The sequence below is a fragment of the Nyctereutes procyonoides genome, unplaced genomic scaffold, assembly GCF_905146905.1.
Source record: "Nyctereutes procyonoides isolate TBG_1078 unplaced genomic scaffold, NYPRO_anot_genome, whole genome shotgun sequence".
In the NCBI taxonomy this organism is placed as follows: Eukaryota; Metazoa; Chordata; class Mammalia; order Carnivora; family Canidae; genus Nyctereutes; species Nyctereutes procyonoides.
In genome coordinates, this window is record NW_026575049.1 from 25,436,721 (window position 1) to 25,552,118 (window position 115,398).

Genomic DNA, 115,398 nt, shown 5'->3' on the forward strand with positions numbered 1-115,398 from the left:
TTCTAAGAGGTTGTAAATAGCACAGCAGGAGATTGGGCACCGGCCCTGCCTTCTTGCCTTTCTCTCTCTCTCATTTCTTCCCCCCCTGGGATCCCCTCCTAACTGCCTCTCCCCCCCATTCTTCCCTTACCTCCCCCACGTGACAAAGAGATAGACTCCCCCTGCCCTGTTTCTTGCAACTTGGGTTTGAAAGAAAGAGACTGGCAGAGCTGGAAGAGAGGGCCGGGCTGGCCACAGGGCCGGGCCCTCCCTGGCAGAGGTCAGGCAGTTAGGGGCCAAGGCAGCTCTTAGCTCAGCCCCCAGGGGACCCATCTCAAGAAAGCACCTCCAGCCTGGGGGTGGGGGTGGGGGTGGGGCTTTCCTGATCACTGCTCGTGACTTTTCCTCACGCTTTCTTTCTTCCTTTCTGTCTTCATAAATGCTTCAGGAGCCTCGGTGTTCCCACTCTTTCTCATTCATTCCCACCCACTCGTGGCACCAACCCACGTCACCGGAGGAACGTCTTCTTCCAAGGCTTATTAACTTTCCAGGCAGCATCCAGCTCACGTCCGAGCTGAGTCAGTGCATCTGGGCTGGCGCGGGAGGGAGTCTGCGCGGGGCTGACTCAGATGCAGCCGGTGGGGCCGAGCCGAGGTCCTCTCCAGCCGCGCGCCGGGTCACAGGGCCTGGCCCCGCTGCTCTGCGGAGGGGCTCAGCCCGGGCTAAGTGGGCTACGGCTCAGGGCTAGGCTGGCCTCACTCCCCGCAGCCGACCTATAAAGCACGCCTACTGTTTGGGGGGCCCCACGTCCATTCTCCTCGTTCCCCTCCCCTTTGGAGACCCAGCAGCCCCCGGAGCTGCCAAAGAGGCACCTCAGAGCAGGGGCATAGGGTAACCACGCTCATTGGTCCAGGGCTGGGCACGTGACCGGTCAGAGCCAATGAGAAGCTGGAGACTCCGCTTTAAAAGTCTGCCCCAGCCGTTTAGCGCCCAGGGTCACCCAGGGCATGACCTTGGAGACCTGGGTTCGAGTCCCACGTCGGGCTCCCTGCGTGGAGCCTGCCTCTCCCTCTGCCTGTGTCTCTGCCTCTCTCTCTCTGTGTCTCTCATTAATAAATAAATCTTAAAAAAAAAAAAAAAAAAAGCCTGGGATGGAGGGGTCACCTGGCTGATTCATTCGTCCAGCACCGGACCCTTGATCTTCGGGTGATGAGTTAAAGCCTCAGGTGTAGAGTTTACTTTTTAAAAAATGAAAAAATAAAAATTCTGCGACGAAGACACTCATTCGTTTTTACTGAACTCCAAACTCAAGAAGATGTGGGGGGTTAGAGCTGCTGGCTCCAGCTTGATACCATGTGAAACCTGAGAGGGAAGCCATCCGTGTAGAAGAGAGAGAAATGGTGAGAAAACTGGGTTCTGATTATTTCCTGGAGCGCTGAATCCAGCCATACCTGAAGCTAGAATAATGCACTTTTGAACTTCTGTGGATCAATATACCCCTTTGTAGAGGGTTGAATTTTTTTGCCACTTGCCACTAAGCAATACTAATATTTATTACCACATGTAACTAATTCTAAGACCTACACCCCACACCCCACCCCCGCATACACACATTTTAACATCTCTGATGTTAAGAGTGTAGTCCTAATAGAGCCGTCATTGTTTGCAAATTTGAGAGACTGAGCACAGCTGTTCATAATGTTTTCACCCCAACTGAGTTAAATGCTGTGCTGGTACTGCATGTACTGAATTTAATGCTGTTTCAAATATCTTCAGAAAAAAATCATGTTGTGATTTAGCATTCAGATAAAAAAGGGATTATGTGATGAGAAAGGCAGGGATGTGGGAGCAAGGAGTGAAACTGATATTAGTGAAACCAAGTTTTCTCTTTGAAGGAATGATGGCTCTTTTCTTACAAAGCAACAGCAAGTGCTTCACAGAACTGGAGACAGGAAGGCAAACCATGAGCGGAAGTTGTGCTACATTTTGTTCCTAAGATATGGGTGAAAAGATTGGCTGTCATACATCAAGTGATGCAGGAGAGATTGTGAATCTCACAGAAGTGATTAGAGGAATTTCAAAGCAACAAGTCACTGTGACTGGCTTACGGCTTGTCCCAAGACTATGGGTGGGATGTGTTGTCATAACACAGTTGGTGTGGTTTCTTTCTTGGTACATCTTTTAACCACTGGAATACATTATCACTCCCTGCTTGCAAAAGTTCTGTTAAAGTCACTGGCTCAAGGTCACATACTGGTTACCATCAGATTTAGGCCACAGCTTTAAATTCTTTATTGTAATTCTCCTTAATCTCTGTAGTGTGGGGAAAGAGAAAACAGGTGAGAAAGAGAAACACCTCTGGCTTGGGCCCCTTAGAGGGGACCAGGCCCAAGAATCCAGATCCTGACCCATACCAGAGTCTAAGACCTTCTAACCCCCGGCCCCCTGCCCCCCGAGAGGGAAACCATTTTTGTAAAAGAGAGAGAAATGGTGAGATAACTGAGTTCTGATTTTCTGGAGTCCTGAATCCAGCCATACCTGACGCCCCCAACAGAGCTGGGAGTGAAGGGACACCTGAGAAAGAACTTCCACTCTCCCTTGGTGTGTCTCAGAAAGCTGGACCTCATAGCAGGCCTGGGGAACCAGATTGTTACAACAGGAATGTTTTGCCTAATTTGCACATGACAAGATTCAGAACTCAGGGACACCCAAGAAATCACCTAAGGTCACCTGCTAGCAGGGCAGAGCCAAGCTGTGAAGCCAGGCTTATCTTTCCACCAAGTTGCCCTGCCTTTCTCTACTGTGAGTGCCTGCTTTATTACTGCTATCACAAGGTACATGTTGTTCACCTGCAGGGAGCTGGTACCATTAGTGGGATGTAATCATTTAGCTTGACTCTAATCAGTATTTTTGCTGCCGCAGTTTTTACCACACTATACTTTTCTAGGAGTCAGGGGCAGCGGGGTATTGAGTATCCCCATCTATTCAGACAAGAAAAAAAAAAAATAACCAACTTAAGAATGAATCAGGGGACGCCTGGGTGGCTTAGTGGTTGAATATCTGCCTTTGGCTCAGGTCGTGATCCCTAGATCCTGGGATTGAGTCCCACATCAGGGTCTCCGTAGGGAGCCTGCTTCTCCCTCCCCTTATGTCTCTGCCTCTCTCTCTGTGTGTCTACTGAATAAATAAATAAATCTTAAAAAAAAATATGAATGAATCGTTAGGGGCACCGGGTTGCTCAGTTGGTTAAGCGTCTGACTCTCAATCTCATCTCAGGTCTTGATCTCAGGGTCATGAGTTCAAGCCCCATAGCATAGTGTCTACTTTAAAAAAGTCTGTAGGATGGCAGCACATACAGGCATGTGAAAAATTACTTCAGAGCATTGCTCTAGTGAGGTGGAACTTTGGTAGGGAGAGAAACCAGTATAACCTGTTCCACCAACGCAGAGCTCAAAAGAACTACAGCTAATTGCTGGAGTCCTTATCTCTCCCTACTTTGTGATTTGCCTCCAAGAGATGTGAATGTGGCATGAAGATCCTGTTCCTGTCTTTCTTCATCTTTTATTCCTGCTTGTCATTCCTGGGCTTTATCTCCAACTCTTCGCTTGCTGCCTAACAGTAAGCCTACATTGTCTTTATAGTTTATGAAGTTAGAGAAGAAAGAAAGAGCATCTTTTCCCAAGGACTGCAGCAAAAGTCCCAGGGAGCCCTTTGGCCCAGTTAGGTTACATCTCTGTTCCAGGATACAGAGAGCCCGATGTGGGACTTGATCCTGGGACCCCGGGATCACGCCCGGAGCCAAAGGCAGTCGCTCAGCCACTGAACTACCCAGGCATCACATGTCAGATCCATTTCCAATCTAGTTTTCTTCCTGGCCACAAGATGGTTGCAGCAGTTGTGGACATCACATCCAAATAATATCCTCAGTCTCTTTATCCTCAGACTCTCTCTGTGTCTCTCATGAATAAATAAATAAAATCTTCTTTTAAAAAAATGGATCTGACACGAAGAAAGGCAGAGGAGAGATGCGAAAATCCCGGCACTTCTATGGCATTATTGAGCATCTGATTTGCACTACTGGAGCCTGATCCACTGCTGGGTGGCACAATACATTCCTCATTGCTTAAGATTATTTGAAGTTTTTCTTGTTATTTGAAGCCAGAAGCAGTCTAACCGAAACAGATCGACCCCAGTGTCCATGTTGCCAAGGGGGTGGCATACATAATGTCAGGTGGGTGTATTTTGTCAGCTTAGTGAACCTTCTGGAAAATAATCCACACCTATCCTTCAGAAATCCTTCAGTGAGTTGGAGCCCTCCTCTAATATATACTGCAGTGAGGTCACACAATCAAATTCTGACCAAAGTATCCCATACCCACTAAGCCACCCAGGTGTTGTGCTAGTTTTTATTTTTAAGGTTCACACAATGATATGCTGCCTACAAGAGACTCACTTCAGGTTTAAGGATGTAGGGTCACCTGGGTAGATCAGTCAGTTAAGCATCCAACTTGTGATCTCAGGGTTGAGAGCTCATGCGCTGTGTTGGGCTTCACACTGGTTGTGGAGCCTACTTAAAAAGAGGGGAGCCGTCATAGTGGTTGAGCATCTGCCTTTGGCTCAGGTCATGTTCCCAGGGTCCTGGGATGGAGTCCCACATTGGGTTCCCCATAGGGAGCCTGTTTCTCCCTCTGCCTATGTCTCTGCCTCTCTCTGTGTGTCTCTCATGAACAAATAAATAGAATCTTAAAAAAAAAAAAAGTATGCAAGTAAAGTGAGAGTGAAGAGATTAGAAAAGACATTTCCAAGTAAATGGTAACCAGAAGAAAGCAGGGGTAGCTAAATTCGTGTAAGGCAAATAGACTTTAAGCTAAAATGATCACAAGAGACAAAAAAAATATTAATGTAATGATAAAGGGATCAATTCATCATGAAAATATAACAATTGTAAATATTTATACGTCCAACATCAGAGCACCTAAATATGTAAAGCAAAGACTAATAGAGCAAAAAGAAGAAATAAGCAGCCACACATTAATAGCTGGGGACTTTAATCCCACCCAGACTCTCAACAAGGCTAGACCATCCAGAGAATCAATAAGGAAACTGTGGATTTGAACAACTCTATGACCAAATGGACCAAACGGACCTGACAGACATGTATGATCATTCTATCCCACAACAGCAGAATACACGTTCTTCTCAAGCACATATAGAACATCTTCTGGGATGGTTCGTATGTTAGGTCACAAAACATGTCTCAATAGAGTCAAGAAGATAGAAGTTATATGAAGTATCTTTTTTTTTTTAAAGTAATCTTTACACCTAATGTGGAGCTTGAACTTACAACCCCAAGATCAAGAGTCACAGGCTCCACTGAGCCAGCCAGTCACCCCTAAGTATCTTTTCTGACCACAATGATATGAAACTAGAAATCAGTTAACAGGAAGAAAGCTGGAAAATTCACAAATAAAGCAGAAATTAAACAGCACTTCCCTGAACAACCAGTGGATCAAAAAAGAAACCAAAAGGGAAATTAAAAGATATATTAAGACAAGGAAAAATGAAAGCACAACATACTAAAACTTATGGGATGCGGTAAAAACAGCCCTAAGAGGGAAGTGAGTGTCTGTGGGGATGTGGAGAAAAGGGGACCCTCGTGCATTGTCAGGAATATAAATTGGTACGAGCACAATGGAAAACAGTATGGAAATCACTCAAAAAATGGAAAATAGAACTGCCCCAGGTTCCAGCAATCCCACTTCTGGGTATATATCCAAAGGAAATGAAGTCACTGTCTCAAAGAGGTCCTTGAACCACCCGTGTTTATTGCAGCATTATTTACAATAGCTGAGACAGGGAAACAACCTAAGTGTTGACAGATAATGGATGAAGAAAATGTAGGAAACAAAGAAATGGGATATTCCACAATGGAATGTTATTCAGCCATAAAAAGGAAGGGAATCCTGCCAATTTTGACAACATGGATGAACGTGAGGGCATTATGCTAAGTGAAATAAGTCAAAGAATGACAAATACTGTACAGTCTCACTTCCATGTGGAATCTAAAAATATCTGAACTCATAAACAGAAAGCACATTGGAGGTTTCAGAGGGCAGCAGGGGTTGGGGCGAGGTGCAGGGAATGGATGAAAGTGGTCAAAGCGTACAAACTTCCAGTTATAAGATGAATAAAAATTCTGGGGGCACCTGGCTGGCTCAGTCAGGGCGGTAGAGGGTATAACCCTCGGTCTTGGGGTCATGAGTTCAAGCTCCATGCTAGGTGCAAAGCTTACGTAAAAAAAAATTGTGTGTGGGGGGAGATGCCTGGGTGGCTCAGCGGTTGAGCATCTGCCTTTGGCCCAGGGCGTGATCCTGGAGACCCAGAATCGAGTCCCATGTCGGGCTCCCTGCATGGAGCCTGCTTCTCCCTCTGCCTGTGTCTCTGCCTCTCTTTCTGGGTCTCTCATGAATAAATAAATAAAATATTTAAAAAGAAAAGACTTAAAAAAATAAAATAAAAAGAAAAGACTTTAAAAAATGAACAAGATGAAACTCTAGTGCTTAGATATACACATCTGAGTGATAAAACTATAAACAGAAGGAAGTGATTTTTTTTTTTAAAGGAAGTGATTTTGATAAAAGGTGACTTTGGAGGGAGTCAGGAAGACTTCCTTGGAATATGGAACATAGAAGGGCCACTGAGGAGCTTGACAAAGCACCATTTCTTGACCTGGAAGGTGGTTTCCAGGATATTTGCCTTATAATAATTCATTGTGCTCAGTATTTATTGGGTGTGATTTTTTTTGTATCTGCACGTAATAATCAGAAAGGGTAAAAAAAAAAAAGTAAACACTGTACATCTGGTCAGGTCACCCACTCTGCTTAAAATCCTTCAGTGGCTTAGACAAAGTCTAAGTTCTTAATCAAGGCTCACAAGGCTCTTGCAGATTTGGTCTGCCCTGAGTTGAGAGGGGAAGAGAATGCAAAACAGCCATGTTGTCAGGACAGGGGCCGCAGGAAGTGAGACCCGGCCTGGGGCAGCCAAAAGAGAGGCCCAACACCCAGGAGGCCAGGATTGAACCCAAGGAGCTAGTTGCATGAAAATTAGCAACAGGGAAATGTTCCTCTCTGCCTCCTTGTGCTATAGTGTCAGTGAGAGAAATGGGAGCAACTCTTCCCAAGTGTGTGCCCCTCAGCATTCAGTGTGTCCTTCTTAGACTAGCTCCCTGGCTCTGTATTTTTTTGTCACTTGGTCACATCGTTCCATGATACGGTATTGAGAGGGTTTTTTTTAAAGATTTTATTTATTCATGAGAGACACAGAGAGAGGCAGAGACACAGGCAGAGGGAGAAGCAGGCTCCATGCAGGGAGCCCAATCAGGACTCAACCTTGGGTCTTCAGGATCATGCCCTGGGCCAAAGGCAGATGCTTAACTGCTGAGCCACCCAGGCGTCCTGCAGAATTGAGACTTGTAAGAAGTTTACAGTCTTGTAGAACAGGAGTAGGTGAAAAGGATACATAAATTACCTAATTTAAAAATATGGCTTTGTTTTTTTTCATTAAAAGTAACTCTGGGGGTCAGTTGAGCAACTGACTCTTGGTTTCTGCTCAGGTCATGGTCTCAGGGTCATGAGAAAGAGCCCTCCATCAGGCTCCTCAATGGAGTCTCTCTCTCCTCCTCTATCCCTCCCCCACACCGAACGCATGCTCTGTTTCTCAAATAAATCTTTAAAAAATAAGCAATAAAAATAAAAGTAACTCTATACCTATCATATGTGCATTCTTCTCTAGTATACTATACTATACTTCAAAGAAAAAAAATTAGAACATTTTTATGACATTGGAATAGGCAGATCTTTCACCAACAGGAAACAAAAAGCACTAATCATAAATGAAAACAATTTATTAAATGAATGATATTAAAACTAAGAACTGCTGTTTATCAAAAGACACCATTAAGGGAATAAAAAGACAACCCACAATATAGGGTAAGATATTCTCAATACATATATTTGATAAAGCTCTCAAATTCAGAATTTATAAATAACTTGTATAAATCAATAAGGAAAAGATAGACAATCCAACAGAAAAACGGGCAAGAGACTTGAACAGGCACTTCACAAAAGAAGCTCTCTAAATGCTAAATAAACAAATGGAGGGATGCCTGGGTGGCTTAGCGATTGAGTGTCTGCCTTTGGCTCAGGGCGTGATCCCGGATCCCGCATCAGGCTCCCTGCATGGAGCCTGCTTCTATCTCTGCCTGTGTCTCTGCCTCTCTGTGTGTGTGTGTCTCTTATGAATAAATAAATAAAATCTTTTTAAAAATTGAAAGATTTTTAACTTTGTTACTCATCAGTAAAATGCAAATAAACTGCAATGTTCAACTTCCAACTTGACTGGATAAAATTAAAAGGATCAAAAATATCAAGTTTAAAGGAAGACATGAAGCAATAGGAACTCTCATTGAATGTAAACAGCTACGATTACTTTAGAAAGTTAGCTGGCAGTACACAATAAAGCTGAAAATATGCCTCTCCTACTACCCAGCAAATGCACTCCCAAAATGCATGTGAGCCAAAAGACATGCATTAGAATATTTATACCAGTCCTATGTGTAATAGCCCACACTGAAAACAACCATGTTAGCAGAATGGATAAGTTTATTGTAATATACTCATACACTGCAATGAAAATAAGCAAACTATAATCACACACAAATATATAGCCTAATCTTACAGAGTGTTGAGCAAAATAAGCCAAACTCTAAATACTTTTATTTTATATATATATATATTTTATTTTTAAGTAATCTCTACACCCACTGTAGAGATCAAAACTCTCACACTCCACCCACTGAGCCAGCCAGCCCCCCGCCCCCATTACTTTAGATTCTATCATTCCATTTGTAGAAAGAACAAAAATAGGCAAAACCAATCTATGCTGTAAGACATCAATAGAGAGATACCTAACTAAGGGTGCTAATGGATGGAAGGGGGCACGAGAGGGATTTCTCTTTTTTGATCTGGGTGCTGGTTAAACATATGTGTTCTGTTTGTGAAAAGTCTTCAAATCCTGCAGCTATGATGTATGCACTTTTCTGTATGCTTCTGAAGTATATATACCTCAATAAAGGGTGACAGAACAAAACCAAGAATGGATATATTATGAAGTCACATTCAAAATAGGCCTACACAAGAGCCTTAAAGATGCAGGCCTTCTGAATAGGCTAGCAGGGGATTTCTCCCTTCTATGAAGGCTCTTTGGTGAAAAGCACCACTTCTAGTTTCCCTTGGTGAGGTTTTGAGGTGCCACCTCCACCTGGAAGCCCTGTGATAGGGCCAAGTTATAGGATCCTGTGCCTGTGCTCTTGTGGTTAGGTTTGGGTGAGACTAGTGAGGCATGGTAAGGCAAGCGCAAGGTCAGGTCACGTCTGTTCTATATTTTAAATATTAATAGGGTTTGGAGGGCATTAGTTTTCATTTATTTTTTTTGAAATATGGCATTGAAATATTATCTTGATCATTGAGCTGGGTTTTGGTGTCCATTTAAATTTCGTGTCTGATTGTCCTCAACCTCGATTATGACAGCATGGTCAGTTTTCATTTAAGGAAAACAAAAAAAGGCTCTGCTAGTTTTTATTCTAAAACAAAATCTTTATGCCCTCCAAGCAGTAAGAACTTGCCATTGGGTTCCACCCCTCACGCTGTTACCAAAGTTGCGAATTCTCTAGCTAGGGAGTAAAGAAAGAGTTCCAGCCCTCAACCACTAGAGGACGCCAAAGAACGGCTTATAAAGCTGAATTCTTTAGTAATTAAGGCCGTCCTCCAGGAAAGACATAGCCCAGCCTGGATTCCTTTTCTCTGACAAAAGCCCATCCATTTTGTGATTCTCTGCCTCTCTGTAGCTCCAGTCCCAAGTAGGCCCTAAACACATGAACCAAATTCAATATAAGAATAGGCTTAAGGGGGATCCCTGGGTGGCGCAGCGGTTTGGCGCCTGCCTTTGGCCCAGGGCGCGATCCTGGAGACCCAGGATCGAATCCCACGTCGGGCTCCCGGTGCATGGAGCCTGCTTCTCCCTCTGCCTATGTCTCTGCCTCTCTCTCTCTCTGTGTGACTATCATAAAATAAATAAATAAAAATTAAAAAAAAGAAAGAATAGGCTTAAGGGGCACCTGGGTGACTCAGCGGTTGAGTGCCTTGGGCTCCGGGCATGGTTCTGGGGTTCTGGGATGGAGTTCTGCATCAGGCAGGGAGCCTGCTTCTCCCTCTGCCTATGTATCTGCCTCTCTCTGTGTCTTTCATGAGTAAATAAATAAAGTCTTAAAAAAATAAATATTGACACTTCTCAAGGATTGTATGATCTTTAGGGGACAAAGAGATACAGAAAGTGTTTACAGAATATGGGGGGGGAATGTAATCCAAGCCCACTGCATTGACCCTCGTAGGTCCTACCTCTGGGGTAGAAAACAGTAGTGGTCTTCTAATTTACTTGCCCAACCCCCTTTCAGTCTCCTTCCAATCTAATCAGTTAACTCCCATGTAAATCTTAAAACACATTTTGGATCCTGTTTTCAGAAGCCCAGTACCAACCTTACCTTGGCATTTTTTACTTTTTTTACAATAGGGCCTCAACCAAAATTTCAAGCCTTATCTCTTGAACAAACCAGACAACTCCTTTGTTTAAACATGTCCCGTGTTTTCCTCCCTCCATTCTATTACTCACAGTTGGAATGCCCTACCTCATTGCTTCCTGTCAAACATACACTCGTTCAAATGAAGTTACTGGGTTTTCTGTAAGACATGAACTCTCTCTTACTTCATTTTTACTGACTTTATAGCATTGTTCACATTGGTTTTATTTGTGAACCCTGTTCTTGATTGTGGGCAAGGGTTGTCTATTTCACTTTTTTTATGTTTCTTCTAGTTCCTTGTGTGTAGCCAACAAATGTTTATTGTATTACACCTAGAATTCTAATATACTAATTTTAGGATCCGTACCATGGCTCTGCTAGTTTGTAGCTATGTGATTGTGTGATGTGTGTGTGTGTGTGTGTATGTGTGTGTTTTAAGTAGGCTCTAGGCCCAATGTGGGGGTTGCACTCACAACCCAGAGACCAAGAGTCACATGCTCTACCTACTGAGCCAGCCAGGTGCCCCTGTGTGTTATTTTCTTAATTATGTCTTTAAGTCTCAGTTTCCTCATCAAAAAATGAGGATCGTAACAGCACCCACCTCAGGGTTACAACAAGGATGAAACAAGAAAATGCATTTAGGATATTTAGTGTTGGGCTGGGCACAGCAGACAATCTATGGATTGTCGAGAAAGAAAAGATCCATTTCGGCTGGAGGAATAGTGGAGAGGGCCTGGGGGTGTTGGGGAGGAAGGTGAGCCAAGATTTGATTAGATAGAGAGACAAGGAAAGACTTTTAGGCAGAGGGACCAACCTGATAGAAGACTTAAGAAGAAACAGAAACTAGCAGGATGTGTCGAGGATGGGGCTGGTCAAGTCCCGGGAAACACCTTTGGAGAGATTCTCCAGGAAGAGAAAGAAGAGCCAAGTAGAGTAAATTTTCCAGAAGTATGAATTCACAGGTTGGAAGGAGGGGAAAATCAGTCTCTAGGGGTTTGCTGTCTTTGGGTTTGCCCTGACTTTCAGCAATAGCGACAGTATGAGAAGTGGTAGCTAGTTTGAGGAATGACAGAGCTGAATCAGCATGTATTTATAGCAAGGTGCAGCAAAGGATGGAAATGGACGAAACAACCACTAGCTGCTCATTATTAGCAGGGTTAAGCCTGAAATCCTATGTTCGTGCCCAAGAATTAATTATAGAAGTACAAGAAAGGGTGAATTTTTCTTAGCATCAGTTTGTAGGGGGAGGGGAAGCTTTAAAGGAAAAGGAAGAAATGGTTATAAAGTCAATTTGAGCCAAAGGGTCAGGGCAGTCTCTAAATTTGCTGAGGCAACAGTCTACGGTGCTCATGGATGTAGGGAGACAGACTAAGGAAGGGTAAAGTCTCACTGTACTTTAGTGATCAGATCACACTGTGGTCACATTTTGGTTGCAAGGAACAGAAACCCAACTGGGAAGAGAATGTACTGGCCTACAGAGTAGGCACAAATGGCACGCCTCGTAGATCTCTTTCACAGGCCAGGGCACCCATCCCCCAGCTGCTGTGAGTGTTGGCAGCTAAGGGTTCCCAGATGCCCGAAATTCCAGAGAATTGCCTTCAGCAGAAGGGAGCAGCTTTGGAGACCTTCACTCCTCGATGGCTTACAGCCAGTGGCTGACTGATGCTTGGGTACACAAAGCTGCCCAATGCCTCCTGGGGGGATAACTCCGTGGTGTGGTTTTATGCCAGAGCTCTCCGTTGTTGATCAGGCCAAGGCAAAATCAAGCTGCCTCTTGCCTAGCTCTTTCTTTTTGCTTGTTCTGCTCAACTTCCTTCCTTATGGGTTATTCTCCCCTTAATAAATCCCATTCCCAGATTTCCCTTGCAGGCTGTTTCTAAGGATTCTGATGAAAGACACCTACAAAAGCAAACAGCCAGAAAATAGCTAGATCCAGGTTCTGAGAGTCATTGCCTGTTGTAGCTTTCATCCGTGCCTCAGCTCTGATAGTTTGTTTTCATATTGGTTTTATGTATTCTTGAGCAAGTTCTTTCGTGGTCCTCCTGGTCAACTGCAGGGGATGAGCTAGGTAGTTCAGCAGCCTCCTTGCAAAGGAAACTTCTCCATATAGTGAGTTCCAACTAAGGTTCCAGGACTCATTCTGCTTGGACTGTCTTGGGCCACACACCTTTCCCTAAATCAATCATTGCAAATGGTGGTGGTGGTGGTGGTAGCACAAAGAGGAGGAAAGCAGTGCTCTGATGGGTCAGGACTGTCAAAGTGCTGCCCCTGGAAAGTAGTGAAGTCAGCCCCATGGCTACCATACTGACAGACAGTGGGGAGGACTGGTTCCCTAGAAGAAATTAGGCTCCTCTTACTAGAAGAAAGGGAATGTGTGCTGGAAGGACAAAAATAACACATGTTCCCAACAGATCTTGACGATCTGAAAGATGTCTACATGAAGTCCTCAGGATGGAAACCATAATTTGGCAAAATAAAAGGTGACTTCATCTTTATTGTTTTGGGGATGGGCAGAAGGTGTGGAAAGGGGGGCATAGTTGTCATCTTCAAATATTTGGGATGTTGTCCTGATGAAGAGGGATTAGACATGTTCTCTGAAGGTTTAGGAGATAATTAGGACCTAGACTCAGAGGTTAGAGGGATGGATGTAGATTATCCATAAAATATAGACATGTAAATAAATAAGTAGCTTGTACATGCATATGGATACAATATAATTGCAATTTAAATTGTCCAGAAAAGGAACAGACCTATTTGAGAGGTGGTAAGCTTGCCATGCCTCAGACTGGGAACAGGCTTATCACTCTTACCATGACTCATAAAATATGCTTGTGCTTCCTTCTCGCTTTGTTTTTTTCATAAAGACTGTGTCTAGGTAGATATTATCTGGAATGCTCCGCCCCAGTCTTGTCTTGCAGAAACCTGCCCCACCCCACCAATTTCAAACCAGAGTACTTTCTCCTTTAAGGTTTACCTTTGTGTCCTCTTGTTAATCCTGACACTCAGGATATGCTGCCTGGCATTGCAATCACCTCACCATTTGCCTTCATTCTCCCCAGTTTGGTGAACGCACCCGCTCAGCGTCTTACTCAAGAAATATCTGCTGAATAAATCATTTTATCTGGTCTTTTGTGGACCGATTCTTGCCTTGGAGGGAAGGTGTGTGACTAAGGGGCCACTGGGATCCCGCTGAACTTCAAGATTCTGTGCCCAGCAGCACCTTGCGCTAAACTTGAAGCTGACTTACAGATAAATAATTGGGAATATCCAGGGCCACTTTGGCTTTTGCAGCTGTCGGCCGGAGAGGAAAAGGAGGCATTCTCTCTGACAGACCAACAGGCCCTCATGGGAGATCTGGGGGACAGCAGGGGATCATAGTAAGAACTCACTCTGGAACATTGAGTTGCCCCTCTCAATCTTTGGGCCTTGGCCTGGCTGCTCCTCCTGGAACCTGGAAGAACGTCTTACTTAGCTCCCTTCTTCCTCTAGCTACTGTTACTCCTCCCTCCAACCCTGCCAGGCGACACCATCCCCAGGAAGCTTTCGGGAAAGCACTTCCCCCTCTTTTCCACCCGCCAAGTTGGAGTTATTTCTCCTTTTCTGGACTCCCTCCCATTGCGGGAGGAGAGGGAGCAAATGGCCTGCCTGCACCAAGGCACTTCTCACCGCAGATCTCGCTTTACTTGTTTCTCTCTCCCTTAAGTCTGCTTTCTCCTTGTTGAAGCCAACCGGGTCCGTGTGTGGCCTCCGCGCCTAATGCAAGAGACCCACGCGTGCACATGCGTGCATACCCCCCGCCCCCTTTGCTACAGGAGACGATGCCAGAAAGAGTAGGACGTCAGCATTTTAGAATTTTTGCAATTGCAAGAGTCGTCGGGAGTCACCTAGTGACACCTTCCCTTTTACAGATGTGCTTCCTGGAGTCCCCTGGGAGAAGCTTTTGGCTTCATTCAGCGCCTTTTCTTCCCGAGGCCCAAAGCACTTTTGCTGTTGATGATCTCAACCTTCTAGGCAGGTAGGGAGAAGTGGGTAGGTGTTAATATCCTCCCTTTTCCCCTAGGGGAAACTGACTCAGAGAAACGAGGCGACCGGCCTCGGTGGGGCGGGGGCTGTAACGGGAATTCAGGGCTCCGGGCCAATGTGGAATTTACTGTGCCTCCTCTGGGGAAGCGTGAAAGTGAAGTAATCAACTTACGAGCCCCAGGCGAGGACCCTTTAGCCCCTAGAAGGATCGGGTTGGGTCAGGAGGATTAATGCAGTTAAGGGCTCGCGGCATTGACCCCTTGGCAACTTGGCGAAGTCCAGCGGGTCCGCCGCCCTTCCCTCGGCCGGGTGACCAATGGGCTTCGGTCTCTTTAAGGCCCCGGCGCCCCGCCTCCGGCTCGTCGCCGACCTCCTCCCACCTCCCAGCCGCTGCTCCGCCAGTTCCAGACTTCCCTTGGCGATGAGGTCATCTTCTCGCTGCCCATTGGCTGCGCCTGGCCGTCAGTCACAGGAAGTCCCGCCGGCGTCCTCACCGCCTCCGTACCCCTCCCTTCCCGCCCTCCCTTTAGTTCTACCGTCCCAGCCTCCGCAAGGCCTCTGATTGGCCAGGGCCGCCGTCACTCTTCCAGCAGGCGGTATGGGAGGCGGGAGGAGGGTGTGGTGGGAGGGGCCGCAGCTTCCGTGGCTGAGAGGAGCCGGCGGCGGCAGTGTCTGTGGTGTCCGAGGCGGCGGCGAGAGCGACCGTTCCATCCTCCCCACCCCCTCGGCTCCGCTCGCCACACACTCTCCTCTCGTGCAGACTTCTCCTCAGCTCCGTGCGCACTGGCGAGACGTTGAGCCTCGGGAGGGGAGACGCGCGGCGAGAGCCGGAGGGGGACCGCCGCGGAGCTCCGGCCGGGAGGAGCGCGAGGCGGTGAGTGAGAGTCTGGGCAGGGAGCCCCTCCCCCACCGCGGCCCCGCCCCGAGCATCCTTTCTCCTCGCGACCCCGCCGCGCGCCCTCGGGGTGTGTCTGCGCGGGCGTCGCCGCTCGGCCCCTACCCCGTCGCCGCTCAGCTCGCCCGCCCCTCGCCTCCGGGCCGGGTCCCCCAGCCGCGGCGCGGGGCGCGGCCGTGCACCTGTGAGCCGCCTGGCCTGGCAGCGCCGGTGAGGGGATGAGGGCGGTCCCGCACCCATTGCGCCCGGGTGTGTTTTGACTGCAGGGTCCCGGGGTCTTGTGCAGACCCTTCGGATCCATGTGCAAGCCTAGGATTCCCTGGCGAGGGAGCCTCACCTGGACTTGTTGATGCCTCTGTCGGCCACCTGAATGCCGCCAGGTGTAAGGGCTCTGGCCGATTTGAAACTTGACGGCCAGGAACTTGACCCTCTCTCTAAGAAAGTGTCAGGACGCTTTGATTCCACCTCCCACTCTGGCCGGTGCCGTAGGAAAGCACTGATACTCTAGTAGCTTGGGCTGGAGCTTTCAGATCAGGTTCGCCAAGCTGCCCTTCGCCGGCTTTGTAATCTTGGGCTTCGGTTTCCTAATCAGGAAAATGGGCATAAGACCTACTACATGGGATCATTGTGAGTTGAGAACGACGGGTAGATCGGTTTGTATTCAAGCACCAGCCCAAATCGGCTTTGTCAGGATCTCTGTTTTCTCACTATTATATAGCGTAACAAAAAGGCAGTTTGGTGGACACTCAGCTGTACTGGGCATGAGGTATGTGTATACAGGAATATGAAAGATGTCACTTAAAAATAATAATGAGATTACACCTAGCTTCTTGTGTTTTCACATACTTTGAAGTTTGTAAGAAGTCTGAAATGTTCCCAGCTTGCCAACTTTTGAGATCTTCTCAAGATCTTTTCTACCTGAAGCCAAAACTCGTGATACACTATTTTTAGTAAAAAGTATAATTCATGTATTACATATTAGGGGACCCCGAAAACTCCACAAATTTCACTTAAGCAGTTTTACTGTTGAAAAGCAGCCACCTCCCAGGAGTGAGGTGGTACAGCCAGCTGGCACATGGCCCTGGGACTGCAGGGTGGGGAACCCTTGGCTAAAAGTTATTAAATTAAGTTTTGCTTAATGTCATTTGCATTTTTCATAGTGAATCAAAGAGCTTTATGATAGTTTCTTAGTGAAATGATTTTAAAAGAGGCAGACCATTACTGCTTTTTTCAAAAGCCCGTGCAAAGAAAAACTGACTATAGTCTGTTTCAGTATTGGCTTCAGTTCTTTGCCAGTAACTGTTAGGAAGAGACCCTGTTTAGAAAGGCTTCCACAAGTCACATCTCTGGTTAAGTTTTTTATTTGGTGTAAAATCATGAGATGGAAGAGTAAGATGTATCCCATAATCCTAAAGTATTTATTGCAGACTTTCCACATCCTTTAGTCCTCTACTGACTGCTATGAGGAAGGGATTCAAAAGAAGTATGAAACAGCATCTCAGCCCATAAAGGGCAAAACCATAAAGTTTGGGTCACTCAGTACATTTGGGTACTATTTAAGTAATGACTTCATTCATTTATTCATTCAGTAAACTTGTTCCTTGCCTATAACATGCCAGGTATTTTTCTTTTTTTTTTTAAGATTTATTTATTTCGGGATCCCTGGGTGGCGCAGCGGTTTGGCGCCTGCCTTTGGCCCAGGGCGTGATCCTGGAGACCCGGGATCGAATCCCACGTTGGGCTCCTGGTGCATGGAGCCTGCTTCTCCCTCTGCCTGTGTCTCTGCCTCTCTCTCTCTATCATAAATAAATAAAAAAAATAAAACATTTAAAAAAAAAAAAAGATTTATTTATTTGAAGGACGCCTGGGTGGCTGCCGTTAAGTGTCTGCCTTTGGCTCAGGGCGTGATCCTGGAGTCCCGGGATTGAGTCCGGCATTGGGCTCCCTGCATGGAGCCTACTTCTCCCTCTGCCTGTGTCTCTGCCTCTTTCTGTGTGTCTCTCATGAATAAATGAATAAAATCTTAAAAAAAAAAAAGATTTCTTTGAGAGTGAGAAAGAGCACAGAGGGAGAGGGCGAAGCCGACCTCCTGCTGAGCAGAGAGCCCAATACTGGGCTAGATTTGATCCCAGGACCTGAGATCATGACCTAAGTCAAAGGCAGACACTTAACTGATTGAGCTACCCAGGTCCTCCACCAGGTGTTTTTTTAAAAGCCGAGTTTATCAGGGTAAGTGAGGTATAGTCTCTGCTCGTATGAGCTCACAGTCTATCTAGTGGGAGAGGCAGAAAGTGACAGATAATTGTAACACACTGAAATAAACTCTAGAACTGTATGGGAGGGTCAAGGGAGCTTTTCCTTTTCATTTCAAAGAGAAGATGGCATTTGAGCTGATCCTTAACTCATTAGATGAAGGAGAGGAAGATCATTCCAAACAGAAGTAACTGAGCTTGGAAAGATTTCTTGATAGATCTTCTGACTGCAGGTATAAGCCCTAGGGAAGTGGAAGGAAACTGACATTTCTTTTTTTTTTTTTTTTTTTAAAGATTTTATTTATTTATTCATAGACAGAGAGAGAGAGAGGCAGAGGGAGAAGCAGGCTCCATGCAGGGAACCCGATGTGGGACTCGATCCCGGGTCTCCAGGATCACACCCTGGGCTGCAGGCAGCACCAAACCTCTGCGCCACTGGGGCTGCCCGAAACTGACATTTCTTGATGCCCATTATATAATAAACATTAAGTTAGGCTTTTAATATTACCACTTAATTCTCACAACGACCCTATGAGGCAGATATTACCTCCACTTTAGGATAGGAAGACTGAGGCTCAGCCTAGTTAAATAATTTGTCTAAGGGTTGCACAGTTAGTGATAGAGCCAGGACTTGAATTTCTGATTTAAAAGTATGTATGCTCATTTCCTTTTTTTTTTTTTAGATATATATATATATTTTTTTATTTTGTTTATTTATGATAGTCACAGAGAGAGAGAGAGAGGCAGAGACACAGGCAGAGGGAGAAGCAGGCTCCATGCACTGGGAGCCTGACGTGGGATTCGATCCCGGGTCTCCAGGATCGCGCCCTGGGCCAAAGGCAGGCGCCAAACCGCTGCGCCACCCAGGGACCCTGCTCATTTCCTTTTAACACTCTACAGAAATAAATGAGGTGAGACTGTTCCAGCTATATATATATATGACATATATATGTCATTTTACTACATAAATTACAAATTACTTTCTGTGAAATAAATGTTCATATTTGATTTAGAGTTGCTAAAACGTGTATAATAAAGGCTATCAAGTGGTATTTATGTTTATAAGTGTGGTGATATTTGCTAAGAAGTGGTTCATGGAAACATTTAATGGAAGACATTGACATATACAGATTCTATATGGGGCACTTAACAAAGCTATTAAACAGATATGGACTTTTCTTGAGGCCATAGCTTAAATATTTAAGTGTATAAAGAAAAGGATGGCCAATGAAATAGAAAAGGAAAGAGGTAAAATGGTTGTGAATAATGATTTTTTTTGAAAAGGCAATTAGAATTTTGAAGTCTTAATAACAGAGGTTTTTATATTTAGAGAACCCACTATGGATGGTAAACTCCACAAAGGCAATTTGTTTCTTTTATTCTGTTAGCTCAAGAGCAATTCTTGGGACATAGCAGATACTCAGTAAATATTTGTTGACTAAAAGATGAATATGAATAAATACATATTTACAGTGAGTTGTATGTTTATGTAAATACTAAGGTTGATAGAATTGATTTAAGAACATTTTCGTCTGCTGAAAAGAAAATCTTTGGTCAGGAGGTTATATTTCAGAAGGTCTTGAAAGAAAAGAGGGAGACACTGACAGGTTATAGATGAAGTGGTACAGGCATATACCATATAGGTATTAATAAACGCTTATACATTGGAAGAAAAGGAACATTGAACAAAGGGAATGGCCCACTGCACCATTATATATAGGTACTGTTTAATTCTAAGGCTTTAACAAATTTTGTGAATCAAATTTCTGCTCTTAAGGAACTTAGAGTTTTAGAGACTGTTAGGTGTGTTGCCTATTATTGTATAACATGTTACTCCAAAAGTTAGTGCTTAAGATAACAGTAAACATCATCTCTCACGGTTTCTGTGAGCCAAGAATTTGGGAGCAGCTTGAGCAGTGGTTCAGGCTCAGGACCTCTCAAGGGATTGCAGTGATATGTCATCTAGAGTTGCAGTCATCTGAAGACAGGCTGGTGGATCCTCTTAAGGTGGCTACTCAGATTGCTGACAAGTTGCTGTAGGCTATTGGTGGGAGGTCTCTGTTAGTATGGGCTTCTCCGTAGAACTACTTGAATGCCCTCAGTGCATGGCAGCTGACTTTTCCCAGAGCAAATAATCCAAGAGACCAAGTTGTGTTGTTGTTGTTGTTGTTGTTTTTTTTTTTTGATCTAGCTTCAGAAGTCACATACCATCATTTCTCCATTATACTATTGGTCACACATCGTGGGAAGGGATTATACAGGGGTATGATTAGAGGAGGTGAGGATCCTTAGGGGCCATCTTGGAGGCTGGCTACCACAGTGGTAGCATAGAACAGAAAAAGTGTTGGAAGAAGGTGCAAAGTGCTGGGGGAGGGGAAGGAAGGATTCAGAGGTGGGAAAGGTTACTTTTGGGAAAATGAGGGAATTGGGAAAGATTTAATTCTTTTAACAGATTATATATATATATATATATTTATTAAAAGATTTTATTTATTTATTCATGACAGACACACGGAGGGAGAGAGAGAGAGGCAGAGACACAGGCAGAGGGAGAAGCAAGCTCCACTCAGGGGGCCCGACATGGGATTTGATTCCGGGTCTCCAGGATCGGGCCCTGGGCCGAAGGCGGCGCTAAACCGCTGAGCCCCCCGGGCTGCCCTTAACAGATATTTACAGGTATTTATTGGGTGCTTACTGTGTGCCTTCAACATGATAGGCTAATATGTGGAAGTGGACGCTGAATTAGGGCTCTATGAAATGTAAGTAGTTTAGGCCAGCATTGATATGAAACACAAACATTAAATTCTGTGTGTAAGGTGAGAGTGGAGTAATTTTTCTGATATTGAGAACAGTAACTTATCAAAACAAAGTAGTTAAAAGCATAAATACTAGAGCCAGACTTCCTGGGTTGGAAGTCACCACATGCTAGCTGTGTGACCTTGGGTGTGTGACTGTATACTCTTACCACATCTTGATAACTCACTAACTATAAAATGGGGTTAATAATGGTGGTTGCTTTATATTGCTGCTATAAAGATTAAGTTAAAAATATGCCAAGTCCTTGGAACAGGTTCACATACATCATCATCATCGTCGTCATTGTTCATTTTGGGTCATAGCATAGAACTGACTGTGGTGAATGAGGTTGAAGTCAGAGATGAATGAATGTGGAATAATGTGAGTATTCAGAGGCTTTTTTTAAATTTTTTTTTAAATTTTTATTTATTTATGATAGTCACAGAGAGAGAGAGAGAGGCAGAGACACAGGCAGAGGGAGAAGCAGGCTCCATGCACTGGAAGCCCGATGTGGGATTTGATCCCGGGTCTCCAGGATCGCGCCCTGGGCCAAAGGCAGGCGCCAAACTGCTGCGCCACCCAGGGATCCCTATTCAGAGGCTTTTAAATGTCAGCCATTTAAATGTAATCATTTGCTGCTTCAGCATCAGTTTTCTCCGTTCGACTATTTATGTTAAGATAATTTTTATTTCACAAATAGAGTAAACCAGTGATTTTATTTAGCTGAACTCCACAGTTGCAACAATTCCTCAGGAGATTCACAGTTGTTTGTGAAGGGTATCTTGTATTCTTCTCTCTTCCCTCTTTAAATTACCTAATGGGTTTAGCCAGAAGCAGTACTCAAAGGTACATCTTCAGAAGATCTTAGTGGTGGAACCAGGACCCAGAGTAAAAATACTAGAGTGGGCACTTTTGTGCTCGGTCACAAAAGAATCCTCAGAGATTCTTTTGTTTTTTAAATATTTTATTTATTCATGAGAGATGCAGAGAGAGAGAGAGAAGAGGCACAGGCAGAGGGAGAAGCAGGCTCCTTGTGGGAAGCCGATGCGGAACTTGATCCCCAGACCTGGGATCACGTCCTGAGTCGAAGGCAGGCACTCAACTGCTGAGCCACCTAGACGTCCCTCCTCAGAGATTCTTTTTTTTTTTTTTAATTTTTATTTATTTATGATAGTCACAGAGAGAGAGAGAGAGAGGCAGAGACATAGGCAGAGGGAGAAGCAGGCTCCATGCACTGGGAGCCCGACGTGGGATTCGATCCCGGGTCTCCAGGATCGCGCCCCGGGCCAAAGGCAGGCGCTAAACCGCTGCGCCACCCAGGGATCCCTCCTCAGAGATTCTTAACACTATGTCACTTTTGTGAAGAGAGATCATTGAACTCCATGTCTCTGCAGGTGTTAAAACAGGAATTGGGTGATCTGTCAGGGTACCTTGGGTGGCTCTAATGGCCTAAATTGCCTTCAGTTTTGCGGTTCGGGGACTTCAGTCCAACTCTCATTGTTAGTTGAACAGAGGCACTGAGAAATTAAGTGCTTTGAGGTTCCACAATAATCTAGTGGCTGAGCCTGGGTCAGTTCTTCACCCTGTGTTTAAGGCTGGCTCACATAGTCTTAGTAGAAGATCTGCAGAATCTTTGGAAGATTGAGCATTCCTATACCATATTTTTACTTTTGTGGTATATCTGATTTATTTGCTTCCCTAGTCACTTTTATTCATTTGCTTTTGAAAATCATTTCCTGTTTATATGAGTGCTAGTAACAAGTAATTTGGATAGCTCATTTTGAAATCTGAAATGTATACTCTTACTGAATTTGAAGATAAGTTGGCTACTTATGGGTCTTTGACCTCTAAATTTTAAGTGGGAATTATGGGTGATTTTTTTTTAAAGATTATTTATTTAGGGATCCCTGGGTGGCGCAGCGGTTTGGCGCCTGCCTTTGGCCCAGGGCGCGATCCTGGAGACCCGGGATCGAATCCCACGTCGGGCTCCCGGTGCATGGAGCCTGCTTCTCCCTCTGCCTGTGTCTCTGCCTCTCTCTCTGTGTGTGTGACTATCATAAATAAATTAAAAAAAAATAAAAAAAAAAGATTATTTATTTATTCATGAGAGACTCACAGAGGCAGAGACACAGGCAGAGGGAGAAGCAGGCGCCATGCAGGGAGCTTGCTCTGGGACTTGGTCTGGGGACTTCGGGATCACACCCTGAGCCGAAGGCAGACGCTCAACCGCTGAGTCACACAGGCGTCCCAATTTTTGTTTTTTGAAACATTTTTGTTCTGGTATCAAAACTTAACATATAATGGGCATAACTTGAAAAAAAATCATAAACTCTGTAGTATGAGAGAGAGTAAAATAACCATTGAAGTAACATGTCTAGTTTAAGGGCATGAGGAGAACTAGGTACTGACAGTTATCAGCTGTGTAACCATAGGCTCACTACTTAACTTTCTTTCTTTTTTTTTTTTTTAAGATTTTATTTATTTATTCATGAGAAACACAAGAGACAGAGGCAGAGACATAGGCAGAGGGAGGAGCAGGCTCCCTGCAGGGAGCCTAATGTAGGACTTGAACCTGGATCATGGGATCAGGACCTGAGCCGAAGGCAGACATTCAACTGCTGAGCCATCAAGGCGTCCCACTACTTAACTTTCTTGTGACTAGTTTTGCATCTGAAAAATGGGGTTAGTGATTCTTACAACATGAGTGTTACAAGGATCATGGAGTCACAGTGGACTAATTATTGTGCTACCTCATTAATTTTCACACCAGCTCTGTGAAGTAAGTATTAGCTCCATTTTGTAAATGAGGAAAGAGAAGCTTGGAGAGATTCACTAATTTAAGAAGATTGCAATCGGTATTTGAACCAAGTTGTCTTTTTTTTTTCCCCCTTTTTTCTTTTAAGTAGGCTACATGCCCAGTGCGGGGGTTGAACTCTCAACCCTCAGATCAAGAGTTGCATGCTCTATCAACTGAGCCAGCCAGGCTTCCCCCGGGTCTGTCTTTGAAGTAAAAGATACTGACTCTCTATGATAATATGTATGAAGTGCCTGACTTTGCCTGAAGTAAATGTCTGTACCTATTCACTTTCTTTTGCATAGTTTGTGAAAATGTTAGTATGCTGATGATTCTTTATAGTAGTAATCAAGGTGGTGTAGCTTTCAGAGTATTCTTTGCAGTATTCCTTATATGTATCTTGTTGCCATTCTTGAAATAGAAAGCTATAATAGTGATTTCACATCCTAAATTGCTCAGTAAATACTAAATAAGGACATACTATAGTGTCCAAATTTTAAACATATTTTGTCAATGTTTCAGTTATCCTTGTAACAGTAAATGGCATAAGCAATGCCAAAGTCTCCTAATCGTGGTTAATTTGTACATATTTTCACTACCACAAAATTTACAGGAACTTGGAAAGTTGTCCTTCTCTCAATTTTGGGACACACTATGTTGCATTTTGGTATGAGAGTGGCATTAACGATTTCATGGTGAAACTGGCTTTTTGCTGACTTTATATTTTTGTTATATGATGGACGTATTTTTTGGTATGATTATTTTCGTTTATTTTGTTAAGTAAGCTCTACACCCAACATGGGGCTTCAACTCATCACCCTGAGATCCAAAGAGTCACACACATGCTTAACTGACTGAGCCAGCCAGGTGCCTCTGTGTGATGGTGTATTTAAAGTAGTGTTTTTAGGGCAGCCCCTGTGGCGCAGCGGTTTGGCGCCACCTGCAGCCCGGGGTGTGATCCTGGAGACCCTGGATCGAGTTCACATCGGGCTCCCTGCGTGGAGCCTGCTTCTCCCTCTGCCTGTGTCTCTGCCTCTCTCTCTCTGTGTCTCTTTGAATGAATGAATGAATGAATAAATAAGTAAATAAATAAAATCTTAAAAAAAATAAAGTAGGCTTTTTAGGGGCGCCTGGGTGGCTCAGTCGGTTAAGCATCTGCTCTGCCTTTGACTCTGGTCATGATCCCAGGATCCTGGGGTCCAGCACCCTGCTAAGCAGCAGTCTGCTTTTCTCTGCCCCTCTCTCTGCTTATAGTCTCTCTCTCTCTCTTTTAAATAAATAAAATCTTAAAAAATAGTCTTTTAAAATTTGCCTTGTATTTATCATCTTGCCTTTCAGAACAATTTAGAAATGAAAGGTAAGGGCCATTTTCTTATCTCTTTTACTTCAGTTAAAGATTCCATTCAGGAGCTTTTAATATTCCAGGTTAATGCCCTAAGGTGGCATGAAAAGCAAAGATATAGTGGTATTTTAAATTCTCCATTTTGAAAAAAAAAGAAAAAAAATAAATTCTCCATTTTGTAGATTCAGTGGATCATTTTACATTCTTGTTGACGTTTCCTTTCTCTCTCTGTGTGTGTGTGTGTGTATATATATATATATATATACACATATGTTATATGTTTATATACAATTTTTTTCTTTTTGCAAGGGAGGATTGAGGAGTCCTGGAATGGTGAGAATAGGAAACCAAGAATACAGTGAGATCATAGATTATTGATTTGGCTTGAAATTAAATAAATTCAAAGCTTTCCTTTATGCAGTAGAACATCATAGGGTGGTATGGCTCATTTGTCTTGTCATGAATCTTTTATACATTGATTATAATGATTATTAGTCATTTTCCTGAATCAGTTACTTAACATAGTTGACTTTTTTTTTTTTTATACCTGAATGCTGATTCTGAAGGTGAGCCTAGTAGAAACAATTTGATGAAAACTGGGCATGACCTGTACAGTTTGGACAAGGTATTCATGACATTTTATTTTCAACATGTTTAATAACCTGTTGGGTGCCTAAATAAAACTGAGTTAATTATAGTGTAACCTTTTGTTCTATTTGGAGAGTGTTAAGGGATTTTTGAATACCCTCCAAAATTCACCTTCATCAAGTAAGCTTAGAAAGCTCTTTCTAGAGCAAGGATCCTCAAAACTTTACCTGCATGACTCTCTACCTCTTCTGGCCACTTCCTTGTTTTCTTTTGAAAAAGCACAGTAGATTTTCGTACTGTTTGGAGATAGAAATGATGAGTTAGTTTGAAGTTGAATGCACCTGTTTTCAATCTGGCTCTACTTCTCACTGGCTGTGTGATCCTGGGCAAGGGAATTAATCTTTCCAAACCCCTATTTCCTCATAGTTTAGTTGTGAGAGGTAAATAAATTACATATAAAACATTTTGCACATGATAGGCATTCTGTGTATGTTAATTTTCTTAACATCCAGAATTTTTCTTTTGTAGCAGTAGCTATGGTTACAGCTAAATAATTGTTTTTATGTTTTTCTTATAAGCTTTGTGAGGCTATGGACCATATCTGCCTCTTTATTGCTATTTTTTCAACATTTGGTATAGTGCTTGGCATGGCAAATAATATTAGATACTCAAATACATGTTGAATGAATGAAAGTGATTCACCCCTTCTCATCCTATCCTCTCTTGCCTTAAAGGACAACATCCTGAACTGAGTTCCTTTGGCCCACTTGAGAATTAATCAACTTTTTAGTGGATATTTGGTCCATTAATGACTAGAGCTAGGTAAAGGGCAAGACAATGAACAGATGAGTAACAACCAGAAAGACAACATGACAATATTCAAAATAAATAATAATACTATAAAATAGCAGTACTCTGGATTTTCTAACCCTCTGCCATCTGAGGGTTGTCAGCCCCAAATTCTACCAAAACAGTTATCGTTGAGGCCACCACTGACTTGCATGTTCGTGAGCCAGTGGGTTGTCCCTAGCTTAGTAAAATGGTTAGTATTAAAATTATTCAGGCAAGAACCTTGGCATCATCTTCTCTTCCTTTCCCATTTCATATCCAATCCATCAGTGAATCCTGCTAGTTCTGTTTGCTAAATATATCCATATCTGATTGCTTCTCACCACCTCCATTGTAATCATCCTTGTCCAAGCCATCAGATTAGTTTCCTGTGGCTAGCTACTGTAACAAAGCACCACAATCTTGGTGGCTTAAAACACCCATATTTATTCTTTTAGAGTTCTGAAGGTCAGATGTCTGAAATCAGTTTTACTGGGCCAAAATCAAAGTGTCAGCAGCAGAGCTGCACTCCTTCTGGAGGCTTTAGGGGAGAGTAAGTTCCTCACCTCTTCCAGTTTCTGGTGGCTGCCAGCATTCCTTGGTTTGTGGCAATATCACTTTAGTCTGCAAGAACAGCATCTTCAGATCTCTATGCACATCTCTTTTAGCTCTGTGTCAAATCTCTCTCTACCTCCCTTTTATAAAGATATGTGATTGCATTTAGAGCTCACCCAGATAATCCAGGATAATCTCCCCATATCAAGATCCTTAATTTAATCACATCTGCAAAGATTCCCCCCTTGTTTTTTAAAGATTTTATTTATTTTTTTGTGAGAGACACAAAGAGAGGCAGAGACCGTCAGAGGGAGAAGCAGGTTCCCCATAGGGAGCCCGATACAGGACTTGATCTTAGGACCTTGGGATCATAAGCTGAACCAAAGGTAGACACTCAACCACTGAGCCACCCAGGTGCCCTGAGATGTAGAGTTTTAAAAATATTTTTTTGGATATTAGCCCCTTATTAGATATATGATTTGCAGATATTTTCCCCTTTCAGTAGGTTGCCTTTTCATTTTGTTGATGGGTTCCTTTGTTGTGCAGAAGCTTTTTAGTTTACTGTAGTTCCACTCATTTATTTTTACTTTTGTTGTCTTTGCTTTTGGTGTCTAGCCTAACTTTTCTCGAAGGTTAGTGCATGTTTTGCAACTGAATAGTTTAGTAGCCTATTTCTTGCCTGTAGAATTTTGATAGCCTTCTTTTATTTCATTCTCTTTCTTTCTGTGTCAGGCCAAGTTGGCAGTGTTTCTGCTGACAAAACATTTTTAGAAACCTTTTGGGTCTCATTTGTATGTTTTGGGGATTCTTATCATTAGACAAGAGGATCCTCCAGAGATATTTCCTGGTTATCTCATTCTGTTCCTAGCTTCTCTTTAGATGATTGGTTGAAGAGATCCCCGAGTTACATGTGTAATATCATCAACACTAGTAAAAAGGTTGTCCAGCCACACATCCCTGGCTTTCTCTCCACAGTAGTGCTTTCTTAATCATGCATCTCTATTTTAGTGTTTTTTTTTTTTTTTTTTTTTTTTTTTTTTGTGGTCTAGATAAGCTAAAGATTTCCTAAATCATCAAGTCCTGATTTGTTTGTTTGTTTCTTTTCTTTCTTTCTTTCTTTTTTTTTTTTAAAAGTCCTGGCTTCTTTTGTTTAACATCTCACCCATCAATTTATCTTTCCTCTTGCATTTTACTGTACACAGCAAGAAGAAAGTAGGCTGCACTTTCAACATGTTGCTTGGAAATTGCCTAAGCTAAATATTCAAGTTCATCACTTAGAAATTCTGCTTTTCACACAACTATAGGACACAATTCAGCCAAATTTTATTGCCACTTTATAAAAAGGGTTGTCTTCTAGTTTCCAATAAAGTTCCTCATTTGTTTCTGAGTCTTTACTAGAAGCACCTTTAATGTTCATCTTTTCCCCAGTATTCTGTTTATGATGACCTATGTATTCTCTGAAACAATAAGACTTTCTCTACTGTACTTCTTACTTTCTTCTGAGCTCTCACCAGGAAATGTCCATATTTCTACCAACGTCTTTTGAAGGCAACCTAGGCTTTTTCTATTATGCTTCTCCAAATTCTTTCAACCTCTACCCATTATCCAATTTCAAAGCCACTTCCACATTTTTAAGTATTTAAACAGAACACTTCACTTCCAGATACCAAAATCTATACCAGGGTTCAGCCAGAGAAACAGAATCAGTAGGAGATATACATTAAGAGATTCATGTTAAGGATTTTTTTAAAATTTTTATTTATTTATGATAGTCACACACACACAGAGAGAGAGAGAGAGAGAGAGAGGCAGAGACACAGGCAGAGGGAGAAGCAGGCTCCATGCACCGGGAGCCCGACGCGGGATTCGATCCAGCGTCTCCAGGATCGCGCCCTGAGCCAAAGGCAGGCGCCAAACCGCTGCGCCACCCAGGGATCCCTCATGTTAAGGATTTATTCCTTACATGATGTAGGGGCTGGCTAAGCAGGTATGATATACACAGGCTAGGTTGTCTTGAGCTGAGGTTACTATCCACAGGTAGAATTTATTCTGGGAAATGTCAGTTCTGCTCTTAAGGATTATTAGCTGATTGAATCAGGCCCAGTTAGGTTATCTAGAACAATGACCTTTGCTTAAAGGCAACTAATTATGAATATTAATCACATCCACAGGACAGCCTGGGTGGCCCAGCGGTTTAGTGCTGCCTTCAGCCCAGGGCCTCATCCTGGAGACCCAGGATCGAGTCCCACGTTGGGCTCCCTGCATGGAGCCTGCTTTTCCCTCAGCCTGTGTCTCTGCCTTTCTGTGTCTCTCATGAATAAATAAATAAAAATATTTAAAAAAATCACATCTTCACAAAATATCTTCACAAAAACAATGTTTGGATAACTGGGGGCAGTAGTGTAATCAAGTGACCCATACAACTGACCCATCACATAATCATTATTTCTTTTTTGAATTACTGTAATAGCTTCCTCTGCACTGAATTAATTCCCTGTTCCTTTTTTGATTTTTTTTTTTATTCTTCTCTCCATATAGATTATAGATCTTAAGCTCTGTTTTCCAGAGTCAGTTTCATGATCTATGACTCTCCCCCTTGCTTACTCTACTGTAATCCCACTGGCTTCCTTGCTGTTCCTGGGTATACCAGGTCTTTGTGCCTGCTGTTTTCTCCGCTTGAAATATTCTTTCCCTAAATCTCCACATGGTTTACTTCCTCACTTTTTTCAGATTTTTGCTCAGTTATTTCCTTATTATAGAGACCACCACATATTAAAAAGCCATCGTACTCCTTCATCCGAGGCAGCTTCTGTTTCCCTTACCCTGTGTCACTTGCTCTACAGGACTTGACATGAATTCATTTTTTTTTAAAGATTTTATTTATTTATTTGAGAGGGAGAGAGAAATCACAAGTGGGAGGGAGGGGCAGAGCGAGAGGGAGAGACAAGCAGACTCCCTGCTGAGTACAGAGCCTGAAGTGGGGTTCGATGTGGGGTTTGATATGGAGCTCGATCCCAGGACTCAGATCATGACCTGAGTCAAAGGCAGACACTTAACTGACTGAGCCACCCAGGTGCCCCAACATGTATTTGGTTTGTCTCCTCCCACTAGATCATAGTCTCTATTAGGGCAGGTATTTTGTTTATTGCTGTATCCTCAGCACCAACAGTACTTGGGATATCATAGTTTTTTTTTTTTTTAAAGATTTTATTTAGGGATCCCTGGGTGGCGCAGCGGTTTGGCGCCTGCCTTTGGCCCGGGGCGCGATCCTGGAGACCCAGGATCGAATCCCACGTCGAGCTCCCGGTGCATGGAGCCTGCTTCTCCCTCTGCCTGTGTCTCTGCCTCTCTCTCTCTCTCTCTCTCTCTCTCATTCTGTGTGACTATCATAAATAAATAAAAATTAAAAAAAAAATTTAAAAAAAAAAAAAAGATTTTATTTATTTATTCATGAGAGACACAGAGGTAGAGACAGGCAGAGGGAGAAGCCGGCTCCATGCAGGGAGCCTGATGTGGGACTCGATCCCAGGACTCCAGGATCGCACCCTGGGCCAAAGGCAAGCGCTAAACCGCTGGGCCACCCAGGCATCCCATATCATAAGTTCTTAATAAATATTTTTGAACAGATTAATGAATGAAGGGGCAACCATTTTCATTCTTATTTTACCTCTCATGTGCTGTTTAACATAGTTGATCACCTTTTTAAAGCCATTTTATGTTCTTGGTATGACATTATTCTCCTAGTTCTTCATCTGATATTTTGTTCATTTCTTCTTTTCCTCTTAGCGTTCTTTTTGTACTGCCAGAGGTGTTCCTGTTCTAGTGTTCCCCATTTCTGTTAATGGTATTTCTGTCCACCTGGTTACACAAGCCAGCAATCTGACAAGATATCTTTGACATCTGCCTCTCTCTACTGACATCCATTCTGTCATCAATTTCTGTTGGTAATCACTCCAGAAATACTGATAAATCTTATTTGTTAACTTCCCATTTCTACTAAACTCATTCTAGCTAGGCCAAGCCATGTTCTTTCCAGGACCATGTCAAAAATTCTTACCTAGTTATACTGCTTCCATTCTTCTTTTTGACTCTAATCAATTCTCTACACTGAAGCCAGAGTTTTAAAATGCAAATATAATTATACTTTTGCCTCTTCCCCTAAGCATTTCACTGGTTATATGCACCAAGCAGGTAACTTAAATAAATGGAGTTGGATAGATCAGGGATTTTTAATAAGGAGTGGTAAGAACTGTGGCAAATTGGAGAGGACATGCCCTATCTAAAGAGGGTTGCCAGTTTAGTTTGAGGATATTATTGACATGTGGGATTGTAGGCCCACAATTGCTGATCTTTTGATATTTTTCAAGGGAAGCCAAAAATCTGAATTTTTTTTAAATTATAAATTTTCTATTACACATTATTAGCAATGAATTAACAATTTTTTTGAGGATTTTTATTTATTTATTTGAGGCAGAGATAGGAGAGAGAGAAAGCATAAGCAGAGGGAAGAGGGAGAAGCAGGGGACTCAATCCCAGAACCCTGGGATCATGACCTGAACTGAAAGCAGATGCTACACGTACTGGGCCAGCCAGGTGCCCCCCATTTAAAATTTAAAAATGTTCTTGGGGTGCCTGGGTGGTGCAGTTGATTAAGCATACGACTCTTGATTTCGGCTGAGGTCATGATCTCAGCATGAGATCGAGTCCTGCATCCAGGTACGTGCTCAGGGTAGAGTCTGATTTGAGATTCTCTTTCCCACTGAGCCTCACAATCATTTTCTGTCTCTCTCTCTAAAATTGACAAATAAATCTTTTTTTAAAATTTTTTTAAAAATTTTTATTTATTTATGATAGTCACACAAAGAGAGAGAGAGAGGCAGAGACATAGGCAGAGGGAGAAGCAGGCTCCATGCACCGGGAGCCCTGACATGGGATTCGATCCCGGGTCTCCAGGATCGCGCCCTGGGCCAAAGGCAGGCGCTAAACCGCTGCGCCACCCAGGGATCCCAACAAATAAATCTTAAAAAAAAAAAAAGTTTCTAAAAAAGAAAAGTTTCTTAGGAATAAATTTAGTTATATATAATTCAGTCTTTAGACTGAAAAATCACAAAACATTGCTGAGAAAAGTTAAAGAAGACATAAATATGTGGAGATATGCCACATTCATGGTTTGAAAGACCCAGTAATGTAAAGCTGTCCAGTCTTCCCAATATCCAGTTGTGTTCACAATCAAAATCTCAAAAGACCTTTTTGTAGAAATTGATAGGCTGAATCTAAAATTCACATGGAAATGTAAAGGATCTGGAATAGCCAAAATAACTTTGAAGAACGTGGAGGAATTACATGATTTCAACATTATAAAGCTAGATTTATAACAACAGTGTGGTATTAGTATGAAAATAGGCATGTGGATCATTCGAACACAGGGAATGCTAAAATAGACACACATGGTCAGTTAATTTTTCCACACAGGGTTAAATGTCGAGGGGTAGTCTTTTCAACAAATGTTGCTGGAACAATTGGATATTTGCAGGAAAAGAAATGAATATCAGTACCTGTCTCACATGAAACACACAAATTAACTTGAAATGGCTTATAGACCTAAACATGTAAACTAAAACCATAAAATGTATAGAAAAAACTATAAGAAAAAAAAAAAAAAGAAAAAACTATAAGAAAATGTGTGTCACCTTGAGGTAGGCAAAGATTTTTTAGGAAACAAAAGCACTAACTATAGAAGAAAAAAACTGATGTGACCTATCAAAAGTAAAACTTCCTGTTCTTTAGAAGACACTATAAGAAAATGAAAAGGTAAGCCACAGACTGGGAGGAAATATTTATGTATATACACAATTTATATATATACATACATGTATATAATTTCATATTATATGTAGACATTTATAGATACATTTATTAAAGAACTTATATATTTAGAATATGTAAAAAAGTTTATTTTTTTTTTAAAGATTTTATTTATTCATGAGAGACACAGGGAGAAAGAGAGGCAGAGACAGGTAAGGGGGAGAAGCAGGCTCCATTCAGGGAGCCAGATGTGGGACTCAATCCCGGGTCTCTAGGATCATGCCCTGGGCTGAAGGTGGTGCTAAACGCTGAGCCACCCGGGCTGCCCTGTAAAAAACTTTAAAATTCAAAATATGGCAAATGACCAATTAAAAATGAGCAAAAGGTTTGAATAGACACTTCGTAGAATATATTCGAATGTCCAAAAGCATGTGAAAATATGCTCAACATCATTAGTCGCCAGGGAAATACAAATGAAAACTATGTGACATACTAATTCATACCCATTAGAATAGATAAACCTATTAGAATAGATAAAAATAAAAAAATACTGACAATTCCAAGTATTGGTGAGGAAGTGAAACAACTGTAATTCATGTGTGTTGTTGGTTTGAGTGTGAAGTAGTACAACCACTGGTTAGGTTTTTGTAAAATTAAATACATAGTTAATCATGCAGCCTTGCAGTTCTGCACCTTGGTGTTTATTACCTAAGAGAAATGAAAACATATATTCCCAGAAAGACCATGTGACTCTCCATAGCAGTTTCATTCATAATGGCCAAAGTTGGAAACCATTCAAAGATTATCAACAGGTGAATAGGTAAACTGTGGATTTATTCGAGAGACAGAGAGCAAGAGAGCAAGAGTGCAAGAGCACAAGCAGGAAGAACAGGGGGAGATGGAGAGAGAATCCCAAGCAGACTCCATGCTGAGCTCAGAGCTGGAAGTGCGGCTTGATCCCATGACCTTGAGACCACAACTGGAGCTGAAACGAGGGGTCGATGCTCAACTGACTGCACTACCCAGGTGCTCCATATTAGTTTCATTTAAGTTGAAGTTATAGAATTGGCAAGAGTAATTTATAGTATTAGATCAGTTGTTGCTTATAGGGTGGAGAGAGGGGGGAAAGATTGACTGCAAAAAGACATGAGGAGTGATGGGAATGTTTTCTTCTTGATTGGGAGTGATTACACAAGAATGTGCATTTGTCAGAACTCATTAGAACTGTTCACTTAAAGTGGGTGAATTTTGTTGTAAGCAAATTAAACATCAGAGTTGATTAAAAAAATATTGTTGGTCAACATTCTGTGGACTAAACACAAGGTGCTTGTATGTCAAATTTGGTTGAAGTTAGCTAGTATCTAACCACTGATCTATACACACCCCAACACATGTGCACACTACAAAAATGCCTGGCCCATAATAGGTCTTCAGATTTCTGTTGAATGAGTGGATGGATGAATAATTGCAACACCATTGCAAGAAAATGCCCACATTCTTCATCCTTCTTCAGCTTTTCAGCTTCAGTCACTTTATGGACTGTTTTGCTTCTTCTGTCAGTAGTACATTGAGTACAAATGAAGTTATTCATTTGTTCCAATAGTTGATGAAGACCTACCATATGTAAAACCCTGCCTAAAATAATTGCTAAAATAAAATAAAATAAAATAGTAATTGCTCACTCTGAAGAATGACACAAATGTCTGTTGATTATATATATATGTGAAATTAACATTCAGTTTAAAAACAAAGGCTGGGTAAACTGCTCTTGCTTAGAATCTGTTTTAGTTACCATTTCTTTGTCTTATGCATTTACACTGCTATCTGTGGAAAATAGCATGGGTTTAATAATAGACTCTGTTCTTTTTTTTTAAAATTTTTATTTATTTATGATAGTCACACACACACACACAGAGAGAGAGAGAGAGAGAGAGAGAGAGAGAGAGGCAGGTACTATGCCCTGTACCATAGGCAGAGGGAGAAGCAGGCCCCATGCACCGGGAGCCCGATGTGGGATTCGATCCCGGGTCTCCAGGATCGCGCCCTGAGCTAAAGGCAGGCGCTAAACCGTTGTGCCACCCAGGGATCCCAATAGACTCTGTTCATTATAACTTCTCAAATGAGAGGAAGGAAAACATTCCAGAATATCATTCTGGTATAGCTGTAGAAATGCAGATTTCTTCCTTTCTGATTTAGAGTCTATGAGGGATGAGAGGCCTGACTAGAACCAAATTGTTTCTTGGTCTTGTAGTCTGTAGTTGTATGCTGTCTTCATCAAACTTGATCATGTAGACTTTTATAGGTCACAAAGGAGAATTATTACATGTTTTTTCAATCAGAACTTTATTTTAAAAAATATTTTATTTATTCATGAGAGACACACAGAGAGGCAGAGACACAGGCAGAGGGAGAAGCAGACTCCCTGCGGGGAGCCCGATGCAGGACTCGATCTCAGGACTCTGGGACCACACCTGAAGCTGAAGGCAGATGCTCAACCACTGAGCCACCCAGGTGTCCCATCAATCAGAACTTTAAAAAGCACTGGTCATTCTGTACTGATAATTGTTACTTTGTGTGTAATCAGGCTACGCTGAATTCTCTGAACAGCCGCCTTCCTCCTAATTCTCCAAACTATGTTCTTGCCCATTTTTTTTAAATGGTAATTGGAATTTTTTTTTAAGTTTATTTATCTATTTAAGTAATCTCTACACCCAATGTGGGCCTCAAACTCACAACCATGAGATGAAGAGTTCTGTAATCTCTGACTAAGCCAGCCAGGAGCCCCTATTCTTGCCCATTTTTAAAGTTAGCCTGAGGCTTAACTCCTTTACCAAACAACTCTCCTTGATTAATGAGTCATCTGACCTCAAACTTGTTTTCAGACTTTCCTTTCCCTATAATACTCTTTTCCAGTTTTTCTTTTTTCAATGTCACATTTCTTTTTTTTTTTTAAGACCTTTTAATAGCATAGTTAATAGCATAGTTCATTGTGGCATAGTAGCTGCATCTGATAGCTGTTTTCTTCTCCATGTAGCTAATGTAAGAGCTGTACCAAGTGAGTTTAGTAAATAAAGAAGATCGCTGATAAATCCTAGCATGAAGCTGAATAACGTGCAGTATGGAGTCCAAAATGGATGAAAGTATAGTACTCGAGAAAACTGTGGACTCAGTCTTTTCTCCTTCATTTTTCCTTGGCACATTACCCTGAAAAGGAAGCCGAGGAGATTAAGAGTTGCTTTTATCTGATAATAGCTCAGAAACTTAAGAGGAGGCAGTTCCCATAGTCTGAGTCCAGTAGGAGAGCTTAATGAACTGCCTTTACCTGAGCAGTAGTCAGAGTATGTCTCTGTGTTGAGACATCAGAGGGACTGAGGAATGTAGGAATGAGGAAATAAGAAGTGGGTATTGGAATTGCATATGTGTGTAATCTTGGTAGTTTATTTTAATTTGAAACAATCTGTTATCCTCATTGACAGATTTCTCTGATGAACTGTTTCTTTTTAAGCCCAAGCTAGAATTAACATCAGACTAAAGAAGGACATTTGTTTATCTGCCGTTCAGAATATAATATTTCAAATACCTCTTTAGTGGGTGCAGAATCTTGTTTAGTCATCTTCACTATCCCAAGATTAAATATACTTTTATTTTACATTCCTACCAGCAGTGCACAGAGTTTCCAAATTCTCCACATCCTTGCCAACCCTTGTTATTTTCTGTGGGTTGTTTTGTTTTTTGGATAGTAGCCATCCTAATGGGTATGAGGTGATAGTCTTACATATTTAGCAATTTTATGTATGACGGGTAGCATAGTGTTGTCTCTGTAGCTGTTACCACGTGACTTTTTTCCCCCCAGCAATTATCAGTCATGCCTGAAGTGCTTATTACTATTATTATTTTTACTTATTACTGTAAACTCCATAATGGCAGGGACCTTGTCCAGTCTCATCACTTAGTATCCCTAGAGCTGAGATAGTACCTGACATGTTACACTTCTTTAGTGAGTATTTGGTGAGTGAATGAATGGAATGTAGACATAGTGTAATGGTTAAAACCAAAGACTTAGCATCAGACAGACTTGAGTTTGAATTCTGATTTCCTCATATGTAAAATAGGTTTGATAATGCCTTCCTCCTAGGATTTTGGTGAGATTAAATGAGATTGCACATATAAAACCCTTAGTATAGCACCTGGCACATTCTAATTATCTGATGAGGGGTGACTAATATTATTAGAGAAAGGTCATCTGGCCAACAGGGCATCATTGGGCTTAGGGTTTAAAGATCCTTATTCTGTCACTAATAAGGAATATAATATTGGAACAAGTTGTCTAATCTCTTTGGCCTGAGCTTTTTTCCTCTGTAAAATAAGACTATTAAGTTAGGTGAACCTTAAGGGCCCTCTTGCAATTCTCATTTGATCCCTACTGTTATGACTGTATGTACTCCTGCAATCACTACCACTTTACAGTATCTCAACTTTTATTACAGTAGATTGTTAATCCCAGAGTCTGAATCTCAGAAGCATCTAAATGATAGAATTGACTTAAAATAATTTTTTATTTTTATTTATTTTTTTAGAGAGGGAGAGGGGCAGAGGGAGAAGCAGAGAATCCTAAGCAAGCTCCACACCCAGCACAGAGCCCAATGTGGGGCTCAGTCTCATGATCATGCAGTGATCATGACCTGAGCTGAAATCAAGAGTCAGATGTTTAACTGACTGAGCCCATCCAGGATCCCCTTAAATAATTTTTTTTTAAGAAAAGATAATTTCGGGATCCCTGGGTGGCTCAGCGGTTTAGTGCCTGCCTTTGGCACAGGGCGTGATCCTGGAGTCCTGGGATCGAGTTCCATGTCAGGCTCCCTCTGCCTGTGTTTCTGCCTCTCTATTTCTCTCTCTCTCTCTCTGAATAAATAAATAAATCTAAAAAAAATAATTTTTTTTAAGAAAAGATAATTTCATTTCAAAAGTTAAATCATTGGGATAATTGAAAAATAAGTTGCTTTAGTGAAAGAATAGTTGCTTTAGTGAAAGTTGTTTAGTAATGATTTTATATACCAGGTTGCGTTTGACTACCCAGTGGTCATAGAAGTGGAGAAATGCAGATTCTACTGTAGATTGCAATGGTAGTTTGTTGGTTTTGCTAAGCTAGCTGTGTTATATACTCACTTGGGGAGACTTGCTTTGAAGATACTTTTCTGTCCATTTGCTGTGCTGCTGATTAGAGGAAATGAAATAATCCTTAAGACTTCTGACTTCTGAGGTGTGGCTGGTTGTGTCCCTGCTCTTAGCAAACGTGGGACCAGATAGGCAGACTTCGTCTGTCTAGGTTTGAGAGAACATTTCACCAATTTGCCCATCTAAGTAAGAGGTTATGGCTCCATCCAGCACACTTAGTATTAATATATATTGTTTAAAAAAAGATTTTATTTATTCATGAGAGACACAGAGAGAGAGAGAGAGAGGCACAGACACAGGTAGAGGGAGAAGAGAGAGAGAGAAAGAGAGAGAGGCACAGACACAGGTAGAGGGAGAAGCAGGCTCCATGCAGGGAGCCGATGTGGGACTTGATCCCGGGATCACACCCTGGGCTGAAGGCGGTGCTAAACTGCTGAGCTACCCGGGCTCCCCAGTATTAATATTTTTTATACAAAGAACTTGGAGCAGAGAGTAGAAGAAACTAGTTTTTTTTAAAGATTTTATTTTATTTATTCATAGAGACAGAGAGAGGCAGAGACACAGGCAGAGGGAGAAGCAGGCACCACACAGAGAGCCTGACATGGGACTCGATCCCAGGTCTCCAGGATCACTCCCTAGGCTGCAGGCGGCGCTAAACCGCTGCACCACCGGGGCTGCCCAAGAAACTAGTTTTTATTAAGTATCTGTTTTATGCTGGCCACTGTTAGGTGCTTTCATGTATGCTGTCTTTGATTTTGTTGACAAAATGGTTGTTTTTGTATATACTTGTTACTCATTGTCACTAACCTTTTTTTTTTTAAAGGATTTAATTTATTTATTCATGAGAGACACAGAATGAGAGAGAGAGAGAGAGAGGGAGAAGCAGGCTCCATGCAAGGAGCCTGATGTGGGACTCAATTCTGGGTCTCCAGGATCACGCCTTGGGCTGAAGGCGGAGCTAAACCCCCTGAGCCACTGGGGCTGCCCATTGTCACTAACTCAGTCACTTACAGACTTACCTGAATTTAGGAATGGTCCTTGTGTATGAGGCTCCCTGTAGCTTTTGTTAGGGACTCATTGCAGTCACTGCAGCCCTAAGAAAGTACATAGCTGCTTTTAAGGAGGAGTTCCTTTGGCTTCATTAAGAGCAAATAACTTGGGGTGCCTGGCTGGCTTAGTTGGAAGAGCATGGGACTCTTGATCTCAGCGTTGTGAGTTCAAGCCCCATGTTGGGCATAGAGATTACTTACGAATAAAATCTTAAAAAAAAAAAAAGGCAAATAACCATGATAGCTGGCACAAACTCCCTTATCTCTTTGGAGGTGCTTTCTGGTGGTCTGTCTCCAAGTAGGAATCCTAAATGCTTTCCCCACTGAAAGATAGGTATTGCAGTTGATGTTTAGGCCTCTAAACGAAACACACGTGCACACACGTCTATATATATAAACTTATTTATCTATTAGTACATTGGTCATGTGGAATTTTTGTAATTTAGATCTTTATTTAAACATTTGTTTAGTGGAAAGAGTATGGGCCATTGGAAGCCACTTATCATGGGGTGAGCTGGCACTAGTGTCAACTTCTCGGGGCCTGTGTCCTCATCAGTAAAATGGAATGTACTTATCTTGTAGGGATATTATCAGGATTGAGTGAAATAATGTGACAAAATCTTATGGGTATTCCACAGATGTTGGTACTCTCACTTCTTCCATTCTGACTTTTAAATAACTGAGTAAAATATCTTGGTTGCATGACTTAGTTTGTTAGTGCCTTTTATTGTTAGCCACATGCCCTGAGGATTGATAGTGGAATTTATTTTTCTTTCTATATCAATTGCAAATGCTATTAGCAATGTATTCTTGTTCAGACTTTGGAATGAGAAAACTTTTTTTTTAAAGCAGAATTAAGTGGATTTGTTCAGGCGGCTTTCTAAGATCTGGCAAATTTGGACAGGAAAATTAGAATTGTTTTCATAGTGGAGTTCCTACCTGGAACATAGTTGGCAGTGAGGAGGAAGGTTATGCAATTACATACATTCCTTATCTGAGGTTTCGTAAAGCGTATTTTTGTCTGAAACGCTGGAGGAAGTCCCCTACTCCCTTCCTTTCAGTCAAGAAGCTGATTGTGGAATAGGAGATGAGTAAATGAAAATTAATCTGACTTTGGCAATTAGAGAATGAGAAGAATGCTTAACCCCCAGGCATCTGGGCTTGTTTCTGTTTTCCAGAGATCTCAACGGTCATGACCCATTAGTTGTAAGCATTTTTTTTAAAAAAACCTCAAACCAAAAAACAAACAAAAAACTGTAGGTGAAGCCTGGACTGAGTAGCAATTTAAAAGATTTTAGGTTGGTAATAGAATTGCAGAGATAATTTCCACTGGCCAGAATTTTGGGGTTTTGGTTTTACTCATCTACAATTCTCTTGGTAAAAATTATTATTCTTTTTCAGTCCCTTTTCCCCAAGGTGGCAGGAATGAACTTAAAAACTTAAACTGAATCAAGTCACTTTTCTAGATTTTAGAATAAAATCTAGAGGGCAGTCCTGGTGGCTTAGTGGTTTAGTGCTGCTGCCTTCAGTCCAGGGTGTGATCCTGGAGACCCGGGATCGAGTCCCATGTTAGGCTCCCTGCATGGAGCCTGCTTCTCCCTCTGCTTGTGTCTCTGCCCCTCTCTCTCTCTCTCTCTCTTTCTCTGTCTCTAATAAATAAATAAATAAAATCTTAAAAAAAAGAATAAAATGTAGATTTCTTTATCTATACTGCTGTCACCTCTTCTTCGGTATTCTTTTCCCTTTCAGTCTGTTCCATTATTTTTTTTTTTTTTAAATTTTTATTTATTTATGATAGTCACACACAGAGAGAGAGAGAGGCAGAGACACAGGCAGAGGGAGAAGCAGGCTCCATGCACCGGGAGCCTGATGTGGGATTCGATCCCGGGTCTCCAGGATCGCGCCCTGGGCCAAAGGCAGGCGCTAAACCACTGCGCCACCCAGGGATCCCAGTCTGTTCCATTATTAACAGCTGGTTTTATTTTAGTGTTTTCAACTTTCCTTACCACCATATCTAAAAAGTACTTTCTGCCCACAAAGCCTCTCCTTTGTTTCCTTTATAACTCAGACAAATTTATAATTACAGTTGACCCTTGAACAATGGGTGGGTTGGGGCACTGAACCCCACACAGCTGAAACCCATATATAAATTTTGTCTCTCCCCAAACATAAAAGCCTGCTGACCATAAGCCTTACCACCGATAACAAATAGCCTGATAACAAATAGCCTTACTGGTAACACATATTTTGTATGTTCTATGTTTTAACTGCTATATTTATACAATAAAGTAAATTAGAAGAAAATGTTATTAAGAAAATCATAAGGAAGGGAAGGGACCCATGTTCAAGTGTCATCTGTAGTTTGATGGCTTGCTTGCTTACTTGTTTTTGTCTGCCTATGCTTCAAGTTTATAAACCCCAGGAGGGTAGAGACCTTGTTTTATTCTTTTTATCTAGCACATGCTGACTGACATATGCTGGTCTTTAATAAGTATTGAGTGAATGATCATTTGATAACTTCTGCATTATGGAGAGATATATTCTTTAGTTCATTTTTTTAAATCTTAAAGATAATAGACTTTATTGCCCAGCAATTACAAGTATTAAAATATGTATTTTCTACATAACCTACTGTGAGGGGATCAATGTTAAACAAAATATTAATTTTCATCATCTGTTTCAATGCATATATTTTTTAAAGATTTTATTTATTCATGAGAGACAGAAAGAGAGAGAGAGAGAGAGAGAGAGAGAGGCAGAGACACAGGCAAGGGAGAAACAGGCTCCATGCAGGGAGCCTGATGTGGGACTCCATCCCAGGTCTCCAGGATCAGGCCCTGGGCTCAATGCGGCGCTAAACCGCTGAGCCACCCAGGCTGCCCTCAGTTCATATCTTCTTGACCAATTCTTTTTTTTCCATTTTGCCTTTGAGTCTGAAGAATTTTAACCACGATAGTTATGGACTTGAATATTCATCTGCAGCTACCTATATGCTCCTAGTGATTTTATCACAGCCATCCTCTAAGTGGTTTCTGGAAAACATGAGGACGGACTTCATTCATCTTCACCTCATAGGCTCTCTAGCACCTGAAAGAGCCCAGCGACTGGCCCACACAGACTGCCACCTGGCCTGCTTGCCTCAGGCACCCTCCTCCTTCCATAGCTTTGTGGAAAAGAGAATCTTTTTTTTTTTTTAAAGATTTTATTTATTTATTCATGAAAGACACAGAGCACAGAGAGAGAGGCAGAGACATAGGCAGAGGGAGAAGCAGGCTCCCTGTGGGGAGCCTGATGCGGGACTCGATCCTAGGACCCTGGGATCACAACCTGAGCCAAAGGCCGACATTCAATCAGTGAGCCACACAGGTGCCTTTAAAATGATAAAGGTCAACGTGGGCAAAAAAAAATGATTTGGTTCTCTTTTTTTTTTTTTTTTTCAAGATTTTTTTTTTTTAAATGTTGGTGGGGTTTTGTTTGTTTAAGTAATGTCTATATCCAGTGTAGGGCTTGAACTCATAAGGCCAAGATTAAGAGTTGCATGTTCCACTGACTCAACCAGTCAGGTGCCCCAAATAATTTGTTTCTGTGGGTTGGATCTTTCAGAATTAACTTAGATGATGCTGGAAAAACTTTCCCTGATTGGCCAGGGTTGGATTAGATCTCCCTGTTGTTTGGTCTATAACACCATGTGCTTGCCTTTTATAGCCATACACTCCCTACTTAGATTCCCTGAGAGAGAATTTAGTTTATCATTGTATCCTCAGCCCTCAGATTGGTGCCTGAGACATGGTAGTTGTGTTCAATAAATACTGGTTCAGTGAGAAATAAGTGTTAAAATTGAGGTATTAAGAACAGTTTTTACACTGGTAGGTTATGGAGCTTATTGGTCCCAAGAATTACTTTGTTCTTTGTTTTCAAGTTAAGTATCATGACATAAGTTTAAAAAATATCTTAATTATGGAAAATTTCAAGCACATACAAAAATAAAGAGAATAATAAAATGAACCACCACTTTGTGCCTATCATTCAGCTTCAACAGTTATCAACACATGACCATTTTTGTTTAACCTTGCTCCCCCTTCTTCCTCAATATTTTAAAATAAATCCCAGACATGATATTATTTCATCTGTAAATACTTCAGAAGAGTATAATCAATTTAAGAACTAGTTAACTCTTGGAAAAACCTGATACAAAAATTCCATTTGTCTCCTTGAATCTAATTGTAGATGCCAGCTGGTGAATTTCCATGTGCTAAACCACTCCCAAGGCTTGACTCACTATTGAAAGCATATACTCCATTGTAATTGCTGAGATAGCAGCAGTTTGCTAGAATATATTATCATGGTTGTTTCTATTTGGGTAGAGAGAGGTTACCAATAAGTAAAAACTCATATGTCAGAAATAATTTGGGAGATGTATAAAGATGGATGATACTTTCTGACATTGTGCATTACAGGCCTTTGAGATTTTGCCTGGAAAATGAAAATGAAATATGGTTTGTGGATTATTAGAGTAAATTCCTGTAGTTCTTTGTGAGTGAATTCCTGAGAGTCACAATTAGCAGTAAAATGAAAAGTAATGGTGTCAGAAGCCCAGAGTTAGATTCCTAAGCCTTGGAAGGTTGAAGGTGTAGAACTGGGCCAGAGGAAAAGTCACATGGCATCGGTAGTGGTTATGGTTAGTTTTATTCTAGAAGTTAAACTTGTGGCCTAGACCTCTGTAAATAGCCTAGGTTAAATAACATTTCCTTTGGGAAGGGAAGAGAGGCACTCTTTTCTTTCAGCAAATATTTTAAAGGATTAAGTACTATCTTGTAAAATTTGAAGATTGGCACTGAGTAAATGGTTGGACTAGAACAGTGTTTTCTCATGATCCCAGTTTTTTGTGGAAAAGCAATGAAACGAGGATGGAAATGATCATAAGCACCTTTAACTATTTAGTCACATAGGAGAATAAGACTGATTCTGAGAGGCTGCGGTGTAAGTCCCAGCCCTGTTAGGACTACAGCTCTGCTTTTTCCTTAGCCTGAATCACCGTATGATTTTGATAGGAGATGGTAGATATGATGATCATCCCAAGTTAATTCTTGGCAATTTATTTTGAAAATACACTCTTATTTTTGCCTTTATACTCCCATAACCCTTAGGTAATTCCTCTATTAAAATACTTAGTACACAGTGCCTTGAATAGGGATTTTGTCATAATCATCTGTGTATACTTAACATCTAGCACATGGTCACTTGGAAAATATTTGTTGACACATGATGATCCCTTTCCAGCCTTGAGATGGTATGATTTTGTGATTTTTCCAGTGGCCTGGACAAGAAGAATATGGGAATAGTGCTATTCTGATATAGGCTCCTCTCTGAATTCTTTTTCTTCCTAAATGGTGTTTAGTCTCACACTCTGAACCATTCTCTTCTTTTGGGACCTTCCAGGAAATAGAAGGAGAAAAAAAAAAGTTGTGTTTAGAACAAGAAGACTTATGTCAGACTGAAGTTGATATGTTGGGATCACTGGAATCCTCCAGTTGCAGTCAGGATGAAGAATTCAGTGTTGATAATAGATGCCAGGAGCTTGTTCTCTTTTGTTACTCTTCCTCATTTACTGAGATTTGGCTCCATATCTATGACTGAGGTGGATTTCAGTCTTGATCATCAGGCTTTAAAAGATGTAGTCAGTGATTGGGAATTAATCAGCACCAAATTATGAACATGTCTTTTTTCATGTATGTGGTAACTGCTGGAATTAATTTGTTGTAAAACTGTAGAATCTACACCAAATTAAACCTATGGTTTATTATCTAATACAGGATAGTAAAAGAGAAATGTCAAAAACCATTATTTCATCAACCTGTTTATTTGTTGCAAAGTTGGAAGCTGTCTCAAACTCAACATACACAGAACTAAAACGATCCATTTTCCTCCTCTAAACTTTTTCCCCACCAGCAATTTTCCCTGTCTTATTTTATGGCAACTCTATTCTTTTAGTTCTGGTCAAAACTTTGGACCTTATATTTCTCTTATACCCCATGTGCAGTCTGCCAGGAAAACTCACTGGACTTGTGTTCAAAATATATCCAAATCAACAACTCACCATCTCTCTCGCTACTACTTAGTGGTCTAAAGCCACTGTCCTCTCTTGCCTGGATTATTGTAGCATTTCTTAACTGATCTCCCAGCTTCTACTCTTTACTTTTGGCACAGCTGCCTGAATCATTCTCATTATACCTACGTGAGATCATGTCACTCCTCTGTTCAGAAACCCTGCTGTGGCTCCCCATTACACTCTTGAGTAAATACCCATAAGGCCTTATCTTCTCTGGTCTTCTATTAACCCCTCTGACCTTACCTACTGAATCCCCCTTGTTCACTCTGCTGCAGCCACATTAGCTTTCTTGCTATTCCTTGAAGGAGACAGTCCTGCTTCTGCCTTAGGGCTTTTGTAGTGACTGTTTCATGTGCTCTTCCTCTAGATACCTATATGGCTAACCTTCATCACTGTCAAATCTTGCTTCAATGTCACTTTCTCAGTGAGGCCTACCCTGATCACCTTATGTAAACATAACTCCTTTGCAAAAACACTTCTGATTCCCTTTATTGTGATCTACCCTTTTCCCCCTAAAACATTTATTATATTTTAAGATCTATATAATTTCGGGGAAGGGGCAAGATGGCGGAAGAGCAGGGTGCCCAAATCACCTGTCCCCACCAAATTACCTAGATAACCTTCAAATCATCCTGAAAATCTACGAATTCGGCCTGAGATGTAAAGAGAGACCAGCTGGAACGCTACAGTGAGAAGAGTTCGCGCTTCTATCAAGGTAGGAAGACGGGGAAAAAGAAATAAAGACACAAAAGGCCTCCGAGGGGGAGGGGCCCGCGAGGAGCCGGGCTGAGGCCGGGGCGAGTGTCCCCAGGACAGGAGAGCCCCGTCCCGGAGGAGCAGGAGCTGCACCAACCTTCCCGGGCGGGCGGAAAGGGGCTCGCAGGGAGTTGGAGCAGGACCCAGGAGGGCGGGGATGCCCTCGGGCTCCCGGGGACACTAACAGACACCTGCGCCCCGGGAGAGTGCGCCGAGCTCCCTAAGGGCTGCAGCGCGCACGGCGGGGCCGGAGCAGCTCGGAGGGGCTCGGGCGGCGGCTCCGCGGAGGGGGCTGCGGGGCGGGAGCGCGAATCCACCAGCGCAGGCCCCGGAGCACAGGGCGCCGGGACACAGCCCAGGATCCGGCCTCCCCGGGACAGGCAGAGGCCGGGAGGGCCCAGGACAGCGAGGACGCTCCTGCCCCGAGCTGAGCAGATCAGCGGCCCCGCCCCGGAGCCTCCAGGCCCTGCGGACAGAGAACCGAGAGCCCCGAGCCCCGTAGTTCCTGCGGAGGCTGAATCCAGGCTTCCAGAGCTGCCATAGCAACTGCGGCTGTTCCTCCTGGGGCCCCACGGGGTAAACAACCCCCGCTGAGCCCTGCAGCAGGCAGGGGCAGAGCAGCTCCCCCAAGTGCTAACACCTGAGAATCAGCACAGCAGGCCCCTCCCCCAGAAGACCAGCTGGACGGACCAGTGATACTCCCCCGTGTTCCAATACAACTTGTTTCTGGCCACTCTGCACTGAGCAAAATGACTAGAAGGAAAACCTCAACTCAAAAGAAAGAATCAGAAACAGCCCTCGCTCCCACAGAGTTACAAAATCTGGATTACACTTCAATGTCAGAAAGCCAATTCAGAAGCACCATTATACAGCTACTGGTGGCTCTAGAAAAAAGCATAAAGGACTCACGAGACTTCATGACTGCAGAATTTATTTATTTTTTTTTTTAAATTTTTTATTTATGATAGTCACACACACAGAGAGAGAGAGAGAGGCAGAGACACAGCCAGAGGGAGAAGCAGGCCCCATGCACCAGGAGCCCGACGTGGGATTCGATCCCAGGTCTCCAGGATCGGGCCCTGGGCCAAAGGCAGGCGCCAAACCGCTGCGCCACCCAGGGATCCCATGACTGCAGAATTTAGATCCAATCAGGCAGAAATTAAAAATCAATTGAATGAGATGCAATCCAAACTAGAAGTCCTAACGACGAGGGTTAACGAGGTGGAAGAACGAGTGAGTGACATAGAAGACAAGTTGATGGCAAAGAGGGAAACTGAGGAAAAAAGAGACAATCAATTAAGGGACCATGAAGACAGATTAAGGCAAATAAATGACAGTCTAAGGAAGAAAAACCTACGTTTAATTGGGGTTCCCGAGGGCGCCGAAAGGGCCAGAGGGCCAGAATATGTATTTGAACAAATCCTAGCTGAAAACTTTCCCAATCTGGGAAGGGAAACAGGCATTCAGATCCAGGAAATAGAGAGATCCCCCCCTAAAATCAATAAAAACCGTTCAACACCTCGACATTTAATAGTGAAGCTTGCAAATTCCAAAGATAAAGAGAAGATCCTTAAAGCAGCAAGAGACAAGAAGTCCCTGACTTTCATGGGGAGGAATATTAGGGTAACAGCAGACCTCTCCACAGAGACCTGGCAGGCCAGAAAGGGCTGGCAGGATATATTCAGGGTCCTAAATGAGAAGAACATGCAACCAAGAATACTCTATCCAGCAAGGCTCTCATTCAAAATGGAAGGAGAGATAAAGAGCTTCCAAGACAGGCAGGAACTGAAAGAATATGTGACCTCCAAACCAGCTCTGCAAGAAATTTTAAGGGGGACTCTTAAAACTCCCCTTTAAGAAGAAGTTCAGTGGAACAATCCACAAAAACAAGGACTAAATAGATATCATGATGACACTAAACTCATATCTGTCAATAGTAACTCTGAACGTGAATGGGCTTAATGACCCCATCAAAAGGCGCAGGGTTTCAGACTGGATAAAAAAACAGGACCCATCTATTTGCTGTCTACAAGAGACTCATTTTAGACAGAAGGACACCTACAACCTGAAAATAAAAGGTTGGAGAACCATTTACCATTCAAATGGTTCTCAAAATATACCCTAAAAACCATAGAACACTTCTGAAAGAAATTGAGGAAGACACAAAGAGATGGAAAAATATTCCATGCTCATGGATTGGCAGAATTAATATTGTGAAAATGTCAATGTTACCCAGGGCAATTTACACGTATAATGCAATTCCTATCAAAATACCATGGACTTTCTTCAGAGACTTAGAACAAATTATTTTAAGATTTGTGTGGAATCAGAAAAGACCCCAAACAGCCAGGGGAATTTTAAAAAAGAAAACCATATCTGGGGGCATCACAATGCCAGATTTCAGGTTGTACTACAAAGCTGTGGTCATCAAGACAGTGTGGTACTGGCACAAAAACAGACATATAGATCAATGGAACAGAACAGAGAACCCAGAAGTGGACCCTGAACTTTATGGTCAACTAATATACGATAAAGGAGGAAAGACGATCCACTGGAAGAAAGACAGTCTCTTCAATAAATGGTGCTGGGAAAATTGGACATCCACATGCAGAAGAATGAAACTGGACCACTCTCTTGCACCATACACAAAGATAAACTCAAAATAGATGAAAGATCTAAATGTGAGACAAGAATCCATCAAAATCCCAGAGGAGAACTCAGGCAACACCCTTTTTGAACTTGGCCACAGTAACCGGAGAAGGACAAACAGTGTATGTTCTCATTCATTTGGGGAATATGAATAATAGTGAAAGGGAATATAAGGGAAGGGAGAAGAAATATGTGAGAAATATCAGAAAGGGAGACAGAACATAAAGACTTCTAACTCTGGGAAATGAACTAGGGGTGGTGGAGGGGGAGGAGGGCGGGGGGTGGGGGTGAATGGGTGACGGGCACTGAGGGGTACACTTGACGGGATGAGCACTGGGTGTTATTCTGTATGTTGGTAAATTGAACACCAATAAAAATTAATTTATAAAAAAAAAAAGATCTATATAATTTCTCTCTCATAATTATTCCTTGAAAGTGAGTTTAATGGATTCATTTTATATATCTATAAGCTCTGCTTAAATGCAGGTAGACTTAGAACTTTGGTTATCTCTAAACTAACTTTCTGTCATTTTCAAGCATCCAAAAGAATGCAGAACCTAAAACCAAGAAAAAGAAAAGCAAGTGCCTTAGATAGTCAAGAAAGAATTTTTGAGCATTGTTGACAATTCCTGAGAAGACTTAAAGTGCCAAAAGTGCTGGGAGTAGTTGGTTCTTTCAGAAGTTGAAGGAGTGTGTTGATTAAACTGGCAATGTCTGGTTATAAATAGATCAGCGTTTTTTGAGAAGCATAGGTGAAAGGATGTGCAAGAAAGGCAGAGAAAGCAGAGTATGGTGGTAGTCATAGTGGACAAGATTTGAAGTGACTAGTGCAGGGAATGAGTGGTAGATTCTTGAGAACCATCATGGAGAGCCAGAAGATAAGACACATCTTTGTGGAGTGGAGATGGGCAAGTGCCATAGGAACACTTTCAGATACAAAATATATTAAAGCCATAGACAGAAGGACCCTTTCCTTTGAATGTAAATGAAAACCACAGTGAGATACCACTTGAGACTTGTTAGGATAGCTATTATCAAAAACAAAACAAAACAAAACAAAACAACAACAACAACAAAAAAAAACTGAGGAGAAACTGGAACCCTCGTGCATCGTTGGTGAGAATATACACTGGTACAGCCACCGTGAAAAGCAATTTTGGTTCCTCAGAATGTTAAACATAAAATTTCCATACAATTCAGCAATTCTACTCCTGAGTGACACTCAAAAGAATTGAAAGTGGGGACTTAAACAGATACTTGTACATCAGTGTTTACAGCAGCATTATTTACAGTAGCCAAAAGGTGGAAACAATCTAAGTGTCCCTCCACTGATGAATGGATAAACAAAATGTGATAATGTACATACAATAGAATGTTATTTAGTGTTGAAAAGGAAATTCTGATACATGCTACAAGGTGAATGAACCTTGAAGATATTATGCTAAGTGAAAGATTCCTGGATACAAAGAGACAGATATTGTATGATTTCACTTACATGAGGCTTATAGAATAGGCAAATACATAGAGATAGAAAGTAGAGTAGATGTTATCAGGGACCAGAGGGAGGAGAAATGGGGAGTTACTGTCTAACGGGTAGCGTTTCTATTTCGGATGATGAAAAATTCTGGAGATGGATAGTGGTGATGGTTGCACAACATTGTGAATGCACTTGTTGCCACTGAATTGTACACGTTAAGAATGGTTAAAATGGGATCCCTGGGTGGCACAGTGGTTTGGCGCCTGCCTTTGGCCCAGGGCGCGATCCTGGAGACCCGGGATCGAATCCCACGTCGGGCTCCCGGTGCATGGAGCCTGCTTCTCCCTCTGCCTGTGTCTCTGCCTCTCTCTCTCTCTTTCTCTGTGTGACTATCATAAATAAATAAATAAATAAATAAATAAATAAATAAATAAATAAATAAATAAATAAGGTTAAAATGCTAAATTTTATGTGAAATATATTTTAACATATACTTTAACCCCCACCCCCGAACCCCTCTCCTTTAGGTGTAGCTGTGCATGCATGAGAGTGGGAGTATGTGTAGGGAGGGCACAGATACGCTGTTCCACAATGAAGGCAGGTGTTCCCCACACGGATGCTCAGACTTCAATGATGGTGGAGATGTGCTTTCTGGTGGGTGATACAATAACCAGCTAGGTCATTCAGCTCCTTCTCCTGCAGTCACATTTGTAAGCATAGGAGAGTCATTCAGTCATTAAGAAAATGTTATATTTTAGGGGGATTTCCTGGGTGGTTCAGCGGTTTAGTGCCTGCCTTTGGCCCAGGGCATGATCCTGGAGTCCTGGGATCGAGTCCCGCATCAGTCTACCTGCATGGAACCTGCTTCTTCCTCTGCCTATGTCACCTGCCTCTCTCTCTCCCTCTGTTTCTCATGAATAAATAAAAACACAGAGACAGAGAGAGGCACAGAGGGAGGAGAAGGAGGCTCCATGTAGGAGCCTGACACGAGACTTGATCCCAGAACTCCAGGACCACGTCCTGAGCCGAAGGCAGCTGTTCAACTGCTGAGGCACCCAGGCGTCCCAAATGCCTAATTTTTAAAGAAACAGCCTTTCTAAAACTTCAGGGCACACACATTTAATTTTTAAATTATTTTCAGTTAGGGAAAGCTTGTAGGTATTTAAATTTTTCTTCTATAATTTCCAAAGCATTTTCTGTCTTAATAAAGCTGTGTGTTCTGTAATATGTAGTAGGATAAAGACACTGGACTAGTAATCAGATTCTGGCCCAAGTTTTTATGTTATCAAGTCACTGAACCTCATCTACTCTGGTTTCCCAACTGAGAATGAAGAGATTGGATGTGTAAACTTCCAGGGTTTAGTTATAAAATTTTAGTCATTTTATTGGAATTTTTCTAAAGCTAGTAATATAAAAGATTAGAAGAACTTTGTTTATAATACCGTTCACATAAAAATATAATTCATTTCAGTGTAGCATAAGACTGGATTCTAAAGGGGCTTAGTCAGTGGATGACTAAAACAACTTTTTTATAAGAAGGTCTCATTTAGAAGACAGTTTCAAAATGCATTCTCTGACAACATTGAACTAAAAATCCTGGATCTCATTTTGATGTTAATAATTGAAAGTAATTTGTCATTATCTTATATCTTCTTTCTATTCATCTATTTTTAAAAGATAACTCATCACTGTGTAGGAGTTGACTTTTTCTGTTATGACTTCCCTAGAAATACTACTGCTTTAGTCTTTCTCCTTTAAGTGCCTTTTCCTGAGAATAAAGGATTGAGTTCATACCTTTGCATAATGATTTAGAGAGTATTTTAAGCTTGGCGTGTTAAAACCTGGCTGACTCCATTAATATGTGGACAAACTAGCACATTAGAATATTTTTTAAGTTCCAAGCCACAAGTTGTGCTTTAAATGAACATGGGCATGTATACAATTAATATTTAAGCCTTGAATAGCACAGACATTCAAAATGCCCGTTGCCCTGGGTGACTGGTTTTCAGCAAGGCTCTTGCTTGCCCTGCACATTTCTTCCTCTGCTTTGAACAGTGCCAGGAGCAGAGTCAGGAGAGGGTTTATTCCTTTGGCGCTCTGCTACTCTCTGCTTTCGGCAGGCAAAAAGGCTGCTGTTTTACTTCTTAAACTCCTACCATATGGAAAGTTTCTATAAATAAATCTTGGATTTATGATTGAACTTCTAAATTTGTAACCTCCACGATCCATGGCTAAAGCCAATATAAATACCTATTTAAACATGCAGACTGCATACAAAGCTGTGGCACTATTTCCCTGAGAATGGTCTCCAGCCACAATATCTAAATTATCAATTCAGTTAATTTTTTCTGTCTCAGTTGGCATGAATGAAGACCTCATTTTGTTGTTAAGCAAAAAGTAGTGAGCCTGGTAGTTTTTAGTGAATCCACTTTGACTTTTTTTTTTCACTTTGACTTTTTGTGCATGAATTGTTGGCATAGTTACATAGCAGATGTATTCATGAAAATGTAGAAGTGCATTAGATTTTGACAAATGATCATTTAAATGTACTAAAGGAACTGACATTTTAGAGGAATCCTTTTATTATTTATTTTGTAAATTTGGGTCAATGGTATTTCAGTCAACAATACTATAACGGGCACCTGTTATGTGCCAGACACTGTGTTAGGGCACATTGAGTTGTATGAAAGATGATTCCTGTTCAGACAAGAGAAAAAGAAAGAGGAAACGTGGGGACAATAAAATGTTTTATCGCTCTAATGGAAAAATGGACAAATGCCATGTGAGTGTGGTGGAGAGGCAAGTAGATTAACTCTGGGGAGTTGGAAAAGGCTTTAGAAAAATGTTTCAATTGAACCTTTAATAATAAAAATGATTTCTAACTAGCTGTAGTTTATTGAGTGCCTACTGTTTACTAGGATTAGTTAATGCTACCTACCAGGGAAAGGGGTAGGGGAGCATTTTATGCAGTAAGAAAATTGTGGAACTATCAAAGATTGTATATCCCAGAAGTAAGAAGTTTGGTACAGCTAATGGAAAGAGGAGGGAGATCAGTGGCTGGGTGCTTCAGATTATGAAGGACCCCAAAAAAAAAAATAAAAAAAAAATAAAAAAAAAATAAAAAAAATAAAAAAAAAGATTATGAAGGACCTCAGATACACAATGTGTCCCTGCCACCCTGTTTTGGTCACATTTCCTTGCCTGAAAAGCCTTTCTCCTCTCTTTGCTGATGTACCTTTTTTTAAAGGTCTGGCTTTTATGTGAAGCTTTCCTCCCCTTTTGTCAAAGCTTATTGTTTTTACTGAATAGTTGTACAAGAGAGTATACCTCATAAAAGGGCATTCCATTTTTTTTAAGATTTTATTTATTCATGAGAGAGACACACACAGAGAGCGAGAGAGAGAGAGAGAGCGAGCGAGCGAGCCTGGCAGAGGGAGAAGCAGGCTCTCCGAAGCAGGGAGCCTGATGTGGGACTCGATCCCAGATCTCCAGGATCAGGCCCTGGGCTGAAGGTGGCACTAAACCGCTGAGCCACCGGGCTGCCCAAGGGCATTCCATTTCTTGAACCATTTCTTGTAGTATAGTCTGATCTCCCCAACTAGTTTCTCTTAAAAGACAGGATAAATCCTCTTTAGCACCTGCTATAGTGCTCAGCACATTGTGAGAACTCAAGAAATACATAATGAATGGATGAATACGGAACATTTGTAGATATATCAGCTATTGAGACAGCCCAGCTACAGTGGTCGAGATCACCTACATTTATTTAAAAGGCATTTCTTAACACCAGTAAGAGCAATTTTCAGAGGTATAGGTCAGTTGTGATTTGGATGTAAAATAACTTAAGAGTAATTAACTCACAGGGTTGTTGAAGATTAAATTAGAACATTAAGTGCTTAGAACAGTGCCTAGCATATATAGTAAGTGCTCAGTCAAGTGTTACCTATCACTTAGCTCCACCTATCTGGGCGTTTTTGCCAGTGACAGAACTCAACGACTGTTGTAGGCATGAAGAGGATAGAAAGGAGATAAACAGGGATCCCTGGGTGGCGCAGCGGTTTGGCGCCTGCCTTTGGCCCAGGGCGCGATCCTGGAGACCCGGGATCGAATCCCACGTCGGGCTCCCGGTGCTTGGAGCCTGCTTCTCCCTCTGCCTGTGTCTCTGCCTCTCTCTCTCTCTCTCTCTCTCTCTCTCACTGTGTGACTATCATAAATAAATAAAAAAAAAAAATAAAAAAAAAATAAAAAAAAAAAAAGGAGATAAACAGCTTCATACCTTTGAAACCAAATGCCCTTTAGGAACTGGAAGAACTGCTTATATTGCATGAACTTTTATTTTTCTGTTTGTGTTTTAGTGATCGAGGGGTATGGTTAGCATGGAATTGAATTTCATCTGTCTGTGGGAGTTGTAAACAAGGTAGGTTCCAGGTTTGTTTACATTTCCCTGCTCCTTTCCTAAGCTGTTCTGTTAATATTTACAGTTCTGAACTATAGAATAGATCAGATTTGATTATTGTTTAAGGATGCACTCTCATAGCTCCGTGATGGTCAGTCTTCTAATGTTGTGGACTACATACAGTATCTTGTTAAAATTTATTGAATGCTGAGAAACAGCATAACTAGTTACGCATTTTGGTGGTTGTATTGCAGAACCATGAATTCACACGTGTATATAAACCGTGATCCAGTCCTTGGAGGGCAGAAGCTCTTGTATTAGAGCCATTGTGTAAACTGACTTGGGGTAATGGGCTAGGTAATTCTTCTGGTCACTTTAATGTTCTGTAGCTTATGTGAGAATAGTAGACTAAATGCAACAGAGGGCCTGTTTTGACAGTAGCCAGGCCATCATGGCAATTATAAATTTTGTTACTGGTGACAGAATCTGTCTATCTGCAACACTAGAGTTTGATTTGACGGTAACATGCTTGTGTTCCTATCTTAAGCTCTGGGCTAAACAAAAATACAGCAGATATGGCTTTGGCTCCTGTATCTGTCTTGTGTCAGATGCCTGCAGAAAGCTATAGATGGCAGCTTCACACAGCTCTGCAAACCTATTTCCGTCAGAACATTTCCTGTCAAAGTAAGGTAGTGCTGGTTCACATAGTTCTAGTTTTCTGTGTTCTTAGGTATGTGGAGATCCCATTGCTCATGATTGCAGGAAACTTGGATCACTCAGAGAGTGAACTTGGTAGCCAAAAAGATGGTGACACTACTCCCTACAATCTCTCCAACCAGGAATCTTGTGAACTTTGTAGAGGGTCCAGAGGTTGCTGACAATCTTGGACTCTTGTACCTGCAGGTAGAACAGCAAAAATTCTTGAGATTCCTTGCTCTCAGTCACAAAGAACAGTAATCATAAATACGTTGCTACAAGGAAAAGCAGTTGAGTTACTTTTTTTTTTTTTTTTTTTAAGTAAGCTTTATGTCTGATGTAGGGCTTGAACTTACAACCCTGAGATCAACAGTTGCATGCTCCAGCAACTGAGCCAGCCAGGTGCCCCATTGAGCTACTTTCTGTAGCAAAAGGAACATGGTCCTTGGAATTGACACTGCTGCCTAGGAAGAGAGGTAGAAGAGTTGACGAAAGTTTAATTTCCTTCATTATCATCTGGAGGCCTGAATGTCATGTCTGGTCTGGATGGGTCACTCAGGAAATTATCTTTCTGTTTTCCTGCTTTTTATTGGGGATAGTATAAATAAGAACTATTTCATGGAAATACTGTAAGGATTAATGGAAAGGAAAGAAACTAAAATTTACTGAATGCCTAAGGATTAGGCATGCTACTGTAAATTTTCACAATGTGTTCTTTTATTGAAACATACAAAGTTCATTGATATTGTACTTTTTCAAGTCTAAGTGGATGACATCATGGATATCACTTCCTTGAACTATTCTGATCTTTTTTGTAGCCACTTAGAAGGAAGAGGTTTAGATATTGATACATGTTACTTCATATATGTCTGCTAGAACCTTCTTTTATGAAGGAAAAAAATTACCTGCATGAGTTAGTGGAATTTTTTTGTTTTTGTTTTTGTCTGGAAAATAAAAACAGACTTGCTACTGATTTAGCCAAAGACAGAAAGGAGACTAGCAGATCTGAAATTAGAGACACCTTAGCTGTTTTGGGAAGTTGAGACTCTTGAGCCAGGCTTTGCTGAAGTCAGAGTAGGTTAATATTTTCATAGCTCAAAGCAAATGTGAATTGTGGTTGTTTATAAGTACAGTTTTGCTTGGTCTCTGTAGTTGCACATGGGTGAGTAAAATACAGTGCTGCTGTGTTGGGCAACTTCTGCAAAAGCCCCTGAACCAATGCAAATTAAACTTCTCCAAAAATACCAAAAAATTCCCCATTTGGATCTTTTGCTGGCTGAGGGAATTGACTGTTGTCATCTTGCTGGTAAAGAAATTGTCATACATTCTTTTGGAATGATTCTAGATTTGATTTTCTGCTTTAAAATGTCCTCTTGAAATTCTTCTCTGATAGGAGATACCATCTCTACATCTCAGACATATGGGATTAGAATAAATTGTTACCTCTCTCCCAGGTGATAGGAAATTAAGGTGGAGTATTTCTTCCCCTGATTCCACATTTAATGTCTCCAAATCTATTGTCTTTTTACTCTTAAAATAGTAAGCTTTTGTGGTCTTAGCAAAGTTTATACAGTTACCTAGTGACACAATACTGTCCTTTATTGGGCTGAAATGGAAATATTAATATTTCTTAATATGTGACAATTTTCATTTTTATTTTCCTGTCTATAGAATGAATTATTGTACTTTTTCTCTTGGCTACTTCTTTCTTTGGTCAGGAACTCTAATAACAAAATTATCCCTTCTTGCTTCAGCAGACAAATACCACTTTTTTTTAAAGATTTTATTTAGGCTTAGCGGTTTGGCGCCTGCCTTTGGCCCAGGGCGCGATCCTGGAGTCCCTGGATCGAGTCCCACGTTGGGCTCCTGGCATGGAGCCTGCTTCTCCTTCCTTCTGTGTCTCTGCCTCTCTCTCTCTCTCTCTGTCTATCATAAATAAATAAATAAATAAATAAATAAATAAATAAATAAATAAATCTTAAAAAAAAAGATTTTATTTATTCATGAGAGACACAGAGGCAGAGGCGTAGGCAGAGAGAGAAGTAAGCTCCATGCAGGGAGCCTGACGTGGAACTCCATCCCGGGACTCCAGGATCACACCGTGGGCCAAAGGCAGGTGCTCAACCGCTGAGCCACCCAGGTGTCCCACAAATACCACTTTTTAAGTAATAGCTTTATTGATGTGTAATTTATATACTGCAAAATTTCCCTGTTTAAAGTGTACAAGTCAATAATTTTAGTAAATTTGTAGAGTTGTGTAACTGTTACTACACTCTGGTGTTATATTCCCAGCTCCCCAAAAAGATCCCCTGTAAGACTCTTAACCATAGGAAACAAACTGAGAGTTGCTGGAGAGGATTGGGGGCGTGGGATAGCTAGGTGACGGATATTAAGGGAGGCACGTGATGTAATGAGTACTGGGTATTATATAAGACTGATGAATCACTAAACTCTACCTCCAAAACTAAAAATACAGTGTATGGTAATTAATTGAATAATAAAAAAGATCCCTCGTAAACATGACTTTCTAACTTTATATCCTATACAAATTTTGCTAAGTTCTGTATCAGATTTAATCTTCTTCTGACAAAGTTTTCCCATTGCTTATTTCCCTCCTTATTTTTGTATTGGTTGCTTACTGCAGGTCAACTCAACTGTCTCTCTCTGCCTGTCTCTTTCTCTCTGTCTCTCTCTCTCTCTCTCTTTATCTCTCATAAGTAAATAAATCTTTTTAGTTATTAATCTTTTTTTTTTTAATTCATAAGAGAGGCAGAGAGTGATGCAAGCTCCCTACAGGGAGCCCAATGTGGGACTTGATCCCTGGACCCTGGGATCATGCCCTGAGCCGAAGGCAAATGCTCACCCGCTGAGCCACCCAGGGGTCCCAAAAGTGTAACCTTTCTTGAATAGTGGCTTTAGCTTTTATTTGAAGTTTTTTTTTTTTTTCCTTGAAAGACTATTCTATAATACTTCAGGCCTTTCAATAAAAGCTCTAGTGTTTGGGCACCTGGGTGGCTCAGTTGGTTAAGTGCTTAGCTTTTGATAATCAGCTCAGGTCATGATCTGAGTTGTGAGATCGAGCCCTGCATTGGGCTTTGTGCTCTCAATAAATCTTTAAAAAGAAGTTCTTGTATTCTTGGTTTCCTGTTTACTTATTTGTTTTTAAAGGGAATCATTTAAAAAAATAAAAAGAATTAAGGAAATCATTTATCTGGTTATTTTTCTTTGTATATGTAGATTAGCTATTTGCTAATTGGAGAATTTTGCTCTGTACATGAATGATCAGTTGCTTAGTAAATAAGGTAAATGAGTATACTAGTACACACAGACTTTTAAAAGTTTTTTATTTTTAAAGATTTTATTTTACTTTTTAAAAAGATTTTATTTATTCATAAGAGAGAGAGGGTGGGGGGGGGGAGAGAGAGGCAGAGACACAGGCAGAGGGGAAGCAGGCTCCATGCAGGGAGCCTGACACACACTCAATCCCGGGACCCAAGATCACGCCCTGGGCCAGACAGGCACTAAACTGCTGAGCCACCCAGGGATCTCCCAAAGATTTTATTTTTAAGTAAACTCTACATCCAGTGTTGGGCTTGAACTTATAACCCTTAGATCAAAAGTGGAATGCTCTCCTGACTGAGCCACCCAGGTACCCTGAACTTTTAAAAGTTTTATTGGAGAATTAATAAATTCAATAAATTATCTGTTTCAGCATAGCAAATTATTCTAAAACTCAGCAGCTTACAACAATAATAAGCGTTATCTTAGGGCACCTGGGTGGCTCAGAGCATCTGCCTTTGGTTCAGGTTGTGATCCCAGGGTCCTGGAATTGAGTCTCAAATCAGGCTCCTAGAGGGAGCCTGCTTCTCCCTCTGCCTATGTCTCTGTCTCTCTTTGTATGTCTCTCATGAATAAAATAAAATATTAAAAAACCAAGAAACCAAAAACACAGAACAACATTGTGTCATATAGTTTCTGTGGCTCAGGAATTTAGGAGCAGCTTAACTGAGTGATTCTGGCTTTGAGGTTGCATTCATAATGTTTGCTGGTGCTTTGGTCATCTGAAGACTTGACTGGGGCTGGAGGATCCATTTCTAAGCTTACTCACATGGCTGTGGCAGGAGACCATGGTTTCTCGCTGGCTATTGGCTGGAGGCTTCGTTTCCTTTGCAGATAGACCTTTATGTAGGATTGCTTAAGTGTTATCATGACAGAGCAGCTGGCTTCCTTCTATAACTCTCTCTATGGATTTGGTTGTTCTAGGTGTTTCATATAAATAGACTCATACAACATATGCTCTTTTGTAGACTGGCTTCTTTCACTTAGCCACATGTTTTCAAGTCTCATCTATGTTGTAGCAGATGTCAGAACTTCATTCCTTTTTTTTTTTTTTTAAGATTTTATTTATTTATTCATGAGAGACACACAGAGAGGGAGAGGCAGAGACACAGGCAGAGGGAGAAGCAGGTTCTCTGTGGGGAGTCCAATGTGGGACTCGATCCCAGGACCCTGGGATCACGGCCTGAGCTGAAGACAGAAGCTCAACCACTGAGCCACCTGGGTGCCCCTGAACTTCATTCCTTTTTAAGGATGAATAATATTTCATCGCATGGATATACCATATTTTAAAAATCCATGTATCAGTTAATGGACATTTGGGTTGTTTCTAGCCTTTGGCTCTTAAGAATAATGCTACTATGACTATTTGTGTACAGGTTTTCATGTGGATGCATGTTTTCTCATCTCTTAGGTAATATACCTAAGAGTTGAAGCCTATATATTTTTATCCCTCTGTGTTACTGTAGTAGAATTCTAACTGGACTTGTCACCTGTTTAAATTGCCTTTCACTTGGCTATCCAGGTGATTTTGCTGACATGGAGATTTAATCACATCATATCTCTATTTCTGTGTTTTCAGTGGCTCCTTGTAGCTTTCAGGAAAAAGTCCAAACTCACCTTATCACACAAGCCATTTATGATCTGGCTCCTGCTTTCCTTTAAGTTTTTCCTGCCGTACTTTTCATTCTTGTTCACTTAACCTCAGCTGATGACATGCTTTTTCCTATTAATGTTTTCATGCTTCTACCGTTGTCTCAAACGGTTAATTACTCTCTTTGAATAGGAAATAACTACTTGTTCTTTAGAAATCATCTCTGGTCCCATTTGTGGTAAACTTTATTTTCTTTGTTTAATTTAAATACACCTTCCCTGTGCTCTTACAGTACCTTTACCATACTGCTTATCACACTATTCTCTGGACATTGATTCCTGTTTGCTTCTCTAGATAGACTGCAAAAACCCTGAGGGAAGAAGCCATATCTTCTTTGACTTAGTATCTCTAGGCCTAATAGTAACACACAAAAATAGCTAGTATCTATTGGGTTGTTTAGTATATAGATGCCAGGCAATATTATAGCATTTTACATTTGTTGTGTTACCTAATCTTCACAACAATCCTTTAAATTAGGTACTATTATTGCCTTCCCTTTATTTTTTAATTTTTTATTTTTTTTAGAGATTTTTGTTTATTTGAGAGAGAGAGTGACAGAGCAACAGAGAGCATGAGTGGGGAGGAGAAGGCGAAGCAGGCTCCCCACTGAGCAGTGAGCCTGATGCAGAGCTTGATCCCAGGACCCCAGGATCATGACCTGAGCTGAAGGCAGACTCTCAACTGACTGAGCCACCCAGGTGCCCCTATTATTTTCCCTTTAAAAATGAAAATATCAAAGCACAGAGAGATTGAGTAATTTGCTAAAAGTTACACAAATAGCAAATGGTAGACCTGGCATTTGGTAGTGCTGGGATTTGAACCTGCACTCTCTGATTCCAGGGCCTTTGTTCTTATTTGTACTGCTGCCATAGAGTCTGGCACATAGATATTTAATAAATATTGGTAGGTGAGTGAACATTCATTGTTTCTGCATGCAGAACTTTGCTTACTTGGTTCCTGCCAATACTATGTTTGTACTTGGGGTTATAATGACAGGAAGATAGAGGTTTGAGTCACAGTGTTCTGAATTCCTGTCCTGCCCCATGACTTCTGCTTCTTGATTCATTTCTTTTCTTTTCTTTTGTTTTCTTTTCTTTTGTTTTCTTTTCTTTTGTTTTCTTTTCTTTTCTTTTCTTTTCTTTTCTTACTTTTACTAAAGAGAATGATTCTTTTTTTTTTTTTTTAAGATTTTATTTATTTATTCATGAGAGACACAGAGAGGCAGAGACACAGGCAGAGGGAGAAGCAGGCTCCATGCAGGGAGCCCAACGTGGGACTCGATCCTGGGTCTCCAGGATCACACCCTAGGCTGCAGGTGGCGCTAAACCACTGCGCCACCGGGGCTGCCCAAGAATGATTCTTTTTTTTTCTAAAATTTATTTATTTTAGAGAGATAGAGAGAGAGGGAGAGAGAACATGTGCTCCAGTGCAAGGCAGAGGAGAGGAGAGAGCGAGAATCTGAAGCTGACTCCTTGCTGAGAGTGGAGCCCAATGCAGGGCTTGATCTCAAGACCCTGAAAAAAAAAAAAAAAAAAGACCCTGAGATCATGACCTGGGCTGAAATCAAGAGTTAGGTGCTCAACTGACAGCACCACCCAGGAGCCTCACCAAAGAGAATAATTCTGTTATTCTGCCTTAATTCCTTAGGTAATACTTACATTAAGATTCCTGAGTTTTGTGTCTTGGATTATTTTCTGCCCCAGTCTTTTATTTTGAGGACATTTAAACCTTCAGAAAAGTGTTAAGAATGGTAGGGTGGTCAGCAATATACCCTTTTTACTAAATTTATCAATTTTGAACATGTTGCCACATTTTTGTGTTCTCTCTCCACACACACATACATGCATGCATACATGTACATGCATACATGCACACATACTTATATTTTGCTGAAACATTTTAGGGTTACTTGCAGACATGATACTTTGTTCTTAAATATTTTGGCATTGATTTCCAGAGAATAAAGAGATTTCTCTTATACAACTGCAGTACAGTTACTATACTCAGGAACTTTATTTAGTATTGATATATTATCATCTAATGTACAGTCTATATTGTATGTTTCCCTGGTTTTAATAATGTTGTTTACTTTATGTTAAAGCTTTGAGATCTAGAATTCAGTCAAGGATTACATTGCATTTAGTTGTCCTGTCTCTTACCCTAAAACAGTTCCTAAAGCCTGGTTTTAAGAAGGGAGAGGTGTCTTTCATGACATTGACATTTTGAGAGATGAGCTATTTTGTAGACTATTCTTCAATTTGAATTTATCTTTCTCCTCCTGAGTTGCTTCAGGATAAATATTGTAGGCAAGATATTTTGTCTTTTTTAGTGCTGCAGATCAGGAGGGCCACAATGGTAGTTTCATTAAATCTCATGTTAAATCTCACTTTGGGTTAAGTTTCTGTCTGCCAGATTTACCCATTGGGTAGGTGCCTTTTCTCCTTTGTAATATATAATTGATTAGAGTAAAAATTATTTTTTAAAAATATCTTTTGTACATAAGTAACGTGGTTGTCACAATTAAATGCCACCTAGGCAACAAACTAAACGGGCTAACAGTGTTTTAAAGTTGAGTATTGGGGCGCAGCCCCGGTGGCAGTTTAGCGCCGCCTTCAGCCCAGGGCGTGATCCTGGAGACCCAGGATCAAGTCCCACGTCGGGCTTCCTCATGGAGCCTGCTTCTCCCTCTGCCTGTGTCTGTGCCTCTCTCTCTCTCTCTCTCTCTCTCTCTCTCTCTCTCATGAATAAATAAATAAATAAATAAAATCACTAAAAAAAATAAAGTTGAGTATTGGGACATCTGGGTGGCTCAGTGGTTGAGTGCCTGTCTTTGACTCAGAGTGTGATCCCGCGGTCCTGGGATTGAGTCCCACATCGGGCTTGCTGCATGGAGCCTGCTTCTCCCTCTGCCTGTGTCTCTGCCTCTATTTCTCATGAATAAGTAAATAAAATCTTAAAAAAAAATAAAGTTGAATATTATGTGCAAGGTAATATGTACAAAATGGAGTTCACAGGTCATTTAATTTGAGCTTCTTTGTAATGTGAACTTTTAAGTACAGGGTTTTTTGTTTTGTTTTGTTTTGTTTTGTTTTTTTAAGTACAGAGTTTAAATTTGCTGAGGAGCCTTGGGTTGAAAATCTAGGTTTTTTTGGTCGTAGGAATTTTTGCTGAGAACTTTTTCCTAATTGTACTTTAGTGGAGTATTAACATTTTTCATAGTTTTCAGACAAATTCTTTCCTGCTTTTATTAATTTTATTTTTCCCACTTATTATTTTTATTTATTATTTTTTTAGATGGGGTAGGGGCAAAGGAAGAGGGAGAGAATCTTAAGTGGACTCCACACTCAGTGCAGAGCCCAAGGCTTGATCCCCAGACCCTGAGATCATGATCTGAGCTGAAATCAAGAATCCGACGCTCAGGGCAGCCCAGGTGGCTCAGCGGTTTAGCGCTGCCTTCAGCCTAGGGCCTGATCCTGGAGACCCAGGATCAAGTCCCACATCAGGCTCCCTGCATGGAGCCTGCTTCTCCCTCGGCTTGTGTCTCTGCCTATCTCTCTGTGTCTCTCATGAATAAATACATTAAAAAAGAATCTTAAAAAAGAAAAAAGAATTGGACACTCAACCTACTGAGCTACCCAAGCACCCCTCTTTTTTTGCTTTTAAAATCTCTTCCTCCCATCTTATGTGTGCCTTGAAACCATACAGCCTTTAGTGAGAACTCTGGCATTAATCTGAATTTGAACCCTGGCTCAGCCACTTAATCACTAGGAGATCTTGAACAGGTTGTTCAACTTCTCTGTACCTCAATATTCTCCTCTCTGTAATGGGGGAAATAATAATGCCCTCATAAGCTTGCTGCAAGAATTGAATAAGCATTTGATACTTTCTGGTCACAAGTATTTAGTAAGTGTTACATATTCTTTTCAATCTGATAAAACTGGTCACATATAATTCAGTGACTTTTCCCTTAAATCTGTGCAATAGACATGTATACATAAACATATAAAATATACTTGTAGACTTTTTTCAAGGAAATAATCTTAGATATTTCTTCTCTAATTCTCTCCTTTCTTTGTGAAATTTGGGGGAAATGTAGATAAAGATTTAACTTAGAAGGCTTGTAGAATCCATACGTTAATCTTTTTTTTTCTTGGATGTTTACATTTGCTGCATGCCACTTTTAAAAATAACAGCCAAGGACTGCCTGTGCTAGGAAAAAAATGGTAAATATTCTCTTTATTTCGGGCTATATGATCTTAATGCTACCTTGGAAATAGTTAAATTCAAGGCACTGGTAGCTGGCTGACATCTCTGTCCTGAATTGGAGGCTACAATTCATTATGTGACAATCAGTTGATCTAAGGAGAGTATCAGCTAAATTTTTTAGTGTTTCTTAATGGCAGAGGTACCGTATCTCCAGAGGGTAATTGGAAAAGTATGGGACCATTTTTGGTTGTTGCAATGTCTATGGAGGAGGGAGGATATACCACTAGCATTTAGTGGTCAGGGACCAAGGATAACAGTCCAAAACAAGAATTATCCACCACAAATGCCATTAGCATTGTTCAGACACTGAGCTACTTAAACCTAAAGGCTTGGTGAATTGATAGATACAATTTTATTTTATCTCAGTTATTAAAAAAGGATTGTTGCTTAAGGCGGGACGTTTTCTTTTTTTTCTTATTTTTTAAAGATTTTATTTATTTATTCACGAGAGACACAGAGAGAGAGGCAGAGACATAGGCAGAGGGAGAAGCAGGCTCCATGCAGGGAGCCCAATGTGGGACTCAATCCCAGAACTCCAGGATCACACCCTGAGCCAAAGGCAGATGCTCAACTGCTGAGCTACCCAGGTGTCCCCAGGCAGGAAGTTTTCTGAAAAAATATTTCAGAGCTGTAATATATACTCTCTATTCTTCAAGGAGAATTAGGCCATATTTTCTCACTTGGTGGAGAATAAGGTTTTTTACTGGAAATTCAGAAAGTATTGCTATGCATTGTAAATATGCATCGATTGGTGTTTAATCCCTAAAATTTGGAGTAGTTAAATGGTTAATTGGGTGGTGGTAAAAGAAAATTGATTTTACATTTCTTTAGTAATCTTTGTATTTCCATGATTGGTAGAAATAACATAATTTATGCCTGGCATTCTAGCAATGCCTGAATATTGCTTGTACTGTTCCTTTTTTCCCTCCAGTGACCAAATGATGTATTTTTTTGGTAGATCAATAAGATTATATTAAGAATGTAATTAAACTTATTGTGGCTTGTTTCACTTGAGCCTAATGAAGGACTTTGACAAAGATTTTAGGGAAGGTAGTAAGTATTCTCAGCTTCCAGGCAAGGATTCTCAAGTTTTTTTGGCTATGACTCATAATTAAGAGACATATTTTATATTGGCACTCAATTGTATGCATAAGCATACGGATACTTGAAACAAAAGTTTTATGAAATGATACCCTTACTACATGTGGTACAATCTGATAGTTTTTATTTTAATTAATCGCAAAATGTTGATCTTGGTCTTTTTCTTTTTTTAGGATTTTATTTACTTATTAGATAGAGCCAGAGAGCACAAGCTGGTGAAGGGGGGATGGCTGAGGGAGAAGGAGATGTGGGGATCCTGGGATCATGACCTGAACAACTGAGCCATCCAGGTGCCCCTTGATTTTGCTCTGTGAAATTGATTTTGTGACCAGTGTATTACAAATTGCAATTTGAAAAATTCTGTTGTAGGATATATAACGCAAGCTTTAAAATAATGTCCCAGTTGTGACTTTTTTTTCTTAAAACTTATTATAAGAACAGTTAAGATGAGATCTGCCTTGTTAACAGATTTTTAAGTGTACAATATAGTAATGTTATCCATATGCACGATGTTGTATAGCAGATCTCCAGAACTTACTCGTCTTGCATAACTGAAATTTTATACCCATTGATTAGCAGCTTCCTCTTTAATCTTCTCCCTCGTCCCTGACAACCACCATTTTATCCTTTTCTTATATGAGTCTGACAATTTTTTAAAAATATTTTTATTTATTCATGAGAGACAGAGAGACATAGGCAGAGGAAGAAGCAGGCTCTCTGCAGAGAGCCTGATGCGGGACTCAATCCCAGGAACCTGGGATCACGACTGGAGCCAAAGGCAGGTGCTCTTTTCAGTACCTGGTATAAGTGAAACCATGGTATTTGTGATGGCATTTGTCCTGTAACTGACTGGCTTATTTTCCCTAGCATAAAGTCTTCAAGATTCACTTGTGTTGTTGCATATTAGAGGAATTCCTTCTTTTTTTAAGGCTGACAAATAATTCCATTGTATGTATATACCACATTTTAAAAAAATCCATTAGTCTATTAGGTTGTTTCCACATCTTGCCTGTTGTGAACAGTGATGCATTGACATGATAGTGGTACTTCCTCTTCAAAATCCTGACTTCAATTATTTTCGAAAAATACCCAGAGGTAGGATTGTTAGATATTATGATGTTTTTATTTTTAATTTTTTTGAGGAAATTCCATGCTGTTTTCATAATGGCTACCATTTTGCATTCCCACCAACAGTGTACAAGTATTCTAGTTTCTCTACATCCTTGTCGTCTTTTGTTTTCTTGATAGTAGACATCCTTACAGGTATGTGGTGGTAACTCATTGTGGTTTTGTGCTGTTCTTTGGGGAATGTCTATTCAAGTTCTTTTGCCTGTTTTGAAATTGGATTATTAGTTTTTCTGCTATTGAGTTGTAGGAGTTCCTAATATATTTTGGAGATTAACCCCTTTTCAGATATGTGGTTTACAGATACATTATTCTCATTATATAGTTTGCCTTTTTCCCTCTATTAATTGTTTCTTTTGCTGTGCAAAAGCTTTTTTAGTTTGATACAGTCCCATTGGTCTATTTGCTTTTGATACCTGTGCTTTTGGTACTATTTCTGTGAAGTCACTGTCATGACTAATGTCACGAAGCTTTTCCCCTATGTTTTCTTCTGGGACATTTATAATTTGAAGTCTTACATTTAAGTCTTTAATCCATTTTGATTTGATTTGATGTATGGTGTAAGATGGGTGTCCAAAATCATTTTTTTAAAGGTGATCTTTTTTTTTTTTTTTTTAAAGATTTTATTTATTTGACAGAGAAAGCATGCCAGTGGGGAATCTGATGTAGGGCCCTATCCCAGGACCCTGGGTCATGACCTGAGCCCAGTGCAGATGCTTAACCAACTGAGCCACCCAGGCACCCCCATAATCATTCTTTTGCATGTGGATATTTAGCTTTCTTGAAATCGGGAAATGTAATGCTTCCAGCTTTGTTCTTTTTCAAGATTGTTTTGGCTATACGGAGTTTTTTGTTATTTTATATGGATTTTAGGCTTGTTTTTTTCTCTGTGAGAAACACCATTGGGATTTTTTTCTTTCTTTCTTTTTTTTTTTAAGATTTTATTTATTTATTCATGAGAGACACAGAGAGAAAGAGAGGCAGAGACACAGGCAGAGGGAGAAGCCGGCTCCATGCAAGGGAGCCCGATATGGGACTCGATCCCTGGTCTCCAGGATCACACCCTGGGCTGAAGGCGGCGCTAAACCGCTGAGCCACCCGGGCTGCCCACCATTGGGATTTAAAAAAAAAAAAAAAAGATTTTATTTATTTATTCATAAGAGACACACACACACAGAGAGAGAGAGAGAGGCAGAGAGACACAGGTGGAGAGAGAATCAGGCTCCACACGGGGAGCCGGTTATGGGACTCCATCCCAGGACCCTCGGATCACACCCTAAGCCAAAGGTAGACGCCCAACCACTGAGCCACCTAGGCGTCCCCACCATTGGGATTTTGATAGGGATTTCATTGAATCTGTTAATTGATTTGGGTAGTATGGACATTTTAATAATACACAAACACAAATCCACAAACATGGGATGGCTTTCCATTCATTTGTCTCTTTAATTTCTTTCATCATGGTATTACAGTTTTTAGCGAATAAGTCTTTTACTTCCTTAAATTTATTCCTTAGTATTTTATTCTTTCTGATGTTGTAAATGGGATTCTTTAACTAATTTTTGTTTTAGATCATTTATTAGTATATGTTGATTTTATATCCTGCAACTTTACTGAATTCGTTTACTAGTTGTAACAGTATTTTTCTTTTTTTTTTTGTAGTTTTTGGGATTTCCTGTGTATAAGATCATGTTGTGTCTGAAAATAGGGACAATTTTACTTCTTCCTTTCTGACTTGGATGCCATTTATTTATTTGGTTGTTTACTTACTTATCCTTGCTGCATTGCTTTGGTTAGGACTTCCAGTATGTTAAGTAGAAGTGGTGAGAGTAGGCATCATTAACCTGTTCTTGATCTTAGTAGAAAAGTTTCAGTATTTTACCATAGAGTATGATGGGCTTTTTTTGTGTATGGCATTTATTATGTTGAGGTCATTTCCTTTTATTCTTAGTTTGTGGAGAGTCTTTTTTTTTGTTTTTTGTTTTGTTTTTTGGTGGAGAGTTTTTATTATGAAATAGTGTTGTATTTTATCAGATGCGTTTTCTGAATCTATTGAGATGATGTGATTTTTTTTTTAAGGTTTATTTATTTATTTTTAGAGAGAGCCTGTATGTGAGCAGGGGAAAGGCCCCAGCGAAAGGGAAACAAGCAGACTCCCTGCTGATCGGGGAGCCTGACATAGGCTGGGTCCCAGGACCCTAAGATCATGACCTGAGCTGAAATCAAGAGTCAGATGCTTTAATTGAACCACCCAGACAACCCAAAATGATCATATGGTTTTTACCCTTCATTTTGTTAATGTGGTCCATCATATTAAGTAGTTTGTTTATGTTGAACCATCTTTGCATCGCAGGGATAACCAAGTTTGACTGTTTCTGACTATCTGCTCCACTCTTACCTCTTTCTTGGACTTCTCCAGTAGCACCCTAATTGCACTCTCTATTTCCTCTCATGCTTTGTTCCCACCCAGCTCTGTCCTCATTCTTGCTGTCTGAATGATGCCTTATTTTATTTTATTTTATTTTATTTTATTTTATTTTATTTTATTTTATTTTATTTTATTTTATTTTATTTTATTTTATTTTATTTTCTAAAGGTTTTATTCATCAGAGACACAGAGACATAGGTCGAGGGAGAAGTAGGGTCCCCTCAGGAAGCCCGATGTGAGACTTGATTCCAGAACCCTGGGATCATGCCCTGAGCCAAAGGCAGATGCTCAACCACCGAGCCACCCAGGCATCCCTGAATGATGGTTTAAAAAGTTCTATGGCTATTGTTTTTTTTGTTACAAATTTAGCTTATGTGATTTTAAAAAGTTTCTATTTTGGGATCCCTGGGTGGCGCAGCGGTTTGGCGCCTGCCTTTGGCCCAGGGCGCGATCCTGGAGACCCGGGATCGAATCCCATGTCGGGCTCCCGGTGCATGGAGCCTGCTTCTCCCTCTGCCTGTGTCTCTGCCTCTCTCTCTCTTTGTGTGACTATCATAAATAAATAAAAAATTAAAAAAAGTTTCTATTTTAATAAAAATTTAAAAATCCAAAGTTAAAGTGGTTATCATTGACCTCAGATATCTAGAGCAAGTTGTACTTGGAACATGGAACTCTGTTGCTCAGTAGTATTGAGGCCTAAACAGAATCTCTCATCTCTGTTTCATTTGCCATCTTTATAATCCTGCTATGTTCATTGTGATTCCAGTGCATTGCCTGGCCTGTTGTGCTATTCTTCCTTTCAGATTGGCAGAAATGATAGCTGGTCTAGATTTTGTTATAATTTTTTTTTTTTTTTTTTTGTAAACCAGTATGAGGAAAGATTTGTCATTTTAAAAGACTAGAGTACCTGGTTGGCTAAGTCAGAAGAACATTCAACTCTTGGTCTCTGGGTCATGAGTTCCAGCCCCACACTGGGTGTAGATATTACTTAAATAAAATTTAGGGGGAAAAAAAGGCATCAAAAGACAAGATAGTATGCTGAACCAAACAGTCCAGAATCTTCCTCATGTATTTTAATTATTTACAGAAAAATAATATGATAGTATGAAAATGCTGAATTGGAAGTCAGGAGGTTCTCCTCTTGCCTTTGCCACTAATTTGGTGACATTGAGGAAATTGCTTATAACTCTTCTGAGCTTTTACTTTCTTCATCATCTGAAATCATTGGATACTCTAGGTTTTCTCAAACCCTAAAATTCAGCAATTCTGCCATCTTTTTGACGTTTTTGTTTTGTTTTTGTTTTGTTTTTTGTTTTTTGTTTTTTGTTTTTGTTTTTTGTTTTTTGTTTTGACGGAGTTTTGAAACAGAGTCTTCTTTTTCCTATTTTGGCATGCTAATTTTTCCTATCTGTTGTGATCTGAAAGGAAAATAAATTTTAATCTGTTATACTCAGTTATTGTGATAGATAATTCCAGAATTGTGATTATAAAATAGTTTGGGCATCTAAGTACTATACAAATGACAAATTATTATATACCACCACAGGGATGAAAAATATAGTTAAGTGGTCCTTGCCTGTGTACTTTCTATGAACTGCTCTGTGGTCATGATTGTATGATCTACTTTGGAGAGCTTTTGGATCTGTCCTTTACTATGCTTTCCTTAAGTTGCAAGACTAGTTTCTTGTAGTATTCTTTTTGTATTATGTTTTGTGCCTTGAGTGTGTATAATTCAGCCAGAGGTAGTAGTAAAGCTGAGGAATTCATTGCTTTGAGGGTTGGAAACCTTCCTCTTTCATCCCAGGGCAGTTTTGCAGGAAAATTTAGCACCGGAAAAGATAAGGTTACCAAAGTTTTATAGCTGCCTTATTTGTGAACTGGGCCCCTGGTGTCATGGGGGAAGCTATGGTTTCCTTATTACACATTTTGTTCTTCACTAGACATTGTAGCTCTTTTTCTAAGATGCTGGTGAGGTGTCTTGTGACTATATTTGCATTCAGGTTTTTGGGAGCACTGGTAGACATCTGTTAAAGTCCTGTGAAAATAGGCAAAACATGATCCTGGTGTTTGGTTGTTTTTTAAAAGATTTTTATTTATTTGTGAGAGACACACAGGCAGAGAGACACAGGCAGAGGGAGAAGCAGGCTCCCTGCAAGGAGCCCGATGTGGACTCCATCCCGCCACCCCAAGTGAAAGGCAGAGGCTCAATTGCTGAGCCACCTAGGCATCCTCCCCCCCACCTTTTTTTTTTTTTTTTTTTTAAGATTTTTATGTATTTGGGATACCTGGTGGCTGAGCGGTTGAGTGTCTGCCTTTGGCTCAGGGCATGATCCTAGAGTTTCAGGATTGAGTCCCACATTGGGCTCTTTGCGTGGTGCCTGCTTCTTCCTTTGCCTGTGTCTCTGCCTCTCTGTCTGTCATGAATGAATGAATAAAATCTTTAAAAAAAAGATTTTTATTTATTTAAGATCCTGGTGTTTTAATCAGGTAGAGTTGTTCAGTGGCCCTTAGACTCTTCAGGCTCTTTCACAGTGCTATATATAAAAGGCTTTTTATCTCACTTGGTAAAAGAGATCAAATATGTGCCTTAAACTCTGTGAGCTGCTTCAGTCCAGTGAGGCACTTGGCATTGCAGTATCTAACTAAGGGCATTGTGTTCAGCTTTATTACCATCAGCCTTTTTCAAAAGAAAGAACAGTGATGTGCATACTGTGTGGCTATCTAACTAATGAACTGAGTTTTGGGCAAGTATAGTTGTAATATCAAAGGAGCTTATGGCATTCATATGTTGTTACGTCGATTTTACCCCTGGTTTGTGAACAAGTTGTGCCTTCCTAAGGGAGTTAGACTGCCTTCTGTAGTAAAGGTGTGTGTGTGTGTGTGTGTGTTTGTGCGTGTGTGTTTGTGACAGTTAAAAGTTTTATTAAGTAGCTAAATTGAGGAAAATGACCTAAAGAAGTTTTTTAGACTGTGAATAAGAATACGTTGATGTTAATAAAAAAAAAAAAAAAATTAAAAAAAAAAAAGGGATCCCTGGGTGGCGCAGCGGTTTGGCGCTTGCCTTTGGCCCAGGGCGCGATCCTGGAGACCCGGGATCGAATCCCACATCAGGCTCCCGGTGCATGGAGCCTGCTTCTCCCTCTGCCTGTGTCTCTGCCTCTCTCTCTCTCTCTGTGACTATCATAAATAAATAATAATAAAAAAAAATTTAAAGAATACGTTGATGAATTTCTCTGCAGAAAGTAGATAAATGGTGGTTGGGGGTTGGAGGAGGGAGGTAATGGAGAGTGATTACTAACAGATATGGAGTTTCTTTTTAGGGTGACGAAAATGTTTGTGGAACTTTGTTAATATACCAAAAATGACTGAATTGTATGCTTTAAAAGGTTGAATTAATGGTATATGATTTCTATCCCCCCAAACTGTTATTTAAAAAAGGACCAGATTATTCATCTGAGTGATATTTACCTCCTTTATTGAGTAGAACAATATAAAAAAATTAAAAATTAAAAGATTTTAATTTTTAAGTAATCTCTGCTTCCAACATGGGACTTGAACTTACAACCCCAAGATCAAGAAGTGTATGCTCTACTGACTAAGCCAGGAGCCCCAGAACAATATGAAAATCTGAAACATGGGATGCCTTTTTCTGTTTAAGATTGATTGGTATGTATGTATGTATGTATTTATTTATTTGTTTATTTGAGAGAGTGAGCAAGCAAAGGAGGGCATGAACAGGTAAGGGGCAGAGGGAGAGGGATAAGCAGACTTCCCACTGAGCAGGGAGCCCAACATGTGTGAGGCTTGATTTAAGACCTGAGCCGAAGACAGATGTTTAACCTACTGAGCCACCCAGGCGTCTCTCAGACGCCTTTATTAAAGATACTCTATATAATCATTTTCCTAAAGGCTTATGCTAACTTGAAGATCATGATTATGAAGAAAAGTCTCAGTTTTGTTGAGATTGAATGTGAAATTTTATGTTTGGTAGTATATGACTTTATGGGTGAACACAGGAAAGGAATAAGTTGTATATTGCATAACTGTAATCTAGAAATAGAAATATTACAAAGAGAAAGCCTATTTGTCTAATAAAACTAAAAATTGGGTCATTCATAAATAAGATACTATTTCAAATACTTCAATTTGTGCAAACTTCATAAAGTTTAATAGTAGAAATTGTTAAGGCCTTTGGTAAGCGAAACCGTAAAATACACTGTTGAAGGAAGTGTAATTTTTGGCAAGATTTTTTGAAGTATATATATCCTATAAAAGGGATCCAAGGAGCCGTGGGTTTATACAAAAGGAAACATGTATTAGCATTTTAATTTTAGTTATATTTATAATAGGAAACACTTGGAAATGTTCCAACAGTAGAGGAATGAATAAGCAAGCAGCAGTATTTTAATGCAGTTTATTACATAACAGAGAATGGACTAACCAGATTTCTGTGTGTCAACATAGATAAATCCTAGAAACATTATGTTGAGGGGAAAACAAGTTACAAAAGGTTGAAAGTGATACAACTTAAGAATGTTAAAATAAAACAATGCTGTGTTGTCTATGAATCCACACATGAATGCTACAAAATTATTATTCTGAAAGATGTATTTGAGAGAGAGAGAGAGAGAATGTGTGCACACATGCACATGAGCATGCCTGAGTGGAGGAGCAGAGAGAGGGAGGGAGGGAAAGAGAATTCCAAGCCAACCTGAGCTCTGAGCTCGAAGTGGAGCTTGATCCCAGGACCCTGAGATTGAGACCTGAGCTGAAACCAAGAATTGGATGCTCAACAAATGTGCCACCCAGACCCCCCTGCAAAATTATTTTTTAAAAACCCCTGGGTTAAAAGGAGATAAATTAATTTTACTAGGATTTTTATTTCTGTAAGGGGGGCAGAGAGGACAGTGGTATGAGCAGGAAACCAACTAACAGGTTTCTATTTCATAAAAAAATCTGAAGCAAAAATGGTATTAATAATTTCTATATTTGGGTTATATTATTATGTTATTTCACTTTTCTGTATTGTAAATTCTTTCATAACTGAAAATGAAAAAAAGAAAAATTAAAACATTATATGACATTGGTTTTTAAATAACCAGCTGGCTTGTACATTTTCCCTCAGATGTTTTCGTATTAACTGTCATAGAAATAATTCATCCTAAAGGTCATGAACATTAGTTTTTTAAGAAGTGCAATGTAAGTGATGTGGATTATATCATATTTTTATTTTAAAATCCTCTCATCCATATTTTGATAGTTTTTTTCTTGATTGGAAACTGCTTGATCAATGCAAGAACACATTATTGTGTTCTTGGCATGATTTAGTACTTAATTAAACATATACAGATTAAAAAAAAAACAAAGTTAAAAAAAAAACAAACAAAAAAATAAAATTAAAATAAAAAAATAAAAAAATAAAAAAAAAAACCCCAAACATACACAGGTTTTTATGTTTTATAATTAGGACTAGGCTTTTCCTCTGTGCAAACACCTGTGTAGTGGTAGTGTGAGAATGTTGCCAGCAAGTATTCCCTTCAGATTCTTTTACAGGCTTTGATTCTAAAGAAGGCTATAGACGAGTATGGTGTTAGCAGGCACTTACAAAATTGTTTGATGACTTAAAAGTTTATTGGTATTAATATTATTTTAAATAAACATTTATTGTTTATAGTAAAAGTGTAAATTACCATATGGAAGTGTTCTTTTTGAAGAGCTTCTTGGAGTACAACTTTTTAGAACTGAACAATGGAATGAGGGATAGATGACGATATTTATTTTAGCTACTCATCTTAAATCTGAGATAGCACAAGATATGCATGTCTTTATAAGACTTGGGGATTCCTTAGTATTTATCTTTTAAAGAGCAGACTTGAGGGCAGCCCGTGTCTCTGCCTGTGTTTCTCTGTGACGTCCATGAATGAATAAATAAAATCTTAAAAAAAAAAAAAAGAGCAGACTTGACTTGATATTCTCTCTAATACCAGTTTCCTTTCTGTCATTCTTAAAGGAAGAGATGTTACTAGGGTCTCTTCTGTTTATTATGGAAAATGTTCCCTTCCTAGTTTGCTTTTTTCCCAAGAAATGATTGAGTTTTTATATATATATATTTTTTTTAAAGAAATATTTTATTTATTTATTCATGAGAGACACAGGCAGAGGGAGAAGCAGGCTCTGTGCAGGGAGCCTGACACGGGACTTGATCCCAGGTCTCCAGGATCACACCCTGGGCTGAAGGCAGGCACTAAACCACTGAGCCACCCAGGCTGCCTGAGTTTTTATATTTTATTTTATTTTTTTTGTTTTTATATATTATTTTATTTTTAATTTTTTAATTTTTTAAAATAAATTTATTTTTTATTGGTGTTCAATTTACCAACATACAGAATAATACCCAGTGCTCATCCTGTCAAGTGCCCCCTTCAGTGCCCGTCACCCATTCACCCCCACCCCCCACCCGCCTCCCCTTCCACTACCCCTAGTTCGTTTCCCAGAGTTAGGAGTCTTTATGTTCTGTCTCCCTTTCTGATATTTCCCACTCATTTCTTCTCCCTTCCCTTATATTCCTTTCACTATTATTTATATTCCCCAAATGAATGAGAACATATAATGTTTGTCCTTCTCCGATTGACTTACTTCACTCAGCATAATACCCTCCAGTTCCATTCACGTTGAAGCAAATGGTGGGTATTTGTCGTTTCTAATGGCTGAGTAATATTGAGACCAGAAGAACTGTGGAACAGATCAACAAAACCAGGAGTTGGTTCTTTGAAAGAATTAATAAGATAGATAAACCATTAGCCAGCCTTATGAGTTTTTATATTTTAGATGGAGTTTTCAAGTTAGACTTTCCTCTAGAGCAATTTTTAAAAATTGAATTATAATTGTATAATTGGTATTAGCATTATGTTAGTTTCAGGTGCATAGCATAATGAGTTGTTAATTTGCATATGTTTCAAAATGATTGACAGTAAGTCTAGATTATAGATTACATCCATGACCATATGTAGTTATAGTATTTCTTCTTATGATGAGAACTCTTAAGATTTACTCTTAGTAACTTTTTTTTTTTTCAAGATTTTATTTATCCATTTGAGAGGGGTGAGGGAGAGCACATGAGCGCTAGAGCTGGGGGAGGGAGAAGCAGAATCCTCACTGAGTAGGGAGTCCAGTGAGATGTGGGGCTTGATTCCAGGACCAGGATCATGTCCTGAGCCAAATGCAGGTACTTATCCAACTGAGCCACCCAGGCACTCCTCTTACTAACTTTCAAATATGTAATATGGTATTATTAACTGTAGTTACCATGCTGTACATTTTATCCCATAGCTTATTTTATAACTAGAAGTTCATACTTTTTGACCCCCTTCACTCATTTGGCCTACCCTCTACCTATGGCAGCCAGCAATTTGTTCTCTGTATCTATGAGCTTTTATTTTATTTTATTTTTTTTAAAGATTTTATTTATTTATTGGAGAGAGTACAAGCAGGGGGAGCAGCAGAGGAAGAGGGAGAAGCAGGCTCCCCACTGAGCAGGGAGCCCAATGTGGGATTCGATCCCAAGACCCCAGGATCATGCCCTGAGCTGAAGGCAGCCACTTAACCAACTGAGCCACCCAGGTGCCCCCTATGAGCTCCTTTAGAAAAAAATTTTTTAAGTAGGCTTTACACCCAATGCGGGTTTTTATTTTTATTTTTATTTTTTTTTATGATAGTCATCACAGAGAGAGAGAGAGAGAGAGAGGCAGAGACATAGGCAGAGGGAGAAGCAGGCTCCATGCAGGGAGCCCGACGTGGGACTCGATCCCGGGTCTCCAGGATCACACCCTGGGCTGCAGGCGGCGCTAAACCACTGCATCACTGGGGCTACCCCTCTACCCATTTTAAAAAAAAGATTTTATTTATTCATTTGAGAGAGAGAGAGAGAGAAAGAGAGAGAGAGAATGAGACTGTGAGCAGGAGGGAGAGGGAATCTGAAGCTGACTCCACACTGAGCACAGAGCCTACGTGGGGCTCAGTCCACAATGAATGAGATCATGACCTGAGCTGAAACCAAGAGTTAGATGCTCAACTGACTGCAACACCTAAGCTCCCCCTCTCTGCCCATTTTTTAGTCCAGTTTTTTTGAGCTAATTGAGTTCTTTATATATTTTGGATATTAACCCCTTGTAAAATATATGATTTGCAATGATTTTCTCCCTTTCAATAGGTTGCCTTTTCATTTTGTTGATGGTGTCCGTTGCTGTGTAGAAGCTTTTTCATTTTTTTTTAAGCTTTTTCATTTGATGTAGTTGTACTCATTTGTTTTTTGCTCTTATTGCCTTTGCTTTTGCTGTCAAATCCAAAAATCATTGTCAAGACTGATGTCAAGGTTTTCTTCTAGGAGTTTTATGGTTTCATGGCTTACATTTAAGTGTGGATTCAATTTTGAGTAAATTTACCAGGAATTTAAAATAGTGTAAAATAGTGGTCGATTTCATTTGTTTGCATGTGGCTGTCCAGTTTTCCCAGTACCATTTATTGAAGAGATTGTTCTTTCCTTGACTGTATATTCTTGGCTTCTTTAGAGCAGTGATTTATTTATTTATTTATTTATTTATTTATTTATTTATTTATTTATTTATTTATTTATTTATTATTTATGATAGTCACAGAGAGAGGCAGAGAAACAGGCAGAGGGAGAAGCAGGCTCCATGCACCGGGAGCCCGACGTGGGATTCGATCCCGGGTCTCCAGGATCGTGCCCTGGGCCAAAGGCAGGCGCCAAACCGCTGCACCACCCAGGGATCCCTAGAGCAGTGTTTTTGAGCTAGAGTATGTGGGTGGGGATGGGTAGTGCTCTTGAAAAGATCATGAGGGCAGCCTGGGTGGCTTAGCAGTTTGGCTCTGCCTTCAGCCTGGCATGGGATCCTGGGGACCCGGGATTGGGTCCCGTGTCCGGCTCCCTTGCATGGAGCCTGCTTCTTCCTCTGCCTGTGTCTCTGCCTCTCTCTGTCTCTCATGAATAAATAAATAGAAAAAAATCTTAAAAAAAAAAAAAAAGATCATGAACTCTGAGGAGTTTTTCAGGGCTGTAACCTAAATCAGTTTAAGGTTGAACAGATTATTTTCTCTGTTTGTGCTCTTTCCTTTTCTATCTAGCTTTTGAAGGCATGTCAGAAATGGGTAGTACTCTGGAGATGTCTAGTGTTTCCATAAACATGCCATGTTTGAAGCCAAGGTGCTATTTTATTTATGTATTTATTTTGCTGCATTTAGTCATTAACTAAAATGGCTAATACCTACTATGTACATAACATTATTTATTTTAAAAAAGATTTTATTAATTTATTCATGAGAGATACAGAGAGTGGCAGAAACTCAGACAGAGGGAGAGAAGCAGGCTTCCTGCAGGGAGCCCAATGCATGACTTCATCCCAGGACCCCAGCATCGTAACCTGAGTCAAAGGCAGACACTCAGCCACTGAGCGACCTAGGTGCCCCTCTTTTTTCTTTTCTTTTCTTTTCTTTTCTTTTCTTTTCTTTTCTTTTCTTTTCTTTTCTTTTCTTTTCTTTTCTTTTTTTCTTTTCTTTCTTTTCTCTTTTCTTTCTTTTCTATCTTCTATCTATCTATCTATCTATCTATCTATTCATTCATTCATGAGACACAGAGAGAGAGGGAGTGACATAGGCAGAAGGAGAAGTAGGCTCCCTCTGGGGAGCCCAATGCAGAACTTGATCCCAAGATCCTGGGATCATGACCTGAGCTGAAGGCAGACGCTCAACCACTGAGCCACCCAGGTGTCCCTTTTTTCTTTTTTTTTTTAAATTACAATTATACGTGTTCCCAGGATGTTCTATAAGAATTCTACAAAAGAATATCACTGGATCATATTTAAATTAGAAAAAATTGCTTAAAAATAATATGTTGAGTTCTTACTCTGTGTCCGCATTGTAATGAATACTTCTCGTGTATTAGCTCATCTAATCTTCACAGTAACTCTATGAGAGTTATTATCTCCATGAGGATTAGTAAATAAACCAAGGTCACATCACCTGGTAAATAGTGAAGGCATGTTAAAAAAAAAAAATCAGGTTCTTTGACTAAAGTATTTATGTTCTTCACCGTAGTGGTTTTTTTTTTTTAATTTTTTATTTATTTATGATAGTCACACACACACACACACACACAGAGGCAGAGACATAGGCAGAGGGAGAAGCAGGCTCCATGCACTGGGAGCCCGATGTGGGATTCGATCCCGGGTCTCCAGGATCACGCCTTGGGCCAAAGGCAGGCGCCAAACAGCTGTGCCACCCAGGGATCCCCACCGTAGTGGTTTAATAAAGTTACCATAGATTATTTATATCACCTGTAAAGCAAATAATTAAAAAAATTGGACTTTTTTCCGTCTACCATAAGGTGAATATGTTTTTGTGAAAAATATCTGAATATATCTCAAAGTATCTAAATCAAGCATTTAACGGGCATCTTAGAACTTATATAGATCTATATGAGTTAGACTCTACTAATATTTACTGAGCGACTGAGCATCTTTTACGTACAAGGAACTGTACTAGCTGGTTGGGAACTAACATTTATTGAACAGTTGTTATATTTCAGATGGTCTTAGATTATTACTTTATTTCTTCAGCTCATTGATCCATACAGTAATTCTACTAGATGGGTATTCTCAAAGTTAGGCATGGAGAATTAAGCTCTTGTAACCCAAACAGCAATTATAGAATTTGAACCTGAGTCTGCCTGACAAAAAAGGCCCATTCCCCATTTCTGACTCATCTGTACTTCCTTGTGTCTAAATTTAAGATGTGTTCCCTGTTTCTAGGAGTGTATAATCTAGTTCAGGGGTTCACAGAGTGGATTCTGCAATGGGTTGGTGGAGGTCCCTCATTCACTTTCAGAGAGTCCAAAGTTCAAAACTATTTTTATAGTTTTAATGATACTAAGATGTTATTGCTCATTTTACTGTGTTCCTATATGCACTGATGATGCAGAAGCAATGGTGGGAAAGATTATTGGCACCTTAGCATGAATTAATGGAGTGGCATAAAACTGCACTTGAGTCATGGCTTTTTTTTTTCTGCTATACACTTACAGTGCAAAAAAAAAGTAGTTTCACTTACAGATGTCTTTGATGCAGCAGTAAAAACTTTTATGAATGGACACTCTAGTGTATATGTGTGTTTTTTTTTTAAGGTTGTATTTATTTATTCATGGGAGACCGAGAGAGAGAGGCATAGACATAGGCAGACGATGGAGCAGACTCCCCGCAGGGAGCCCGATGTGGGACTGGATTCTGGGACTCAAGGATCACACCCTGAGTCGAAGGGAGCCGCTCAACTGATGACCCACCCAGACGTCCTTTGTGTATGTTTTATTAAAAATTGAGATATAAATCCTACATACACATAAATCACATGCTGTGCTTTGCCTGCAGCTCCTCCTGCTTGTGCTTTCTCTCTCTCTGTCAAATAAATAAATAAATCTTAAAAAAAAGAAAGTCAATGCTTTACTGACTGAGCCAGCCAGGTACGTACCCTGGTACACTTTTAAAAGTGTACAATTCAGTGGTTTTTTATCATAGTACGAGGTTGTGTTGGCTGTTACTACTATCCATCCAGTTCCAGAACATTCATCACCCCAGAAGAAAGCCCCATACTTTTGCGCAGTTATTACCCATTTCCCCTTTCTCTGGCACTAGGCAAAGACTAATCTACTTTATGTCTTTGGATTTTCCTATTCTGTGTTATTCCAGATAAATGAATTTTAGTACGTTCTTTTGAATAAATACTTCTTGGTTTGCTGTATGCTTTTAGGGCCACCCGGAGATGTAGTTTTTTTGTTTGTTTTGAGAAAAGAGAGAGAGAGAGAGTACAGAGTAGGGTGGAGAGAGAGAGCTGGGGTGGGGGGAACGTGAGAATTTTAAGCAGGTTCCATGCTCAGTGCAGAGTCTAACTCAGTGCTCCATCTCACAACACTGAGATCATGACCTGAGCCAAAATCAAGAGTCCGATGCTTAACTGAGTGAGCCACCCAGGCGCTCCAAGATGTAGAAATTAAAAAAAAAAATTTTTTTTTGTTGTTCACTGCTTAGGTTCACCTGCCTGGCTCAGTCAGTGGAGCATGCGACTCTTGATCTTGAGGTTGTAAGTTTGAGCCCCACATTGGGTGTAGAGATTACTTTAAAAAGTTTCACCATTTAAATGGAATAATACAATATGTAAGTCTTTTGTATCTGGCTTATTTCACTTAGAATAATGTTTTCAAGGTTTATCCATGTTGTAACAGCTACTTTATTCCTTTTTAAAAAAAATTTTAGGGGATCCCTGGGTGGCTCAGTGGTTTAGCGCCTGCCTTCAGCCTAGGGTGTGATCCTGGAGTCTTAGGATCAAGTCCTGCATCAGGCTCCCTGCATGGAGCCTGCTTCTCCCTCTGCCTATGTCTCTGCCTCTCTCTCTCATGGATAAATAAATAAAATCTTTAAAAAAAATAAATAAAAATTTATTACTATTTTTTAAAAGATTTTATTTATTTATTCATGAGAGACATAGAGAGGCAGAGATAGCGAGGGAAGCAGACTCCTCACAGGGAGCCCAACGTGCAACTCAATCCCCACACCTGGGATCACGCCCTGAGCTGAAGGCAGACGCTCAACCGCTGAGCTACCCAGGCGTCCCCTCCGCCTTTTTAAAAAAAAATAAAGCTTTATTGAGATACATAATTCAAGTGCTATACAAGCCTTACATGTACAATTCCGTGGGTTTTGGTATATTCACAGCTATGTGCAACCCTTATCACAATTTTAGAGCATTTCCATCACCTCAAAAGAAACCTGTGTTACCTGGTAACCATTTAGTTACTACAATCTCCCAAGTCTTTCTCCTACTTCCCCTTTTCCTAATAAAGAACCACTAATTTACTTTTGATAGGTTTCTTTATTCTGCACTTCCATATGAGTGGAATCCTAGAATACGATTTCATATGTTTTCTCTTTCTCCATATCCTTATAATCTTTTTGGTTCTAAAAAAAAGAAACAACTTTTTGGTTCTAGTTCTCCTAGTGGGTGTAAAGTGGTATCTCATGGTAGTTTTATTGCATATTCCCTAGTGACCAATGATGTTGTTGAACATCTTTTTATGTGCTTATTGGCTATTTGTATACTTTCTGTGGAGAAGTATATAATCAAATTGTTTGCTCAATCTTTTATTGTTGAGTTATGCATTCTTTATATATTCAGGGTATTAATACCTTATCAGATATATATTTTGTAAAGTTTTTCTCCCATTCTGGTAGGTTTTCATTTTCACTTCTTGATGGTATCATTTGATACAGAAAATTTAAAAATTTTGATGGTTCAGTTTATCAATTTTTTTCTTTGGTTTTACTTTATTTTAGGTACAGCTAAGAAACTATTGTCTAATTGAAGGTCATGAAGATTTACACCTATGTTATCTTGTAAGAGTTATATTTAAGTCATTTTTAAATCTTTGATCCATTTTGACTTAACATTTTATATAGTGTGAGGTAAAGGTTCAACTTTTTTTTTTTTATGTGAATATCTGATTGCCCCCGCACCATTTGTTGAAAAGGTTATTCTTTCTCCCTTTGAATTGTCTAGACATTAATTGTTCATCAGTCTGTTTTCATTGGGCTGGAGTAATTTTTTAGGCCAAAGGTTTGTTCTGACCTCAGAAGAGGCTCTCAGCTGTCTCTTTCCCTAGTTCTTACTAGTTGAACTAGCTACCTGGCCTGCAGTTTAGCTTGTTCCTCCTGATTAAGAGGAGCTATTTTTTGAGAATCTCTTCAGGCCTGAATTTCTTCACAGTCTGTCTCAAATAAAGTTAGTTCCTTTGTGGAGAGCATTGGAACTTCCCTTCCCTCCCCTATCTTCCCCTCCCATTCCATTCACTTTCCTTCCCTTTTCCCTTTCTTTCAAGATTTCATTTTTAAGTAATCTCTACACCCAGTGTGGGGCTTGATCTCACAACCTCAAGATCAACATGCTCAGTTGACTGAGCCAGCCAGGCACCTTAGGAGCTGTCTTTTCTTACGGACCCTCTCTCTCCTCTGGACAGAACCTTTCAGTTATTAGTCTCGCTCTTGGCTAGGGTGGTAGCTTTTGGTCTCCTTGGCTTGTATCTCCTGGCATTGAGTCTTTGCTTTATGAGCTGCGGAGGATATACGATCAAGGCCCCAGTATTCTCAGACTGCTGCACCTAGGATAGAGCCTCTGTTAATGGATGGGGGCGGGGTAGAGGAGGAGCCCATGATCTTCTGGTCCCACTTACCAAGAATTTAGCCTCTTCACCTTGGGTTGTAGGAGATGAGAAATGCTGGCAGCCTACTCCTGGTGATTGATTGGGAGCCAGGGACGGAAGGAATGCTTTCTTAGCCACACCCACCTAGAGTGAAGCTTCCATCAAGCTGGGCTGTGGAGTGGATCATGATGGCTCATATGCCACAGATGTTCACTGTTACTAGGTTTTATTTTTTTATTTTTTAAAGATTTTATTTATTTATTCATGAGAGACACACAGAGAGAGGCAGAGACACAGGCAGAGGGAGAAGCAGGCAGAGGGTAAGCAGGCTCCATGCAGGGAGCCCGACGTGGGACTTGATCCCGGGACCCCAGGATCACGCCCTGGGCTGAAGGCAGGCACTAAATCGCTGAGCCACCCAGGGATCCCTGTTATTGAGTTTTAATAGATTCCTTTGAATCTACTTTCTTATTTACTATATGACTACATTTCCGAGACTTAAATTTTTTTTTAATAGTTTTCAACAGCTTTGCTTGTTTTCCAGGGTAGTGTGTCCAGGGAGCCCATTATGCTAAGATCCCAGAAGTAGAACTCTGTTATTTACACAATGTAACACTGTGGTTGGGATTAATACCAATTTAATTTCAGTGATATAAAACAACAGCTTTGCGCTTAACATAGCTCTGTTCTCCTCTTTCCTTTTGCTGTTATTGACACAAATTACATTTTTATATATTATGTGCTTGTCAACTTAGATTTATAAGTCTTTATGCAGATGTCTTTTCAGACAGGAGAAAGAAAAATATAATTTATATAGTCTTTCTGTTTATGTAGTTGCCTTTATCAGTGCTCTTTATTTCCTCCTGTGGATTTGAGTTACTCTTTAGTATCTTAAACATTTTTAGTATTTATTATAAGGCAAGTCTGCAAGCTACAAATTGTCTCAATTTTGTTTTTCTCAGAATGTCTTCATTTTTCCTTCATTTTTGAAGGATAGTTTTGCTTGATATAGAATCCTTCATTGACAGGCTGTTTTTGTTTCAGGATTTTTAAATATGTCAACCCACTGCCTTCTGGCTTTTCTGGTTTCTGGTAAGAAATAAGCTGTTAATTGTATTTAGGATCCCTTGTACATGATGATTCACTTTTTTCTTGCTGTTTTCAGATTTCATTATTTCAGTTGAGTAACCTCAACTGATTGATTTGAAGTTCACTGTTTTTTGTTTTGCTTTTTTAATATGCGTGCTCAACTCTGCTTGAATCCCTCTAGTGAATATTTCATTTCAGTTATTCTACTTCCTCAGAATTTCTATTTGGTTCTTTTTTAATAATTTCTATGTTTTTATTGATATTTTCTTTTTGATAAGACATCATTCCCTTGTTTTCCTTTAGTTCTTTTAGGCATGATTTCTTTAGCTCCTTTTTTTTTTTTAAAGATTTTATTTATTTATTCATGAGAAACACACACAGAGAGAGGCGGAGACATAGGCAGAGGGAGAAGCAGGCTCTGTGTAGGGAGCCTGATGCGGAACTCGATCCCGGGACTCCAGGATCACGCCCTGGGCCAAAGGCAGGCACTAAACTGCTGAGCCATCCCTCTTTAGCTCTTTAAGCATATTTGAAATAATTAAGACCTTTGTAATAGTTGCAAATCCAAAGTTTGGACTTCCTCAGGGATAATTTCTTTTGCTATCATTATTAGCATGTGATTTTTTTTTCCAGTGTGCATTTTCTACTTTATAATCTTAAATGGCCACTCAAGATTCAGCCATAATAGTCTGTGTTCCAGGTAGCATGAAGGAAGAAGGGCTGCAAACATGCTTACTCCCCCCCCTTTTTTTTTTTCATGCTTACTCCCTTTAAATATACTTCCTAGAGGTTGTATATGATACTTTCCCTTATAAACCATTGGCCAGAATGCTATCATATGATTACTCCTAGTTTCAAGGGTATCTGGGAATTGTGATCATCAATTTGGATTGCCTTTTGTCTGAGTTTTTATTAATAAAAAGAAAAGAAGAATGGGTTTGGGGATATAGTTAGCATTTTATTTTTTTATTATAGTCCATCTCTTTGGTTGCTCTAATATACATGCCTACCTTTTTTTTTTTTTTAATTTTTTTTTTTTTTATTTATTTACGATAGTCATACAGAGAGAGAGAGAGGCAGAGACACAGGCAGAGGGAGAAGCAGGCTCCATGCACCAGGAGCCTGACGTGGGATTCGATCCCGGGTCTCCAGGATCGCGCCCTGGGCCAAAGGCAGGCGCCAAACCGCTGCGCCACCCAGGGATCCCCCTACCTTTTTTTATACACATATGACACATTCACCTCATCCCAAGAGGGACTTCTCCAGTATTTCATTTAGTTATTGCATTCAGCTCAAAGCCTAGGGTGTCTGAGTAATGTGCAGTCCTCTGACAAGATACTATTCCCAAAGCAATTAGTGTACAATAGGTGTAATAGAAATAGGATAAGAGCAATAAAAAATTACTATGCAGAAAAGGGGAGATAATAACATATAAAAGTCATAGCAATTACTAAATGTTACTGTATAGGAAATTTGAAGACTTTCTGTCCTGGCAGAGGAATAAATTTCTGAATTAAGCATTGTTTTTGAGCCTGATGACTCCGGTATTTATTTACCTTTGTGCCTCACTCATCTCTACCCCACTGTAGCTTAATGGCATTTATAGTGAAGCTATCTGAAGTAGTTGGCTTGTGTGAGAAGGCAACCCTAAGGAACCCCCTTTTTTTTTGTTTTGGCAATTAGTTTTATAGCCTTTATTTTATCTGTTTTTCTTTTTTTGTCCTCATCAGCTATATCACCCATCCCCCCATCCGTATGTCTCATTGCTTAATAAAATGGTAAATAGTAAGCACTCGAAATTGACGACTGAGGGGATCCCTGGGTGGCGCAGCGGTTTGGCGCCTGCCTTTGGCCCAGGGCGCGATCCTGGAGACCCGGGATCGAATCCCACGTCGGGCTCCCGGTGCATGGAGCCTGCTCCTCCCTCTGCCTGTGTCTCTGCCTCTCTCTCTCTCTCTCTCTCTCTCTCTCTGTGTGTGTGACTATCATAAATGAATAAAAAAAATTAAAAAAAATTGACGACTGAAAAGCTAGTGATCATAGTTCTGCAGTGGCACAACACCTGGTTAAGCCATTGCCTGATTATACTGGAATGCTACTATTTTAAGGGAAGTAGGAAGAATTCAGAATGTTGTACGTGTTGCCTGTTAGTAACTCTTAACAAAATTAAACCAGAGTAGTAAAACTTTGACCAGAGCTAAGCAGTCAGTAAGCAGAGGTATAAAGGAATAGATATTTGCTAATACATTTCTTTCCTGTGGCCTGCAACCCAAGTGGACTAAAAGCCTCTTACTTCGAAGCCTTATAGAGTAGAAAAAGTGAACCACTGCACTCCAAAGTACAGTGGCTGCCAAATGGAAATGAGACTGGAACTCTGCCATTTAAAGGCTATGAACCTACTTGATCATGGTGTATGATTTTTTAAAAGTATTATTGGATTTGGTTTGCTGATACCTTGGTGAAGATTTTTGCATCTATATTCGTGAGAGGTGTTGGCCTGTAGTTCTATTTTTGTGGTGTCTTTATCTGGTTTTGGTATCAGGGTGATACTGGCCTCAGTATGAATTTGGGTGTTTTCCTTCCTCTTCTATTTTTTTGGAATAGTTTGAAAAGAATAGGTATTAACTATTCTTTAAATATTTGGTAGAATTCACCTAGGAAGCCATCTCATCCTGGACTTCTGTTTTTTGGGAGTTCTTGAGTACTAATTCAGTTTCATTGCTGGTAATCAGCCTATTTACATTTCCTATTTCTTTGTCCTTTATTTTTTTGGTAGTTGATATATTTGTAGGAGTTTATCCATTTCTTCTAAGTTGTCCAATTTGTTGGTATATAGGTTTTCATAATATTTGTTGCATTTGTTTGTGTTTCTGTGGTGTTGGCTGTTATTTCTCCTCTTTCATTAAGTGATTTTCTTTGAGTCCTCTCTATTTCTTGATCAATCTTGTTAGTGCTTATCAATTTTGTTGATCTTTTCAAAGAACTAGTTCTTGGTTTCATTGATCTATTTTTTTTAGTTTCTATATCACTTGTTTCTATTCTAATTTTTATTTCCTTCCTTTTGCTGGGTTTGGGTTTTGTTCTTCTTTTTCTAGCTCCTTTTAGGTGTAAGGTTAAATGGTTTATATGAGATTAGCTCTAGTCTGAGTTTTACCTCTCCGGTATAATTTTGTTGCAAGTTACTAGAAGCAGGCAACACTTTCGACATTCTGAATTTTTCCTGTTTCCCTTAAAATAGTAGCAATCCAGTATAATCAGGCAATGGTATAACTAGGTGTTTTGCCATTGCATAACAATGATCACTAGCTTTTCAGTCTTCAATTTTGAGTACTTAACTACTTACCATTTTATTTATTTATTTATTTATTTATTTATTTATTTATTTATTTATTTATTATTTATTTATTTTGACTACTTACCATTTTATTGAGCGATGCCACATATGTTACATTGTTCCTTATGTAGCATCTTACTCAGGGCACCAGATTCTGTATTAGGATTATATCCAACCATTTGTGACCCCCCAAAAGTGAAATAATAGTAGTTTTAAACATGATACAAGTTTATTTTTTCCTCTCGAAGAGAAGTCCAGAGATGGGTAGCCCAGGACTGGTGCAGTGCTATATAATGTCAGGGAACCATTTTCTTTCTCTTTTTGTTGCCTTGCCATTCTCAGCATGTGGCTTTTTTCTCATAATCTAACACGGCTGCTTGCATTGCAGTACCTCATCCATGTTCCAGCCATCAGGAAAGAGAAGGGTCCAAAGAATAATGTACCCAGTTTCTTTAAGGACATTTCCTGGAAATCACACTTAATACTTTTACTGTTGTCCCACTGGTTTAAACTCAGTCACATGGCCTAGCTACAGGAGAGGCTGGGAAATGCAGGTTTTATTCTGGTGTGCACTTAGCTAAACTCAGGTGTTCTGTTACTTGGAAGAAGGGGAAAGTTGTTATTGGGCAACAACCTCCAGTGCCTGCCACAAGCATCCAGGTGAGGTTCTTTTACTTCCTGCTCATTGGTAGTCTCTAATATTTAAAAATGCTCCATAATTCTTCCCATTGTATTCTTTTTTTCATACCATCTAAGACTTCTGAGTTACTACATTCAGATGTTTTCTGCTCTTTGAGATATAAATCACCAGTGTGCTTTCTTTCTCCTTGATTGATTTAGAACCTTGCTATTTTAAGGTATGCCGCCAACAGGATATTTGAAGGTTTTCATGCTGGTGTTTACCTTTTCTTTTTTTGCTACCCACATCATGCATGTTGCCTGCACAGATGCCTTCAAAATGTGCTGCACTGACTGCTGCTGCTATGTGTCTTAGCATTTTATAAATTCTCCAATAATTGCTCTTATGTGTAGTTGTAATGTGGAAACTCCTGCAGTGCTTTTTTTTTTCTTTTTTTTTTAATTTTTATTTATTTATGATAGTTACACACATACAGAGAGAGAGAGAGAGAGAGAGAGAGAGAGAGAGGCAGAGACACAGGCAGAGGGAGAAGCAGGCTCCATGCACCGGGAGCCCGATGTGGGATTCGATCCTGGGTCTCCAGGATCGCGCCCTGGGCCAAAGGCAGGCGCCAAACCGCTGCGCCACCCAGGGATCCCTCCTGCAGTGCTTTGAAGAAAACTTTTATTATTATTTGCTTTGTTTGGGGAATGAATCTCTTTGTGTCTGCTCTCTCTCCTTTATTTTAAAGTTTTAAATCTAATTATACTGAAGTTAAAATTATATTTAGTTATATTTTACATTTTACTCCATCAGAAATTCTTAGCACCTTTTTAGAAATAACAGTTGGCTGAGAGTAACATAACACTATTTGAAGGAGGAGGCTATCAGAAGGGAAGAATAATGAGTTATGACTTAGGACTGTTTTTATTTAAATTTTGCTGAGCTTCATTATGTTTCCAGAGAGTTAACCTGGACTGAAATCTTTTAATGACTATGAGAATACAAAAATGCATTTTTATTTTTTTTATTTTTATTTTATGTATGTATGTATGTATTTATTTATATTTTTTTAAGTAGGTTTCACACTCAGCATGGAGCCCAGTGCAGGGCTTGAGCTCATGACCCTGAGATAAAGACCTGAGTTGAGATCAAGAGTTAGATGCTTAGCTAACTAAGCCACCCAGGTGCCCCTAAAAATGCATTTTTAAACGCAAGCTCTTCACCATGTACCATGAGTGTAATGTAATGAGGCAGCGACTTTGTATGATAATAGATCTTGCCAGAGTAGATTCATTTAATTAAAAGGTTGCTTTTATAATTATTCAGAAGAATAATTGATGAGTATGTTGGTGATATACCTTGGTGTTCGAGTTCTTTGTGTGTGTGTGTGTGTGTGTGTGTGTGTGTGTGTGTGAGTTCTAAGCTGCAGTGCTCTCATAGGTACATGCGTTGTCTGGAGGGTCCCTCGTTGTGGAACCAGTATGTGCCTAGGAGCTGTAGCCTGGCCTTTTATGCTTGACCCACAGACATGCTAGTCTTAAGTATACATTTTCTCTGAGTGAGGGTTGCTGTGTTTGGAAATTCCTAAAAACTGCAATAGTTTCTGGGTTTTTTCCTTTTCTGTGGCAAGATATTTCAATTCCAGTGTTAAAGAATATTTAGAGGCTCATGGGTGGCTTAGTTGGTTAAGCATCCCACTCTTGGTTTTGGCTCAGGTCATGATCTTAGGGGTCATGAGACTGAGCCCTGTATTGGGTTCTGCGCTCAGCTCAGAGTCTGCTCTCTCCCTCTCCTTCTGCCCCTCCCCCCACTTGCACTCTCACTTGCTCTCAATAAATAAATAAAATCTTTAAAAAATATTTGATAAAGAGTTCAGGAAAATATTTATGGCTCCTCTTATAAGGAGGGAGCATATTAATATATGGGAAGAGAGCACATTGGGAAACCTAAGGATATGAGGCTCTCTGGCACTGGAAAATAGGATTTCTCTTCAAATGCTCTATTGTCATGTGAAAACAAAGCACAATACTGTAAATGTCTTCCCTTTCCCCCAACTGCTGCCTGCCTGTCTTCATCTTAGGTGAGGTTTGTCTCAACAAGTTTTTCATTCCAAAGTTAGTATGTTCAAAAATAACTATAGTTGACCCTTGAACAGTACAAGTTTGAACTACACAAGTCCACTTACATGTGGATTTTTTAGATAAATACAATACAGTACTGTAAACGTATTTTTCTTATAGTTTTCATAATATTTTCTGAAGCTTTATTGTAAGAATACAGTATCTAAAATATAGTATACAAAATATGTGTTAACTGTGTGTGTTATCAGGAGGGCTTCTGGTAAAAGTAGGCTATTTTGTTGAGTTTTTGGAAAGTCAGAAATTTTATGCAGATTTTCAACTATGTGGCAGAGGGCACCCAACCCTCTGTATTGTTCAACAGTTAGCTGTAGCTTTTTTCATATCATTCATACCTGAACAGGATAACTATGGCAGTTTTCTGTATTATGGTCTGGCAATGTTTTAGGTTGTCCTGGCTTATTGAAGTATGTTTTTGTTGTGAGAGTGGAAGTGACCAAAGAATTCCTAACTTGAAAAAAAAATTCCTGGCCTGTCTCATGAATTATATGATGTTGGAGGTGATTGCGGTATTCTGGTCTTTTATATATAACCATGTAGACTTCTAAACATCCATCATTCCTTCCCCTAGAGAAGGAATCTCTAATATGATTCTACATTTAAAGATTGGAGTGCATTTGAACACCATAGAGGTAGGATTAGGAATTGTAAAGAAACCTGTAGTGTTTGTGGGCATGAATATAGTTCAAGGAATGTAACAAGTCACCTTTTCAAAATAGTGCTTTCAATTTCAAGCAGCCTTTTTGTGGTGAAGGGGAATTTGGGTTAGGCATTAAGGCAAATTGTCAAATTTCTGTTAAATGTTTCCAATAAAATAGTACCTTGTAATTAAACTCTTCATACTTTTCATAATAACTTCCCATAAGACCCTTTAAGATAATAGGACAGGATGACAATTTAATTTTTATTCAGAGTGGTTTGTTCAAGATCATATCACCAAACTCAGTAATATGATATATTAAGATACAGATCGCATGTCATAACTTTTTCCCAAAACAACATTACTGCAATAATTACTAGAGGGCCCAGCAGCATGGTAAATTACATATCAAACTCAAAGTAAGGCAGCAGGCTAAGATTTTCTCCCCCCCCCCTTTAAATATATTTATTTATTTGAGAGACAGTGTATGTGCATGTGTGCTGTGGCAAGGGAGGGACAGAAAGAGAGAGAGAGAGAGAGAGAGAATCCCAAGCAGACTCCAAGCTGAGTGTGGAGCCAGATGTGGGGCTTGATTTCAGGACCCTGAGATCATAACCTGAGCTGAAACCAAGAGTTGGACACTTAACCTACTGTATACCCAGGTACCCCCAGGCTAAGGTTTTCTACAGTTACCAAAGTGATCTTTTAAACACATAGTTCATATCCTATCACTTTATTACTTAAGCCTCCAATGTCATCCAGTTTTTTGAAGAATATAGTTCTCCCCTCCCACTTTGCTCTCTGGCCATTCTGGTCTTTCCTTGAAGATGCCAAGTTCATTCTTACCTCCTGGCTTTGAATTTTTACATGCTGTTTCCTCTGCTTAGCTAGCTGCTTCTTATCAAATTCCGGGAGTGCCAGATTGTGTAGTGGTTAAGGGCACAGTTCTGAAACCTAGTTGCCTACTTTGAAGTTATGTGACTTATCAGTGTCATTTCTTCAACTGTAAAGAATTGGGTAATAAAAGTAAATACTTTTGTGTTGCAAAGATTGAATATATACACATGAAGTGTAGTGTATTGGCTATTATTCAATAAGTCTCATCTCAGATATCACCCCCTCAGTGAGACCTTTCTTGACCATTTCATAAAAATTATCTACCCTGCCCCCTATATATATAATAGTTATTTGAAATTATTCTGTTGTATATTTACTTTTATTTTTATGTCTCTCCCACTATAATGTTAGCTCCATGAAAGCAGGGATGTTTTCTGTCTGTTGCACTCCCAGTTCCTAGAACAATATATATTTATTGAGTGAATTCATTGAAGTCCAGTCCGTCCCAGAAAGTCGTCTTAGGTGACTTAAGACTGAAAGTCCATTTGGGCTACTCAGTTGAGGGAAGATGTTCCCATGTGTACCCTAGCATCATTAGGTCATGTTCTAGCTACAGATATCTGGCAGGGACTTGTCAAGAATGGTGTAAAGGTCATCAACAGAAAAAGAGTTGGGGGTGTCTGGGTGGTTCTGTCAGTTGAGGATCTGACTTCGGCTCAGATCATGATCTCAGGGTCCTGGGATCGAGCCCTGCAGCTCCGTGGGGGAGTCTGCTTGTTCCTTCTGCCCCTCCCCCAGCTCATGCTCTCTCTCTCGTTCTCTTTCTCTCTCAAATAAATAAAATCTTTAAGAGAGAGAGAGAGAGAGAAAGAGAGAAAGGGAGTGGGTTGAGACTGGGGATAAAATATGTATTCTATTTGTCTTCTGTTTTTATTTATTTCTGCTGCTTCAGCTGGTAAGTTCATGTCCCTTCATATAAGCCCTTGAGCCTACTTGTATCTTTAAGTTTGGGGACAGCTGGTTGTCCCTCAGCATTATAAAGTTACAGCTTTATTGAGCTTCTTCTAAAATAGTATGAGTAGAAAGTACTGACACATAATTAGATACTCAGCTGTATACGATATTTTAGTAGTCAGAGGGATGGTCTAAGACCCAAAGTAGGCAATTTGAGACTAGGAATTCCTGAGTTACCAAGGGTGTCAGATGTGATAGCAGTTTATCCTTCCCTTATATTTGTACCTCTGCCTCTTTCTGTTACTCTCCCTTCCTTTTTTTTCTTTTGTTCTCTTCCTATTCTTGTATTCTTTTGTTTCTCTCGTTCTACCTTCATTTCCGTGTTTTCCTTCTCACATACCTAATAGAACCTCAAATATGTTCCATTACAGGATTCCCCTGATCTCTGGAAGTAGAGTGTTCCTATGAAACTTTTTGTAAGCTAAAATGGCATATAATGAAGAAGCAATTAATTTATATAAGAAAATGTTTTAGCATTCCCAAACCCAAAAAATAACCTTGCTTAGGCTTTTCTGGTACCTTAGGACACATTTTGCCAAGGATGCACAAACTAAATTGAGATAAAGTACAGAAGTGCACAGACACAGTTTGAAGTTCTCGTGGCTGGATGCTGAGATGCCCAGTGTAGTCCCAGCGAAGGAACTTTGTGGGGCTGCTGTTGCTGCTTGAGTATGGGCTGGCTGTAAAACAAACACTGAGTGCTATTTTCGGTTTTTGCCTTTTTCCTAAGAGCAAAAATCCTCTTCAGATTTCTTTTGGTCAGAAAAAACAGGTATTAATTTAGGTTTTTCATAAAAGTGTAGGTATCATAATGCAAAGTTTTAAAATCTGGGAGTTATCTTTATTTGGGTTTGGCTTCTGCACCCAACATCCAAAATCAAATTCATCATCCCCTCAGATAAAATTCCTTCTCCTTTCTTCCCTGTTAGCAGTCACTCTGGCTCAAAACTATGAAGTCATATTTGACATCTCTGTTTCCTTCACCCTCTGCAATCAAATGCAAACATATCCTGCTACATATAAATTGTCTTGTTCGTCCCACATTAATTCAACAAAGATCTGAGTTCCTGCTCTGTGTTAGATACAGTTCTGTGTTGTGTGGCATTTCTCTTCTACGAGGACTACCCAAATTCAGGATCTCAACACGTTATACTTTGCCTAACGAAGTGGCTTCAGAACTTTTTTCCCAGTCTCATGTTCCTTTTTTTCAAACCAGTATTTCTGTAAAGCAGGTTAATAATGCCAGATTAATTCTCTAAAGCAGGTTTACTGATCTCATTCTTTACTTCTGAGAGCTAAACTCAAGCTTGCTGGTCCGGGTGACAACTCATATAAGTCGCAATTGAACCATATGATCTACCAAACTGGACTGCCCTTTTAGAACATAAATTCACATGTTCTCACATCCATGTTCCTGTTCATGCTGTTTTGTCTCCTGGGATAACATAAGCTTCCTGAGGGCAAGAACTTTGTTTTATTCATTGTAGTATTTCTACAACCCAGAACAATACCTGGCATGTAATAGGTACTCAGAGTAGATATTTATTGAAAGAATAAATGAAAATTAAGTGAAACTTGTCAATCCTATTCATTTTTTATGGCTATTCTCAAATATTAATATTACCTCTCAGGAAGCCTTTTCTAATCTTCTGTATATTTCTATTTAAATATAAATACCTATCTGTAACAGAACTTTTATCCCTCTTGTTTTTCAGTATCAGTGCTGACTTTGATTGTATATGTGATGTGGTTGCTGTGAGAATAATACAGTCAGTAAATTAAATATTTATTGAGCTCCTTTTCTGTGTCAAGTATTATAGCTGAGTACTTGAGTTAAAAAGACAATGGAACCAAATTCCTTTGCTCGAAAAACTTGGCATCTAGTGGAGGATCAATCCATTATAATAATAGTAAAAGTAAGCAGCAGTAGTAGTAGTAGCAAGCCTGCGATCTTATGGAAGCTGATCTAAAGAAGGGGATGGATAGGGTGCCTGGGTGGCTCTGTCGTCGGTTCAGTGTCTCTTTAGGCCCAGATCATGATCCCAGTGTCCCCACATCAGGCTCCCTGCTTGGTGGGGAGCCTACTCCTCCCTCTGTTTGTGTTCTTTATCTCTGTCAAATAAATAAAATATTTTTTTAAAAAGAAGGGAATGGATAATAGGAAGATGGGAGTAGGTTGGGGAAGAAGAGGCAGTTTTAAGTGGTCACAAGTAGAGAGCAGAATAACAGGTGCATATGGTTAGAGCAGAAGGTGCGTGAGAGAAATGGTGAGAAGGGAAGCAACTACTTTGAAGAGCCTTGTTGTACTGTTTTAATTGAAGAGGCAGTGTTATATTGTTAACATTATCCATTTTGTTGGGAGAAAAAGGAAAACTTGGATGACAGAGTCCCTGTTGAATGATCAGGTGGAGTTGAAAACCTGAAGTGAGCAAAGGCCATAGCTTCATGGAGCTTCCTGAAAAAAAAATTACTTGGGAGATAAAACTTGTGTTGCTTGGAATGTCTTTACACAGTGATTGATAGGCTATATAACCAATTCTCATTTGACAATAAAAGTTCTTTTCAGGATTTGGGCAACCCCGGTGGTGCAGCAGTTTAGCGCCGCCTGCAGCCCAGGGTGTGATCCTGGAGACCCTGGATCAAGTCCCACGTCGGGCTCTCTGCATGGAGCCTGCTTCTCCCTCTGCCTGTGTCTCTGCGCCTCTCTCTCTCTCTCTCTCTCTCTCTGTGTCTCTATGAATAAATAATAAAAATCTTAAAAAAAAATTTAAATATTAAAAAAAAAGTTCTTTTCAGGATTTGAAGGCATAGCATACTATACTATCTCAGTTTCCAGTGTTGATGTCATTTATTATATCTCAGTTTTTTGGGTAAGGAATTTGGCCAGGGCTTAGCTTGGAGATTGTTCTGCTTCACGTGGTATTAACTTGGGTCCACATGGTAGCATTCAGCAAATGAGTGGGCTTGTCTGGAGGGACCAAGATTGTACATGCTTGACGCTTTGGTGCGTATGTCCAGAAGGCTAGTCTCAACTGGATCGCTCTTCCTTTCAGGATAGTCTTTAGATGATCTTTCTTTCTTTCTTTCTTTCTTTCTTTCTTTCTTTCTTTCTTTCTTTCTTTCTTTCTTTCTTTTTTTCTTTCTTTCTTTCTTTCTTCTTTCTTTTTCTTTCTTTCTTTCTTTTTTTCTTTCTTTCTTTTTAAGATTAGAAAAAATTTTTAAAAAATTGTTATTTTTAAGTATTATCTATGCCCAACATATGGGGCTCAAACTCTTGTTCCTAAGATCAAGACTTGCATGTTTTACTGACTGAGCCAGGTGGGTGCCCCTAGACTTCTTTTTATGATCTCTCCAGTACAGTAGTTAGACTTCTGTATTTTAGGACACAGGGCTCCAAGAGACTAAGGTAAAAGCTACCAGTTTCTTAAAAGTCTATACCTGGAATTGGCATAGAGTCACTTTCACTGTACTCTTTGGTGAAGGCAGTCAGGCCAGCTTGGATTAATTGGAGGGGAAATAGACCTTACCTATCAATGGGACAAGTGCCAGAGAAGTTTCAGCCACACCACTCTTCCATGTGCCTTCCACTAGTTTAAGGTAGATGTTATATTTTTCTGTTTCTTGAATTCCTTGGTTTTAGATTATTTCTATGATGAAGAGGGAAAAGAAAGGCCTTTTATATGCTGTCCCTAGACATCTGAGTAGTTTTTAAGACATCTGAAGATGATGGGGGTGATAGTGACAGAGATAAGGGCAAGACTTGATGTCTTCCTCACTTCATGTAGGACCCAGGGCAGTGCCTAGTACATACTCTCAGAAAATATTTGTCTTGAATTCATTAGTATCGGATTTTGTGTATATATATCTGCTTAGTCAGTAAGAGTAAGATTCTGGTTTATCTACTATTGAAGATAAATTAAGAACCTGCCCATCTAAAAGTTTATTAATTGATTAAAAATTTTTATAGAGAAAAGGTTTTTTTCAGGAGAACCGTATCATTTGTTTTTGTGAAACGAACTCTGTCATGGGTCATAATAAAAAATACTGCTAGTATATACTTTTTTTAGAGTTATCAGCTGTCTGCCTGAGTGCTTCCATTTTTCTAACGCATTTTGTGCTGTTGCTTCTAGTTACATATGCCACTCTGCACCAGCAGAAGGCATGCAGACCAAAAGGGGGTGGGGTGAAGAAAAGATGAGATGGAATCAAGCCAACTAGAGAGTGAAACAGATGGGTTGTGGGAGATGACCCTGCCCCCATGTTGTTTTTGTTCTGGCTGCTACTGATCATATGCGAATCAGCAGCCAAGAAATTGGAGTTGGTGATCTTATGATGAAAAAGAAAGTTTAATCTCCAACTGAGTGGAGTTATAAATTTACAACACTAAAACGTGACACAGATTATTTTCTTTTGCTTATTTTAATTATTTTTCCTTTGAGACATTTCAGAAAGTATTTTGTATGAGATACAATTTTTACATTTTTCTAAATAATATACATATAATCTGAGATAAATATACTTTCAGATTTTCTTTTTCATGCAGGTTATACAGTAAATAAAACTTTGATAGCACTTAGGAATTGGTAGAGGAGACATTTTAATCCATGGTGATAACTCTACCTCCATGTTTTTGGATCTTGTCTCTATATTGTCACAGTTTGCTAGGACTTTCTTCTGTGAGCTATTTAAAAATAAGTAGAAAAGTAGTATGTTTGCTAGAGAAAGAAATATTCCCAATATATATTTTTTTGTGCTAAATAGTCTTTTGTCAGTGCTTGATTTTGACTTTTGTTTGGCTTATTTTCTAAGGTCAAGATTGAGTACACCTTGCTTTATATCTTACCAAGTCTTCACTTTGTTCTATGGAATAATCTTATGTTTTAGAAAGCATTGTAAGAATGTTATCCAGTATACACACATGTAGAGAGAATAATAGTATAATGAATCTCCATGTACCCAATACCCAGCTTCAACAGTTACCAACATTCTGTCACTCTTGTTTCGTCTAACCCTCCCCATCCCTTGGCCCATGATTTTATGGAAGAGGTTTTTTTTTTTTTTTAAGATCTTATTTATTTATTCATGAGAGAGAGAGAGGCAGAGACACAGGTAGAGGGAGAAGTAGGCTCCATGTAGGGAGCCCGATGCGGGACTTGATTCAGAGACTCCAGGATCACGCCCTGGGCCGAAGGCAGGTGCTAAACCACTGAGCCACCCAGGGATTCCCATTGTTCTAATATAGTTTATTAAAAATTTTTTAAAAGATATTTTATTTATTTATTCATGAAAGACACAACGAGAGAGAGAGAGAGAGAGAGAGAGAGAGAGAGGCAGAGACACAGGCAGAGAGAGAAGCAGGCTCCACGCAGGGAGCCCAATATGGGACTTGATCCCAGGACTCTAGGATCATGCCCTGGGTCGAAGGCAGGCGCTCAACTGCTGAGCCACCCAAGCATCACGTGTTCTAATATAGTTTAATAATAGCATTTTAAAAGAATATATCCTGAAACTCTGGAAATCATTAATCATTGAAATCAGTAATCATTGAAAACATTAATAGATACCATCATAGCATGTAATTTACCCAATAAAAATATGTAGTAAAGTATATATATAAAAGTTTTAAGTGATCTCCAAGCCCTTAATGAGCCCATAAATATGGGACTTATCAGTTCCTAAGCTACTAAAATTCTGAATGGAACACTCAAGAAAGCAGTTTTTCACATTATTTTTCTTTCATTCCAGATATTGACAGGCACAGTCATAACTGTGTCACTACAGAATATGACACTCCTTTCTTTAATCTATTAAAAATGTATATGTTTTAAGAAAATAGTTTTTTAAACTTAGTTTTTCCCTTTATGCTTAGTAGTAGACCTGGGTTGACTTTCTTATGGAGGCCATTTTCCATACTTTAATTTTTGAAAATATTTTCTGGAAGGACTGGTTATGCAGTTACGTGCATGCCAGAATTACAGACTCATGCAGTTTAAATTCAAGCTTCATTAGAAAAAGCTTGGTATTCTGTGATGGATCTTTATTGTCCCTTGAGTAGTAACATGCATAAATATCAAATCTCTGAATCTCCGCAATAATAATAATAATAATAATAATAACAACAATAACAATCTAATTTAAAGTAATAGGAGGAAGGTTGTTCTGAATTAGTGAAACCTAAATTAAAGAATATTTTAAAGAATAGGTGGTTTAGGGACACCTGGGTGCCTCAGTGGTTGAGCATCTGCCTTTGGCTCAGGGCATGATCCTGGGGCCCTGGGGTTGAGTCCTGCATCATCAGGCTCCCCGCAGGGAGCCTGCCTCTCTCTCTGCCTATATCTCTGTCTCTCTCTGTGTCTTTCATGAATAAATAAATAAAAATTTAAAAAAATATATTTTCATGTTAAAATGTATTCTTTATCATTTTTAAAGATCTTGTTCTTGTGTTGTCAGGTGTTTTATTTTTAGTATCCCATTTCTGGGTATTATGATTAAATATTCATATAAGTTAAAATATTTTGCAAATATCTATCATCAAATGTATATCTTTCTCTTTTTTTTTTTAATGAAATCTAATGGCTTGGGAATTGGGGTTTTTTCTTCTTTATGTAAGTTGTATACTCATCGTGAAGCTTGAACTCACAACCTGAAGATCAACAGTCGCAGGCTCTACTAACTGGGCCAGCCAGGCACTATGGGAATTGTTCTCTTAAATTTTCTCCCCCAGTAATGTTGGTATAATATAATAGTTTAGTACTTTTTGGATACTCATTAAAGTGTTTTTTTTTCTCAAGGTAGTTCCCCTTGATATTTGGAAGATCACATTTATTCTGTAACTATTTCTCCTTAGCCACTATTTCTTTTTATTCCATTATATGTTATGTGTGCTGCTTTTATTTCAATTGTATGTTGTCCTCCTGAGTGATGTAGTTGAGGACAGTATTAGACTTGAAATCACACGCACACTGTGAGCATAGTAAATGTTAATTACTTAATTTTAAAAAGATTTTATTTGTTTTAGGGAGAGACAGCATAAGCAGGAGGGGCTGAGGGAGAGGGAGAGAGAATCTCAAGCAGGCTCTCTGCTGAGTGTGGAGCCCATCTAGGACCTTGATCTCATGACCTGAGCCGAAACCAATTGTTGGACCCTTAACCAACTGTGCCACTCAGGCATCCCAGTAAACCATTAACTTAAAAACGATGCTGGCTTACTTTAGAGAAAATGCTTAAGATTAATGGTAGCTTGCCAGTCACATAATTTAGAATAGTATTCAGCATGTGTTCAGTGGAATAGTTTGTCTCTTCACAGTTGCATCTAAACCCTTGTCTTCCCTTCCATTTCCAGGTTGCCATCACGAAAGCCAAAGTGGATTTCTCCAGCGTAGTGTGCCTGCCCCCTTCCGTCATTGCTGTGAATGGGCTGGACGGAGGAGGGGCTGGCGAAAATGATGATGAACCAGTGTTGGTGTCCCTGTCTGCGGCCCCCAGCCCTCAGAGCGAAGCTGTTGCCAATGAACTGCAGGAGCTCTCCTTGCAGCCCGAGCTGACCCTAGGCCTCCACCCTGGCAGGAATCCCAATTTGCCTCCACTTAGTGAGCGGAAGAATGGTGAGTACATATGGAATTATTATATTGCCTAAATTGGACCAAGGTCTTCATGTTTATGTTATAGATTATTGCTTTATTTCCTGTCTCTTGAAAGTTTTTAATTGAGAAATAGTTAAGTTTAGGTGATCATTATAAACCCAACATTTCCTGCCTGGGTTAATAGAACTGCTTTCTGATTCATCTTTCTGTTTCTCTGCTTTTCCCTCCTAACCCCTTTCATAAATTCATTAATTCAGTAAATATTTATTGAGCATCACTATCATAAACTGTGCTAAGATTACGGATTAAAAAATAAATAAGCCTTTGTCATTAGGAAACCTATCCTATACCTTGTCCGAGTAATCTTTTAGACTTCCCTAGCTTCATACTGTTCAGTGACCACTATAGGATAAAAACAAAAGCCATGTTTTTTTACAAGGCTTGCTAGATCTGATCTCTTTGTGTTTTTGTTAACTGCTTCTCTTATCATTCCCCCATTCCTACTCTTTGCTTTTTAAATTTTTTAAAAAAGATTTTTCTTATTTATTTTAGAGAGAGAAAGAGAGAGCGTGCGCACACGTGCATGTGCATATGCATATGCATGAGCAAGGGGAGTGAGAGAATCTCAAGCACTCTTCTCACTGAACACAGAGCCTCATGATGCAGGGCTCTACCTCATGACCCTGAGATCATGACCTGAGCTGAAATCAAGTCAGATGCTTAATGGACTGAGCCACAAAGGCACCAGTTTTTGCTTTTTATTTTATTTTAAAGATTTATTTATTTATTTTGAGAGAGAGAGACCATGGAGGGAAGGTGGGGGAGAGGGAGAGAGAGAATCTCAGGCAGACTGTGCTGAGCATGCAGAGCCCTGTGTGGGGCTTGATCCCACTAACCTGAGATCATGACTTGAGCTGAAACCAAGAGTTGGATGCTTAACCAACTTTGCCACCTGGATATCTCCAGTTATTGCTCTTTTGTTCCAATTACAAACCATACACTCTTGCTTCAACTTTTGTTAAATAAAAAAATTATAGGGAACCTGGGTGACTCAGTTGGTTAAGCGTCTGCCTTTGGCTCAGGTCATTATCCCAGGGTCCTTGGATCAAGCCCTGTGTTGGGTTCTCTGCTTGGCGGGGAGCCTGCTTCTCCCTCTGCCTGTCACTCTGCCTACTTTTGCTTTCTCTACTGTCAAATAAATAACATCTTTTAAAAAATTATAATTTGTGGGATCCCTGGGTGGCGCAGCGGTTTGGCGCCTACCTTTGGCCCAGGGCGCGATCCTGGAAACCCGGGATCAAATCCCATATCGGGCTCCCGGTGCATGGAGCCTGCTTCTCCCTCTGCCTGTGTCTCTGCCTCTCTCTCTCTCACTCTCTCTCTCTGTGACTATCATAAATTTAAAAAAAAATTATAATTTGTTATAAAAACTTAAGATTTCAACAAAGGTGTAAATAATAATATAGCAAATACTTATGTACTCACATGCCATCTGACTTATGTACTGTTCTCCATGGAACTTCATCTGTCCCTGGGGTAACTACTGCCCTGAATTTGATATTTTATTGCCAAGTATTTCTGTATTTTTTTTAATACATGAATATATTCCTAATCAATTTAAAATCTTATTTCTCATTTTTATATTATGTATATATTTATTGGAGAGGATTATATGTATTCTTCTGCAGCTTGTGTTTATTGTTCAGTATTTATTTTCCTAAGAGTTATTAAAGGTATTCTGTAAATTCATCTCATCTAATCTGTAATTCATTACTTATCAAATAAGTCCTAACAGCCTTATCTGTTTCACAGTGTGCATGAATTAGTTTTCATGCCCTCTGTTCTGTTTCACTGGTCTCTGTTCATCTTTGTGTCATGCTACATCATCTTATTTATTGTTGTTTAACAATCATTCTTGTTAACCTGTTAGGACAGTCTCTCCTTGCCTTTTCTGTTTCCAGAGTTGTTTTAGCTGTACTTGTCCTTTTTAATTTTCCATAATTTTAGAATCAGCTTGTGGAGTTAATAAAAAAAAAAACAAAACAAAACCAAAAAACATTGTTTTTTTCCTCCAACATTTTATTATGAAAAATTTCAAACATATGATAAAATAAGAGTTTTACAATGAATACCTTTATGTTCACCTCTTAAATGCTACCATTGACGTTTTCTTTTACTTGCTTTGTAACATGTCTATCCATCTCTCTATCAATCCATCGTATCTTTTAGATGTATTTCCAAGGAAATTGCAGACACTAACACACTTTCATTTTATTGAAGAGTAACATTAATCTAGAATAACACACATTTTAAGTGTCCTGGTTGTTGAATTCTCACAGACTGAATACACCTGTGTGTAATTACTACTTTGTGAGGAAATATTCCCAGCACCCCATAACTACCTTATGTGCTTCTTGCCAATAGAGTACTTCCTCTTTTTTGCTCAAAGGAAACTACCATCCTGACTTCTAACACCATGAGTTAGTTTTGCTGGTTTCTAAACTTTAGGTAAAAGGAATTATGCTATATGTAATCTGTTGTTGGTTTGTTTTGTTTTAAAATTCGTTTGTGTTGAATTGTGTGTAGCTATTGTTTATTTTCATTGCTATATAATTAGTCCATTTTATGAATATACTGGAATTTGTTTTACTTTTGGTAGGTATTCAGGTTGTTTTAGTTTGGGGCTATTATGAATCATGCTGCCATGAAATTCTTGTATATGTCTTTTTTGTGTATTTGGGGTTTTGATTTGAAATATATCATTTGTAGGTTAATGGGGACAACACACATTTTACATATTGGGTACTAGTTAGTTTTATCTGTCCACTAGTTGGTTTTACCTCTCCAGTAAAATAGGTCTTCTTTGATGTCTTTCCACAGCATTTTACAACTTTCTATATATTTTCTCTGAAGATCATGCAAATATTTTATTAGTTTTATTCCTTGATATCTTTTTTGGGGGTAGACATTATTAGTGGTATATTTTTATGAAATATTTATTTGACTGTTTGATGCTAGGGAAAAGAAATACCAAACTTTTTTTTAAAAATCCAAACTTAAAAAAAACTCCTGTGGCTTTTCTGCATCTCTACTTGAGATACCACTCTACCCCCAATCTTCTTGCCAACTCTTTTTTTTTTTTTTTTTTTTTTTTTATTTATTTATGATAGTCACAGAGAGAGAGAGAGGGGCAGAGACACAGGCAGAGGGAGAAGCAGGCTCCATGCACCGGGAGCCCGATGTGGGATTCGATCCCGGGTCTCCAGGATCGCGCCCTGGGCCAAAGGCAGGCGCCAAACCGGTGCGCCACCCAGGGATCCCCTTCTTGCCAACTCTTACTTGTCCTTCAGTATTCTATTCAGGCATCACTCTCTGAGAAGAAGCCTGTTTTGACTCAGTATTAGGTGTCCTTCTTTCTATTTGACCAATTACCCTTTATTGGGATACTTCACTATACTGTGATTGGAATTTTCCTGTCAGCAACACGAGTGAGCCTTTGGAAACTGAAATCAGACCTGTTACACTTCTCTCAGATCTTCTTACACTTCTTACACTTCCCTTCAATATCTTCTTGTGAGGGTTATAATGAAATCATAGTTGGTTTTTTTTTTTTTTTTTAAGATTGATTGATTGATTTAAGAGAGTGGGAAAGTGAGTAGAGAAAGAGGCAGAGAGAGAGAATCCTTGAGCAGACTTCCCAGCTGAGTGTGAAGCCTGGCACAGGGCTTGATCTCACAACCTTGACATTGTGATGGGAGCTGAAATCAAGAGCTGGCTGCTTAACCAGCTGAGTCCTCCAGGCCCTCCAGTATCATCGTTTTAATGATGTGGGCCTGGTATTCTCTCTGGCCTGATTTTTTTTTTTAAATTTTTTTTTTTTTTTTAATTTATGATAGGCACACAGTGAGAGAGAGAGGGGCAGAGACACAGGCAGAGGGAGAAGCAGGCTCCATGCACCGGGAGCCTGACGTGGGATTCGATCCCGGGTCTCCAGGATCGCGCCCTGGGCCAAAGGCAGGCGCCAAACCACTGCGCCACCCAGGGATCCCTGGCCTGATTTTTTTTTTTTTTAGCTTTGTTCCCTTGCTCACTCTACTCTGCTTTAGCCAAACTGACTTTCTTACTGTTTTTCGGACACATCAAGTGTGCTCCTGTCCCAGAACGTTTGTACTTGCTGTGCCTTTACTGAAGTTCCTGTACAATGTCATTTCCTCAGGGAAGCCTTCCCTGTCTTATCGAAAATAGCACTTCCCATTACTCTCCATCCTCCTTTGTTTTTTTTCTAGGCACTTATTATTATGTGTGTATGTGTGTGTTTGAATATGTGTGTATATGTTTATTGTCTATATTTCTCCCCCCACCTTTGATAGTATGTTTCATGTGGCCAGTGGGCAGCCAATAAATATTAGTTGAATGAATAGATGAATGGTGTACTTATTTGTTTCACTAGAGGCAGGAACTCTGTTTTTATATCCATAGTGGGAAATGTAATGGAAACTCAAGCAGTTTTTATTTTGGGAGATAATAGACAGTCTGGCTTTGTGTGTGTATGTGTATGTGTGTTCGTTCTTTTCCCATTTCTGTTTTCTGTTTTTCTTCCCCAAGATGGCAGAGACTTCAGCTTATTTATATGCTAAGGGGAAAGAGTTAGTCCAGAGGGAAAAGCTGAAGACAGAAAGGGGAAAGGGTAACCGAGGAGATGTGAGAGGATGGGATTTAAAGGTATTGGCTCTGCTTTGAGCAGGGGTAAAGGCCATGATTCCTCTGGGGTAGGAGGAGTGGCAGTGAAGGTGATGACAGACAGCAAACAGCAAACTGCTAATATCTTGGGCAGGAAGTAGAGGAAATTGATGCTGACAGCTGTGATGGTCTCCCGGGAGTCCAGAGCAGCTGTTGCTGTTGGGGCAGAGGTGGTGCATCCTCAGCTTTTCTCTCTCAACTTTTTGGCATATAAATCGGGTCCCCCCCCCCATTTTGAACAACAACAACTTTCTAACCTTCCCAAGATCCTGAAAGAGCAGTTTAGATCTCTCTCTGCCTTCCCCTATTCTAGGGACTTTACTGTGTTCTGGCTTCTGTCCCTATCTCTCTTCAGAAACTGCCATCACCAAAGTCATTAGTGTTCTTGTAGATCAAATAGGCACTCTTCATCCTACTTGACTTCTTTGTGGCATTTGATGTGATTGGCCACTCCCTCCAACCTGCAACTTTTTCCTTTTGGCTTTTTAGTCTGCTTTTATAGCCACTCTCTTTTTTGCTCAGACCTTTTGTCAACTTTCTCTGCCCACCTCTTAAATTTTGTTACTGCCCAGTTGAGCTCTGCCCAGTTTACTTCTTACTCTGTATTTTTTATCTTGAATGATTTCTCTCAGAACTTGGCTCTAACCACCATCATATGCTGTTGATTGATTCCTGTGTTCTATCTCCAGGTTGAGTCTCTCCCTCACTCCAGACTCCCATGCTCAGCTGTCCAGCACCTCCGTAGGAAGTGCTGCAGTCACCATATGCTTGGAGTCCAACTCCTCACCACCTTCAGTTCCTGCTGAATTCTCTGTTATAGGAATTGGCACCTCCTTCCACCTAGACGTTCAAATAAAGGATTGTTTTATTTTGTTTTCTTCCCAAATGGAGACTTTAAGAGTTTTCTAACCAGATAAAGTGTAGGAAAAAGAAAGTAAAAAATTCCTTCATAGTTACATAGTTCAGTGATAGCCAGTGGCAGCAGTTAATATATCTTTGTCAGTTTTTGTGTGTTTATTTATTTATTTTTACACACATATACTCTGTGTACTTATTTTCATGTAATTTTATTTCATGAAATTTTCCTTTATCACTCAGTGATCGTAGGAAACAGTTTTTCCTTTGCTTCATATTTGAATCGTGTATTGAATTGTGTGTATACAATAGTTAGCCAGTCTCCTATTATGAGACCCTTAATTGTTTTTATTTTTTTCTGTTTTAAATAATACTGCAGTAAACATCTTGGTATATAAATCTTGGTGTAAGTAACTATAGGACAAACTCTCAAAAGTAGATGACAAGATAAATACATAAAGAACATTCCCCCCCAAAATAATAATAATTAAAAAAAGAACATTTTTCCTTTCCTGTTGCAAAAGTAACATGTTTGAGTGTGAAATTTTTACTTTTTTAAGTCACTGTTTCCAAATTGTTCTCCAGAAAGATGATAGTGTGCTTATTTGGGAAGTAATTTTTTTTATTGCATCTCCCTTCTACCTGCTTCCTCTGTCTTCCTTTCCAGTTACCAGTCCCCACCTTTTACAGATTTCACAGTGTTCATATCCAGTGAATTCATTCTTTTCTTGCCATCTTTACAACTACTACTTAGTGGAGACTCTCAATAATATCTTCTCAGATGACTGCAATGATGGCCTTTTAACTGGTCTTACCTTGTTTGTAATCTTGTCCTTGTTGCCACTAGATGATTTTTCTAAATGTAAATGAAGTTCCTGTTCTTCTGGTTGAAGTTACTTTCCTCCAGGATAAAGCTTATTATGTTCCTCAGGATGGTAAACCAGGTCCTTCAGAGCCAGATTCCTCCCTACCCCTCATCTCTTCCCACTCACACTAAAAGATTTGGGATTTCCCAAAGAGATACAGTTTCGCATCTCAGTTTCACTTCATGTCCTGTTATTTTGTTTTGTTTTGTTTTTGTTTTCCATCTAGTGAAGAATCAGATGAAGATACTGCTTCCTTCAGTACTTCTACCTGCCTGCCAGCTTGGGCTAGGGGTTTGTTCTTTCAATGTTCTTCCAAAGTACCCAGTGTGTAATATCTTTTTATTTGTTATCATATTTAGCTAGAAGAGAAACTTTGTGGATGCATGAATTATGTCTCTTTTATTTATTGTGGTATCGTTAGTGCCTAGCCAAAATTTTAGTGTGCTGATGAATCAACTAGAGTGCCTGTTAAATACAGACTCCGATGTAGATCAGAGAGAGGCCTGATGTTCCACATCTCTAACCAGTGTGCAGATGATGCCAGTACTGTTGATCTGGAGTAGCAAAGTCTTAGAATTTGGTGTTTGATGAATGTTTATTGAATGTATGAGCAAATGAATAAATAAATGGTGAAACTGGAACTCTTAACTCCCTGAAACATTGACTTCTAGATTTAAGCAACTAAGAAGGTGATTGTTGATTCTGTTGCTGGACAGAGGGGAAGAAACCCAGTTTAATTAAGGGTTTAGATTATTTGGAAAAAAGACTTTCTGAGTCCATTCCTGTATAGGTGAAATATGTTGTGGCATAATTTTATGTTTGTGTGGAATTAATTATTTTATTCTCCTACTTAGTGATAGAACACTTAGATTACAGGTTTTAACTATTTTTTATTTTTATTTTTTTATATTTATTTATTTATTTATTTATTTATTTATTTATTTATTTATTTATTTATTTATTTATTTTTATGATAGTCACAGAGAGGGAGAGGCAGAGACACAACACAGGCAGAGGGAGAAGCAGGCTCCATGCACCAGGAGCCCGATGTGGGATTCAATCCGGGGTCTCCAGGATCGCGACCTGGGCCAAAGGCAGGCGCCAAACCGCTGCGCCACCCAGGGATCCCTTTAACTATTTTTTAAAGTTGATCTCTCTAGGGGGCAGCCCCCGTGGCGCAGCGGTTTAGTGCTGCCTGCAGCCTAGGGCGTGATCCTGAAGACCCTGGATGGAGTCCCATGTCAGGCTCTCTGCATGGTGCCTGCTTCTCCCTCTGCCTGTGTCTCTGCCTCTCTCTCTCTCTCTCTCTCTCTCTCTCTCTCTCTCTGTGTGTGTCTCTATGAATAAATAAATAAATAATCTTAAAAAAAAGTTGACCTCTATAAATTTGAAATTTTCTTTTTCTAAAGATTTATTTATTTGAGAGTGAGAGTACGTGCAAACAGAGGGAGGGGCAGAGGCAGAGAAAGTATCTCTAGCAGACTCTGAGCTGAGTGAGGAGCCTGACATGGGGCTTGATCTCATGACCCTGAGGTCATGACCTGAGCTGAAATCAAGGGCTTGATGCTTAACCAACTGAGCCACCCTGTTCCTTTCATGAATACACTAGTTACCCTTTTATTGGAACTAATCAACATGAAATCTCTTTTTTCCCCCTCCCCATTTGAGGTGCTACAGACTAAGTTTGGGGTTATTTTTTATTTTATTTTATTTATTTTATTTTATTTTATTTTATTTTATTTTATTTTATTTTATTTTATTTTATTTTATTTTATTTTTTAAATTTTCATTTATTTATGATAGTCACAGAGAGAGAGAGAGGCAGAGACACAGGCAGAGGGAGAAGCAGGTTCCATGCACCAGGAGCCTGACGTGGGATTCGATCCCGGGTCTCCAGGATCGCGCCCTGGGCGGGTCTCCAGGATCACACCCTGGGCTGAAGGTAGCGCTAAACTGCTGAGCCACCTGGGCTGCCTTACTGCATCCATTTTCATTACTATATAGTAGATACACCAAAAGTACTCCATAATTTTTTTTAAGATTTTATTTATTTATTCATGAGAGAGAGAGGCAGAGACATAGGTAGAGGAAGAAGCAGGCTCCCTGTGGGGAGCCCGATGCGGGACTACATCCCAGGACCCTGGGATGAGGCGAAAGGCAGATGCTCAACCTCTGAGCCACCCAGGTGCCCCAGTATGCCATAATTTTTAAGAAATGTATTCCACTGATAAACATTTGGGTTGTTTCCAGGTATAGGCTATTACAATGTTGCCCTGAATGTTCTTCATGTATCCTGGTACATGAATATGTGCATACATACACAGGAATGGAATTTCCTGTAATATGTGTAGTATTATAAAATTATTAGGTAATGCTAAACTGTTTTCCAAAGTGATTGTACCCAGTTTATATATCCTCCAGCAGTACGTGAAAGTTCTTATGCTTCATATCCTTCAAACACTTGATTTATTAGATTTTTAATGTTCACTGCTCTGCTGTTTATGTAAATATATCAAAATGTTCTTAATTTTCATTTTATTGTTTTCTAATAAGGTTAAATATCTCTTCTGGTATTTTTTAGCCATTTGGATTTCTTCTTTTGTGAAGTGTCTGGTGAAATCTTTTCATCAGTGTTTTCTTGTTTACTAATAGATGTTCTTTATATATTCTAAATACTATGAATACTAGTTTGTTGCTGCTTAAATGTGTTATGGATATCTTCTCCCACTCTGTGATTTGTCTTTATCATTCTCTTTATGGTATGAAGAATTTCTAAATTTTTTTTTTATTTTAAGATTTTTTTTTAAAATTTTTATTTATTTATGATAGTCACACACAGAGAGAGAGAGAGAGGCAGAGACACAGGCAGAGGGAGAAGCAGGCTCCATGCACCGGGAGCCCGACGTGGGATTCGATCCCGGGGCTCCAGGATCACGCCCTGGGCCAAAGGCAGGCGCCAGACCGCTGTGCCACCCAGGGATCCCAATTTCTAAATTTAATGTAATTGATTTTTGAGTTTCTTTTCTTTCTTTTTTTTATTTTTTTTATTTTTTTTTATTTTTGAGTTTCTTATAGTGAGTTTTGTGTTTTAATTTTTTGATGGGGGTGGGATGCCTGGGTGGCTCAGTGGTTGGGTGCCTGCCTTGGGCTCAGGTCATGATCCCCGGGTCTAGGGATTGAGTCCCACATCAAGCAGGCTCCCTGCAGAGAGCCTATTTCTCCCTCTGCCTATGTCTCTCCCTCTCTGTGTTTCTCATGAATAAATAACATCTGTAAAAAAATTTTTTTTTTGATGGGTTTAAGGTAAAGAAGCCCAACTTAAATTTTTTTTGAAGATGTTATTTATTTAAGAGAGAGTGCAAATGAGGGGTGGAGCAGAGAGGGAAGGAGAAAGAATCTCAACCCAACTCCACCCTGCGTGTGGAGCTGATGTGGGGCTCATCCCAGGGCCCTGAGATCATGACCTAGGCCAAAACCAAGAGTCATGCGTTTAACTGACTGAGCCAAGGTGCCCCTTAAATTTTTTTCTAAATGGACTCTTATTAATTGAAAATATTCCCTCTCCCACTGATCAGCAAAGCTACCCTTGAATATATCAAGGACCTACCTCATGTGCTGATGTGTTTCTGAGCTGTTTCCATTGGTTTGTTTGTTGATGCCTGCACCAGGACCTCACTGTCTTTACTATCATAACTATGTAATAAGCCCTGTTATGTAGGAAAAGTAAGTCCTGACACCTTACTCTTTTTCCAACAGTGTCTTTCTGGGTTTTTTCTTTTTCCTCTGCATTTCCATATGAATTATAAAATCACTGTGGAATTTTGATTAGGATTTATTACATTAACTCTATAAACCAATTTGAAAAGAATTAATGTCTTCAGAGCATTGTACTGTGAACATGATATATTTTTTCCATTTATTTAGATTTTCTATGAGGTCTCCTGATGAGGTTTTATAATTTTCTTTGTGTTGGTCTTACACATTTTTTGTCAGATATATTTTTAGAGGTTTCATATATTTTAACGCTATTGTGTTATCCTTGAAAACATTTTTATTTTCTCACTGTTGCTAATCTCCAATTTGTTTTAAAGGAATAACAAGAGTTTGTATTTGCTACCTGCCATGCTGGGTGGAACAGGAAGCAGGAGAGAATGGCAGTGAAAAGGTCATAGTAGGTCCTCTTTCATAGGCTTTTCTCCTCCTTTGTGTAAAGCTTAGGAAGTACTCTTTTGTTCCCCACAAGTGGGTAGCCTTTGGAAGAAAGGCAGGTCATGTATACTTTCTCTGTAAGGATACACATTGTATCCTTTCAGTGTTTAGTGTTGAACAGGAAGTACCAAAATAACTGCTGAGCCAAGTAAAAATTTTGAGTGGGCTGTTTCTGATCTAAATTACAATATTTTCTTGAGGAAAGGAGATACTTGTTACTTACGTTCCTCAGGAAGCCTAGTTGTCAAGGATTTTCTAGATTAGGTCTTTCCCAGCTAGTGAGAAAATGCCCAAATCTTAAGTATGTCAATTCATTAAGTGATTCTGTTTACAATGTGATTTAGAGAATTTCTTAGCCCACTTTATCTTAGCACTTAGAAATAATCAATTTCTCATTCTCAGGTATTCATCAAATGTTTTTCTCGGTTCCTGGAGAAAAACAGATACCAGATAGAAATCCCCTCTTAAAACAGTGAAACACAGGGCACCTGGGTTGGCTCAGTTAAGTGTCCCAATCTTGGTTTCAGCTCAGGCCGTGACCTAAGGGTCCTGAGATGGAGCTCAAGTCAGGCTCCCTGCTCAGGGTGGAATCTGCTTGAGATTTGCCCTCTCTTACCCTCTCCCTGCTTGCACATGCACACTGTCTCTCTCAAATAAATAAATAAATCTTTAAAAAACAACAACAAAATACCCCACCCCTCCCACCCCACCCCCACCCCTGAAACAGAAACAAAAATGAATGGCTCTCTCCTCCCAGAGTAAATGGCTGTTAGTGTATGGCTTATGTACCTCATCTTCTAAACGTACATTTAAAAAATAACTAATACTATACTTTTTTCATTTAGCATTACAGCTTAAGATTTTTCAGATGTCATTGAAATGTTTTTACAGGGACGCCTGGGTGACTCAGCGATTGAGTGTCTGCCTTTGGCTCGGGGTGGGATCCTAGGGTCCTGGGATCGAGTCCTGCATTGGGCTCCCGGAGGGAGCCTGCTTCTCCCTCTGCTTGTGTCTCTTCTCTCTGTGTCTGTCATGAATAAATAAATAAAATCTTTTTTTTTTAAAGAAATGTTTTTATAGTTAGCCTTTATAATGGGTGTATAACATTCCATTCTGTGCCATCAGTTATTTAATTTTTCCTCTCATTGGACATTTGAATACTTTTTTATTTTTCATACATATACTAGTATTCAGATGAAAATCTTCTAAGAGCTTTTTCTGCATTTTGGACTACTTCCTTAGAAGTGGAAATACTGTATTAAATAATTTCACCATTTCAATGTTGAAAAATGTATTCAGTGTCTATTGTGCACCATCTGTATGTTAAGTATTGGTAAGACAGATAAAGTTCACATTGTCCTGTAATTTATATTTAATGAAAGAAAGATTAGTTATACAAACCGATTTATAGTTAGACTTTGGTAAGTGCTTTGGTGGGGGGAGCACAAGATATAACAATAGCAAATCTCACAAAGATGGTTCTAATTTAGGTGGGGGAAGAGAGGAGTGTTGGTCGGGAAAGGGCTCTTTGAGGAAAAGATACTGAAGCTAACAGCCAGAGCACAAGTAAATAGTGGTTGGCCAAACAAAAGAAAGAAGGAAAAGCATGTATATTAAGGCAGGGGAAAATGGGGGAGTGGGTAAAGGGGACTGGGCATAGGCAAGGGTTGTTGGGGAATACTTGGCACAAAACAACTAAAAGAATACCAGTATGTCACTGCAGAAAGGAGAAAGTGATGTGAAATAAGATAGATAGGAGTCAGATCACACAGGCCTTTGTAGGCCTTGTGAAGAATTCAGATTCTCGAGAAATACCTTGTCCCATTCCATTCCAAGTGGCCTCTCAATTTATCCTTCTGTCAGCCCTGCATGAGTACCTGGCTCATTTCTTAATATTAATTATCTCATTTGTAAAAGACTTTGCTAATGTGATAAATGAAATATTTTCATTTCATTTGGTATTTCTTTGATTATTAGTGAGGAAGAACCTTTCCCCAAATGTTTGTAGCCAGTGACTGTTTCGTTTTTGACCATTCAGTTTATTTCCTTGTCCATTAAAACATAATTTTTAAATATTTTCCAAAAGTACTGTTGTACAGACACCTGGGTGGCTCAGCAATTGAGCGTCTGTCTGCCTTTGGCTCAGGGCATGATCCCACAGTCCCGGGATCGAGTCCCACATCTGGCTCCCTGCATGGAGCCTGCTTCTCCCTCTGCCTGTGTCTCTGCCTCTCTCTCTGTGCCTGTCAGGAATAAATAAATAAAATATTAAAAAAAAAAGTACTATTGTAACAGACTGGGAACAACTTGTTGGGAACTTGTAGAAGAGTTTCTTACATGTGTCTCACGTAGTATATACTCAGGATATGGGGCTGGGTCAGGTCAAGACAGGGTTTCTTTTGGTTTTGTAATTTTGTGATTCGAGGGTATGTATACAAGTCTGTGAGTTGGGAATTCAAAAAGAAACTGAAAAACTCTGGTCCTTTTTTTTTTTTAAGACCCAGCTCACATCATTTTTCCCCTAAGAAGCAATCCAAATCTCTTGTAACCAGAACAAATTGATGCCTCTTTTATGTTTGGTTAGCCCCTTGTTTGTTCGCTTATTTGGTACTTCATTTTTTCATTTTTCTTTTTTCAATTGTTGGTTAGAGATTTTCTATCTTAATTCTTTATAAGGAAGGCCCTTGAGGGCAGAGGCAGTGTCAGTCTGGTTTACCCTTGTCTTTGTGCCCCCACTGGCATTGACACTGTGCCTGATGACAATATGTCAGACATACAGTATGAATGACCTGGCTGTTTATAGCTATCATAGCCGTTAATATTTACTATACTTTGAAAAGTTACCTGAGAATACTACCTTCATGTATCCTAAGGCCAAAGAATAGCATACCTATGGTGATATGTGATCCTCCTAGGTTTGCAGGTCTTGACTGAGTTATAGCTATCATAGCCCTTAATATTTACTATACTTTGAAAAGTTACCTGAGAATACTACCTTCATGTATCCTAAGGCCAAAGAATAGCATACCTGTGGTGATATGTGATCCTCCTAGGTTTGCAGGTCTTGACTGAGTTTTTCATCAGTAGTAGGTTTTGGTCACAGGAAATGGAAGCTGCCCAGGACCTGCAGTGACTTGCTTGGGTGTTGGGTTATGTTATCTTTGAGTGTTTTCCCTTTGCCCCAAACCAGGTATCTGGGGGAGAGATTTAACTGGTTGGGACTTGTAAAATTTCATTATGATGATTAGATTTTTGTAGAGCCTGAACCTCAGTGAACACCATACACTGGGTGAGAACCTAAATCAGATATGGACATTGGAATAAGATTACATTTTAGTATTTTGAAATCCCACAGAGCTCATAAAAAAGGATTTGTTACTTTGCGTGTAGTGCCCTTCTATACTACATTATAGAGATTGATGTCAGTTGTTGGTGAAGTTGACAGCTTTTGATGGTTGAAGAATTGCTTATTTTGTAGTGAGCTAGGCTCTCTCTTTTTCTGGTTTCTCCCACTCATTCCCTACACTTTAGGCATTTTCATTGTCATTAGCACTTAATATCCCTAAAGGCATTATTTTGGTTGGCCTTATTTATGTTAACTCTATAATTCAATGCTGTGGATAATTTGTTTTCCTTGCATAGTTTTCCAAATAATAGCACCTTTAGCGTTGCTTTAATGAAATTGGTAACAGGCTACCTGCCTTTTCTGGGTGGGTGGGGATTCTTTTGTTGTTATGAACTTTTCCCATACTGTTAGGATTTTCTGCCCTAAGCAGGACTTTTCATTCCATTTGGCATACATTTACAAATGCTGTCACATGTCAGACACTGCTCCATCTGTTGATGCAGAGGCATTAGGCCATGTGGTAAAGAGTAATAATAGAGGTGGGGACAGGTTCTGGGGGAACATAAATGAGAGGTATTTAGCATATCCATGGAGAGTGTGAGGAGGGTGGGAGAGTGCCAGGATCATTGCCAGGCAGCAGTTAAACTAAGTTTTGAAGGATGAGTAAGAATTACCGGGTAACAGGGATGGTTTTTAATTAAGGCAAGGGTGGAAAGAAAGGAGCACAGGTTAGAAGTTGCTCAAGTCCACACTACCACCTTTGCAATATTCTTGTGAAAAACTTTGACCTGAATTAGATCAAGCCTCTGTATCTAACTTGTACTAGTTTACTGGAAATACAGGAGATAGAATATAGCAGCATGTTAAGTGACACCATGGGGGTAGAGTTATCAAAGTCCAAAATGTGGGAAAACAGCCTGGGTTTTCAACATATAAACTACAAAAAAAAAAAAAAAAAAAAAAAAAAAAAAGAAGGGAGGGATTCTGGATTAAAAGAAGCATAACAAGTGCCTGTGGGGCTCAGTCTTTAAATATCTTCTCCTGGCTCAGGTCATGATCCCAGTGGGATGGAGCCCTTAGTAGGGAATCCCTGCTCAGTGGGGAGTCTGCTTCTCTGTGTCCCTTCTCCCCGCCCCACCCCCATCCCTCCACCCCACCCTG

At 39.9% G+C, this 115,398-nt stretch overlaps 1 long non-coding RNA gene across 1 annotated transcript; it reads left to right on the forward strand.

Moving 5' to 3' along the window:
- Positions 1-15,393: 15,393 nt before the first annotated feature.
- LOC129512213 (uncharacterized) lies at positions 15,394-100,118 on the forward strand. The gene is made up of 3 exons (XR_008664969.1): positions 15,394-15,509; positions 54,061-54,122; positions 99,981-100,118. It is a non-coding gene; the product is annotated as an uncharacterized LOC129512213 (long non-coding RNA).
- The last annotated feature ends 15,280 nt before the right edge of the window (positions 100,119-115,398 follow it).